The sequence below is a fragment of the Triplophysa dalaica genome, chromosome 7, assembly GCF_015846415.1.
Source record: "Triplophysa dalaica isolate WHDGS20190420 chromosome 7, ASM1584641v1, whole genome shotgun sequence".
NCBI lineage: Eukaryota > Metazoa > Chordata > Actinopteri > Cypriniformes > Nemacheilidae > Triplophysa > Triplophysa dalaica.
In genome coordinates this window covers 11,908,159-12,044,277 of record NC_079548.1, presented here as the reverse complement: position 1 = coordinate 12,044,277, position 136,119 = coordinate 11,908,159, and the positions used below count along the sequence as shown (strand labels likewise).

The following is a 136,119-nucleotide window of genomic DNA, read 5'->3' as shown; positions in this document are numbered from 1 at the left end:
TGTAATTCTAAAGTAAATGAATCTGGAATTATATTGCATTTACATTAGCCTGTTTCACAGGCTTGCTAAATTGGTCAATAAATAGTTCCTAGTAATTTATTATTAGTAAAAATAATAAAGATCTTGTGCAACTTTTTTAGTGAATTAGTAGTGAAAAGTTATAAAATAAGGTATCTTATAACTTCTTAACTTACATTACATTACCAGAAAATTACTAGTATGTTGCTATATGTGATATATACTGCTATAGACTGTCATGGAATCTCCAGGAAACACTGAAAAAAGTATGCACTTTGAGGGAAACAAGACCTGGAGAATTTAACTATACAAAGAGTTTGACATGAATGATTTATGACTAGACAATGAACAAAAAAACAGATTGATTATCTATAGTCCATGGGAGATGATGCTGATGATGGGCAGGTGTGGGGATTACAGACATGAAAGAGGTTAGGGAGAATGGAGGATCGTGGGAGATAGAGTCCAATGGGAATTTTTTTTTCTGTGAGCCAGTCATTACTGCACATAGCTGAAGAAATGCTAAAGGGAGAGTTCACCCAAAAAATGAAAATTCTGTCATCATTTACTCACCCTCAGATTGTTACAAACCTGTATATGGGTTGCAGCCCTTATCAGATTCAAGTCACTGATGCTTGCCTACAGGACTATCAGTGGATCTGCATCGGCATACTTTCACACCCTCCTACACTCCTACACCCCATCAAGAACCCTGCGTTCAGCAAAAGAGCGGGGTCTTGTATTGCCTTCTCAAAAGGACAGTAAATCGCTTTCCTGCTCATTCTCCTTCACGACCCCTTCCTGATGGAACATTATTCCTAACTCAGTCCATTCAACCACATCTTTCACAACATTCAAAAAACTACTTAAAACCCATCTCTTCTGTGAATACTTAACAGACAAATGAGAAAAAAAAATAACCCTCTCTCTTTCCCTCAACAGGTATTGGTCTAGCTTTTGCTGAAACTAGTAACTTTGTATTAACACCCAATGTATTATTGCTCCTGTATGTCACATGTCTCTGTAAGTCGCTTTTGATAAAAGCATATTCTTAATGTAAATGTATACATTTCTTTGTTCTGCTAAACACGAAGGAAGATATTTGGAAGAATGTCAGTAACCAAACAGATCTCATTCCCCATTTACTACCATAGTAGGGAAAATAAATACTATGCGAGTCGATGGGGGGTGAGATCTGTTTGGTTACTGATATTCTTCCAAATAACTTCCTTGTATGCAAATATATGCAAGTTTGGAACAATTGAGGGTGAGTAAATGATGGCAGAATTTTCATTTTTGGGGGAACTAATATTTTAAATCCACAATGGTTGAGGGAGAATCTCTCAACATCAAAACTTTGTGTGTATCTCTTCATCAAAGTTATTCAAAACACAAGAGCTTGAATGTAAATGTTTCCTTAAAAAATTAAATGAAACATTACAAAAAATACAGCCTGCATGTGTTTGCATTCAAAGAATACAAAGCAGTGCAGCTGTTTGGAGGTAATTGTGGGACATCACAAAGTTATTTTGGTATCTTACCAATAAAAAAGCAACGCCATTGCTTGTGTAGACAGCACATTTATGCATTTACCGTAAAACCTGTTCTGGTCATTTTACGGCAATTTACTCGGATTACTGTAAAGAGACAGTTTCTATAAAAATACAGATAATCATGTTTTTTTTCATAATCTTGACAAAACCCCAGAGAGTTTTTCCCTACTACTGCTCTCCTTTCTCCCAGTGTGTTTGAACATGGTAAAATTTCTACTGATGCTACTATTTACTCTCTTGGCTCTTGGGGGGGACAGTTCAGGCTGTCGGAATGTAGCCCACTCGCTTACGCACTTCCGCTCAAATTGTTCCTTCTCCTCTCTCATTCTGCTCGAGGTAGAGGACTGATCTGGGACAGAAGGACTCCCTTGCGCTCTGGCCTACTTCAGCTCTGTCCTTTCTCTATATTGCCTCCCCTTCTCACTCTCCATTCCCCTCTCCATCTGTCTTTCCCACTTTTGCCCTGAGAGTGTTGCTCTGTCTGTCTTTGGCCTAAGAGGTGATGAGATGATGCTGGCACATGCTCAAAATATAACTATTTGGCTGAACTTTCAGTTGTAGACAGTGGTAAACACTTATTGTAAATGGTTTTCTTAACATTAAATTTAACAATAAGTTAAATATGAAACTTGGCTTGTGAAAGGGAGACCTACATGAATGCAACACAATTTGACATGTCAAGTAAACTAACTAGATCTGTAACACAGGGTAGTGTATTAAATGTAATTTTACAGTTTGGGACATTTTTCTAGCATGAGTAATGTTTAAGCGGAAACACAAGAAACAGGTGATAGTTATTCTCTTGCCATTTGAACAGTAATCGCCTACAGAAACTCTTCAAAATCCCAACATAACAGAACATTAAACTCCTGTGAGATTTATTCCCATCCTGTTCTAAACACATAAATAACACGTAGCCTGTTAGCTGTCACCCGGGCCGTATACGGGACTCCTAAGTTTGCGTCAATATTGTACATGTAATTTCTAATTGAATCATGATAAACTATATATATCACTTGAAAGGTCTAAGACTCTAGTATACAGATTTCGTTGGTTTTCTTTAAAATAATTTATGTAGGGAGAGTAAAGTTTTTTATAAAGAGTGTGCTTCGATCTTTTGTTATCCTTTTGCGACCCATATTTTTTTAATGTATTTTTAAATCAAAGAAAAACATAAATGTTTTTTTTACAATAAACCTAACAACATACCTAAAATTTAAGACAGACATGTTATTGTTAATGAATTTTATAAATGAATAGATATACTGTATCAAGGATGCTTTAAGAATTATAGAAGTGAAGTAAGACAATATTTTTTACTCTTTACAAACCTTTACAAAGTTGAACAAGCAGTAAAGATCCATATTTTTTTTACAAGTGCATGTGTTGTAAGTAACAGAGTGCTGGGGGTGTTGAGACAGGTGTCATGCTCACTGCTGGTGCCTGTGTGGTTTTGGCAGACTCTGAGTGCTTGAGTAAATCTACAAAACCATGTCGCACTGACAGAGCTGTTCCCTCCAGAGTACTGTGACTCCATTCTAGACCCAAACGCAGGCCCTGCTGTTGAGATTGGTCTAGCACTTTAGACACAGTGTGTGATGGTGTCTGCATCAGTGCGTGTATAGGGCATAAGGGTTTTTTCTCACAGCATCTGTTGCGTGTTTGCATAAGTAGAACACAATCTTAATGTTGACGACAGTACTCCCAATTGCTCTCTGTCTTTCTCTCTGCCCATTGCTTCATTGCAACCAAGTGAAATATTGTTGCAGTAATACAGCTGCAGTTTGCCGTTCCCCTACTTTGCCAGTCGCTCCTCACGTGCTGCCCGTTTGCCGCATGAGGATAAGCTCACTCATGCAAATTGAACTGAGCGATTGGCCGGGATCTCCTGCACTTTTGTGGACCAGATCCCATGCTAATTGCACCACTGAGAGGAAATGAGGGATGCAGCAAAAGAGGGGGAGTGGGCAGGAATTTTCCCAGCAGTCACCGGTGCATCATCAAAGTAGAGCTATTTTTAGACACGGAAGCAGTGTTGGTGAGCTGGTCGGCCCATAACAGCAGTTTTGCTGCTGTGGCAGTGCATTATGGGCATATTGAGTTTCCTATCGGCTGTTTTGCTGCTAATGCATGCTTATCAAGCACAAAGTTAAGGTTCTGGATGGTACACTCACTATTATAAGTGTATATAGTTTTTCTTTAAACCAAGGATTTTTTGTGGGTCATGAGACATTTTTTAGCTTCCAAGTCTTGTATTTTTTTCTGTTGTCTTGGCTCAGTTTTTGGTCCTAATGAAAACATGAAATAGACAGCCAATTAAATAAATGGAGACACCACTACAAAGCTATATTCAGTTTTTCTAAATTGACTATAAAGAAATTCTCATTGTTTTAACAGCACTGAACAGTTCGTAAATGAATATGATGTTTTTTTGTCACTTCTTGCATCCATCACATTGGCTGACTTTATTTCATTCCTGAGGTTTGTTTCTTATGAAATTCTAAATGCACTGGACTGGAATGGATACAATACATGCAGACATGCTGAAAGACAAAAACTTGAGTGGTTTCTTATATTTTCCATGGTTTTAAATTAAATAGAATATGAATAAGATATGGGGTCATGACCCCTATCTTAAAAGAATCTGCCCAATAGTGTTTATAGACATGTTTATTTCCCAATTCAGCAGTTGATGTCATCATCTTAAGATTTTAGATGTACAGCTACATCACAACATACCCTAGCCTGTTTGTATTTTATCTTCTCATCTAATCTGTGAATCAGATTATACACTCAATTTCATGCTCTTTGTTTGGGTTGCTGATTCTGGACCGTAAACTGTATACCGGATGCAAATCTCTGTGTCTGTGTGTGTGTGTGACTGAACCGCTCATTTTCATACAGCATGATTGTTTTTGAAATCTGCTTAATGAAGACAGGAGACAGTCCACTACGCTCAAATACTTCTGCATATAATCCCATTGTTTGCAGAATCAAACAGTTGCCCCTAAAACCTGTATTAATCCACCAGTGCTAAATCCTGCATTCATCATTTTTAGCAGTACACCATAGCTAGTGCTTCTGATGAGAATATCAGTTAGCAAAATGACTTCAGCTCACACCCCTGCAGATCTTAAAGATTTCGATACCATTAGAGCAAAGGAGCCCATCCAGTTTGTTTATTAGGAGCGTGTTTTAGGGTTGTGTTGAACAGATTAACTCTGCAGGCAATCCACAGTGTTAGCTGATGAATAACACTTAGGAGACAAATGACGCATACCTGTTATCTTTCTGTCTCTGCTCATATGCAGTAGTGCTAACCCATTCTTTGGCTTCACAGCTCTCGATACTTAACACAAAAGGTTAGCTCCCATTCCATACACTGATAGCTTTGGTTAAATGCATCAGTGCCACATGCACAGAGACAATCAATCAGCCTAATTCAACTGAGCTCTGGTGGCAATTCCAGCTCAAGTGAACAACTAGATCAGTAGTCCTTTAGAACTACACATCAGTCATAAATCTCCTTATCTACATTAATGGGCATTGACATTGAGTTACCAAAATTCGTTTTTTTTTTGTTCATGCTTATTTCGTATATTTTTTGTGCGTTTTTTTAGACACTAGTGTATTTTTAATGTACAGTGTCATAAGCATTGTCATAAGCATTATTTCAGATTTTTTTCTAGTTACACTTATTTAGCATTTGGCATACCCTTCTATGCAAAGTGATAAATTTATTTGATCATGATTTTAGCATTTCTACCACCATGCTACGAGGCGGCCATATTTTGTTAAAGGGATATCATCACTTATCATCATTAATTTACACAGAAGAAATATCTCAGAAATGTCTGTATAGAGCTTCAGAGGTTGACATCATGCAAACTGAACGTTGCGTTCAGGAGATTGCTAGAGTGGCTGTATGCATTGCTATTGACAGTGGTCATACAATAATTTAAAGGCACAGTTTGTGATTTACAGTGGCCACTAGCGTTGTATTATAGATTGGCAAAACACGTGGTGTCCACCATAGTATGAAAAGTTATAGTTCTCATGTTGACGCAGGAAAGAGATCATGCGAGCAAAAAAAGAAGGATAAAAGTCAGGCAGGAGCTAGGACCTGCGCTAATATTATAAAGACTTTCCAGCAGAGACGTGTTAGGACCCACGATACTAGGCTTTTAGCAGGGATACTCATAGATATCTATGGAGATACTTTCCGGAAGAGAGTCGTTGGAGAGAAAGATCATCTTAAAATTCAGATATGTAAGTGAGTTATATTGGTTTTTCATCGCTATCAAATCCTAAACAAGACACAGGAGAGCAGCACTCGCCTAGTCCAGCTGTGCAATCGCTGTGGGCTCCTAACACAACCCCTTCGTGTCTGACCACCACCCATGGCTTCAATGGAGGGTGATTTAGTTTTTTGGGAATGTTTAACCTGCAAGATCAGTGATATAGCTAAGCTGGCAGCTAGGGTTGATTACGTTAGCTTACAACACAGTTGTGTTACCCTTCCAATTATGAGAACAAAGCAAGTTAAAGCTAGCAGACTCCAAAGTTGAATATCCATTACAAAATTAATGTCAATTTTTACCACTCAGGCTTTTAAAGAGTCTCCGGAGTAGGACGATGAAAAGTTGATAGGGTAGTTGTAGATATTAGGATCCTGCAGATCAGGAAATGTATCCATCTCTTTATTTATACACGTTAATTACACATTATAGAGATCTGTTATGTTTAATCTATTAAGTTTTGCTATGCACAGGTCTATGTCTTTTGAACTAAAGTGCACAGTGAACTCGATTGCCTTTGTCAAAATCCGCTCACGGCTGTCCTTGCCGGCCAGTATTGGTGTAAACAGAATAGGTCAAGTGACTGAAGGAGCACTATTGTGTCAATATAATGGAAGGCAATGGGGGCCAATGTTGTTTGGTTACAAACATTCTTTCAAATATCTTCTTTTGTGTTCTGCAGAAGAAAGACTGTCATACAGGTTCGGAAAGACATTAGGGAGAATAATGATAAAATAATTTTTGGGTGAACTATTCCTTTGGGCTTTGGAGACCACTGACATTATGGAATCAGTCATATGTTTTAAGCAAAAATACAAGATTGATGTGCTGGTCTGCCAAACTCGAATTTGGAGTTTTTTTGACAGGAGAATAACAACAAGATTCCGAGTGTTTGTTCATTCACTGCAACAGGTGCGTACTCAAGCCTGTAGCTATTTGCCTAAAGAGATATGAAATATGTGGCAAGCATGAATTATGACAAAACAAGAAAAAACCCATCTGTGCACTTGCAAGTTTTAAACACCGTTGATTTAATCAAGGTCATTTTTACACATTATTTTTTAAAGCAAGTGGCAGTGACCTACCTGGTGATTATCGATTAGAGACAAGATAAATGTCTGATAAATAGTGCACACAATAAAAGCATACACTGTAAAAAAAACATAATTTCATTAAAAAAATTACAGATTTTCCCTGTATGTCAAAAAACTGTTATTTGACAGATTTTTCATGTTATTTAAAATATAGTCAATAAACGTAACATCAAAACACCTCAAATTTACAAGAAAAATGGTGAAAACATAATTTTACATGATTTACATAATTTGCCCCCAGCTGCTGGAAAATCTTTTTTACAGTGTGATTGACAAGGTCATTGATGGATGTTGCTTTAATACTCTGTCATAGTAAGTATTCTGATGGTGTGTCCTGAGGTATGTCAGTGCATTCATATTACTCATCATGTGCCTGGTCATCCGTTCACTCCATTTATATGAGAGAGCAGAACATGTTTAAAGTGCAATGAGTGGGTCCCCTAAACAGGCATGTAAAGGTAGTTGTGTTTAACCTATGATGCTGAATTCCAGATGGTGGTGTGAATGGCTGGAGCGGCTATGTGCATTAATAATGGAGGAACTGCTGGTTATATTTATAGTAACAGTGGAGGAAGGCGGCGCTGTGAATGGAGAATGATATATGACAGTGCCTCCCTAAGCACTCAGCCGCCCGCCTGCTTGCTTGCAAGACCGGTGTGTGAGCGGACGCCGATTGCCTTGACTAACAAATGGAGAAATAGCAGGCGGAGGGTCTTAGAGTTATGCATTAGAGAAGCACATAAAAATACACACACAAATATAGTCTTATGCAGTTCAAATTCTCCATTTATCTGCAAATATACTTTAGGTATCTTGAAACAGTAAAGCACAGAAAGAAAAGAAATACACAGAGGTACTGGATCATTATATTCTTTTCTCATTATCTAAGACTTTGGCTTTCAGTCAACATAAGGTCAGTGCTGTTGTCTCTTAGTCACTGAAGTTGGATTCTCTTATGTCATATAGGCTACAGATTCTCTCTACAGTAATTATGGACTGCATAATGATAGCCATAATGATCAAATTAACATTTGAAAGCAAAAAGACTTCTCACCAGACAGGATTGGTTTCATAATTCATCCCTTAAATGTATTATTGCAAGATTAATGCTTTACTTTCCAATCAGCTATGGGCTATTGACTACAGAGGACTGATTGATAACAGTCTTGTCTTATCTTCCCGGTTTGTGAGAACAGACATTACATAGTAAAGTGATTTTGCTAAAACGCAAATTAACAATGTTTTTTTTAAGTTAGACTCTAAATAACACAAAAGGAGATCAGGTTTCTCTTTAATTGCACTTCCTATATGTTTGTGTACATGATGCTGCTGCCCTTTTATCAATGTGAGAATCAAATCTCAATCCTGCTTGCAGCGTAATTACTCTTTAAATAAAAAATTAGGATTCCTGCCATTCTTGCAAAATTGACTATGCACAGATTGCAGCTGTTTCTTTCTCTCTATACTAGATGAAATCTAATTAACTTGCTATCAGTGAAATACATTTTTATTTTAATTCAACACATCATTGTAAAAATTGATAACCTGACACTCACTGATGTAAATTGGCAATTCAAAGATATGAAAAGTCTTTTACATTTTAAGAAGTTGCCTTAAATGTTATTTTCCAAAACAGAATCATTTTTTTTATAACAGCAGACAGAGAGCTGAGGACTGCGAGTAATGCAATCGCATAGTTGTTTTATTATCAATTAAAATCGTTCAAAATGCAGTTTAATCCCGAGAAAGCTAAGAGTCTTCTTCATTCTTTTATTGCGTTGAATAATTTAGACTTCAAACACAATTAGGAGGTGTTTGGTTGAAGCCTCGAGGAGGATGGGGGAGGTGATGTTTAAAGTGCTCAAGTATTGATCGACCCATATAATGTACATTAAACTGATACAATGAAAATCCCTTATTAGTTGGGTTATCCCCTATCATCCAAAGTTTGACCATATGAAATCGGGTAAAATTTCGGCTCCTTGACGTTCTGCTTGCTTCCCTGCGACGCAATCTAACATTTAATAAGAAAATCTAGGCCTGTGTCATCAACTATCGAAGGCAGAATCTTTTAGTTGCATTAGTTAGACTCTGTTAATGAAGAAAGATGAGAGTTAATATGAATAAAAATGATAGTTGAGAAAAAAGAAAAGAAGACAAGAGATTTAAGACATGAGCGGCACTCAATCCTCTTCTTATCCCTCTTCCTTTGTTGAACTCGTACACATATGTCTTAAGATAATCTCTCTGACTTTATACAGCAGGACAAAGAGTAACATTTTTCATTACTAGCATGAACAAGTCCATTTATACTGGTTTCCCTTGTCCTGTTTTTGATTACATGTGAAATAATTGACAATTGAGACACAATGCAGGGCAGGCGTTACATCAATTAGTTGTGCATATATACACATTTTTATATACCGTATAGTCGTGCATATATATATATATATATTGCATTTTAGCAACATAAATGAAGCAATCTAGAATAGAAATGGCAACCTGACAGAAGTCTGTTGAAAAGGTGTGTCATATAGTGTTCTTGGAAAGGTAATAAAAACAATTGTCTCTATACAATTAAATGCACTCTGAAAGAATATAATACAGCATGTATGCAAGGTTACATTTCCATTGTCAAATTACACTTTCAGCGTTTCATTGATATTTTAAGGACATAATGCCACACAGGAATATTTATTATTGATTATGATGAAGGCAGCTGAAGGTGCCCACAGAACACTCCACTAAATTGCAGATATCTCTATTTTCTCAAGAATAGGCCGCTCTAATATCAGTGACACAAATGTCATAAGTACACTATTGACAGAGCTTAAATGGATACTTCAACCAATTCTGTCTTCATTTACTCACCTTTGAGTTGTTCCAAATGTGTATACATTTCTTTTTTCTGATGAACACAGAGAAAGATATTTGGAAGAATGTTTATCACTAAACAGATCTCAACACCCATTGACTATCATAGATCTGTTTAGTGAAAAACATAATTCCAAATATCTTTATCTGTGTTCATCAGAAAAAAGAAATGCATACACATATGGAACAACTCAAAGGTGAGTAAATGATGATAGAATTTTCATTTTGGGGGGGAGTATCCCTTTAAGACAGCCTTTCCAAAGTTTAATTACAATGATTTACCCAAGCTGCAGCTTCTTCAAACTATGATATGCCCAGATGGTGCTACAAAATAAAGGAGAAGACACTACAAAAACTGCACAATATTATGAAACACACAAAGTAATAATGGTGAATTATGTTGTGAAGTAGCTGAATTAAATATAGTAAAAGAATAAATAAAAAAGAGTGCAACAATAACATATTGAACAGGACACAATAGAAGCTTTGAACTAACTGTAGCACTATCAAATCCTGTATATTGGCCTTTTATAATACCCAATTGGGAGTTTATAAATTGTTCATGCATGTCTGTGTACAGCAGTTCAATATGTCAAATCCCACTGGGGAAGATAGTTGCTACACTGCAAAACCTAGTAAGATGCCTTCGGGGGACATCGTTTTGAGGCATAGGCGCTTTACTGACATGAAGACTGCTTGGAAAGTTGGCGTATTAATTATGCTGCCTCTTTAAGGTCCAATGTATCATTATTGGGATCTATTGACAGAAATACAATATAATATACATAACTATGTCTTTAGAGGTGTATTGAGACCTTACATAATGAAACGTTATGTTTTGATTACCTTAGATTGAGATATTTCTATCTACACACGATTCAGGACCACTTCAATAGAATTCGGCATGTTGTTTCTACAGTAGCCCTGTGTCAGCCACCGTAGTCCTTCGAAAGGGATTTTATAAAAGACAAATACAGCTGTAAGATTATGTCTGAACACATACGACACGTGCTGGGGGAACCAAAGCAGGTGTGCAGCCATTGCTAACAAAACACAGACATATGACTCAGTTTCACTTACCGTGTCGGGTTCATGTCTGGCATCTTTTAGCGCTGGGACGGCTCCATCTATCAGTTTCAAACGATCTCCAAATCCAGCTTTATATCCGACATTTATATAACTTTCTTCACCCAAATGCAGTGATCAAACAAACACAGCTGAACTACACAAACATACTGCTCTCTCTCTTCTGCACACAAGTGAAAGTGAGACATGGTCCTTCTCCCGCTCTCCTTGGTTGACACGTGAGTGTGCGGCACACTTTTCCGGGAGAATTGTTCAATAAAGGACTAAGAAAAGTTGTAAGAAACGGATTTACATTTTCGGAAAAAAAATCAGAAACCTATATGAATGCTCGGGTAGTGTATCCAGTACAGAAATATATGAAATCCGTTCAAGTTGTTTTTTGACAAGTTGATCATGTCAAGCATGAGAAGACAGCACGTTTAACATTGCAAATAAGTCCGAATGCATGCAACACCATTCCACACCCCCTTTAATTCAAATGACTGCTAGTGAAGGAAGTAGTTACCAAAGCAGCTCACTATCTAGAGCACTCTAGAGCAGAGAAGTGACAGCAGTTGGTATAGATTGGTTTAATGGATGGCTCAGCAGGTCAGATCCTTCAAGCGTGTGTGTGAGAGTGTGGTCATTCTCATCTTTTTCTTCACATTAGCTTTGAGCGGACGGCCTATGTTTCTAGAATTGAGTTTTGACATCTAGAGTGCATGCGTGAAATACGTGCTTGTGGGGAAATGAGAGCGTGTTCTTGTCAGAGAGCAAAGGATATTCTGCCCCCCCCAATTCACAGCCATCTCTCTGAAACAGACACACAGAGATGTTTTAATCCTGTGTTTGCCCATTCAAATCCTTCTGAAGGCCGTATCATCAAAAAATACGTCTGTCACAAAGCGCTAAGTCAGCTTCGCATGCACCAGAGGGAGCTGTGAGAAAACAGCAGCCTGAACTGTTTCAACTTTGCCTCTCAGGATCACTGGGAGAATGCCCTCAGGCCATAGTCATGACACATCACCTCTTAGCACAGTAAGGGCTCGCTTTATTTGAAACGTTTATCCAGATCTTTAACTGATTTGCCGTGCCTGTCATTGTATGTTTGTCTAGTTTGTAGTCAGGAGTAAACTCTGGACTTTATTTAAATGTGTCAGCCCTGTTCAAATCCATATTGCAGCCGAAGAGGAATTTTCAATTTCTTTTCATAATACTCTTAAACACATTTATTTGTGAAGCAAACACTCCACGTCAAGATCAGATAAGAATGGATTAAGTTCTTCAGTGTGAAGAGCACAGAAACCAATAAAATATAATGACAAAAAAATGTTGGAAGTTCTGAAAATACACGACTGCATCTTCAGATAGCTTTTGAGGGAGCTATATGAAAAAGCTTGAAGTGTTGGTCAGTGGGGGATTTTATGTTAGATTTCATATTTTTTTGTCTTTTCTGAGAAGTTCAACATGATTTTCCTTAGCGCACTGTATGATTCACCTCGGATTATCAGGAATATGTTTAATTTGTCATTTTTAGTGGTAGGGTGAACTTGTTTTTCTACAAAGATTTTGCAGTAGCTAAACCCAAGCAATACTGCGACAAGAAGATCACTTTGCAATGTTGGTTTATTGTAAACATATGACATTTCTAAGTATTTCATTAGGCCTAATTTTAGGTAATTTAAGATTAAGTACAGTTATTTTTTCCCTGTCATATTCCCTGTCCGTTAGCACTGCTTTAACATAGCATTTAGACAAAGCTCGGTGCATTAGCTTAGAAAACCTGCATCTCGCCACAATGATTCAGTGAAGCCTTTGTAGAACCCAGATATCAAAAACGTCCTGTTCTGTCAAAGATCGCTTAAAGGTGTTTTATTAAACATAAATACATTATTTTTGCCTCTTCGCTCAAGCCAAATAAAAACAATCACCTCATTTATTAATACATGACACCTCCTACACTATCACCTAACTCATTACATCAGTGGTTCTTTTTTTTGGCGACAACCCATTTTTTAGCTTCCAAAACTCAGTGACCTCACACACCCACCCCTCCCACCACCTAGAACGAAGCTCTCATAGACGTAACTACTGGCAAATAAATCAAAGTTGCAAGTTCATAAGAATAACACATTCACTATATTTATTGTTATTGACAATGAAATTCGTAGGGCTTTTGTTGCTTATTTAATTATATCTTTTGTGTTCTCAAAGAATGTGTGTTGTTAAGGTTATAAGATTGAATTGACATGGGTCCTCTTGTATCTTGTACTTCAAAATATTTCAACAATAGAGATGCATTTTTATATATAGGTGAAGTCCATTACTATAAATGTTATGTTTGGCATCAAAAACATCTAAGTATGTCAAAAAATAAGAGACAGTTTATAAAATCTCATGTGACCCCATCTGTATGTTTGGCCGCCAAAGTTTTGCATTACATATTCATAAGATTCTCAATTTCTTGGTTGGATTAGGTAGTCCTTGATGTCATCAATTACCCGAGTTAGTAAGGGGCTATTAATACTACTTATTTTTTATATTAAAAAATATATGTTATTATTATAAACAAAATGACGAATAGAAAGCAGCATGGCGTTATTCTGTCTTGTTAATAGTGGAGAAGCCGTCCTGCATGCTTGCCATCCTGCATTGTGTCTCCAATCATTTTTAACCATAAAAATTTCAGAGCCCACACACTCTCTACCCCTGCAGCGTTCCGCTCTGATGTGTGTAACCACTTTATGTGCTTATATTCACATTTTTTCTCCATTGAGATGTCTGTTGTCTTATCTGGCCAGCTGGAAAACGCAGGCTAGCAGAACGTTGTTCGGTCCCTCAGAGTTATATCCTTATAACATTGTCAGGGAGCCACATTTATATCCAGTGTCACATTCCCAGTGGTTGGCTGATCGCAGGTCACAGGTGAGCAAATGAGAGGTGGAAACCGCTTGCCATTATTTCAAAGCTTTGTGACCTTTCCGCTGTTGGTCTACACGAGACTTCCTTCTCCTTTCACCAAGTATAATCTTGTTTATTCGTTCTGAAGTCTCTTTGAAACACAGAACACTCATAAATACTTGGTCACGGCTCTCTATGTGGGCTGCTGCTCTGTGTAACAATCTCACGCCCTCCTTATAGATCCACGGGTCACTGGTGATTGATGCTGAACTTAGAAGCATCAGCGCGTGTATGGAATATGAAATCGCTCAGCTGGAAAGTAGGCTAGATGATCAGGTGTTTCAAGATTGTCCTTTAAAATCTCGTCGTCGTCTTGTTATTTAGCTAATCTCAAACGGGTTTATTTAAATTTAATAAAAATGGTGAGCCAGATTCCAACACTCTTTTTACCGGATAATTGAAAATAAATTGAGAATTTGTGTAAGAAATGCCTTAAGGAAAGTGGAACTCCGTGGTAGACTGAGTTAGGTTCTCTGATCTATCAAACTTGTTTTTGGAATTTGCTATATTTTCTGAAGGTCTTGCGTTTGTGTACTCGTTCTGCTAAAGTGTGTTTGAAAGAGAAGGATCTGAGATCTTAATTAGCCCCATGGTGAAGAGTTGTCTTATCAAAGAGAGAGTTTGATTTGTAGCTTCCCTAGAGGTGCATCAATGTAGACTTTCAGCTGTTTCCCGCTCTGCTGTAGTCTGTGTTACATAACAACACCAGAAACCCACAGTGCACAGTAGCCATTTCGCTGTAGGAATGTTTTTAATTATTTCCATACAGATGTCACCTTGTGAGGTGGTTAATTGTCTTTTGACATGGACATATCATAATGAAGATGGTTCTTTATGCACATGGTCAATTCCATAATCGGAAATTCCCAACACTTAAAAAAAGTGTTCGGGAAAAAAGGGAAGTGTAAAAGTTGGAAGTGGGTCACTGTTATTAGACACGTCTTGAAATAGGGTTACGGTTTTATGAACTCTGGTGTAAGGATTGATGAGGGAATGGGAATTAACATGACTTGCTTTCATTGTGCAGAGGAGATTGCAAAAGAACTCCCTGAAGACTTGAAGCCTCTTTGGGGCCGAGCTTGTGTCTCAGCTGTTTGACTGACATTTGTTCTTCTGACACATGAGATTGCACTGCGGGTCATGAGAGATAGAACTGAATAGTGGTGAACACGTCATTTCGAACTTATACACATAAGCTTATGTCTAGATGAGTATGTACGATTGTGCATATGCGTAAGTGTGCGTGTGTATGTATCAGAGTGAAATTGGTCGCTCCAGTTTCGTAGCGTAAAAGTGGGGCGGTCTGTTCCTTGGAAGTTTCCCAGTATAATGTCCTAGGGGCCGAGATACTGAAAATATCTATCTATATAGATGCTTTGTCCTACATTAAAGTGAGGGTGAAAGAGAGAGAGAGAGCGAGAGGGCAGAACACCTGAGAGTGTGCAAACGACACAAGGAGAGAGAGATGAGAGAAAAAAACATGGGAAAGCTTTAGAAGTATTTGGATTTGCCAGCTGCGAAAATTCAATAGAAGGTCTTGATGGCGATAAAGACCAGTTGGTTGTGTTCAACATTTCAGGAATTGTGACTTTGTCTCAGCTTTCTATATACTGTTGAGGTAATGACTTGAGTAGTTTTACTCTATTATTTTAAATGGGGAGCAATGTCCCTCCAAAAGCAATATCAGATATTGATTTTCATGAGATCATTTTCAAGGGTTATTTAACTTAATAGCACATTCTTCAAATCATTCTTTGTCTCTAACCTTGCCTCATCATTTTATGTCAAACCTTTATTTATCTCATTATTAACATTTTCTCTGTCTAAATAATAAGCCTGTCACCTATGAAGTTAAATTGACTGATCATAAACTCTGTAAACTTCTATAAAGAAACATATCAGTTCATCACATTCACTTTCAAGGTCATTTTTGTCTGTCTTGTGTCTGCTCTTGTGTTTTCCTGATCGAAAAGAGGAGGTTGTAGAAACTCAGAATAACAGAACTAGACTAAATCCTCCAAGATTATGACCTGAGGGATCATGTAATACAATGACATTGATTTACTCTACAAGCTACAAAACAGTTAAAGCTCATTAAAACTGTGTAGAAATATGGACATGTTGAAGATCTCTTGGATAATGATAGAGGACGTGTTGGGAGAAGGTCCAAAGAGAAAGAGATGGGTAGAGATATCGTTATCATGCTCTTCTCATCTCTCTGTTTCTCTCTTTCACTACAGAGGACATCAATCACTTCCTTTGTCTGAATTCATGTCTTAACTTTGCTGATGATTAATTGAGATATGCTCGGTTCATTGTGTGCTTTCACATTCTTAATGTCCTAGCTTCATTCTCAAGGTCTCTTTAACTCTGTCTTGAGTTATAAGCATAATATGGTACATCATTGTCCTGTGATTTTATTTCATATCACAGACACAAATCCTGTCTTGTTTGGTTATATATGTTATATAACATAATATTAACATGAATTCTTATGAGAATTGTGATTTTGGCCAGTCCTAAAGGTTCTAACCTTTTTGACTATGCAACATATAAAGTCATGAAAAAATATTGTAATTTTGACAGATATATAAAATGAAATATGACTCCTTTACTGGTCCTGCCAGGGTTTATATATACATGTCAGGAACGGAGGACAGAACCCAAGTGCAGACAGGTGAAGGGTTAAACAAAACACTTTATTGCAAAAGACAAAAACAAACACCCTCGATCGGGGAAGGCACTATAAATAATATAAATTAATATAAGTTATACGTTTCCTTTAGTTTTTTCACAATTTAGACCTTATTTTGTACCGCACACATGGAAAGGGTCTTTTTCCTAATTTTATCTAGTTTAGCTCGTCCTCACATGCTTCTATTTCATCATGCATCTGAGTTCAGCTCCTCGTGGTGTGCTTTTTAATCCAGCCTTTCATTTCATACTTCTCTCCTCCTGCTGTGCCTGACTTGCCCTGTCCTGGATCTAGAACTTGCCGAAACTAATCCCTCTCTATCCTCACATCCCGGCCCTCCTCTCTGCCTCTCTTGTTTCGTCCGTTCAGTCTCTCACTCCGGCTCCCTCCAACCTTACCCTTTTGCCCTCCATCTCAGCTCCCACCCACCTCATTTTCAATCCCTACAATCTGTGATTACTCAGCAGGAAAAACTATACTATGTTCTTTTGCCCATTTTTCACTCTTTCATTTTGTCCTTTTCCAGATGCTTTTTCAGATTGTGCCAATTGCTTTACCCCAGTCGATCTTTGTTTTCCTCTCTCTCTCTCTCTCTCTCTCTCTCTCTCTCTCTCTCTCGAAGCGGTGCAACCTTCTCTGTCATTTGGCTGCGTTCACAGAGCACCGTGTTGTCAGTTCTTTTTGGAGTGCTATACAGTTTGGTTCTGTGCATAGGGAACTGTGGGGCAAGCTGTGCCACTTTTTCTTTAAAGTGATATTTCACCCAAAAATAAAAATTCTGTCATCATTTACTGACCCTCTTGTCATTTCAATCCTGTATGACTTGCTTTTTTCTGCACAACACAAAAGAAGATATTTTGAAGAATATTGTTACTGGCCCCCATTCACTTGCATCGTTTTGTGTCCATACAATAGAAGGGAATGGAGGCCAGTGCTGTTTGATTTCAACTAGACCTTTTTGTTTTCTGCAGAAGAAAAAATACTTTAGGGTGTGGAAATGATGACAGAATTTTCATTTTTTGGTGATTTACTGTGTCACGGTTCCATCTGTCCCCATGCCTGTTTTCTCCTGTGTTCCCCCATGGATTCCGTTTCCCATCACGCCCCCATGCTCTCGCACCTGTCCCCGGTTTGTGACTATCGCACCTGCCCGTCATCAGCCTCATCACTCTCATCAGCCTCATCACTATCGCACCTCATTGACATTATATATATTCTGCCCGTGTTTTGTTTCTGTTTCTGTTTCTCGTCTTAAATATGATGACAAATGTGTATATATTTGTAAACGGTATATTTTCCCGGCCTTGTTTACCGGGAAGTGTTTTTGTTTAGTACTTACCGTCGTCAATGTTTCCTGCGTTTCCTGCGTCAAGCGTTTCTCAAACAAATAAATGATTCTCAGATTTCAATGTCCAATGTGTAATATTTGGAGGATCTATTGGCATAAATGCAATATAATACACATAACCATGCTTCAGATGTGTATACAGACCTTACGTAATGAAGCATTATGTTTTTATAACCATGGAATGAGCAATTTTGATCTACACCGTGGGTCTCCTTACATGGAATTTGTCGTGTTGTTTCTATAGTTGCCCTAAACGGACAAACTACTCTACTAAAATAAAATAAATAAAAATGTTAAATGTAATTTACTCTGACTGGACCTTTAAGCCAGTTTATTCTCACAGTGTTGCGTTTCATGTTTCAAGCAACTGCATGCCTGCCAAGTCTTTGACATATGTATGACATGGGTTGCATTTATTCTTTGTTGTAAATATCTGATCTTAAGGCTTATGGGCTCATCTTATGAAACATGCCAGAATGTAGCAGTACTTGTGTGGTCGGAGAGCCAAAACTGCTGTTTCGTGTTTGGGCGGTGGAGAAAAAATAAACCTGCTACTGAACAGAAGCAGAGAGTTTTTGGCTGTGTACTGTAACTGAAAGTATAAGAGCAGCAGGAACTGCCAGAAATATACATTGGAAGAATTAAATCCTAAAATAAAATATACTCATAGAGTTTCAATAGATCTCAATATTTATTCACTACAGTTACAGACAGTTGCAGATTATTTGATTCACTCACCAGGACACATTGAGAGTCACATGTTTGTAAAGATGCTTGTTAATCTCAGACACTGACTGTGTGAATGCAGTAACTCTCTTGCCATCACTCCCTTAAACATGTTTTGCTTTAAGTCTCTTCACAGTTCTTTTTTTTGTTGCTTTTTCATGCTCAGACCAGCATTTATTTTTATCTTGCTTCAGGTATATGCTAATTTGCTTTTGGTCCATCTGGTACCTTAAGAAAATTACCATGGTTTCATTATAAGAACGTAACCAAGTAACCGTGTTTTAGGCAGAGTAACTTACCATTTGTATTACTTTGACTACAAATCGATTCAACTATGACTATTAGCCTTTATGGTCATCCTTAGGCAGTCGAGCAGGTCAACACATATCATCAATCTAAAAGAGCACTTTGCAGATAGTGTTGTTAGTTCATAATACATTTGTACTACACCGTACATTTACAAATAAGACCAAAAATCTGTATACTAAACCATAGCTAATTTGTCTGAATGCTGGCCATGTGTCTTTAACAAAAAACATACTTAAGCTTGCTGACTAAAATATTTTAAATGTCTGTTTGGGAAACCAGCACACCAGATTTTAAACAAAACATTTACTAGTGTTTTCATCAAGGATCTTTCTTTTCTTGTCCTGGGTGTTCGGTGGTTAAATATTGCCAGTGTGCCTCAGGTTACAACACGCAGTAGCCCAAACAGTCCAACATTTGTGGCTCTGAGTCTAGAATGTCTTTAATGTTAAAGCGGGATTTCACAAAGAACAGAACTTGCCAAAGGGACATTGTTTCGATCTCTGGTTGTAAATAAAAGGGTTCTGTGCTTCATTTGTTGTATTTCTTTAATATTACCCTCTCGCCCCACTCCAATTCTCCCTCCTATTGTCATTTATTTTCTCTGACAAGTCATATTATTTCTTGCACAAGCCCTTAATGTTCCCATCACATATTTTATGTCAATTGTTCACCCTTTCCCCCTTCAGGCAATATCTTTTTCTTCTCCTTCTCTCTCTCTCCATCTCAGGTGATTCGATGCAGTCTTCGGATATTGTGTTTCAAACATGGTCCCTTGTCTTCCTCTCACGTTTTTCTGTTTTATGCATCATGCAGTCACAATTTACACTTGAATGAACATAACTGGTTCTTTCACTTAGAAAGGAAATTACACGTAATCACATATGAACCACTGGGAAAAAAAGTAATCAGTATTGTAATTGCTTTGCTCACATCCTTGTTCATATACACGTTTAATGATGGTCAGAAGCCTGAGGTCATGATATTGGATTGGATTGAAGCTACAAATGAAGCTCTTAGGCCGGCATTAAGATAGTCTGTCAAAAAGTCTGACTGTTTCACGGAGTCTCAGTGGGGCACTTCACAACAAATCCACAGGTTCGCAGCTATTATGATCCGTGTGCTTTGTTGAAGATGCAAATTGGGTGTAATTGCACTTGGCACGTTGTCAACTTCGATAGCGTTGCTCACTGTATATTTCACACAGCGTTTATGAATTGGATGACTGAAACTTCAACGGTATTATTTTGCCTTGTTTTGAATAGTTGGTTGTCTTGGTGAAGATAAAGCGTGTTGCAGGACCAGTGTTTGAATTAGGTGTCTGCAGGGACATTAACACCAGCTGCCCTCTAGTACAGTGTCAATAACCCTGATGGCGACCGTGCAATGATATATTGTTCAGTGGTTCAATTGCTTTCTGTCTCACTGAAGCTAAACACGCTTCTCATAATGAAAACTCATTTAAGGTGCTAGAAACATGAATGTTTGGAATCCGAGTAATTTTTGCTTGTTCCAGCTGAATTATGCTTTAAGTGAGTCATTAAAATACCATTAAAGAAGTAGAGACTTGTGAGAATTGTAGGCTAGTGGGGTTTTGGCACATTGTTGGCCACATGAGTTCAAGTTCGACTGATGCCTTTTTTCAATCATTAATTGTCATTTTTATTACTTTATAAAATGTGGCAAAATATTACATTTATTTTTATATATTTAAAAACACAATAATTCCCTGCCCAAACATAATAAAAAATGTAATGGATTTAATTGTTATAAGGGGAATTGTATAAGTATGGAAGGTATTATGATGTGATGGATTCTATTGGTGAGCTGTTATCTGGCAGATAGGAACCAGTAGAACATGATTAAATCTTTTTGGAATAATACCAAAAACACACTTCAAAAAGTTTTTTATAATGGGTTTAATGGAAAAGCTAATGGTTCATAATGGTATTTTAATGGAAACCATTAGAATTTCTGTGATGCTTTCTATTGTTTTTTTATTAGGATTGCCAGACCCCCAGGGGGCCACTGACCTCCTGCTTGACATAATATAAAAAAAGACAACAGGATGGTTGCAGTATAATGTGCCTTTCAGAATCGGTTGTAGAGGCAATTGTGTGTTTGGATATGTGTGCTAATGTGGATACTATTAACTTTTTTCAGACATTTCAGCTGATTGGCTCAATAAACGTTTTTGTAAGATCCTCCACATCTAAAGTGGAGCAACAGCATCTGCCATAGAGCAGCTGGGAGTGAGTGGCACTACAGAGACTTATGTTGTTTCCTCTCCTAAACACAGTAATCCTGTTTTGAAGAGGTATATTTGAAGGAGAGATTCTCAAGGGTCTGAATGTGCATGGGATTTTTTTAGTGGTTTTGTTATCGATCTAGGACATTTGAGGTGTTACAACACTGCGCTGAGTAGTGCTGCGGGGGGCCAGGTCTTATGAAAACAAGCCCGCAATAATCAACCTGGGCCCATTTCGTGATTCAGGAGAATTGCTAAATTTGTATTGATTTTATTATCCTGCTTAGTGTAGCATTATAAAGAAACAAGCCACAAGGAATTAGATTTTAAAACAGGTTGGGTGATATGCTCAAAACAAAGTGGGCAACTTCGCCAACACACAGAGTCAATAATTGCTCTTATGCAATGACAGAAGAGTGATAAAAGACACCAATGTGCCAAAAAACCCACCAATATAATTAATAATTACAATGAAAGATTATTGTTACGTTAGGTGTTTAAGTTGCTTAGCTTAGATTAGTGTGAAACTGGTGTTGTGTATGAGAGAATGGAAGAATATTTACCAATATTTACCAATACTTACCAACTATTAGATCCTTAGATGAAAATAATAAAAATATCAAGTAGTTAATGTGGAAAGGGCAAAACACAAGATGAAAGAGGAAACAAACTATGATGATTGATGAAGTAATATATTTGGGGCAACTCTCCAACAGCAGGTGGGGATATTTGACAGCTTCCATTAGGGGTCAGACACTCTTTATCGTGCTACGGAGGCCAAAAGCGAGGAGTAAAATGTCCCACAAATCTGTGACTGCTCAAATTTATGAAACAACTCATGAACAAACAAGCCCCAAGTCGATTACGATACTCAGGCATGGCTCTGTGTGCAGAAGAAGCTCTTCATTGTAATAACTGTGTGTGTTTTGCATAAGGACAAGTGGGACACGAGGGCTACTGTAGGTGGAAGCCTGTGAATGAGAATCAGCTTCTTGCTGTGCGGTACCGAAGGGAGAGCGTCTGTTCCTATAGCGACCAGCGGCGCTTTCCAGATGGGAGCTGCCGACTAACTGATTGAGTGATGTAGGATTGTGTTTTTTTAATTCTCTCAAACTCCTACTTATGTTCTCTACATCTCATCTCTCACTCCTCCTCTCTTCACAGTGTGTCTCTAGAGATGATGCCGTTGCCGTTGGTGCCACTCTCCCTGTCGCCATGACGATGCCGCTCAGCCCCCTCTCCAGCGACGACGAGCACCAAAGGATGCTGGGAAACAGTCAACACCTATATCCAGGGGCAGAAGAAGAAGAGGAAGAGGAGGAGGAGGAAGAGGAAATGGATGATGGCATAGATGAGGAAGGAGAGGAGGAGAACGGAGAAGTGGAGTTGGATGACGAAGAGGAAGCGGATGATGATGATGACATCAGGCGTTTGAGGGGTGGCAGGGAAGAGGGGCACAGGCAAAAAGGCACAATGGCTGGACGAACCTCAGGAGACAGACAGATGCGGCCCGGGAACCCGGGCCACGCCGCCAACCCTTATTCCTCCAACCCTGGACCCACTCACCAACAGACAGGTACTCAGCAGCAGCAGCAGCAGCAACAACAACAGCAGCGTAAGCTGAGGGAACGGAGTTCTAGCAACCCACCTGAAGATGCACATATAGCTATGATGGTGTTTCGCATTGGCATTCCTGATATCAAACAAACGGTTAGTCACAAGCACTCACACATTCCCACACCTGTTCACCAGTTATACACTCTTTTGCTAACTATGCCTGGTTGCATAGCCTACTGCATGCATATTAACCGGCTGTCAATGCACCATTAAACAAATACCTTCCCAGGGGTCTCAAACGTTTTTCGGGCCTTTGTGGGGAGAAAACTGAAGCAGGGACTTTATGATATTGTTAAAAAATTAAGTGTTAGTTCACACAAAAGCAAATGTAAATTCATCATTTACACCCCTAGACATTTTAAAAGCTGTATTACTTTCTTTTTTTCTGCTAAACACAAATTAAGCTATTTTGAAAAATGTTGGTAACCAAAAATTGTTGGTCCCCATTGACACACAAGCAATTCAAGTCAATGGGGACCAACAGTTTTAGTTTACCAAAATTCTTCAAAATACCTTGTTTTGTGTTCTACTGGTTTGATAAGGCAAGTAAATGATGACGTAATTTTCATTTTTGGGTGAACTTTCATTTGAAGTGTTGGTTTTAGTAATACCAATGGGTGTAATATAATATAAATGTTTTACATACTTGTTTAGATTCCAAAGTCATTAAAATAATTATTTATGATGTACAGAGTTGAACACTGAATTTTATTGTGAAAATTAAGCATTTGTATCATGCAAATCTTTTGTCCAATTTCCCCAGTTATTTGGCTTGTGGGTGAGGAATTATATATCTCAGTATTTCAATCTGAAAAAGAGAAAGAGATGAATGACACAGACAACAGACTTTGGAAAAGCTGTTCTCGATTGTTTAGTGCCAGCATGAACATCTGAAGCAGTCTGGAGCATGTGTTTTGTTGTGGCAGATCAGAGTCATCTTTCACTGAAACAGGGCCAGATGTTCTCAAATCAATACACATCACCTCCTCACGCTTACTTTTAGTGGAAAAGATACCTACACCATACTTACTGCCCTTTTAGTAAGCGATATACTGTATGTGACATGCCAGTAGTTTCTCTTGCTGCCAGGTGACAAGCAAAATAAGGGTTATGTGTTCACTGCAAACAAACTGAAAAAATATATACCTTGAACCTGTATTTAACTTTAGATGAAAGTGTCTGCCTGCTACATAAACGTAATTATGCATTTGAAGGTCCAGTGTGTAATTCTTTGGAGGCTCTATCGAAAGAAACACAATATATTATAAATAACTGTCTTCAGAGGTGTATAAAGACCTAACATAATGAAGCGTTATGTTTTTATTGCCTTAGAATGAGCTATTTCTATCTACATATACTACTGGTCCCCTTGCATGGAGTTCACCATGTTATTTCTACGATAGCCCTAAACGGACAAACTGCTCTGCAGACTGCTTTTTTTAAATACGTTATCTTCGTCAGCAAAGAAGCGAAAGTGTCATGACATCTTAGTCCTGTGTCAGCCACCGTAATGCTTTGAAAGGGAGGGAAGGAGTGAGCCATTGGTTGCAATTCGCAACCTCAACGCTAGATGCCACTAAACTCCATACACTGGACCTTTAAAATCACCACTGCATCTTATTCACAGATTAAACCAACAAGTATAGTGGTTAGTGTAGTGTAGTAGTGATGCGCACTATATAAATCAATGCAATTTCTCCATTGAAAACAAACCTATTTTCCGTTTAAATTATTCTCATTTGAAAAAATTGCACCTTCCTCACAAAATTCTGCAATATACAGCTTTAAATATAGTATATACAGACAAAGAGATGTTGAGTAATTCATTATATGATGGAGAAGAGCTTAATAAATGGTCATACATCCATAGGTGCACACATAAGCACACTTTCAGCATTATAAAGTGCTGAATCAGGTGTCTACATAGCAGCACTCCTGTACAAGTGTAAAATCGCAATAGTGTGCTGCATCTAAACCTAAACCTGAGAGCCATATGATCAGAAATTGAGCTGTGTAAATGGTGTCGAGACCAGATTTGGTGGGTTTGTTGTACCGTTACATGATTTGCATAATTTGTTTAGAGAATCTGGAGCTACAACAACGCAGGCAACACATGCAAATCAGCCAGGCTATAAGTGGACAAAATTACATCTGTATAATCAGATCTAAATCTATTAATTTATCACTGATCATTTTAATTAGCCAAGACTCATTAATGCCGGGCAAAGATTCCAATAAATCACTGACCCGTGTAATTACCCTGAACTCCTTAACTTTCAAATATTTCATTCATGTCTTTATGGTATATGGTTTTATGTTTACTCAGGAATCTTTATTTAAATATGGGCTGATGCTGGCTAGATCTGCTGAAATTGCCCTCCAGTGTATGCTTACACAGTCTGCGTGTGCTTGCACGGGTGTGTGTGAACGTAAGTAGATTTTATCCCAACATCTCTATGCAGATTTGCAAACCTCTGCAAAATCTTACTTTCAGTCATTCTATCCCAGAGAGAGAGAGAGAGAGAGAGAGAGAAGAAAGTACATTTTGCTAATAAACTGTGCCAACACCTCAGAATAAAAAAATTGTAGACATCCTTTTGACTATCAAACACACATAGAGAGAAAATATAATAAAAAGACTGACAATATTTCAAGGTGACCTCAACAGTAGAACAGAGAGATGAAGAAAGAGACAGAAAAAAGATCTGAGTATGAAGTTGCCCAATATAAAGCTTGTGATGGCATTCAAGTGAAGCTCCTTCTCACAAGGCAGATTAAGAGGTTCAGTGGCTTGAAATCACCACAGCTGTAATCCGTGTACACTACAAATGAAAGCGACCACTTTTAATTAAAGCCTCTGTGGACCCACTCAAATGATGGTGCCACCCCACGACCAGAAACACAGTCTCTGTTAACAAGCTGCTGTTTTCAATAAACAGAAATCAATTATTGACCAAGACTGTTGTTCAAAGCAGTAACAGTAAGTGATTTATTATTGGTGTGATCAGGTCATTTTTCACAGGAAATTGAGTTTGTGCCATCACATCAATAAACTGAATATCAGTTAATATATCACACGTGTGGATGTTGCGGGTAGCAGAACGCTGTTGGTTCTTACAGCTGTCACTTAGAATTTAAATGATCATCTAGTTGATGCGTTTAATCTTGATACTTTCACAAAACAATCATCTGAGGAATGTCGTATCTTAACTTATTAAGTCCTTACTGTGATAATATTTGGTGAATAACCTGTTGATAAAACCAAGAAACCTCGAGCTGTGGTAAACCTGCATTCAAAAAGGGAAAGTGATAAAATAAAGTTAAGATTGACAGGCCTTTTGAGTTTTCAACATCTGAAAGATTAAATACGGATGCAGGCTTTTTTCGCTGAACAAGTCAGATGCCTAACATGATTTTTTTAAGCACATTTATGTTATTTTGCTTAAAAAAAAGGCAGAAGATGTAACGTGTTTAAATGATTAAATTTAATTTTATCATTATTCACAATGACAATATCTAGGCCCCTTTACCCATCATGCCCTGTGGCTTGTCCCTTAGATTGTTTCACAAATAATCAGAATATCTTGACAATCGAATTAGAAATGTTTGGAAGATGAAGACCCAGATTGTTCTGAAGGGGTGTCTTTAGACGATCCTCTGTGAAATGCGTTAAGTAAATAGAACCAGTTTTTATTTGTCTCTCTTTTTCTTTATTCTCACACTTTGTATATGAGTGTTCCCAGAAAATGAACTGTATCTGCTCATTGCTAGTTTTGTTCTTCTCTTCTATTGTGGGAGTCTTTAATTAATGTACTGTAGGTATGAAAGGAAGAGAAAAACAATGTTTCTGTTATATTCAAAGCTTCCTTTTCAGTCCAACAAGCCGCTAGCAAATTGTAATTAGCGTAAGATGTGTAGGATATCTAAAAGATGATGGCAGTAAACACCTGGAAGAGATCAAACACTCTGCCAAAACACATTCCTCATGATTTTACTGCATGAGTTTATTTGCAGTATGTCTATACAAAGGCAATATATGACTCATTTATATATATTGTGGAGGCCTTTATTTTGTAGGATCGAACCCATGACCTTGGCATTGCTTACAACATGAGCTTCAAGTTGAGCCGCTTGAAATGACTCAAATGCTGCAGTACAAAAGTGTATTCATGGAAATATTATACTAAAATAAATCCAGCTTGTTTTTTGTCTGTGAATAATTTTTCTGCTTTTCTGTATGCATCAAAAAATCCAGTCGGGTGTGACCAGCTGTCGATGTTACTTCATTTAAAAAAGACACAATGACATTCTTCACTGCCATTCGGATTCTATTTCATTTCTTTCATGATTTTTGTCTTACCACTAACTATTTTCTTTCACCACTCTCTTCGTGTCTCTCATGTGCAGTAGGTGTCCATAAATCCCAGTGCATTAGGCCTGCTCTACATATCAGTTAATTCTCCCTCAATAAACTGTAATTGCTTGTTAATTGTGGTTTAATGAGTTCTAAGAGACAGGGTTCACTAATACAAACCTTAGTGAATAAAGGGAGAGGTAACAGTAATGGGCGCACACCCTGATATTTTTGTCTGTATGATGCAGTGATACTGTAGATGGGGGACGGGGTGGGAGGTTTTGAAAAAGAGTATGAAATAGCTTATGAAGAGTCTCTATAAAACCTCTGCTATAGACATTAAAGCCTTTACACGGCGACCCTGCATGTCAGAATCATTAGCCATAGAGCTCCCAGCAAGAGTACATAAAAAGATGACAGGGAAAGAATAGACATAAGAAAAAAGTGCACATCAGCGGCAAAAGGAAACGTGAGGTAGGCTATGTGGAGTCAGTGGATGGGCGTGGTCATGAAGACATCCATAAGTGAGAAAGAGGGGAGGGGGACTGCAAAGGTTATTTCCCTGTAGATCTCATTAAAGGCTTTTAATCCACCTGATACTGCCCTGCAGTAATGGGCCTGAGGGAGCACACAGACACAAAGAGATGCATGGAGGGTAAATAATAGTGAGAATGAAACAAATCATTCTTTCAAATGGTTGAGAATATTTTCAGATTACAGCAATAAATCATTCTTTTATCTTTATTTATGGGGAACAGTTGCAATTTGTGAGATGTGTAAACTATTTCAATCTTTCTTATAACTTTACTTTTATTTCTGGGGACTTATCCATGAGCGCTGTTGAAGCGAAATACTGTACTGTTACTCAATTACATTTCCTAAAAATAAATACAATAAATACAAATAAAAGACTATTTACTCCTTAAAATGTAATTTATTTCAGTTTAAAACGTTCCTCTTTTTAAAACATACTGTAGAGTCATGTAAAAAATGAAGAAACCATTCAAAATGTTAATTTAATCTGCTTTTCTAGATGTATTGTGACCATTCCAGTCCGGTGTTTGTTGAATTTCAACAAAGTCAAACCTCAGGAGTGACATAGTCACAGTAATGTGAATGACTGACAGAGTGACAAGGCACATGAGGTTATCACATTTGTTTTGTTTGAACTTTTCATACATGTACAAATATTTATGTTGTATTGCTTAAAAGCGAATGTGAATTTATTTTCTGTGCAGTATTTGAGGTCTAAGAAAATACAGGGCAAATTTACTGTTATTTTAACCTGTTTCCCCAGTTTTCATTTTATGCAAAATGCATAATAAAACAATATTTTTATTTTAAATTTGGGAAAATTATTGCCAGTTCACAGAATGAAACAAAAATAATTATTTTACTTAAAGGCATACCTATAAATAGTAAATTAAGAAAAACTGTTATAATTAATCATTTAATTTTATTAAGATGTATCTAAAAACAATTTGAAATTATATTTTCGTTGTTTTGTATATGCATTGCAGATGTATATACATTTTTAAATCTTGTCTCATATTTAAATCACGTCTATAAGTTTGAAATGTTATTGACCACATTGGTTTAAATAATGCATAAATGTGTTTAATTAGAACCATCATAGATAATGAACGAACATGACTTCAGCAACCACACTGTTAACAATGACGGCTGAATTTAATGTTTAATCTTTCAGGTAACAGATTTCAGTAAACAGAACATTAACCACATTTATCTTCAGCCTTAGGAAATCAGGACACTGAGAAAATTGCTATTAAAAAATCTTACCTTTCTTGATTTCATCAGACTGATGCTAAGAAATATGTTTACTTTATATTTTTAAATACAATTAAATTTGGAAGAAATTACTCAAGTATCTTTTAGGAGTTATAGTAAAGCATAGGAGTAATATACAGTATGTCACAATTCCCCATATTCTAAGTATTGGATAATTTCTCATACTTTTGTACCGGCCCTGAGTTTTTGCTTGACTTAGTTGAACATATACGCATGATGAAATGGCTGAAAAAATGTAAGAGAGATTGGGAATGTATTTGTTTAAAACCAGCTTCATGTTATGTTTATGTTCAAGAATATTTTACACAATATAATAGTTTGAGGAAATTGTGCGACTAATGGTTAAAAAACATGGACTGCCTTTCTGCTCCATATTCTTGAATATCCGAGCCATCTAGCAAAGAACATAGCAGGACATCTAAAGAGTTTTTTAAGATCTTCCATTTCCATCAATTACATTTTTATGGAGAATATGAAAGTGACTGTACTTTGCAGAGGTCTGTTGCTTGAACCTGAAAATAATAGCTTTCAGATTACCAGCTAAATTACTTTAATTAGCTATCATTACAATAAATTACTTTCCAGGTTTATTATCATTCAACCTAAATTATCGTAATTTCACAATTGCAAATGAACTTGCATCTATATATGAGTTATTTACCTTTAAAAAGAATCCGTAGTATGTTTAGTGTTCTTTGTGCATTAAATTCACTGCTTTAGTGTTGATTTAGTATATGGGTGTGTATTTGAGATATTTTACTTACATTTAATCATTTACGTTAAGTCATTTAGCAGACACTTTTATCCAAAGCGACTTACAAACGAGGTAAACAAAGGAAGCAAAAAGAGGTAAACAATGAAAGCCATTACCACTTCTTGGTAGTACATTGTGAGTGACAGGTGATATAAGATATCTTAGCAAGCTACTGTAAATTGTCTTTGAACTCATCTACTGCACATGTAAACTCTCTCAAGAAGAACTCCCTCCAGTACACACGCTCATAAGATCACACTGAAACACATACTGTACAGCATACCATAGCGCACCAAGGGACTGCTGAGATGTTTCTATGGCAACCTGCAGCTTGCTCAACTAATGAACCGGTTGCCATAGTGACAGGGATTGGCTGTGCGCAAAGTGAGAGACTGAATATGAGAGGGAGGAAGACATTTCACACTTTTCTATCCCATTGCATGGACACACACGTTCAAGCGGACAGATGAAAGAAAGGTAACGGTTCTGACATACATCATCGAGTACAACAGTGGACCAATCGTAGAGGCTCCTCAAGGTCAGAGGAGGGGGTCTCATTCCATCACTACCGAAGGGATGCCCATATTCACTGTTCCTGGATACAGCGCTGCTGTCCCAAAATTAAGGCTGAGCAGCCGCAAGCTAACAAGTTTCTTAGCCTGCGGCCAGAGCTCAGACTTGTGCTCTATGAGGAGAATAGGCGCAGTAGGCTGTAATGTGTCGGATCAGAAAGCCAAATAATTCACCATCTATAACTGTACAGGAGTAAGTTACTGATCATCACTATACCTGCAGGCTAACTCATTTATTAGCAACGCCATTTAGCAAATTAGATGTTAATAGAGCTAATGGACTAGCCGTTGCTGGTCAAGGGTCCACTGACCCGAAGGTGCAAGTTTATATACAACTTCAATAATCATAGCATATCACAATGTCTCCCCCTAGTGTTCATGTATAGACGTTGAGCTTGTTCTTCAGGTTTCAGTCGGAATGTTGCATATGCTTTCATTGACATTTTTGTTCCCCATCTGATCCCACCAATCAACCGATATAAATGGTGACTTTTTGTCAGAACTTGAACAGCAGCCTCTCTGTTTCTCTGTAGAAATGTCTGCGGTTTAACCCGGATGCAATAGTGTGGAAGGCAAAGCAGCAGGTGCTGTGTAGTCTGACCGAATCTCTACGAGACGTTTTGAACTACGGCCTTTTCCAACCTGCAACTGATGGTCATGATGCCAAGTTTTTGGAGGAGGAGAGGCCGCTGAGAGAATACCCCCAATCCTTTGAGAAAGGAGTACCCTACCTGGAGGTATATGTCTGGGAGTCTTCTTGATTTGTTTGTTTTGCTTCTGTTTTTTACCCTTGTTCTATGATATAATGCGCTTGTTGGTGCTTGGAAACTTGAAATTGTTCGTTTCCTAGGTGATATGTAATTCTCTTAAGCAACTTCTTTGCTAACCATGAATTTTAATATCCTGATATGCTTTACTGGAAATTTGTCTTACAGTAAAGTGATTAAATTGGTTTATTTCAGGGGGATGTAAGTAGAACAAGGCAAGTCATTTGTTATTAAGGCAGACAATAAGTTTAAGTCTAACAACAAGAGCTTTTCCCCTGATGTTTGCATCGCTGTGCAAGGCAGACATTTATGGTCTTTGTGGACAGCTAGAAAATATGAAAGATTACTTATATTCACAAGTCTACATAAACATTTCAGTCAAAAATGTGAGAGGAAGCAACTCAAATGGGTAAAAGAAACTTTCAATTTAAGCTTTGTCGAAGTCAGCATCTGTGACATGATGTTTTATTACCGCAAAGAAAAATGTAAAATAGAATCAATCAGAGTCACAATTACACACTTTAAGATGTCAAGACTCAGCATGTATGAAATTAGTGTTTCAGAATAATTTTCCATATTATCCATGGAGGTCAAGCACCATACTGTTGAAGTGAATTGTGGGATTAATCGTGTTCTTTGGCTTTAACTTTCCACTGATTTTGACTGGGTTTCCTTTTACACAGTTCCGCTACAAAACCAGGGTGTACAAACAGACAAATCTAGACGAGAAACAGCTGGCCAAACTCCACACGAAGGTAGGCACCACTGCAAAAGTTGACCATTCTGCATGATGTGTAAACAGGATTGTCAAGCAAATTGAAAAGTGTGTTGTATCCACCTCACCCTACAGGCTAGTCTAAAGAAGTTCATGGACTACATCCAGACTGGCGCTGTGGAAAAGGTATCCAAACTTATAGACAAAGGGCTTGACCCCAACTACCACGACCCTGATACAGGAGGTGAGGTGTCAGACACTGCGTTGTTTACTTCCCGTGGGGTAATGAACTGTTAGCAATTAGCGATCTGAATAATTAATAAACACCAACGGAGCATGAACTGTCCCACGCACATGGTATATGCATATGGAGATCAGGCTGCATGAATATTCAATTCATGTTAACATGGACATTTGCATTTCTATTGATGCATTAAGTTTCTGACAAAAGTCACCTGGAGTTTAAATTTGTTCTGTCAGAGCCTATGGTTGTGTCCCAAAAAACAAACAAACAAAACAATGACATCTCTTTGGTTTACTGTTTAGTGCCTGTCAAAAGTGAAACCCCCTGCATATTATATATCATAGCATGATAATTCCCATTTTTAACAACTTCACACGATATTCTTTGAGCATTTGGTGAACTGTAGACTGGCCAGACGTGCTGTGAAAATCTTTTTGTCGACTAGATGACAATACAGAGAAATATTAGAGTACGGCTACCTTGAGTGTTATTCACAGTTTGTGTCGTCTGCGTTGTCACAGATCTGATGTTGTGCTTGTCAGATTGACAGTCACTTCTCAAAGCAGACCCTGTTTACGGGGGAGTGAGAAATACTGCTTCACTTGTAACCACTAGGTGGAGCATGAACAACCAAACTTATTTAATCCTGATTTTATTTAAACAGAAAATCCTTCAAGCAGAATCCATACATCTGTCTGTCTAATTCATATATCTGAAGCTAAAATATGGCACTGTGTAAAGTTGTTCTGTGGAACACAAAATAGGATAAGAGAAATGTTTTGAATGAGAAGTGGTTTATGTCCATACAATGGAAGTCAATGGGAGCCAATGTTTGATTACCAACATTCTTCAAAATATCTTCTTTTGTGTTCTGCAGTTCTTAAAAGGCATACCACCATATATGAAATGTTTAGTTAATTGAAAACCATGTATAGCTCATTTTACAAATTATTTTGATTCTGGACATTCATGATTTAAGTACTTCCACATGGCTTGTAAGAATGCATGCACCTATTAACACATTAATAATTGATCATTGCTTTGTGTGTATGGCAGAGACCCCACTCACTTTGGCAGTACAGACAGAGCCGGGTGGAAATGAAGGCATCAGAGTTCTGGTGATGGGGGGAGCTCACATTGACTTCAGGGCAAAGGATGGCCTGACACCTCTCCACAAGGCCGTCAGAACACACCGACACACTGCCCTACTGGTAATCTTTACTTCTGGAACAGATACCCGTAACTGTTATGAAATTGTTATCATATTTAAAATAATGTAATTGTTTTCAGACACTGTTGTCTTTGGGCGCTTCTCCTGATTATAAAGACCGTCGTGGGCTGACTCCACTGTACCACACTGTGCTGATTGGAGGCGACACCTCCTGTTGTGAGACCCTCCTGTACCACAGAGCCAAGCTGGGGCTCCGTGATGAGAATGGCTGGGATGAGACCCATCAGGTACAGACACCAAAAAAGAAAAGTTTCAAATTAAAGCCAAACAGAACAGATGCCAAAAATATACGTCTGTGTGTGTTCATTTAAACACAGTGAAAGTCTACATTTAATGGAATTCTGCAAAATATTTAGTCAATTATTAAGATTTGGTACTTTTTTAAGGTCACTAATAAAATAAATAAACAAATGTATAATTACCATGTCATAAAGCAATAAGGCGTTAGGGCTGTCAAAAGATTAATCGCGATAAATTGCATCCAAAATAAAAGTTTATGTTTACATCATATATGTCTATTTACTGTGCATATTAATTTTGTATTTATAAATACAAACACATACACATGTGTACATATCAAGGAAATATTTACATGTATTTATTTATATTTACCTATAATTAAAATTATATATAAAGGTTTATTCATTTTTAGGTTTTTCCTAAATATGTGCATGGATGTGTGTTAATAAATAAAAAAATATTATGTACATAGATAAATATTATGTAAACACAAACTTTTATTCTGGATGCGATTAATCGCGATTAATCTTTGAAATCCCTAATAAAAATATTTTATAAAAAATTAAAAAACCTTTTTATAAAACTAAATGCAAAATACTGTTAATTCTAGCTTGAAATCACTAGTGTATTTTGGACCACGCTTTTTTTGTCTCTGTAAATCATCATTTCATGTCATACAGTTGCTGCTTCTCTCTCCCTTTCACCCTCTCTCTCTCTCTCTCTCTCTCATTTATGATACGTCATTCTCTCAATCCCTACGTGTCTCAGGGCTGATGGGAAACCCCATTCATCTCTGCATCTTCATCACACTGGGTCTGTGTGTTCTTTTTTTTACTACTGTACGTATCAATGCCTCTCTTCTAAATATTTTTACATCACCGTGTCTTTCACTCGCCTTCTGTCTTTATCCTTCTCTCCCTCTGTACGTGTGCACTTCTATTTTGATACTTTCATTCCTTTCCTCTCACTCACACATTCACTCTGGTGTTAATTAGCGAAGGTGTCTCTTCTGACAATGTATAAAATCTCTTCTTCTCTTTCTCTTTTCCCTTCCTCATGTCAAACAACTATTTCTGCCTCTGCCTATATACATCTCATACTTCTCTATTCCTCTCTGATCGGACATGCATTTCCTTCTCTACTCTTCATCCATCATATTTCATTTCCTTCTTGTCTATCCCTCCATTTCCAGGCTTGTCAAAATGGAAACTCACAACACTTAGAGCACCTGCTTTTTTATGGTGCGGACTCTTCTTCCCAGAATGCCTCAGGAAACACTGCCCTGCACATATGTGCTTTATATAATAAGGTAAGGTTGACAGTCTAGACAAACGAAATCAATCACATTTCTCAATGGATCCTACTGAAAAGAACAAACTTATGCCGGTGTTGAGCCTAACTATTGTGAATCCAAAAGTGTATCTGCAGAGAATGTCCCTTGTTGCGTTTAATGGTGAGTATCAGATGTCTTTATTTGAAGCAATTATTGTCTAACATCACTATTTAGGATAGCTGTGCTCGCATTCTGCTGTATCGAGGAGCCAGTAAGGACACAAAGAACAACAGTGGGCAGACCCCCTTTCAGGTAATTATGAGACTCAAGGTCGTAGGTTGTTATTTGTGTTTGTTTATACAACACTCTGCATCCGAGTAATTAAAGAAACCCAAACTCCCCTCTTGTAGCAATTCTTCTGTGAACCTAAGCGTGGTGTATTGATTTAGGCTGTTTTTGTGAATAAGCTTTTTGGTATGCGTTGTGAGTGAAGCTGCAGCGAGCCAAAATAGTTCAACTTAACCTTACTCATTTCTACACAGCCAGCTGTGACTGTGGCCGTGTGTGCTTGTGTTTAAAATGAATGTAAGGTTGTGGTGTGTGTGCATGCTTTATATTGTGTTATTCCAAATCCTTGCGTCACTGTGCGTCATTCACAGATACAAATATTAAACGCGTATGCACTTCTTTTCTAGGTGGCTGTGGTGTCTGGCCATTTTGAGCTGGGAGAAATCATTAAGAACCATCGTGAATCAGACGTAGGTAAGGGGCAGAGACTTATTTTGGTTGTGGCGATATTTTTATTTTGTGTTTGATGTTTTCTTTTCCCTTCAAATTGTGTGACATTTGGAGCTGGATGCTTGTGCCTCCCTTTAACCTCAAAAACCTGCGAGTTCCAAAAACAACTAGAAGGATTTACTTACATTTTCTGGTGTAAAATTATAACACAGTAAAAAAACTGTAAAAAAAATGTGTGAAAAAATTACGCAAATTAAACAAAAAATTCAGTAAATACGACACGTTGTTTTTTCAGTGCAGATTCCCTACACAGCAAGTATAGACAGACAACACTTGTTCAAATAAGTAGTTTTGTGTACTTTCTATACTAAAGCACATTTAAAAGCCACCACAACTGTAGGATTCCTAGCTTGGCTTTAATATGGAAAATTTACTTCACAGAACATAATCTGCATTATTTCCCTCCATCCAAGATTGCAAATACAATCTGTCCTAAATAGTATTCAAAATTAAAATTAGTATGTCGCAGATCAGAGTTTGTTGAAATGAATATTCTCAAACGAGCCATATGGTTACGGTTTCCGGTGGAGGGTAGATCTATCTCAAACAGCTGATATTAGGCTACCCGCAATGCTTTAATAAAATTGTGATATTACTGAATGAGTGAATGTAAGTACTGTAAAAATGAAACACAATAAATAAATACTCAAGTGCAAAGAAGAGACGTCATTTTAAGTGTTGAACTGTTAATGATCACAATGACAGACACTTCTGTTTCACGTTAGTTTTTTCCAAATGCATGCATACTATTTTGCTATGCAGTAAAATGTATATACTTCTCCTTAACAAAAGTGCATACTTTCAGGGCATAGTTTAAGTAGGTGAACTGGAATGCAGCACTTGCATCTCTCTCAATTTCTTATTCTGTCTCCATTTGATGTCAGTTCCCTTTCTGGAGTCTCCAAAGTACGCCCCCCAGAGGAGGGAGAGTGGCCGAACTCTTGGGTTGCCCCATCCTCACCCATTCCTGCGGGCCAACAGTGATAACAGCATGAATGTACCAGACTGGATTGCTTTTCCCAACGCACCCGGATCAAACATTGTGTCTGTGCAGGTAATCGATTGGTGCATGTGGGTTCATGATAGTAAAGCTATTCATTATTAGCAGTGCCATTATACTCAATGGCAATATCAGAAACAAAACCCGACATTGATGAAACACTTTCTGTATTTTAAGACTTTTAAAGTACTTTTAAATTTACGTCGATAGAAAATGTTGTGCAGACAGATGATGTAGTTACTACATTACATCTATCAACGGGGGCCATCCGGGTCATGCTGACAAGCCAAACCTGAACCCCTTTGCTCCACAGCACCTTTTAACCCTGTTGTTTTAACCCAGGTTGTCCAATAAAATCTCTTTATCTGTGTTACCCGTTATCTTTATATTTGTGTGTTTATCTGTCAGGGTCAGAAGCACGGCGGCACTTTGCGCAGTTCCAGCAGTCCCCGCGGTGCCCGAACCCGTTCCCCGTCCCGAGGCCGAACAGGAGACAGAGATGAACGAAGCAGACAAACACGTGGCAGGCAAGGGTGAGGGAAGCGATGAGTTTGTATCCGTCACTCAGCATGAACATGAAATTCAGATCCTCTCTAACCTGTAGTAGATGTGCATAAATTGATGTTTTGTCATTTTCGTGTCTTTGTACAGGGCGGGCTCCATCAGTAGTCAGGGCACAGCGACCGGGCAGCGGCGACGTCTCTATAGCGCCGTACCTGGGCGCGTGTTTGTGGCCACCCGCTCGCATTCTGCCCAGGGGGACCGTGAGATCAGCCTTAACAAGGGAGACAAAGTCAAAGGTGAATGTGTGTGAATATCTGGCTCTTGTCCACACTAGCGAAGCGGCATTAAATGTGTGTTTGTTTTTTGTATGTTCTTCACAGGTGTGGATAAACGTTGTCTGTGTATGTATTCTGGTGATATGTGTTGGTATGTCAGTATATGTCTGTTTGCAAGCAGTTTTGGTGTGCAAGTGTATGTGTTTGCAATTGAAAGGATACAAGTCTAGATCTGTTATGTTAGCCTGCACATGTGCACGTGCCATCAAACTTAAGTTAACTATAAAGCAATAATGACATTGCACGCTTAATGTCAAAATACTCCCTAAAGTGCATGAGTGTCGGTGTATCTGTGCTCTAGAGGGAATAAAACAAGACTTAAAGGGATAGTCCACCAATAAAAAAAAAATCTTTGATAATTTACTCGCCTTCATGTCATTCTTAACTTTATGACTTTCTTTCTTCTAAAGGAGATATTTTGAAGAATGTTGGTAGCCAAACCACATTGGCCCTCATTGACTTACACAGTATGGGCACAAAAACATTTTTCTAAATAGCTTCGCTTTTGGTTTACAGAAGAAAAAAGTTAAACAGGTTTCGACACATAAGGGTGAATAATTTAATACCTTTTTCTTCTTGGGAGAACTATCCCTTGTAGAAAAGACAGTTAGCAATTCAAGGAGTCCATTATATATAAGTGTAAGAAGACTCACTAAAGTACATGTATTGCTCCAACAAACATTTTTAACTACAACTTAATCATCAATGATAACTTTTTATCAACATCAATTTCTTCAGATAGTCCGCCAGGGCACGACTGGGCATGGCGTCTCTGATGTCTCTGATGTACAGTGTGTGTTTGTGTCTGTATATTGTTCACATGTTTACTGTTCCAAAAAACACACACACACACACCTATCTGTTGTATCTCTCTTGGTTTTCTCAGTGCTGAGTGTAGGTGAAGGAGGCTACTGGGAGGGGACGGTTCGAGGACGCACCGGCTGGTTCCCTTCTGACTGTGTAGAGGAGGTTGCACTTCGCAGCCTGGACAATCGCTCGGGTGAGACGCCTTTCACAGTTTCAACTATCAGTCGATTATTACCCTCTAGATGGTCTCCTCTATAGTTGTTGGACTGTCAGACTGATACAGCACCTCCACTGCTGTGATGTCAACATCAGCGAGAGAGAACAGCCTTGAACACTAGTGATAGTTTACGACACTACCAAAGTGCGACTGACTGCCGTTTCACGCAGACTCAAAGTGGAATACTGAACTCTTCCAGAGGAGGAAATTTTGAAGTCAAATGTATGTTTTTCTAATGCTAGAGCTACAACAACATAATGATGTGGATGCATCTGTGTGTGCATGTTTCAGAAAGCCGCAGTGAGCGAGCCAAGCGACTCTTTCGGCATTATACCGTTGGATCTTACGACAGCTTTGATGCGCCCAGGTAAGATCACTTTCACAATTAATGTTCGGTATCAGTTAACATGAGCTTAAAGGAGCAATGTGGAGATTTTTGACATACCTAGAGGTGAGGTTGTGAATTGCAACCAATGACTCACTCCTCCCTTTTTAAGTACTACGGTGGCTGACACAGGACTAAGATGTCGTCTTGTTTTTGCTTCTTTGCCAAAGGAGATAACATATTTAGGAAATGTGCTCTGCAGAGCAGTTTGTCTGTTTAGGGCTACTGTAGAAACAACATGGTGAATTCCATGCAAGGGGACCAATGCTGTATGTAGATGGAAATTGCTCATTGTAAGGTGATAAAAACTTAATGGTTCATTATGTAAGGTCTTTATACACCTCTGAAGACATAGTTATGTATATTTTATTGTGTTTCTGTCAATACATCATCCAAAAAATTACACACTAGACCTTTACGTTGTACTGTTCTGCTGAGGAGACCGGCATAGAACAGTAGGAATTTTCAAGCTGATCAGGGCTTAGGAGAATTTGGCTAAAGAAAGTTGGTGAACCAGTATTTCTTCTGTATAAAAAAAGACAATTCAGGTTTTTATTATGTTGCCATTTTTGCAGTTTAGATTTTAGTCTGTTTTGTATATGACTTGTTTATTCTTATTTTTGACAAATTTGTATTTTTGGGTGGACTATACCATTAAGGTTGTTGCCACAACCCAACATATGCTTGTGATCAAGCTTGCTGGTCTTTTCAGCAGGGATCCCTGGACCATTTCTCTTTGTCTTTATACTCTGGTGAGTGATGATTGAGGCTTTTAGCAAAGCTGGACACAGGATGCTCTAATCCATATACAGATTCATCACTCGCTTCTGTCAGGAGCCGTGAGGAGATTTACGCTCTTTATTGTACAGCAAGTTCTTTCATCTGTTTGCTAACGTTTCTTGTGGGTTTCACTTAGTGTTTCATTCACACCCATGGATAACATTCTGTTGCTTCTGAAGTGCTGTTGTTTGCTGTGGCTCACCTGAGGAGGCCTCGCTGCTGCTGTGAGTGAGTGAGGCAGTGATAGACTGACAGACACAGAGATGCCAGCTTGTGATTCATGTGTCGGAATGTTTGTTGCCTGTTATTTTGGAGCAGTCTGTTATGTTAAAGGAGTAATTTCGCCCAAAATTAAAATTCACATGCCATCCCAGATAGTCATGATATCTTATTATGGTTCTTAAACGTACAACATCCAAACATGTACATTCACCTATTATTAAAGTTATTCAAATGGCTCCAGTGGGTTAATAAATGTAATCTGAAGAGAAATGCTGTTTTTGAAAACTATCAATATTTTGAGCCTTTTAGCTCAATTCAAATTTAAAGGCACAGATTCAAGCACGACATTTAAACACATGTTCAATCTTATAGGTTCTTGCGGATTTTGTGACATATTACTTATATATTGTTTTCTCTTTTATATTCTGGTAAGTTTAAATAACTTTACATTTTAAGCATCAAGCACCTGTGAGTTAACACATTTAAACATCAAATTGTGTGTTTACACAAGGTCTGATGAGGAGTTGTGTAGCTCACAATGTCAAAGTGTAATTTTTGCTTTTTCTGTGGAGAGTTTTTGTTAACTTATTATTTTTCCCTGTTAATCTTGATGTTGACATGTGTCCATGTTAGGGTTGGAGTAAAGCCCAAGTATGCCTCACTGGCGAGGGCCAGCATACAGTCTGCATGACGCAAATTTCGTTATAGAATAGTACGCACACTGCCGTATTTTGGTAACCGCACATTCTTTCATTTAAAATTTTACTTAAAAAATGTAAAATGCTGTCATTTGTTTACAAGGTGGCAACCGTGTTTGGTTCATTCATCACACCGTAAAACCTGCTTACAGTATCTGTTCCTTACAGAACCCTGTAGGCCAGGAGATGTACTGCAGTTTGTCACAATGCAATGTGTCGAACGCCTGTCAAGTACATGAAGTATACATTCCAAGGCAGGGCATAAGTAATTGTTATTTGGTCCTGGAGAACTCTTTGTGACTTTTGTCCTCAGTTCTGCACTCAATTGGATTTTAAAGACTATGAACAGACTTAATAATATCTGGTTATAGTGTCCATGTCACGATCTCTGAGAGGCATTTCTCTCTCTCTCTGTCTAGCTGTCTGTGAGTCATGTGCTGGTAAATGAACACTGCTGCGCTCTTTTCATTAACACCTCGCAGTAAACATAGAGCTTCACGTGATGTCATTCTGTCATCAGTCATGGATGGAGCTCACGCTCACCTAATCTCAGCAGTCTTTAAAACAACACAATACAATCCCATCAATTTATTTACATTCAAATATACACATTATCAAAAACATTTATTATTAACACGCTGAATCTCGCTGACCACACACAAACACACACACTGATCTAAAATTGACACTCTTTGCGTTTGAGCTTCAATTTTTTTAAAACTTGTCTATTTTTGGTTTTGTCTACCCCCTCATCCTGTTCTCCCTTGCGGTCAATCTCTCTTTTAATTCCTCCCATTTTACTCACCCCCTGTACTCTTTCATTTTCTCTCCATCACCCTCCCACCCCTGTGGTGACTCCATCTGGAGGTCAGACGATGAAGGGCATTAAAGAGGAAGAGCGAGGGACAGAAAGATGTGTGGATAGATGGTGATCACACAAGTAAAGATTTCAATTTAAGATAAATACATTACGAAACCAGAAGGGTTGTGAAAGGTGGCTGATATTTGTTCCCTTGTTCTCCTTTTACTCTTAAGATGACCTTGTGGTGCGCTTATCAGACCTATAATGTCTTAAGAACAGACCATTTAACTCTAAAAAGCCCCTCTCACACGTTTAATGCTTTCATTGAATTTGTTTTGTCTTTTGCCACTTTAATTTAGAACAGTGATTTCCGTAGTGCTCCGCATACCTTAGGGGGCATTTAAGCAGGTTCCGTTGAGTACTTAGGAAGTTTCTGTCTTTGCTTTGTTAAACCTTTAAAACAGAAATTACGACTTCATTGGATTACATTTATAAATAAATTCGCACTTAGGTCTTTCTCGAAAAAGTTTCTCTGTGTTTGCGACAAAGAATTGTCAAAACTTGTGAAAGACGAACAAGCTAAAGTGTCATTTTAAAAAGACGCAGGCTACCTAGTGAGTTTTTTTGCCAAATGATTTTTTATTTTAATCATAGTAGTATTTGCAATAATATAAATTGTAATGGTCAGTGATATCCAATATTATTGGAGTTAAGAGAAACAACACTATTCTGGTGTGGTGTTCATTAAACCTTTTTGATGATGCTGTTGAGTACATAATACAAAATAGATTTGAGAAAGAAGTTAGTTTTGAGCACTACAGTGAAACGTGTCACTGTATGCAGTAACCACACTTTTTATTTATTAAGAACATCCAATTGGTGACAAAGGCAACATAAGACGGTAGTGAGGGATAACATTTGACATAGTTTCTTGAAGAAAGCCTACAAACTGCATGTCTCTCTTATTCCTCTTATGTCTTGGCCCACTTTTCTAGGACCCCACACATCACTACATCCAAATATTTAACCAATAAAACGTATAAAAGATTTGTCTACTTTGATAACACAGTGATTATTTAAAGATAATTCAGCTTTTTTCAATTACCTGAAAATAATAGAAGTTTGATATAGTTTGATATAATACAGACAGTGTGTTATTTTATGCTCTCTGTGTTCCTCTGTCATTGCATGTTCGTTTGTGTCATAATCTTTCCCACGAGTGTCCATCCTGCAGCACCTTGCAGCACTCTCTGCCTTTCTAGCACACGTGATCTCTTTGTAGGGCAGTGGTCTGTGAAATGGGGTCAAGGTTGTACACTGTCATTCCAGGTAAAAGCTGACTAAAGACCTCTGCACGTAGGCCGTTTCGGTGCATGAACACAGCAGGCTGTGCGGTCTTGCACGGAAAACATACCAGGCGAGCAAGTTTTCTGGCATTGATGTAAAAATGGGAACACGCACAAAAACATACTGGACAGGCTAACACATATGCCTTCTGCCACTATCCACACTTCCTTACCCCTCTCTCCTGCTGCTTCTCTCTCTCTCTTTCACTCACCCTCTCTCCCGCCTCTCTCTCTATCACAAACATGCTCTGAATGAACAGCGGTGTGGTGTAGTCTACCATGCTGGAGGATAGAAAGAATGTCAGAGTTAAAGGAAGAGGGAGTTAGATTGTGGATACAGCAATGCCGTAGAGACAGAAGAAGGAGGTGAGGGGGGTGAGACTCAGGCAGAGGAACAACATCGACACCCAACGAAAGAGGCTTTGACAGAGATGATGTGAGTTCTGGATTTCTCTTTCCTTTACCTTTCTCTTTTCTCTCCCTGTTCTTCCCGGCTTTCTCTGCCTCATCCCACATCATTTCTCTCCCTCCCTCAGAGATGTGCCGTGGCATCTTCCTCTTTGTCGATTCTCTCGCTTCCTCTCCTCCTTCATTCATAGGTTCCGCTTTGTTTACAGATATTGTTAAAGGTAGGGGGAGGGGTCTGGAGGAGGGGGAGGGGTCTCCCACTACCTTCCCGTGCATGCAGTGTCCGGTCGGCACAGATAGTGTATGTTTAAAGGGATAGTTCACCCGAAAAGGAAAATTCTGTCATCCTTTACCCATCCTCATGTTCATCTGAATGCCAATGGATTTCTTTTTCATGGAGCTTCATAGGGGGAACAAAGCATTGTAAAAGCATGATTAAAAATTTTATGACACTATATTTTGAAGCTGTTTGGTAAATATTTACAGAGCATGTTGTTTGACAGCCTTGGTCATAGAAAGAGTAACTTGGATCCTCTGACAAAAATAACAGTTCAGTTTAATTTTCATGTTTGGGGGATATTTCACCCACAATTGAAAATCAGCCATTATTTACTCACCTTCCAGTTCTTCGCAATCTGTATACATTTCTTTGTTCTGATGAACACGGAGAAAGATATTTGGAAGAATGCATATAACTAAACAGATCTTGACTCCCATAGTAGGAAAAAATAATTTAGGGTTTTTTTTGTTCTGTTGAACACAAAACAAGACATTTTGAAGAATGTAGGACAGCAAACAGTTCTGGGGCACTTTTGACTACCATTGTTTCAACATCCTACTATGATAGTCAATGGGGGGCAAAATATGTCTGGTTATAAGCACTCTTCCAAATATCTTTCTCTATGTTCATTAGAACAAAACCAATTATACGGATTTAGAACAACTCGAAGGTGAGTAACTGATAACAGAATTTATATTTTTGGGTGAAGTATCCCACAAGTAAGTGAAAAAGAACACGTGTGAAAGGTTTTTAGGGTCCTCATAAGATCTTGGCAGAAATAAGGGATGGGGGAAAAAGGACAGAAAGTGATAGGTGTGGGAGGACAAGCGAGGAAGAGGAAGCGACAAAGGTCAAGTGGACAGTAGGCAGAAAAGAAAACAGATGGGTGTGGAAGTGTATGCATCTCCAACAGTACACAGACAGGAAGAGAGCAACAGGTTAAAGGAAGAAATAACTTGTCACACTTTAAAAGTTGGTAAATAGTATTATTCTGTAGTTCATGTTCTGACAGATCACTTGGATATCACAACCCCTGACTCTGCTGTAAACTGCAAACAGAATTGTGACCAGGGTCAGTCTCTTGGGCATGAGTTTTGCTATCATGACAACTGACATCATGGTACCTGTACAATGTCAGTGTAAGGCTGAGTTCACTGTTCAGGTTTATTTGATCTTTCCTACATGTGAGGTGACACGCTCCATTCCCTCACTAGTCCCCTGGGTCTCTATGTGCGTATATGTCTTTGGTCAGGGAGGGGTTTTAGAAAGACTGACTGGCACATATTTTAGAGTAGCTAAACCGCCATGCCACATTCATATGCACTCCATAAAGGTTTTAAATTGATGATAATTTTATATTTATGGTCATATTTACTTTTTTGTCCAATCAAATGTTTTGTGGAGTCCGAATGTCCATTTGATGTCAAGTGATGTTTACTAGTTACTATAAAAAGATCCCATACCAAATTTCAATACTGATTCATCAACACAGGACAGACTTTGTTCATTAGGCTGTTTAAACTTTCTGAAAACTTTCCCAATGCATATTATCTTAAAACCTTTATTTGGCTCTGTGATGGAAAGATACATTTTTATTTATCATCCAGCATGGTTATATTTACATTTGCAGCAGTATTATACGATCAGTTTTCTTTTGAGATTGCAGAACAAAGCAAAGCTTACAGGTGACACTTTTACTTTTTTCACTTTTATTATTTACTTGTTTGATGAAAACAGCTCAAACCGATCTCTGTAATATGATAAATTTAAAGTCCCAGTGAAATATAAAGTCTGGGTCTTTTACATTCCCCTTTAACTGTCAGTCTACTACCAGTTCCAGAGTAACAGAGTTACGACACTCACATTGACGTCCGTTGGAAGAACAGAATGCCAAAGTATCTCTTGTCATGGAGAGACCAACAGTTCCAAACACTGCACTGAAACCCATTTCAATCCCTCCCAAACGCATTTACAATTGGTGAAATTGTGGCATGTTTATACATTTTAACTAGTTGGCGGATATACAGTATCTTGTATTCATATAACTTTTTTTCATATTACTCCCCAGACAAAATGCTACTATAAATGTAGTCAACGTAGAATTCAGTGTGCAAAATGTCCTAATATATTTAGATGCAAATACAGTTGCTGTTATCTGTCTCGCTAAAATCCATTTGAGTCGGTTGACAGCATAGATTTGTTTGGAACTATTGTGGGCTCAATGAACCATGTGACCACACAGCCGTGAGATCGAGTGTCATAACTCTCATATTCAACGGCTCTGAACAAGGTCTGTAACTTTAATCTGTTATCAGGTTTATCCCTAGAAATATCTACTTTAATATAACCTTTAATAATAGAATATATCAAAGGTTTAGAGAAGCAAAATTGGTAAAATATTAAGATATATTAAACTATTTTCAGAGAATATTTCTAACATAATCCTAACTAAACTTTTTTATTTTTATTCTTTTAAATAAGAAAAAGTAGTCAATACAGTAATAAGCTGTAATTCAATTAAATTCATGATATCTTCTCTGAAAACAAGCCTTAACTTCCACAGGTCTGCTTTCCTCATTTTAAGAATGTTGAAAAACACACAGAATGCTGCTTACGACCGTTATATTTTTTTCCCTGAAACGAATAAACCAGGATTCAAGGCAAAACAGATAATTCAGCTGCATTGTGTGTTAGTCCGGGGTATAGTGAATCTGAAGATTGTGAATCAGGTATGACCAGAGGCAATGGCATTGAAAAATCCACAAATGCAGAAATGAAAAAAGGTTCATTCAGAAGCTGGTGACGACGGGTGATGATGTAATAGGTGGATGGTAGTTCAGAGCTCTGCTACAAGAGCACTAGAAACAGCTCTCTCTCTTTTTCTTCTTCTCTTTACCTCTCAAACGCAGCTGCCAGTTTTATGAATGGAAAAACGGTGACTGGTGGAGGCAGTGATAGAAACCTTCGCTCTGTTAAACTCACACGAGGTGTACATGAGAGAGATGAGGGAGGGGAGCAGAGAGACAGTTAGATAGATGAGCGTGTGACAGCACGCTTGCCCTAGTGAAACCAGTGCTTGACATTTCAATAGCACCTTCTTAACGCTCTCATATACCGCAGCAGGCGCACCTGAGTTCTTTACATTCAACACATGCATTAGCTAATCAGCAAACAAACTCGATCACCCGGACCCCCTCCCTTCATCAAATTACATCATTTCTATCCTCTTCCATGCCAAACCATGTCTTCCAACCACACGTTCTCTTTCTCTCTGTCCCTGTATCTCGCCCTCCCTCCCTCACTTTCTCCTCGCCTCGCTCGCTCTCCCTCCTCTGTCGCAGCCACAGTGAACCATCTCTCTCACTCTCCCTCTCTCTCTCTCTCTCCGTCTTAAGTATGAAAGGGTTGGGAGAGCTAGGCCCTCGTACTCTATCTCTCCGTCTCTCTCTCCTCCTCTCCTCCCCTCGCGCGGCTCTCGCTCGCTGTTCTCTGGCTGGAAGAGGAGCAGCAGTAAGAGGAGGAGGAGGTGGAGGAGGAGGAGGAGGGGGGGGAAATGGCGATGGGAGGATGCGGAGAGGAGGATCTCTCTCTCTCTCTCTCCCTCTCGTCGTCCTGGCCGTCGCTAGGCCCTATGAATCGCAGCGTCTGGTTCATTTACAGGTACTGGCTGTTCTTCTGTTTTTCTCAGGGATGAGGAGGGAGGTGGGCAGAGGGAGTGCCGCATGTGCGTACAGACATTGCCCGAGTGATGGAGTGGATCGGCAGGCAGGGATGTGTTGCAATGCGCGTTTGGACGTGTGCGTGTCTGCGTGGAGGAGAGTGCACTTGCTCGCGCAGCCCTGGTGCATTAGCCAGTGTAGCGCGTCTTCGCAGCTGCATGTGTGTGTGTGTGTGTGTGCGCGCGTGTGTGAAGCACGGCTTCTGTTTCTCTGTTAACGGGCACGGAATACAATGTCTGCCTCCAGCCAGAGCTCTGTACTGATACACCGCTGCTCTGATGGACAGAATGCTAAACCGGTGTGTGTGTGTGCATGAGTGTGTGGGATGGGAAGAGAATGTGCTGGGCTCTATTAGCTGTTGATTTACAGGAAGATAGAGGAGTAAAGGGGATTGGACTGCTCTACTGTGTTGTTGCATGTGTTGCGTGCGCGTGTGCTCTTATGCACCATATGCACTTCCACAGTGTTTGATCTGCATGTGCATGTGTACATTAAAGGGAATGACCGTTCACAACAGGATGCTTACAGTGCTTGTACCTTGGCTGCATTTTTGCACATTTTGTTGCGGAGTCTATTCAGATTGATGTTAGGCTCACTGTCGATCAATTTGCTTTGCTGCACAACGCTTTGCTTGTTTGCGTTGTTGGATCTTTCCCGTTGCTCAGTGGGAAGAGTATGGCGCTAACAACACCAAGGTCCCAGGGATTGCACATACTCAGAAACAAATGTATAGAATAATGCAATGTACGTCGCTTTGGCTAAAAGTGCCTGCCAAATGCGTAAATGTAAATGTATTATTATGTTGAGACGTTTATTACTACCCCTTGTTGTGTTTTTTGAAAAACGTTTGATAAATGGATAGTTTACACAACGATGAGTGAACTGACCCTCATGTCACTTCAGACGTTCTTTCTGACATATAAAACGGTCTTCTACCACAGTCTTCTTTATTCTGTGCAACAAAACTGAACAGTGACAATGGCAACTGTTGTGGCCATTAATTTTTTTAGCATATTTTGCTAAATATTGACAGTGTTTATCAGCTTGACATGAGGTTGAGTAAACAATGACGGTAAGATATGAAGTATCCCTTCAGCTTACTGACTTTTTTGATGTGTACAGTAATGCATGTCTGTTACTGTTTTGCTTGGTTTTTATTGGTCATTTTGTGTAACATCTCTGTGACATTGTCTTTAGTACTTGCGTTTAAGCTTGCTGCGTATGCTCTCTGTTTAGTACGAGATGCAGTTGTTTGATCAACTGTGTGATGAATGGAAGGGAAGGTTAGCAGGGTGTGAAATGTCTGTAACTTTAAGGAGGGAGTGCCAACTTGAAGCGAGACCATCACTTTCTACCGCACATCAATTCATTCCTGGCTTGTTTTCTATCTGGGCAGAGATGAGTGGGTGATATGGAGTATGGCCACCATTGGCATCCCTCTGTGCAGGCGCAGCGGAAGATAACTGAGGAGGAGTGTGGACGGACTGTTGGAGAGAAGAGAGCACTGAGATAGAAAGCGGGATAGGAGGTGACACTCAGAGGAGTCTGAGAAAGAGAGAAGAGGGAGATATCAGTGACCCTGGCTGCGGGTTCATGATCTCTGAGAAAGCTTTTAGATTTGGCTTTTTGTTAGAGGTTTAGATGGTTGGTCGAGTTCTATAGCATTCAGGGAGAAGAGAGTGTGCGTTTGTATGAAAGAGAGAGAGAGATGAACAGATGGAGTGGGTTGAGGGGCGAGCATGTGGACAGTGTGACTATCAGCATGTGGGTACAGTATGGTACAGTTGAAACAATATTTCACTGGACACATACATGTTTCTTGTCTTATTTGATACTGGGCTTTTCATACGGAGGTAATTGTATCCTCACAGAAGCCTCTTTGCATTCTTATGTTTCATTAAGGCATTATTTAGTATGTTTATTAAGCCGTTTTCTTGGTGGGGGACTATCGACTGATCCCCTCAATGTTGGTAATTTCAGCTTTAACTGTCCTTGTGGGGACGTTAGGTCTTCGTAATGCAGGCAAAATCAGACCCACAATCACATTCAGATAGTCACAGAGGCTCACTAACAGTAGAAGGCAAACACACACCACTCAATGTCATCCCTCCACAGTTTAAAAACACAGATAATCAGGCTGTATCAAATAAGGGACTTTGCATGGCTTTAAATGTGTGGATTATGTTTTTGTAGTTCAGACTTTCCTTCCGCTACCAATGTTTCACTTTCATAATAACACGTTTATAAATATTGTGTCAGAATATATATATATATATATATATATACAGTACTGAGCGGTGTACTTTAAGTCTTAGGCATGTTAGTATTTACACCCTGGTCAAGCTGGTTATTTATAAGTTTTGCTGTGTGTCAGCAGGATGTATACATTTATATTTCCAAATTTTGCTTCTGCCATTATTTGAAATAATCCTGTGGGATTTTTGAATGGGTAGTTGCGACATGGGAAAAAAAATTAACAGTGAAGATTATTTGCGCTATTTAAGATTATAAATATTAATATTAATAATATAAAATATATTTGTAAACGTTTGTTTTCTTCATTTTTGCTGTCACACCATACGACACATTTATAACTACCCATATGCTTATAGTTACATTTATATACAGCCGCGGAAAAAATTCAGAGAGCATTCCAAAATTTTCATTTCAAATCAGCATTTCTAGATGTATTGTGGTTATTCCGGTCCAGTGTTTGCTGAATTTCAGCAAAATCTAACTTCCAGAGTGACATGAAGTCATTCAAAACCGATGTGAAAGACTGACGGCATGACAAGACATATGAAATGTGATAAAATCCAGGTTATCACATAAAAAATAATTTAGGAACTTTCCCTAATTTCATTCGGTCATGAAAACTCTCGGAGGGTTTAGAATGGAAGTGTGGATGACAAATAAATGGATTTGGTCTTGGCAGAATAGATCTGCTATGCTGCTACTGTAGGAAGACTTGCTACTCCCAATACATCCACAAGATGCTGCTGTCTGCATATAAGGAATGCTGCTGCTGCACATATAACATATATGCATAATCCCCACATAAATTACATGATCAACTTGTAGCAGATCTTCATGTGGAGCTGGGGAAGGAGGAGGGTTTCTGAAAACGCACTCCTACAACAATCACTTGCCAAGATTTAAATGTAGAGCAGCAAGCTTATTGGCTACTGATACTGAAGAAACCGATCGTCTGAGCCGTGTATTAACGTTATAATGTCAGATTAGTTTAAACTATAGTACTCCGCCATCTAGAGTTTCATGACAGAACTTTATCTGTCCTGTAGAAATATTACTGTTTTATTGCTTAGAAGTGAATATGAACCTGTATTCTTTGCATTATTTGAAGGCTGAAAAATACAGAGCATATTTTCTGTTATTTTGACCTATCTCCAGTTTTTATCTGCAAATAAATGCAAATAGAAAAATATTGTTAGTAGTTCACAGAATGAGACAAAAATGTGTTGCTATCATTTTACCAAAACACATATAAATCGTACATTTTCTTTTCTCTTTCTTTTTTTCTGTGGTGTATTTATTATTATTGATTATTTATTATTATTAAATAATAGAGTTTTTTGTAAATGTTAATAAAAGCATAGAAACATATCAAACCTGAAGCATTACATTGCTCTATGTATTCCTGTCATTTAGGATTTATTGCCCTTTAGCCAGCCATTATATTTAACTAGATAACAATCTATAAAATATACTTATAAATTTAACATCACACTGAAGAAAATACTTATATCCTAGATACATATCCTCAATATAAAGGTGTTCAGGTACAGTATATAAAATGGAATTTGCATGTGAAATTTATGTTTACAGCTTGTTTTGTAGTTACTGTTCCTTTTATTATTGAGCAACCATGCTTGTTTTAATCTATGAAGGCATGCAGGTTTCAGCACATTCACACAAAATTCCGACCATGCAACACATTAAGTAAACAGCAACTGTATGCATACACAATTGAAGTAATGACTTATTCCATGACTTGCCCCCAACAGGGCAAATGACCGTCTCATCAGTGACCCGAATCTTTCACATCGGTCCTGGCCATCAAGCTGACATTATATTCAAGCTTGGTTTTATAGAACAAACACAATAATACATCAACCTTATCCCTCATAATAACCATATCGTTGATCACAAACAAATGCATGTACACATACCTGCAGCGCCTTAGGGTTTGTGGCTGTATAGCATGAAAATAATGTTTTAGGTGCGGTTTATCAGATCAGCATCACATGATTCATGAATTCACCGGCCATATGAGTCATGGACTGGCAGAGTCACTGTTGGACAAACAACCACACTGACTCACTAACGCAGTAACTGACTCATCTAACTCACTCAAACCTATGTCATCTACATAACTGTAATAGCAGGATCACTGACTATACACAGATGTATCGGTCCAGTGATTGATTGATAATGGAATATGGTGACCCACTCATATAGGAAGCATTACATCCTTTCAGTTTGGAATTCTCTGGACCTTCATTATGCTTTTAAGGAACACCATGACCAAATGGATTTGCTTTGCCTATAACATCCTGCCTCCAGAGACAGCTTTTTAAGGCAGCATAGGTGTACTTCAGACGCGAAGGTGGTTCCAAGAGGTAGGCAACTTAATTATACAGCCTCCTAAGATACCATGCTTTGGGCAGATTGTAGGGCAGCACTCCATGCATCCTCAGAATTTAGGCCATTTGAAAACATCCAATATGAAGAATGAGAAATGATTATTATAAATAGCAATTTCTTTCAAAGCTGTTTGTGTGGTTCACTGAAAGTGCTGCTTATGTAGGGCATTCCAAATCAGTTATTATCATTCATTTTAGGAAATATGTGACCCTGGTCCACAAAACCAGTCTTAAATTGAACGGGTATTTGTAGCAATGGCCAACAATACAATGCATAGGTCCAAATTATAGATTCTTCTTTGGTAAGCCAATAGAGAGCGTTAAAACAAACTTGTGTTTACTTAGCTACCGCCTGCTACAGCGCTTCTCAATATTTTGATTTTTTGCACCCTCAGATTGCAGATCTTCAAAAAGTTGCATCTCGGCCAAATATTGTCCTATCCTGACAAATTTCACAAAAAACATTTAATTCAGCTTTCAGATTATGTATAATTCTCAATTTAAAAAAATTAACCCTTATGCACTGTTTTGTGGTCCAGGGTCACATATACATTAATATATGATTTCAAGTTTTTATTACTCATAGCAAACTGTCCTTTGTCTAAATATAGGCTTTCAGGCATAACAACCGGGCTTTGCTATTTCTTTACATTTTTGCTATGAACAGTTATGTAATTGGCCAGCATATTGTACTCTGTAAACATTATGCTTGGGCGGGTTGCTGAGATTCTTTCAAAGTGAACACTAGCGTGGGCAAAGACGAGTTTTGTTCAATATGGTTGCCAAATCTGTGTATCACTTGAGCATGTCTACATATTAGTCTGGTTAGTTTCTATATTCAGTTCTACCCGTTGCTTAGGCAACCACCAACATCTCACTATTGCACATATGAGCATATCTTATAATATCTGTAACATTGTACAGTTGTGCCAGTTTTGTTTTCAGCATGCTATGTGATGTTTGAACTCAATTCAAGGCATCTTATTAAAGATTATACTTGTTGATCACTGGATGTTCATAGTAGTAAAATCATTTAGGTCCCTACATACTTTTCAGAAAACAAAACTATTCAACGACAGAACTACTGTCATGTCTTGTCTAAGCCAGGCAGGTTTATGACACGTGTTTACACTAGTCCTTCCTTTTATGTTTCAGAGATGGATAAACTTCACACATCTTTCAAATTAAGCCCCAGTGACTGGTTTCCGCCAAATGATTTCCTTGTAACAGCGTTTGAAGGAGGAGAATTGCCATGTGTGGTCTGACCTGCTGTTGTGTTTAGTATCGGCTCTGCCTGTCCCCTGGTTTCTCTTCTATAGATCTTTGAACAGTTGGTTAGGTCTCCCGAACATAAAGCTGAAGTATGAGGATATTGTGTTCTGAACGGCAGTGCACTTGTTGATGCAAGAGCACAGATGCCAAAGCATAGGAAACAAACCTGTGAAGATAATCTGAGAAGCTCGCTGTAAATGAAAACCACCAGTGAGTAGAAAGTGTCAATGTTACAAAGAAGTGCACAGTAATTTAATAAAATATTAAATGCAAAAAATTATGTTGTTAATTTGGTTTCCAAAACACTCCTCACTCTTGGAAAATGCAGGTAGTCATACTCCTATTTCATGCCATTGTAGTCACTGTTCTTACACTATGTCTTGCCTTATAAAAGCAGCAATGTGACTCAAACTACAGTGCAAAAATAGTTGGTTGGAACAGGCAAGTGAGGAGTAAATGACAAAAGAGTTTTCTCTAGTGATAGTTCACCTCAAAATGTTTATAATGTAAATATTTACTCACTCTCTTGTCATTTCAAACCTGTATGACTTTCTTTCTTCTGCACAACACATAAGAAGTAATTCTGAGAAATGTTGGTGACCTAAAACCAGCGCTACCCATTAACTTGCACTGGTTTTGTGTCAACACAATAGATGTCAATATCTTCTTTTGTGTTCTGCGGAAAGAAGAAAGTCATACATGTTTTGAATGACCTGAATAAATGATGACAGAATTATCACTTTAACATGGAAAAGAATTGCACCCTTCACCATTAGAGTCAGACCAGAGCCGTTGAATATGAGAGTTACGACACTTGATCTCACCACCGCGTGGTCACACGTTTCATTGAGCCCTCAGTAGTTTCAAACAAATCCTTGCTGTCAATCTATTGAAATGGATTTTGGCGGGACAGATAACAGCAACTATATTTGCATATTTTTTTCTACATACATTAGCACATTGTGTATACTGAATAGAGTTCTAGCAGTCACGTGACCTTTTCCTTCCTGGCAGGCAAGGACAGCCGGGAGCGGATATGAAATGAATGGTGCCAGCATGAGTTTCAAGGCAATAGAGTTCACTGCGCACTTTAATTCAAAAGACATAGACCTGTGCATAGCAAAACTTAATAGATCAAACATAATAGATCTCTATAATGCCCACGGGTGCTTTTAACTTGTATCAATAAAGAAACGGATACACTTCCTGACCTGCAGGTTCCTAATATCTACAACTACCCTATCAACTTTTCATCGTCCTACTCCGGAGACTCTTTAAAAGCCGAGTGGTAAAAATTTCAGACACGGGGTTGTGTTAGGAGCCCACTGCGATTGCACAGCTGGACAAGTCGAGTGTTGCTCTCCTGTGTCTTGTTTAGGATTTGGCAGCATAACGACAGAGAGGAAGAGATGAAATGTGACATGTGTTGGTTAGCACGTTTTCAAGCAGTTAACCATTGAATTGTCTATCAGGGATTCAGTATCCTTAAGAATATGGTAAAATGATTTGCCCTTTGCTTTCCCCCGCCTTTTCTGGTCCATCATGTTAAAATAGTATGATTGTTAAGTCTACACAATCCTGGGTTAAAATTATTGTTTGACCACTGTCAACACCAATGCAAAAGCCGCCCTCGCGCTCTCCTGAATGCCTGCCAAAATGGCGGAGTTAAGATTAAGTTACGTCAACCTCCGGAGCTCTGTACTACGTTGACTACATTTATAGCAGCATTTGGTCTGGGGAGTAATATGAATATAATATCTATGAATATAAGTTCTATTAATATGAGATATGTCCGCCAACTAGTTAAAATGTATAAACATGCCATTATTTCACCAACTGTACAAAAATTGTGTTTGGGAGACAGTGAAATGAATGGGCTTCAGTGCAGTGTTTGGAACTGTTGGTCGCTCCATGACACGAGATATTTTCGCATTCTGTTCTTCCAACGGACGTCTATGTGAGTGTCGTAACTCTGTTTTTCAATGGCTCTGAGTCAGACTGGTGTTACAGGCCATTCTGTAATGTACTTATTCATTCACTGTCCTCTTTTTTTTCTCTGTCCTGTGACCCCCTCCCTTGCTCAATTGCTCGTTCAGGATTTACATCTTGTCCTGGTGCAGTGAAGATATTTACTTCCACTTCTATCTTTTAAATCTGCCTCTTACCCCCACATACTTCTGCTGCCCATTCTTGGTGTGCTGTATTCCAATATGACTTATATTTTGATCCTCTCTCTCTCTCTCTCTCTCTCTCTCTCTCGCTCTCTCTCGCTCTCTCTCTCTCTTTCTCTCTCGCTCTCTCTCCCTCTCTCTCTCTATCTCTATCTCTCTCTCTCTCTCTCTCTCTCTCTCAGTGACTATATAATCAAGGAGAAAACGGTCCTCCTGCAGAAAAAAGACAATGAGGGGTTTGGCTTTGTGCTGAGAGGAGCCAAGGGTAAGATGGTTCACTCACTCTCACACACACCCTCTTCTAATGCATTTCAGATGAGACCATTTCAATCTATTGCTCAAATTTACTGCCATCAATATTACTTATTTTTATTTCTTCTGTAATGTAACTTACTTTCTCTCAATAGAACATTCTGGACATGCACACCACACTGTGAACTGATTGCATAAATGTCCCCTCTTTGTAGCTCAGACCCCTATTGAAGAGTTTACTCCCACCCCAGCCTTTCCGGCACTGCAGTACCTTGAGTCTGTTGACGAGGGAGGCGTGGCTTGGAGAGCTGGTCTACGAATGGGAGACTTCCTTATTGAGGTGCCTGCAAAACTGCATTGTGGAACTTGAACCCTGTTTCACTATTTAAGAAAACTTGAAATTTCTATGTATTTATCACATCCGTCTTTTTGTTTGTCACTGTCTTTCTCTGTTTTTCTGTCATCTCCTTTAAAGGTGAATGGCCAGAATGTGGTTAAGGTGGGACACAGGCAGGTGGTCAACATGATCAGACAAGGCGGCAACAGTCTCATGGTCAAGGTTGTCATGGTTACCCGGAATCCTGATTTGGAGGAAGGGGTCAGAAAGAAAAGTAAGAATTAAAGATATACAATGGCAGGATTGCACATACGTCTCTGAGATTAACTTTTTTAATAGTTTTGTATGGTGCTCTCGGACTATGGGGTGTTTTTATACAATTAAACGCCTACCTACCCTTTGTTAGCAAATCAGCTCGGGCTGGCCGAATGTCACCTAATTAATATAAACCCCATCAGCCTGGTCATGAATAATTTATCAGATTGTTCCTACCCCCCGCTGCAAATAATCATAATGTTCACAATATAATCATAATTACGGTGATGATGATCGCAGCTGTGGTGACTTCATTCCCTTTCTCTCCATAGTTCCACAGCAGAGCAAGAGACTGAGCACACCCGCTATCGCCTTGCGCTCCAAATCCATGACATCAGAATTGGAAGAGATGGGTAAGAAACGAGGATGAGACTGATAGAATAAAAAGCACTGCTGGACGGTACCAGACATTTGATAGATAGAGAGAGAACAGTGACTAGATGAGACCTGAAACTTGAGAGAGGATAAAACGGGAGGGGAGGGATGGACACAGAGTTAACGCACTAAAACAATGACACAACAATAGTAATTTTGAAAAGAAGTGTTTAAACTGGATGCAGGAAGGGAGACATAGAGAGAGACAGATACAGAATAAAAGTGAGAGAGAACTAGATAGCATCAATGTGAATGAGTCTCAATGCATTTCACTGTTCTTTCAGAAGTTCCACAACTAAGTTGTCACTACCAGCATCCCCACTACAGGTAACCCCCAAAAACTGTCCAACCTCCCCAACCCGTTTACCCCCCCACCGGCCTACCACCTTACCCCTCAGACCTCCACCTGCAACCCCTCTTAGCTTTTACCCTCAACCTGAATATTAACCAGCTAATGGTCACACACATCTGGCTGTTCGAAAAACTGGTTCCTGAGTGCTGTGTGTGTTGCTGTAGTAACGCTGCTGGAGGTGGGCATTGCTGGAGAGGCACAGGATGTCCTGGCTCATGGTGCCACCATCACCTACAATCATTTCTTTTACCATTTATCGACAGTGAGGGACCTAGACTACACCACCAGAAACACACTGCCTGTTGTGGTACACACTGCTTATCGTGGTCTGTTTCCTAATAGATTCACCTTACCCTATCAAAAAAATCCTTTCCCTTCTTTTTAGCTCTGAGTTCACAGTCCCCTGTGCCACTGAAGTTACTGTAGGTTGAAATGTTGTTGTTTTTTAAATATGAAATAAAAATGTTTTTATCAGTTGTTAGCATTAGAAGTAGAAACATAATTGTGTTGTCAAGGTACCAGACTGTTACAGAACAATACGCATGTATATGCATGAACTATAAAGTTGACAAGGTTTGTGGTGTTAAATCTTTAAAATTATTCTGAGTTTTGCTTGAGGCACTTAAAGACAGTTCTCCAAAAATAACATTTTGTCATCATTTACACTCATGGGGTTCAGAAATTGTAAATGACTCTTTCTTCTGTGGAACACAAAATAAGTGGTTTTGTCTATACAATGGAAGTAAATGGGTGCCAGTGTTCTTTGGTTACCAACACTCTTCAAAATATATTATTTTGTGTTCTGTAGAAGAAAGAAAATCATCACAGGTTTGGATCACGAGGGTGCAAGCATTGTCATTTTTGGGTGAACCATCCTAAATTAATAGTAATTAAACAGAAAATCCTTCAGCCCAACTTAATATTTTTCTTTTATAGTTTTTAAATATTACATAATCAATATATATTCCTTTAGACAGGCTTCATTTTGACTGTGTGTCCAGTGTAACTATTCACAGACTATGTCATTCTTTTAAAGGGGTGCCACATTTGTTGCACCCCAGTCTGTGATTGTGGATTTATTGTTTTAAAATGTACCTGCCTCTAAAATTCACAAACAAAAGTCTAAATGCGATTGTTTTACCTGCTGATCAGTAGGTCCCTGAAAATGCAACAATGTAGACCACACTGATAAGTACAGTATCTAGGAAATTCTGTCATCATTTACTCACCCTCAGGCTCATTTTTGGGTGAACTATCCTTTTAAGAGTGTTTCATATAAACTGTTATGCAATATGCCAAAGTCAATGTGCAGACAGTTGTGCGGAGTGTATATATATCAGAGTGCTGAATATGTCTCAGGTGTTAAATATGTGCAAGTGTTGTCATCTACCATATGCAGATTCAAATGCTTCAGTTAAATGGAAGTGAAGAACTGTCACCTTTTTCCAGATACATTCACCTCTCCACCTGGTGCAGTGTCCCACCTCACAGGCTGTCATGATCTAAAGATAGTCAAGATCACTCTAACATGAATATCTCTATACCAGGACTTTAATAAAGAGATATTCCACCCAAAAATGAAAATTCTGACTTCAATTCCCCCTCAGGTTGTTTATAATGTGTATACATTTTTTGCTCAGTTGAACACAATGAAAGATGTGTTAACAATTGACATTTCTGGGGCATCATTGACTATAGTACACTAGGAACAAATATTCTGTTGAACACAAAATTAGATATTTTTAATGTCAGTTGCTGACATTTTTCCAAATATCTTTCTTTGTGTTCAACAGAACAAAGAAATGTATACAGGTTTGGAACAACTTGAGGGTGGAGTCATTCATGACAGAATTTTTATTTTGGTTGTCGAATCTCTTTAATCACAGACCAACACTGAAAAGACAGTTATTCTTATAGGAAGAACAGCTCTTATACAGTTTTAACAGGCAAGCAGATTGACCCCTACTCAATTTGTGTACCCAGAATTCCCCAGTTCTTTATGCAAATGGAATATTATATAAACATGCTCCCAACACACTTCACTTGTGGCTCTTATGAACCCTTCCTGCACACTTGTGTCTCACTGGGAGTTTTATAATATCTGCAATTCTAACTAACCTATCTTATAACCTCCCTAATCTTTCTGTCTTTCCCGGCATTCCATACACAGTGGACAGAGGTAAGAGGCCACCACTTCTTTTTTCACATTAATACGTATATTAATAAGGTTGTGTGTGTAAAGCATTGGGAGAAATGTATCGCAGTATTATGGCAGACTTAACTTTGCGTCATTTTTTGTTTTTTTTTATCACAGCCTCTGGTCCATGGAAAAAGAAATCAGGTAAAACTTTTTTTAAGTCTTGTATGAAACACTTGACCTCACAGTTCTGCAGATATTTCTTATATGATGATTCCGGTCTGTTTGTAACAGAGTTCGAGTCTTCACAAGCTACTGAGAAGAAAAGGACTGTTTATCAGATGGCTTTGAGTAAGAGGGGCAATGGTGTTTAAGAGGCACTGTAATATTACAATATTATACTATTACATTAAAATAAATTAAATGTCTTCTCTTTATCACCCACACTGTAAAAAAATAACTTAAAAACTTTATTTAATCATGTTTGTTAAGTAAAAAAAATAAATTGACTGTATAAGTCACTTGAATTTAAATTATATTGAACTGACTAAAAAAACAAAGTTGCAATTGATTAAACTATATTTTGTCGGTTTAATATAGTTTTTAAGTTCTTAAAGGGGTTATATGGTGCGAATATGTGTTTTTCTGTGTCTTTGGTGTGTTACAAGTTTCCCATGCATGTATTAGACATGTAAAATTGGAAAAATTTAAGTCTCGGAACAAAAGATGCATTCTATCTAAAAGCGAATGCTCAGTCAGACCTGCTTGAAACGCCTCTAGTTACCACACCTCCACAAATCTACGTCAGTTCCTGGTATGATTTGACTAAAACCGCCCAAATGTATGTAAACGCAAGTAAGGTGGGCGTACCTGTCAGTACAATTGCTTTGGAATCTTATGTTCCAAATATGGTAAGAGGAGTTACGTTTCTATCACACGCTTGCACTGACCAATCACTACACACTGGTTAACTGGCTAAACATAGCACACCTCGCTTTTCTAGAGCGATGAGCTTTGAAAAAAATCTGTGTGTTTTAGAGAGGCGCCGCAAAAAGGAGATACAAACATGCACGGTATGTGGAAAATACAGCGATTTTTAACCTTAAATCGGGTATACACATTGCATTACATCTAAAACAAACAATAATATTCGTTTTAGTAGTGTCATATGACCCCTTTAAGATTTTTTTAAGATGAATATTTTTAACAGCTGAAAAAAAGTTATTAAGTGACAAAATAAGATAATTTTCTTTATCTCATACCTGAATGTTCATGTCTGTTTTTTCACGCATGAACAGGTTAAAGGGGCATTTCAGAATTTTTATGAAAAATAATTCTCTCTCTCTCATGTCAGATAAACTGGATGAGATTTTAGCTGCAGCACAGCAAACCATCAGTACCAATGAGGCTCCAGGTCCCCGTGTTCAGGGGATAAAAAGAGAACGGGGCAGAGGCTTTTATAATGAGGTGCGTTTTTGAGTGAGACCATTACATTTTGACTGTATTGTTGATAAACTAGTGAATGGAAAACTGGTACATAATCCTAAAAGAAACAGTTTTATCCTTCAGATATTTCTCTTTCTTTCTGGTAGCCAAGTTTTGACCAGTCCGGAATGGGAATGACTTCATCTGGGGCAGGGCTAGGCTACGACCGTGGTCAGTTTGTGTCTGGCCACGGCCCCCCGCACGGTATGCTGCGACAGAAGTCCATCGGTGAGGCTGTCTGTTAGAATTTTTGTCTGTCTGTACACCTGTCTGTATACCATACTGCTGTATGTCTATGGTATTTGCGTTTAGAGCGCTCTGAAGAGTGTAGCTGTGGGTGTGCTGTAATGCTTATCATTCATGTATTAATGCTTTCATGCTGTAGAACAGTGAGCGCGCTTTTTAGTTTGTTGCATCAGTCCATAAAATCATTTCAGCTGTTTGATTGGTATTAGGGAGACTAATTGACATATACCACTTGGATTTATGAACCCATTTTCAGTTAATATTCATCAGTGTTCATTTTGATTATGTAAATCAAGTAATGGCAACATGTAATTAAATGTTTGGTATTTAAATAACCACAGTCTTTGGATATCTTAATTTTAAGTTAGAAGCAACTTTATTTTTGCATGCCATTTTTGCCAATTCCATTCCATTCCATTTTCTACCATTTTTGCCAATAATAAATATAATTTTTTTATGACTTCTATTTCATCGGTTAGAGGTCATTTGTGTAATCCATTTGTCTTCTATAATACAGTGTGACTAAAACTGCTGTGCACTGACACAAAAGAGCTTTGCAAACATGGAGCGATGAATAACTTGTACCTGTTTCTGGTGGAAGAATATCAGTCATGGTAATAAACAGACAAGCTGACAGACAGACAAACAGACATACTACAAGATGGACTCAGCTCATTTATGTGTCCTATTTTGTTTTCCCTCTGCTCATTTTAGCAAATGTCCTTGAACTTCTTTCGTGTTTTACTCATTTCAACTGTACATTATCTCTCTCAAGTATATATTCCATTGTTAGTTTTTTTTCAACAATTAGCACATTTTTATTCTATATTTGTTATCCCTGCATTTGTCTTCTTAAGTGTTTGAAAAGACAAGCTTTTATATTTATTCTCTGCAGGGGTTCCAGAGGAGGAGAAGCAGCATCTTCATCCTCCAGCCATGAAGTTTGCACGGAGTCTTTCAGTGCCCGGCCCAGATGATATCCCTCCTCCACCTACTACAGCTCCCCCTGAGCCCCCATTCTCCTCAGCACCCCCTCTTGGCTTTCGGGGCAAGACACCCCAACAGCCTTCTGTTTCTGTGTCCCAATCCACTTCCTCTTCTGCACATTATCAGCTCTACTCGCAGTCAATACATGTCACCCATGGAGCCAGAGATAGGTCCCCTGGGCCACCAACTGGATCTGGAACAGGGGACCAACCTCTTCCTTACTCTCATGCTCAAGCTCACTCGTCTGTACCTAGCAGAACTGCCTCCAGGAAGGTGATTGGGTACACAGGGGACCTTGCAGGAGCTGGAGGAGCAGCAGGGGCCAAGGCAGCAGCATTGAGAAGGGGCTACAGCAATGCAGTGCCACCCAGCAGTGTCGCTACAGTAATTCCCCAGCAGCAGCAGACCCAGCAGACTACACAAAGCCAACCCTCCAGGTTGGACCGCAATGCCGTTGGGGCAGGGGGTGTACCAAAAGGTGGTGGACGGAAAGGGAAGGGACCCTTGGTAAAGCAATCAAAAGTGGAGGATCTGCGTGGAGGCCAGGGCACGCTGGAAGGAAAGGGATCAGTGGAGAAGAGCTCCATTCCTATTCCCACCATCATTGTTAAAGCTCCATCTACCAGCAGTAGTGGTCGCAGTAGCCAAGGCAGCAGTGTGGAGGCTGAACCACCTCCCCCAGAAGAAAGTGACAGTTCAAAACCCCAACCAGTTGTTCCCCCACCTGCACCTTCTGTTCCACCGCCAGCGCCTCCCTCTATGCCTGCTCCTCCACCTCCATCAGCCTCATCACTTCGTACTCAAGAGAGTTTGGACTATACCAGCCAGTTTGGTGCTGCCATAGTAGGGGCAGCACGCAGGGATCGTGAACGATTTCATGAAGCACGAAGGAAGAGTGCCTCATTTTTTCTCTCTGCTGAGGAAGAGTTAGGTGGAGTAGGAGGAGTCGGAGGACGAACCCAGACGTCTCAACAGCAGCTAAGCACTCAGCCTTCACCTCGCCTGCGACCATCCAAATCAATAGATGAGGGCATGTTCTCAGGTGATACCTTTATCCACCACACACGCAGTATGCCTCCTGCTTTTGGTTTGCCTGAGTACTCCTCACCTGCTCCTCCTGGGGACTACCAGCCTCAGTCTGTGCCTGCTGACTTCTATGGAGCAGGAGGCCGACAACAACAGCAGCAGCAGCAGCAACCTTCCACCACAACCTTTATTCACCCGCTAACAGGGAAAGTTCTAGACCCTTCATCCCCACTAGGCTTAGCGTTAGCGGCACGGGAACGTGCCTTGAAAGATGACGGACGCATGCGCCGGGAAAGGACCTCAGAACACCACTTTACCCGTCAGTTGTCCAGCATTGGAGCCTTTCCCTCATCCACTGCGCAACCCACTTCACATCTCTCCTACTCCATGGCCTCGTCTTCCTCTGCCATCTCCTCTGCTGCCCAGTCCGCCAGCTCCTCATCTTACCTTGTTACCTCATCCTCACTAGCTGCTACCACCACATCTACTCGGCCTCCATCACCCAGAATCCTGCGTGGAGCAGGGAGCAGTTGGGGTGAGGAAACAAGGGTGGGAGATCGTACGGAAAGGGAGGCCGCTGGTGCCTCTGCTCCCAGAGAAGGTCTAAGGGTTCGATTCTCTGAAGATAAAACCGTTCACACACACCACTACCAATCTCAGCACTACCAGCCCACCTACAAGGAACGTGAAAGAGAGCGTCAGAGAGAGAGATCAAGAGAAAGGGAGATGGAGAAAGCGCAGACCCAGTTACAACAGCAGTCAGTTCAGCCATCGACTCAGCAGCCTCGGCGCCCGTCATTTTTGAGGATGGAAAGTGAGGCTGGGTCATACATCCTTTCCCTAACACCTCCATCTCCACCTCCAACAGTGGCCCCTACACGTCCTTCAGCTGGAGGAGGAGGTGGAAGTGGTTCAGGTTTGATGGTTCTCCCTCCCCCAGCTCCCTCAGTGGATGCCGATGATGAGTTTGTGTTTGCTGAGCCTCTTCCTCCACCGTTAGAGTTTGCCAACAGTTTTGATCGTGGTTTGGGTTACCATAGTATGGTGTATAACAATCTGTCAGCCCGTCAACAGCGTCACCCAGCTCCTCCCCCACCACCTCCCCCGCCACCTCCTCCACCTCCAAAAGACTCCTTTATGGCAGGGTTCCCCCCTCACACACCTCTGCCTTCACCCCAGGCAGGGGATTCCACAACTTCAAGTCTAACTTCCTATGACAGTGAGGTTGCCAACCTGACCCAGTCTGCCCCGTCTCCTTCACCATCATCCCCAAATCCTCTCCCGCCTCCATCTCCCTCCACGTTGCAACCTGCTGCACTTCCTCCACCTCCCTCTGTATCACCTCCACCCCCACCCACATCCTTCCACAGACCATTTGGTCTATCCCATTCACAACATCTTTATAACAATACACACCCGCCAGAGCGTTCCTCTCTCCAACGCCACCTCCCCATTCTATCCCAGCTCCACTTGCCTACCGGGGGCCCCCAGTATCCACCCCTGCAACCTCTGTCTCTCTAAGAGGCTCCTCAACTGTGACCGCAAGCTGTTCCTCAACTGCTTCTACAACTGTTTCCGCTATGACTAGTACGGCTGCCATTGTCACCCCGCACACACGCATGGCAACCGTCTCCACAGTAGCTACAGGAAGTAGCAGGCGGCCCAGTGCAGAGCATCATCCACCGCCCAGTGTAGCTGCAGCCAAGACCAGTGAGTCCCAGGAGACAGTAGTGGATTCTGGCATTGAAGAGTTGGACAGTCGAAGCAGCAGTGACCATCACTTAGATAGTATTCTAGCACTAAGTGGGAGTGGGGTCAGAGAGAGGTTGGAGAGAGCAGGGTTGGGGAGCTTAGGTGGAAGTGGGGGCACAACCGAGTCTGACAGAACGAGTGGAGCAGACTTTTTAGAATCTTACATGAGCTACCTTGATGGACAGACTTTTGAAATGCACAATGCCAAAGCCGCCAGCACTGCATCCACCTACCCGAAAACACAGAGGTACAGAGAAGGCAGCCGGGCCGGAGATCTACGACGGCAAACCAGCACAGCACCCCCTGCATACCACAGACGTAGGGAGGAGGAAGAGGAGGAGGATGAGGCACAAGAGGCAGAGGAGGAGTACATTAATGCCCGAGATAGCTATGGGATGGGGGAAGGGCCAGGGATCGCTCGTTCCTCTGTAATGTACTTTGATCGACCCCGCACTCCAGAGATGAAACCTCTTTGGGGTGAAGGGTCGACCGGGGCTGTGCAGTCTGTGGGAGAGGGAACGGGCCAGGCTGGAGGGACTTACATGGAAGCACGTAAGCTGCATCCTCCCATGTCCAGTATGAAGGCCAGCATCATCAATGAGCTAAACTCCAAATTACATCAGAGGAGCAAAGGAACAGAGAGCTGGGGAGCTCAGAAGTCATTGAGCAGACATAGGTATGTGTTTGTTGTAAGTTTAAATGCATGGTTAAGTGTCAATGTCGGCATGCTGGCCTTAAAAGAAGACATGTGGCATGAGGATCTCTCAGCTGCATGAGCATTTTGTGATGTCATGAATTAAACTATAGTTATATAAAAGCCAATTTGTTTTAAATGACACTCATTCAAGCAGTTGTTCAAAGTCTAAAAAAGTCCATTCCCTACTTAACTGCACTAGAATTAGGATTAGTTTTATTTTTGCACAATCTCAAACACCAGTGAACTGTGTGTGCCTACTGTTTAACCGTGTGTGTATGTGTTTAACTGTTTCTCTCTTTTTGTTATTTTTGCCTTTTTCACACTATCCATGTACATCTGTCTGTCCCACATCAGACACAGGTAACTGTTACAACACAAACTTGTCTCTCTCTCTTAAACAATCAGTCAGCTTCAGTTTTAAGGTGCTCTATTTTCCATGACAAATGTATTGCCAGACCATTTACAACTGAGCTGAGTACAACAAAAACAGTGCAAACCAAGAACTGCAAAAGAAATGATTCAAAAATTCTCTCTTCCTACCCTACGTCTTTCTTTTTCTCTCTTCTTTTCTTTCTCTCTCTATTTTTCACAATCTTAATTTGTTTTTCCACTTTCTTTCTATTCAGGTTCTCGGAGGACTCCACAGGTGCATTGAGTCCTCCTTCTGTCCGATCTTCCTCCCCATCTCCTGTTCAGCTCTCTCAGCCTGCCTTGTCTCCCTCCCCGACCCCTTCCTGCCAGCCAATCTACCCGAACTGGGCTCGATCTCCTTCTCCTCAGCCCCCTGGTAGCTCATCCCAGCCTCCTCCCCGATCCCACTCACCCGTTTCTCCCTCTTCGTATTCCCCATATCCCACCTCACCCAAACATCGTCCCGTGTACCGCACCAAAGCCCTAGAGTTCCAGTTTATCCCCAGCCGCGAGTCCCGTAAAGCCGAGTCCCATCACGCTCAACGCAGACGAGCACCCAGTCCCCTTATTTCTCCTTCTGACCGTCCCAAGCTTGGCCCTCCCCGTCCCTCATCGCTTCCCATTCTCCCCACCACTCCCCTCTATAGCAGCCTTTACGATCTTCGTGGTTCCATCACTCCACCCTCGCCTGCAAATCCCCTCGGGGACCCCTACTTCTCCCCGTCTCCTCCTCTCTTTGCCACCTCAGGTGCTCCGCCGCCACCAAATGCCTCTCTGGTTGTCTCTCGCTCCCTTTCCCCCACCCACTTCCTGTCAGGGACTTCCTCCCCGCCTCTCCATCACATTCCTCCACCCACTTGCCTGAGTTACCCCCACCTCCCTCCCCCTTCACCCACCAAGCCCTTTGCCTCTAAACCACTTCCATACTGGACCAAGTACGACGTGGCTGATTGGCTGGGTTATCTGAACCTGGGTGAGCACAGGGAGCGTTTTCTGGACAACGAGATAGATGGCACACACCTGCCCTCTCTTACCAAGGAGGACTACCTGGACCTGGGTGTGACCAGGGTTGGCCATCGCATGAACATAGAGAGAGCACTGAGGAGAGTGATGGACAGGTGAGAGGAGAAACAACAAGGGTGGACAGCGATGGAGAGGGATTAGGGCATGAAAGGGTAGTGCATGAACAAAAAACAAACAACTATTACAGAAAATATAAATAACTTTGGGATTGATAACTGCAGGAAACATCTGGATTGGGCTGCTGCATGAGCTCACATGGGGAAAGAGTTGAACAGAAGAGAACAGAAAGAAAGGGATGCTGGAAAATAAGAAAAAATACTTTTTTGTAAACATTTTTACACCTTCCCCCACCCCTTCAGGCTGTCTTCTAGCCCTTTCCCCGTTCCCGCCCTCTCCCCTCGAGATGAACGGACAGACAGAAGGAGAGATGAGGCCAACCGGAGCCGAGAGGACAGGTGAGGTGACAACAACCGCTGCCATCCGAGATTATTCCCTGAATGGAAGACAACACAAGAAGAGGGAACTTCGATATCAACCTGCTGACTCAGAGACGATGAAGCAGGAGAGAGATGGGGAAAAAGCGAGAGAGTTGAAGGCCTGAACTGTGAACATGCCTGCGTTTACATGTGCAATTTAGTCAACTTAAACATAAACACCCACATACATATCCATACATACAAACAGAAAATCATTAGAGCTCACAGGCATTCACAATAGAAATTAGTGAATGAATGACTCCACGAAGTGATTTGATGTAGTACATAACTGAGCCAAATAATTTTGAGGGAAACAATCAAAACACTCTTTAGCTTTTCTGTGGTTCTTTAGAGATAGGGAGAAAGAGAGATATTTAGCCCAGATTTGCTGTCTTTCTCTTTTTCTCAGAGTTTGAACCGAGTCTGTATTACTGACTATAACTTTTACTATTGGTCTTTTAGTACAGGTTCACTGAAGACTGACGCAGAGAGGGCAAGTAGTGAAAAACCTCTTGTCCTGGCATGACTAGTCCTTAATATAGAGCTCAATTTAACAACAGGCACTTATTTGGTAAGAGTGTGTTTATGTGTGGGTTCCTGTTGCGTGTGTGTGTGTGCGCGTGTTCACATGATAATGTGAAAGGTTGTCATTAGAGGCATGACCATGATTTGTTACGTGTTTTTACCTCACCAATGGAGGGATTCTATTTTGTCGAGCCAGATTGGGGCTGGCGTTGATCTTGTATTTCACTACAACTTTATCTTCTCATGTCTTATAATGGAATAATATAAATATATATAAATATATCTATACAGACTGGTCACTGTATTACAAACCCGTAGCAAAAATAAGTGCCCAGGCCAACAGAACACAAGCTCTTTACCACACACACAGACACACACGTGCACAGAACATCCTCACTACTACTGATTCTGACAAATACATTGAATTACACATACATTTTATTTCTATGAAAACAATGGGACACAGTAAAAGATCTATCTATGGATTCAAGATGATGTTAAAACGCAAAAAATATTTTGAAAAAGAAAGATGAAACAACATTGTAAAAAGTATATATATATGCATATATATATATATACTGAAAGTTTATCAACGTTTTTATCACAGACTCTCAATAAAGAGGCGACTGCAACTTCAACAAATTTATCGGCTATATTGAGGCTCCATTTTAGAAGAGGAGACATGGAGGAGAGGGAGAGGGAAAACCAAACTGCCTGTATTTCTCTTTTCAAGTCACTCTCGCTCTCTCCTTCCAAACAACACTCTTTTTCTATGGAGGCAAGGCAAGATGAACATGCACTCTGATGTGGTCGAGGGGTATGTGCTAATACCTGTTTTAATACGACGATTGTTCCTATAACAATTTTTAAAACTGGAAATGGGTCTGAAATTCTGTTGCTGATTTAACAAGAGACAATGTTATTTATTGCAGTCACTGTTCTCATCGTCCTTGCTGTCATCGCTGTTGACTGAGCTGCAGTCAGAAACTGCTGGGTGTTTATGCTTGACAACTTTTGTGACCACATGCAATGTGCTCAGATCTTCTGTACATGTAGGATTTAACTTAGAAAAAAGGATTTCATATCTAATGACGTTCCCATGCCCTTTCCTACATTATCATACGGAATATTGTAACTTCATTTTGTATGCAAGGACTATCTCTGATTTGATCATAGAGCTTGTTTGTGACAGGACACTCCCTTTACATTCATATTCATTTACACAAACTTACAATTGAATCCGGTGACCTCCAGCCCACATTGCAAATAGATGCTCAATCAATTAAAAGGGCTCCCCATTACATTGCACTTTCTCTTATGAATAATTCCTTTAATTGTTTCATATTTGCAGGCATTTTCAGTCCATGCAACCACCTTCATATTTTGAGGCTTATCAGTTAAGATTTCACCCCTCCATCATGCCCTGCTCATTTTGCATTTGTTCATCCTTGCATCATCATCATCAGATTACTCGCTTTACTTTAGTCACTTATATTGGACATAAAGATCGAAGAAATAATTGTATTTTTGATGTTTAAGCTGGTAAGTATAGTAATGTTGATAACAGTAAGGACAATGGATAAGTTACAATTCTAACGGTCTGAGATGGAAAAAATATTCAGTTTTAACGAATCTCTGTCTTCCAAACATTGTTTATTGTGTAATCAAATCATGCTTTCTACACATCCTGATTTTCACCTTTCTTCAAATTCATCGAGCAAATTGCTGGTCTATGGTCTCCAGAAAAACAGACCCCCAGTTTTGTAATGACCGCTAGATGGAGGTAGCGTCACATTTTTTTGTCATCCCATCTCAGACAATGGAAGAATGTCTTTAATGGTTTGAAAAAGGAATATTGTCTTTAAGCCTCAAGCTCCACAGAGCTGAACTTTTCAAGGTTTAATGCTTATGAGCTTCAAATCGCAGTAATCTTCAAACACGCCTTCACACACTGCAGGGTTAAACACAATCATGCTAGTTACATACATATCGAAGATCACAGAGCCATTAATGGGTCTGGACAAAATGACCCAGAAGAAGGTCACCTAACAATTGATGCAGTGACCGTCCAGGGTGTGCAGAAAGAATCTCTTTTAAATTCAAGAAAATTATGAACAGATAAGAGGTTATTTACAGAATATATGTAAATGAAATATTCATATACACAAATAAAATACAAATGTTTTAAGAAATGAATAAAGGTTATTAGAATTATAATAAATGATGCAGGAATTACTTTGTGTGAGCTGTGGTTTGTTCTGTGATATCAAGCACATACTCGTGTAAAATATGCAAGTGCCAATTTCAATGTTTCTCCCAGATTTGTATTTTCATATTGAGTCAGACCCAAACCAAGCAATAGAGAAAATCTGATATAATAAAAGATTACAGCGCAACTCTTGGTGAAAAGAACGAATAAGGCAATTGACAATCACATAACTTAATATAAGTTTAATAAAGGTTTTAAAAAAAATAATAGTAAAACACCTCACAAACAAAATTCACAAAATAAAAACGTTAACAGATTTTACACCTACAAAATTACATAAAGTACAAGTATTTATACAAACACGGCACAATGAAACCGCACGAGTGTAATGTGCACCATGTGCTGAAAGCTGGACCTCGAACACGTCCCGGATTGCCTCTAAATTCTTTAATCTGCAAGTGAAGAGAACAAATTTTAGTACGGATTCACATTTCGCATCTTCTTGATTTAAGGTGCAATAACACTTTTCAGATTCTGCCATGTCAAGAGCAGAAATGCACGTTTTCTACATGTGTTCAGAGCCCAGTGCTAAAATCACAAAAGTGTAATTTAGGTCGAGGATCACAATTTTGATTTATAGTTATGCGGTCATTTCTCACCTCGAGGCAGCAGCGAGGAGTCCTGTGAGACTGCAATCTGCAGAAGAAAATGAACATGACACGTTGGTTAAATTGTAAAGTTTAAAACCTCTTTTTTTTAATTCTTTGCTCTGCAATAACACTTTTCAGATTCTGCCATGTCAAGAGCAGAAATGCACGTTGTCTACATATGTTCAGAGCCCAGTGCTAAATCATCACAAAAGTTTAACTTATGCCGAAAACCCCCACAATTTCAATTCATAGATATGCAGTCATTTCTCACCTCGACACAGCAGTGACGAGTCCTTGGACACGGCAATCTGCTAACGAAAATGAACATAACAAGTTGGTTAAACCGTAAAAAGGTCTTAAACCACATAGACGATTAAACACATAAATCAGTTCTCACCACTTAAGTTTCAATTAACAAGTATACCAAAAATTCTCTACAACCCACCCCTCATTCCACGTGGTCAGGAGTAAAGACTACATTGACTAACCAATATTACGATTCACTTTAAAACGTTTGTCGTAAAATATCTTGAATTATTTACAGGTTAAAACAAGACCTACTAAACTTTTTTTAAGAAAATAAGAGCTTACGTGCTTACACATATATAGTCACACGCCTCCAACCAACACAAACAGGTCTATAAGTTCGGAAGTGGGGCGGTATATATCATAAGCAGGACCTTTAGGAGTCCGTTGATATCGCCTATTCGAAATTCAACGAGACATATTACATGTGCAGCTTGAAATAAATATTATTTCGTTTTTGTTTATACTGTATATGGTTATGCACAAATACTTTTTTCAATTGCTTTTACATAGGGAGGTCTTTTTGGATAAAACAATAACGTTTACATTTCTCAACCGATTTGTGCCTGACAAGCTTTTTCACAATTCTTTAGGTCAATAATTAGACAGCGAATCCATTGAAAACTTGAAAAACTATATATACTGAAATCAGTTAAGAATGTAAATGGTATTGTATCTTTATTCAGATAAACCGCAGCTCTTCCATTCACTTGAATATGGAGTTTTGGCCCTTCCCAACATGGCGGCTGATTGCACGTCTATGGAGCCATAAATGCAGATATATATATGGGGGGTCTAGGCTATGGCAGTGTAGGTCAAATCTGCCATACTCACAGCTGTAAAGCCTTTTCAGCACAATCTGATTTCTGAGTCTTTTACCATACAGTACAGTTGTTGTCTAGAAAAGTTTCAGATTTAAATCTTTGTCCAAATCGTGGTAGGATGCTCTAGTGTAATTTTGATATTCAGGTTATATTGGTGGTTATGTCAATGTTTTCAATGCAACATGTTATAATCATTGTGTTCCAAATGAAACCCAAATGAACCCAAACCACTTCGTATTCTTTTCTATGATTGTGTGCTCAGTTGAGAGAGAGAGAGCGAGAGGGAGGAGTGTTGTCATGTAGTATGATCCACAGAGCAAAAAGTCTGGCTGTCTGCAGCTGCTTTGGAAAGAGGAGTTCTGGAGAGAGGGAGATAAAGTGACAGGAAGCCGGTGACTGTGGTTTAAATACATAGAATAAATGTAATATAATCCATATGGTGATTAGTAAAGTGGAAAAGCTAGCGGAAAAGGGATAATCTGTAACTTCTTTAAAAAGTTAAAGACAACACGTTTAAGGTAAGTCTGTTATCTTCCTTTCCTTTCTCCTCCCTTTATTCTTTGTGTTTTATAAAATATGACCACATTAGAAATTTCCATTGAAGAAGTCTGAAGGATACATATACTATATATGTCTTATGTATTCATAAGTTGCTATATATTTCTTAAGTATTTGTGGGTGTGTATTGAGTTATGAGTGACACTCAAAACGGGGACATGGGGAGGAGAGAGAGAGCCAGGGTGGGTGAGGGGTGCTGGGGTTTGAGGGGCTTTGTAAAGGGGAAGACAAGAGAAAGCACTGTATCTGAAGTGAAGAGAAATGCAGATTCACACAAACATCATTATTGTATTTTCAGAGAAATGGGTCACTCCGTCCTCACCAAAGTAACCTTTTAAATCTTTTAGAAAATGTTGGATTTCCACTTTATTATGACTTTTGCTTAGTTTGACCCATTCAAAAGTACTTTGTTCTCTTTAAAATAAGATTCTCTCCGTCTTTATATCATGCTATTTTTGAAAGGTTTTCCTTTTATGCTTGACGACTTCAATAGTTCAAATGAGTATAGTAATCATTGTCACACCATTTTATAAAACAGGGCAACCAGTGTTCTCACTCCAGCAGATGTGTTCATCAGGCTCATTCCTTTATTTTAATTCACATTCAATTGTATCAAAATTAAATGTATACAGCAGATATTCTTTACGAGGGACATACACCCTACTAAAATCTGTTTAAGAAATGCTGGCCCCGCAGAAAACTGAGATAAAGATTGTTACTTTGGTAGTTCTCTGAGACCGCAAAGCTGTCTGGATGGAGAAGAACAGGAAGTGAGGTCAAAGGTTAAATACAGGATGATTTATGCTACCCATGACCCCTGCAGTGGGAAAGGGGAATAAGACCCTAGAGAGGGAAAGACAGGAAACAACAATGACCACTCATTTCCTTTCTCTCCTTCTTTTAACATGTTGTGATAAAATGTGGTTTATTGCATGTACAGATGCATGTTTTGGTTGTGAATGGCGAGTATGTTTACAGCATGTGTGTGACAGCTTGAGTGGGCATGTTTGCCATCCACATTTGTTGGTGTTTGCAAGCACATGTGTCAATGAGCTCATGAGCATGTGGTCTTTCAAGAGGTCCGTGTGTGTTCGAGTATGTGTTGCTATTGGTGAACTTCAGCCCTGTTTATTTTGGGATGGCTCAAGTTTCAAAGCCAGGGTTTGTGGATCAAGCAGACACCAGCAGAAAATGACTGTCCTTCTGGCTAATAAAACCCATCACTTTAGCTCTCACGTACAATAACACAAAGATTAAAATGTTTTGAGCAATTTCAGATTTTTATTATAGAAATCTAGAAAGCTCTTTGATCTTCTGTAAACAGCTAAGTAACTGTCTGTATTTTCATTGTGAATTAGACTTGAAGGCCATTAAACTTGTTCGTAAACTGTCGTTTCAATAGAAGAAAGCTTGTAAAACATCAGACTCTCTCAGCTTGCTTTTAGACTGCACAGTATGAGCTTCAGCTGTCACACACACTATTGCATTCACATTTACCCCACATTAGTAATCAATTCTTTCCTGTAGCTCAGTGGTAAGAGCTTTGCGTTAACAACGCAAGGTTGTGGGTTCGATCCCAGGGGATTGCAAATACCTATGTAAAATGTATAGGATTAAGCAATGTAAGTCGCTTTGGGTAAAAGCGTCTGCCAAATGCCTGAATGGAAATGTAATTCCATCCGTGTCTCCTGTCTGAATATAGGGACAAATGAAGAGGACTTTTTTGTTATTCAATATCTCTTGTTCTCTGTTTTAGGCTCCATCATGTCAACGGTATCGGCAGAGACGGGCCCAGAGGATGCCAATAATCAGAGTTTCTGGATGGTAAGTGTGAGTCAGACAGGGTTATGAACCTTCTGTTTTGATTTTTTTTTTTAATTTTGTATAATGTTACAGATTTTGTAATGTAAGTGATGTAACTTGACTTTATTTTAACAAAAGATACGGCGCTTTAAACGATTTATATTTAAGCAATAACACAAGAGAATATTTTGTTTAGATGTTAAACTTAATTTTTCCTCTATATTAAATTGTTATGTAAGACTTTACATTGACTTAATGATGATTAATATTCAAATGAAGTCTTTGAGACTGCCGCTAAGTGTTATGCAGTGAAACCTTTAATCTCAGTCTATAAATCTTGCCTTTGTACCTCCACCCATTTTAATTAGCTCAGCATTTGTCTCTCAGCTCCTTTATAGGTTCGCTTTTCTGTTCTTCAATAATTTGTGGCCATCTTGCGGTAATTTGCCATTCTACATAGTAAAAACCTGTTTGAAAATTTTTCTGTAATTCTAGAATTTTTATGATATCTTTAAAAGGGATTAAAAAGAGATAGTTAACCCAAAAATGAAAATTCTGTCATAATTTACTCACGCTCTCTTGTGATTTCAAGCCTGTATGACTTTCTTTCACAGAACTTAAAAGAAGAATGTTGGTAACTGAAAAACGGCGGTACCCATTCACTTCAAAACCAATGCAACTGAACGGGTAACACGGTTTTTCGGTTACCAACATGCACATGTTTATCTGTTATTTCAGGGGTTTTCAAACTTTTGTCAGTTGAACTCCTGTATTAGTATTTTACTTAACTATTATAATTTCTCATTGTTGTTTCTTTGCAATTAATTTTCTTTAAAGGAGACCTAGAAAACTTTTTGCATTTTTAGATTTTATTAAAATGTTATTTTATAATTTGTTTAAGACGTTCCCATTGTGGAAACTGCTGGATTTATAATGCTTGTCTCACACACTATAAATAAATTTAAAGGGGTCATATGGCACGAAATCTTGTTTTTCTGTGTCTTTGTTGTGTTATAATTTGCCCATGCATTTATTAGACATGTAAAATTGCAAAAATTAAAGTGTCGGAACAAAAGATGCATTCTATCTAAATGCGAATGCTCATCCAGACCTGCCTGAAACGCCTTGTGTAACCACAACCACACAAATCTACGTCAGTTGTGCTATGACTAAGACCGCCCAAATGTGAACGCAAGTAAGGTGGGCTTACCTGACAGTACAATTGCTTTGAAATCTGATGTTCCAAATATGGTAAGAAACGTTACTTTCCATCAAATGCTTGCAGAATTCGACCAATCACAACGCATTGGTTAATCATAGCACACCTCACTTTTCATAGCGATGAGTTTTGTAGAACATCTGCGCTTTTCAGAGAGGTGGCGCAAAGCGGAGATACAAACATGCACGGTATGTGGAAAATACAGTGTTTCTGAACCTTAAATCGTGTATACACATTACATTACATCTAAAACAAACCATAATTTTTAGCCGTGTCATTTGACCCCTTTAAAATGTTTTTAATTTACATAAACACCATGTTTCATGCATGTACTGTAATTCTGTCTTGCTTCCTGTTTTGCTGAGTTGCCGCCTCTTCTGGAGCCAGGCCAATGGTACAGTTTTGGTAAAAGCCTTGTACTCCCCAGGCAATGATGTTCAGTAGCAACTGAGTTCAGTTTACAGCAACCTGATTGATTTTGTTTAGGACGTCCTGCAGAGGTTTTGTCGTAGGCCCTACCCTGAAATTCTCTGGCCGCTGACCAGAACCTAGTGTTTTGTGTTCCTGTGTGACACTGTGATTGCTTAACCCAGTTTCTGCAGAATATTGTTGCATGCAGTAATGAAATCTAAAATGTTTAATCCAGAACTGTCACAAACTGAATTGGGATGATTTTAAATGGGCTTGTCTGTTCTATAAAACTGTTCTTCAGATTTGAGGCTTGCTGAATGTGCCACGGTGTCATATTCTCTTTGACAAGGGTTTTGTATTTGTTAGGTTTTTGTAATGCTCTGATTGGTTGGCAGGTGTTGCTCTGCATTGCTCTTGGCCTGAGATGAGATTCCTCAGCTGTTTTTACTTTTTCTCAGACCGGGGAAAGAACGTGGCACAAACCGCAGCCGAATGAGAGAGCAAATCTGAAAGAAAGAAATCGAGAAGTAACAGCATTGATGGAAGATGTAAAATAAGTGGATGAATTGATAAAACTGTAGGAGAGCTGCTTACGGTTGCCGGCATATGGAAACAAACACCACATCAGCAAACTAGACACCCACTCTGGAAATGTCATTATGTTAACCCTCCTCCCTCATTCTCTCTCATTTATCCTTTTATTTCAGTTAATCAACCCGCAGCTCTGCCCACGTGATGCTCCTCTTACCGTGGCCTGAATTCTCTTGACTCGCTGCTGCTCATCTAGTCACAGATGTTTTGGGGGAATAATGTTTGAATTGAGCTCTGTTTTTCCACACCACATGCTGTCTTCAAGCGTTTATATTAGAAACAAACCTCACACTACTCTAATGGTTCATCTAATCCATAGCAAACATACCCAGTAACCTACTGAAAGAAAAATGAGGTCAATCCCCCAAAACTAGAAGTAGAAATTTTCCCAGTGTCTTACAGTAAATTCCTAATTTTCAACTTAATAAACAGCTTATATAGCTACCGTCAGGATTGATATAATTTATTTACTCTCATGTTTGTCTTTTCTCTTTATATTGCAATACTTACATGTTTTCTCTGTCTGTCTCTCAGCCAGGGAACTACCATCGGACAGTGAAGCGGACCGAAGACGCCTTCCAGGCATGTAATGACATAGTGGCATGTTTTCAAGAAAGGGCCAGGGTTGAGCGGCAGTACGCTCAGCAACTGAGTGAATGGAGTACCAAGTGGAAACCCCTAGTGGACACCAGTGAGTACTGCTGTTTTATATATGAAGAGTGTATTTGCAAAAAAAGGGTTTTAAAATGTTTTATTGTGTTAGTTAGATGCATTGTTTTTGTTATTATTTAATCGAAACAACCAAACTGCAGATTGAGTGCTATTACTTGGAAAAACATAAAAAAACAAGTTTCACTTCTGTTTTGCAAATAAACTAGAAAAAATATGTGCAACAGAACACTATGTGTTAAAAAGAAACATGCTACCATGTCACAAAAATAATATGATTAAATGCTGTTGAAATGGCTTTGCTATGTTGCGTCTGCTCCCAGGCCCTCTTTATGGCTCTCTTTTACAAGCATGGCAGTGTTTTCTGTCTTCTGCTGATCGTCTCTCCTCACTGCACGCCTCCATCTGTCGGTCTCTGGTGTCGGAGGACGGAGATCGCATCCGGACATGGCAGAAGGAGACTTTCCATAAGAAGATATTTGGAGGTTTCAAAGAGTCCCAGGATTTTGAAACGGGTTTCTCACGTGCCCAGAAGCCTTGGGCCAAGCGACTGAAGAAGGTTGGTAGTAATGCATAAACACACATTTTCATCCATATTATGGGCCTCTGTTTAAAATTAAATTCATTAATTTCCATTTTTATATATTTAAAGGTCCTTTTCAATATTTACTTATTTTGTAATTATAATCTGTCACATAGCACCATATTTTAATTCCACCATATTGTTGTTGTTATTGTGTTATTTGCATGTCTCTTGTTTTATGTATAATGCTTTGGCAATATTTCAAGTACAAACAAACCATTAAAGTAAAATGCGAAAGTAAATTGACAAATTGATGAATTAAAATGCTTTTGGTTATAATTCCTTTGAGAAAGTTTAAAGGTTCTTGCAATACCAAAGAAACCTTACCTCCATAAACGTACATGTCTTGTGACAGCTAGAGAAGGCCAGGGCAGCGTTTCACAAAGCATGTCGCAAGGAACACATGGCACGTGAGCGTGAGGCCCACGCCCAAGGCAACCCTGACATTGCCATCGAGAAACAAAGGAGGATCCAGGAAGAGACGGAACTGGCCCACCAGGAAACCGAAAAAGTGAGTGAATTATTGACTGAGCCTGGAAAGGCTAAAGCTGAAAATGCTGCATAATGGTGCAGTGAAATGTAGGGCAAGCCACAATATATGCCCCACTTAACAAGTGGGCATTAATCATCCCACAGAGTTATAGAGGAAAAGCAGTTTAATGCAGGGCCAAAAACAACAACAACAAGATGACTGCGTCGATTGATTGCAAGTTCCTGTGTGCAGGTGCGAGCCCGCTATGAGAAGGTTTTGGAGGAAGTTACACGTTACGCTCCACGCTACATGGAGGAAATGGAGTCTATCTTTGACCAATCGCAGGAGGAGGAGCGGAAGAGGATAAGCTTTCTCAAACAGGCTTTTTTGTCAATCCATAGACACTTGGATGTCACTAATAATGAGAGGTATGTGAGATGTGACTGCAAGTGCATTTCATCTACACTCTTTATATTTATTTTCTATAAAAATACATCTTCTTAAAGGAGCCATTCTTTTGCTGTGATTATGTTTTTTGGGTGTTTAACAATCACTACGACGTTCTTAAGAATATATCGCTACCACTCTTAAGGTATAGCTCAAGAATGACGTAGCGTTAAGAAGGTTTCGTGATTGGTTCCCTGCTTAGAGTGTGTGTCTGAAGAGGTCCCACCCATACCATATCAGCTAGCTTACACTTCTCAGGCTGTTGTGATTGGTCGGTCCCCCTGTCAGTGCACGTGTATTCATAAGCATTGGCTTTTAGCAATAAACAGTAACAATGGCGTCCACTTCACTTCATCAGTTAAAACATGCGGATCGATCAAAGTGTAATGGAGGTCTAATAGTGCATGTGCAAACGTCAATCTTTGTTAGAGATCTCAATTTCTTTCCTACTATGGTGAGGGAAATGATACCGGACCGATTGGGTCAGATAGATTATATTAATTAATACTAATAACAGAAGCTTTTGTTTAGCCGTTTTATTTTGGACATAAGTTGGATAATAAAACAAGCAGATTGACCAGGAGACATTTGCATGGAAGACTTCAAAGGGCATTTCATATATGTGTTTTAGAGGTATGCTCGAGCACACATGCACACAATATCAGTGTATTTCATAGAACAGCTTTCACAGCCAATGTTAAATTCATGGAAGCTGTTATTTAAACGTTTGTTATCTTAGAATGTGTGTAACTGAATTCTTATTACCAGCTGTAGGACTGTGATGAAAGTGAAAGTAATTATTTGTGCAGCTCAGTCAAATATTTACAATCTCCGATAACTGAACAGCCGCTTCTCTAAGAAAGGCCTCGCACCATTTTTTTCGTATTCCTTTCAGCGGAGGTTTTTAAAAAAAAAACTCGGAATAGTGACATTATTTACACGGGATGTAGAGGGCTTTAGTCCAATTACAACCGTTCTCTGTAGTCCTTGAAAAGTGAATTCTATCAAAGACAATATCTCGCTTGGCATTGAACTCTGAGCTTTATCATTTTGCTGATATTGTTTCTGCTCTAACAGCAACATTACAAACTTACTTAACTTTAAACATCAAAGGGAATTGCCGCTTTAATACTGTATCTCATTTTTGCTTTTCCATAAGAAAGTAAAAAAATCACAGATAAGGTATTTTTAATATCTCAATTATTTATCTTAGACATCAATGAGTTTAATGGAAAACGTTGTATATATTTTTTGTTCTGTTGAGCACAAATTAAGATATTTTGAAGAATATAGGACATCAAACATTACTGGGGCACTTTTGACTACCATTGTTTTTTCCCACTATGGAAGTTAATTGGATCCAAGAACTGTTTGGTTACAAGCATTCATCCAAATATATTTCTCTGTGTTCAACCAAACAAAGACATTTATACAAGTTTGGAACAACTAGAGAGTGAGTAATTCATGACAGAATTTTCATGGCTGAAATACACTACAAAGACTTTTAAAATCTGAACAGTTTTATTTTGAACTAGACATCATACACTTGCAGACTTTTTGAAAGTTTCAGATAGAAACACACTAACTGATAAAATCTGCAGACTGGCAGAGACTTTCTGGAACAAGTCCAGACTGAAAATCTGGGCAAAACCTGACCAAAAGTCTTGTAGTGTATTTAAGCCTTAAGTCTCCTGCATCTCAGATATTTCTCCTGAGAAAAAGACCCAGAAATTTCACCAATGTCTCCCAATAAACTCACAACATGAGCTCAGATTTGTCAAGTCTGGAATCGAGCTTAAATTATAGAAGATTTTAACTCCATTACTCATCACATTTAGCAAAATCTTGATTATTTTACCTATTTATAATCTACATTCATTTTATACTTCCTTACTCCATAAATTTATTTTCTCATTTGTTTCTATTTTTATTTCTCCTAAGCAATTTTAGGAAAACATTTGAGACTAAGTTGATAATTAAATGAAACATTTAATGAACAGAGAACTCCTTAGCTATGAAAGAGCCAGCATGTTTTAGATATGAAAGGATGCCAGGATGTTTTGGATATTACTATAAAACATGTATGAAATAACAAGAGGATAAATTGTACAATGTAAATCCTGTTGACTTTCAATACTAAATAGTACATATGGTAAATAGCAAGTTTTTTTCCTGTCTTAAAGTGTGAAAGCGGTGTATAATGAGCTCCATGACACTCTGATGTCCATCAGTGAGCAGGAAGATTTGCGCTTGTGGAAGAACACGCATGGGCCTGGCATGCCCACTGACTGGCCTCAGTTTCAGGTATTTATGTATTTCATTTGTTTGGGGTTGCCAGGTTATTTTTTAAATGGCATTTTCAGGTTGGCTGCTACCATGTTCTCAGGACACCCGCGTTTCCTTAAACCATAAAAAGATTTTCAGACTCGTTCCACACTAATATGTGCCGTCGCCTAGGCAAACCATTTGTCACCCACTTTCATTTAGACCCTGCGACCAAACTTAGGTGCAAGAACTGGACCCATGAAATGGGTTTTTGACTTAAAGCGGCGCTGCCCAAACCGATCCGTGTATGTCAGAAACTACTGTGAGAACATGCTGTCTCATACGCTTTCAAATGGCTTGTTGGTTTAGTCTGCACAGTCGAACACACCTCTTGGCAGTTGGTATATAGGTAGAATCGTTTAAAGTTAATAACTTTTATCTTATAGTATTAACACTTCAATTTCAGGGTGTAAATACTCTAAAAAACATATATTTTCCTTGTAATTAACAATCAATCATTTATATAATCAAGAGTGGTTTATTGGTTAAAATAATAGATTACATAATACATAAAGAATTTACACTTTTCATTATGTAATATATTGCATTATATATATTTTATTTCATAATTGAAGGAATTTTTTGAAGGAATTGAAGGATTTTTTTTTTCTACAATAAATTTGTATTAAAGGCAGTTGAACAAAGGCTAACTATTTTGCTAATTTTTGCTTTAACTTTTGTGCTCTATGTTCATTCGTTTGCAAACAATGACTCTTTTACTACTAACACAAACTTGCATACAAGATATCTGTTCTCAAAATACACTATTGACTCATGCATTTACCTTAAAATGTAAAATTATTTTAATGGGAAGAAGATTCATATATTGATCAGATGTTGTTGTAAATTTAATTCTCGCAATGATTTGTGCGATGTTTTGAATACGCTTAAGAGAAGTTCTCAATAATACTGCTTTAAATGTATGTATTAGTACGTACAGGACATGTTTCTGTGTGTTGTGCACACTGTGCCCCCTTAAAAAATGGGTCTCAGATGTTACTTGTTCGCCTACTGGATCAGTTATGAGAGCCCACCTTCGAATCTTTACATTGTGGTTTCTTATAGCTTGAGATATAGCAGTTTTTTGACCATTTTGACCCTGCACTAAATGACTAAACAATGTTCCCAGCCGCCTTGGCAGGCACCACTAATAACCTTTGTTCAGTTTTAGAGTGGCAGTTCTTGCATATTTTTGAATGTGTGGGTATTGTTTTGAGGTTCATTTATTCGTATCAGGATGCTGTGTGAATGAGGGTGTTAAGGTGGTGTCATCTAGTATATTTATGGACCTCATAAAGCGCATCCACAAATAGACTTTGTTCTGTAGTGCCAAAACACTTTTACTCCTTCACTGACTTTGTCTGTTGTTATCTCTATTTTAGGAGTGGACTGCAGACAAGAAGCATAAAAGGGGAAAGAAGGAGGTGGAGCAGAAGGTAGCGGTAATGGAGAGAAGGTCAGTCGATTGCTCTTCATTTGGGTTTGCCGCTTGAAAGATATTTGCTGTGGGGCTCTTAAAAGGACAGGCCTGTTATTGTATGCGAGCAGAGCCGTTACATCCTACTGGGAATTGTTTTGTACCATAATCTGATTCCTGAATCAATACAATGTTGATTTCTCAATAAATACCTGAATTTTTATTTGTTAATATTATTTTATAATTTATGTATTTCATTTCTTTAAAATCTTCAGGTTAGCTGTATTATTGATGTTAATGTATGTTTTCCCTCCTTGGGTCAGTGTTATGATTGGAGGAGTGAGAGTCAGAGCTCTTTATGACTATGTTGGACAGGAAACAGATGAATTGTCCTTTAAAGCAGGTAAGATGTCTTGTACATATGTGTGTGTATGTGTGTGTCATTGAAAGTGCCTGTCCTCACATTGCTTTTGACACTGTTTGCCCGTTTTTTTTTATGTGTACAGGTGAGGAGTTTCTGAAGATTGAGGATGAGGATGATCAGGGTTGGTGCAGGGGCATGATGGACGGTGGAAAAGAGGGCTTGTACCCGGCCAACTATGTGGACGTGGTGTAGAAGCACAGGACAGCACAGAGCTCCGTCTACTCGCAGTCCTCATGCTAATGCTTGTTAAGAGACCCCTGGCTGTAAATGAATCCAGCTGTGGGGTTCTTAAATGCACAGGTGCCCAGGTTTATGCCTGTTTTACAGCCACTTTTATTGAAGTTTGCTTTGTTTTATCTGAACCGGGTATGGATGGTATGCTGATAGTGGATTAAAGTTGATGTGTGAAGCTTAGGATGTTCAAATGTTTCCAAAAGTGCTTTCAAAAAATCTTGAGAAAATTGTTAAAATGTGTTATTGTGTGCCATCCCTCCTGAAAAGACCATCATAGCTGGTCGCCAGCATATGTTGTGTTTGGTCAAGCTAATTTTTGCTATCCTCAGTCTCGCATATAGACGGCTTGGGTCTGTGATGGACTTTTCATTAGGGATGTTGTGACTTTAATGGAGACGATCAAAATAGAGAATTTTATAGATTATATAAATAAGTACTGACTCCTATAATATAAATAGGTAATATTGATACGTCTTGATACATGAGCCTACACATTGTCAGTATTTTTGATGACACCAAAGACTTTATCAATAACAAATTTCTTATGACGACTCACACTATGAACATAAGATGATATTTGATCCCTGTGTAAAAGGGGCCATGTTGTTGTGCTGTGTTAATTGATTTGACATTGTGTCATGTGTATCTTTTGTTGTTTTGTTATGTTTGTTACTTGTTTCACATTAGTAACACTAAGGCAGTATTAATCATCACCCCTTTAAAGTGAGACTTATGAAGGCCTCTTCTTGTTCATTTCTTTTATGTGTAATGTCATGATATCCAAAGATTATGTATGCAACCGAGGGTGATGTTTGTTTGTACGAGTAAATGTTAGTATGCACCATCCCTAATTTAATGCAAATACAATCAGTATTAAAAGGGATACAGATTCCTCTGAGGCTTTGTCATTTTTTATCATCTTGGAATATCTTTTATTACATGTAGATTATACATATGCACGGTTTATATTGCATTTCATATTTCACTCTGTGTATTTCCAGAGGCCGTGTACCACAACTGCATCTGCAAATATACGGGGCTGTAAATAAATGTGTGTGTGCATTCTCATGTGAGTCATACTGCATTTTAGATAATGTTCACCCTGTAGCACGTGTCTTAATAATGTTTGTGTTGCACACATTCTTCCTCACAGACACAGATATGTCCCGCGTCACAGAGTAGGTGAGTCAGAAATGTGCCCACTCTGAGCTTTTCACAGGGTCAGTTTTCTTCCCCGCAGTTTTGATCAACATTAACCTTTCACTTTTGCAAGCAAAAATGCGAGTAGGTCACTGACACAACCGATTTTGTTGTTCGAGAAATGTGGTTTCGTAAACTCAACATTCGCAGTGTTTATCTGGCAAAAATGATTCAGAACACCGAGGAGACGGTTTGCTTAGTCACTCTTGTTGTCTGCATGTTTATTCATGTCATTATACAATTTCACAAAAAAGCATCAGTGTCACAGTATCTACTTATAACATGTATATCTTGGTGAATATCTAAGATGCTACATAATATTCCACACTAAATAAATTAGTAGGCATTAGGAAGGTTGGGGGTTTATGATGGTATAGAAGCTGGAGGCCAAACCCCGCCCTCCAAAGACAAACTCGTCCACAGGGGCACCTTCCCTGGGGACGGGTTTACCAGAAGAGGAGCAGCTTCTCAATGGCACACTTAAGAAACACCAAACCCAAAGAGTAAACACCTCTTTTCACTCACCTTGCACAGGTATAATGACATGACGTTTGCAAAATCAACAGTAACAAATGTTCACAACGTACCGCTCGATGATTGACAGGAAGCGTCCTGATTCGCTAAACAGAGATTACGACCCCTGTCTTGTGTTGTTGTTTACAGAGTCTATAGGGTTTTTATTAATGTTTATTCAGATCTCCCTCACGAAATGGAATGTCAACACACAACGACTGGTTCCGTTGTAACGTTACACTATTAGCTTTACACAACAATGACAAATCGGATGATTATGTTTGCTGTTTGAAGGCTGTTTACCGGACATTACTGTGTACTATTGCTGTCAGCAGTTGGAAAAACTTCCTGAATTATGACAGCTAGAGTAGCCGAAAATATTTCAAATTTTTTTCATTACAACATTAGCCTGAAAATGTGTGTTAAAAAACATTAATTGCATTCAAAACTATTTTCTTATATTGCTTTTATTCACAGAACTCCTTCTAATAGTTGAATGCATTAATGCATTTTATCCCACCTTCCTTCTATATCATCTATGCTGGATTTTATGGGTCTGTTTTAGTTTCAGTGGGCAGCGAGTGCCTCTCACATTTCACAATTCGCCTGCCAGTATGCTTTCATAAGCTGATTACCTTACAATCCTGATGTGGCGTATTTATTATTTAAAGTGGGCATCAGGCCGTTGTTACATAACCTCTACAGAAATAGATGGCAAGGCCTAAATCTTGTATTAGCATTGGTGGATCATTTCTGCCAGCAGAGAGCGCTGTGGTTTCACTGTACCCCTCACGCTTACATTTAACATTTACTGTACATTCACCTCTACAAGCAAGTTAGAGGCCATAAAATGCAGATGAAATATTTAAACTGAAAGAACTCTATATTTAATTTGACGGGATGGTTCTGCTTGATGCTTTTGCAGTCTGATAACTCTGGACGTCTGTATTTATGTTTATTTGAACAGAATCGGATCATGAGGTCTACTGATGCTTAAGCAAACAAACATGTGTGCGTGGATGTATGTTAATGATCTTAATTCCCACTATTTCACGGCTCGGTGACAAATGCACATAAATGTCTATAGATGTGTGTGGGGGAATGACTCACACAGCATATGAACAGTTGAGCAATCTGTCATTAACAGGCTCCCCCTCACTGTCCCGTGTGTGTGTGTACGTATTTATGAAGGAAACATAAACTGAAAGATCAAGTGGGAAAAGGTTGGTGTACAAATAGCGCTATTGAAAAATGGGAAAAGATTAACCAGGTTTTATACTAACTAAGTATAACTTTATGTTCTGCCAAATAGATAGATCTTCATTTGACTGGAGGTTTTTTTGGCTTTATACCAGTGTTTTTCAACTAATGAGCCTGAAGATGACTTACAATGATTGAAATGAAAACCAAACACTCATTTATTTAAGTTAACTACAAACCAAGAGATATTCTTCACATTTGTTTATATTTGTTGTTTGTCTGTTTTATAATATAAGTCTTCCTATTAATGCCAAGCTCTAGAATATTTCGCTGGATAGAAATTCTTAACAGGGTGTGGTGGTCCGGTCCAAAAAGGTTGATGCACTGCTTTACACAGGAGTATATCCCTAGTATGTGTTCAGTTATTTTACAAATGTGCCTGTCTTCACAGCATAGGAAGCAGACGTGTATAATAAAACGCAACTAGGCGTATGTGTACAACAAAAACGATGTAATGAAAAGGTAATGAAATACTTTCAATCTAGAGCAAGACATCAGTCTTCACTGGTGAACAGGCAAGCTTCCTGACCCCCTACCTGCTACCATTATTTCAGAAATGGAAAACTCACATTAGGCTGAAATTGTCATCCAAAAGGAAATTTTCACCGAGATGACAAATTCATCAGTCACGCTGACCCCTGAAGCTGTGAGAGAGAAGCGAGTTAGAAGACAGCTGGATTTGTCATACAGTCAGGGCTGTGTGTTACACTGTCAACCTAATTCCATGTAACCCAGTTTGTGTGTAAAGAAACTCATTTTTACTCCAACTAGCCTATAGCAAACCAATGGCAGGTGGAGTAGATCTGGAAGCTGGAATCAAAAAGGGTTAGTTCACTTTAAAACGCTGCCATTATTTACTACATTATTTATGTTGTTAAACCAGAAACATATGTCATACATGACATGGCTTGTGTTTTTGTCCTTTTTTTAATCATTACTCACTTTTATTGTATAAAACAAAGAGATGTCATTGTATGTGTTTTTGGAACAAAACATATAGGTTTAAAAAAACATTCATTAACAACACATATTTTGGTAAACTAACCTATATCTGTTATTCTAGATATAAACTCTTGGACGTCACCTAGAAATGATTAGATTCATTAGTTACCAATTAGATGGTAGTCTCTTTTTTGACAGGAAGGTTTGATTTAGGAAATGTGTCCTGTTTCTTTACTTTCCCCCATAATTGAGTCCATTCCCTCCATGTGTAAAGGAGCTTATTGTGTCACATCATATAAAAACCTTTGACAGAAAGTAGTGGAGCTTGGAGTTATCCTTCACAATAACAGCATGAGTGGGAGAGACAGAAAGTGTGTGTGTGTTTGTATGTGTGGTTTTACTGGGTCAGTTAAGGGGGAAATGAAGAGACTGCTGACTTCAATTCATCTGCTCAATCCTTTAACTCCCTGAAATCTGTAATCAGGAAAATGGTTATTCTAGCCTCTCAATTAGCCTAATTAAGATGTTGGCTGGCCACAGAGGAGAGACACTTTTCTTTGTTTTGTGTGTGTGTGTGTGTGTGTGTGTGTGTGTGCGTGTGTTTACAAAACCATTTTATGTGTAAGCTGTTCAGTCACAGTTGTATTTTTATTTCCGATGCTAAAACAATTGTTGTTATCCATAAATTTTAGAATTTACAGTTTTACAAGATGTTTTAAATCTTCATTATTTTTTGTATTCAGATGAACAGTTACAGTTATTTACTTACACTTCTCAATAGAAACATACGTTTTAATTGTTGAACATTGCGTGAGATTAATTTCTGATTGAGAAGTTGAATGGCTGGCTCAAATTGAGTAAAAAAATATGAATAAGGTGATTTGCCTAATAAATAAAAGTCTTAAATTGTAAACAAATCTTTGAAAGATTACTAAAATATTTGTCTTTACATTTACATTTTATTATGACAGAGGGCCTTGTAAATTGTGACCCGCGCCAAGTCTTTTTTTGTGTGATTTGCTGTTTTCTATACAAAATCATCCTACATAATGCAAACAACATAATGTGAAAGTATAACCTTGATATCTAAGGAAGGCCATGAAAAAAATTGAGATCATGGTGAGATTAATGCTGAAAATCAAACTTCAATGCTCATAATTAGATTGCCAGATTTTAACCTGGACTTCACTGACAGGGTCAGAATTTGTAAAGCACTGTATATAAGTGTGTTTGTATCCGTGAATGTATATAGTTGCACACCCTCGGATATCAGTGAACGTCTTTTAGATTTGCTAGTGGTAGGTACAGCAGTAGGAGGAGGAAGAAAAAGTAAGGAAGAGAAAGAGAGAGATATGGCTTCCATTAGCAGAGAGCTGAAGCGTTGTAGAGGTTAATCACTACTTTAGCATCACTTCTTCAACTGAGAGCCAGATGGCTGAATGGAACCCTCATGGAGATAGAGCAAGAGCTCAGAGTAGCACCCCCTGCTGGACTACACATACACAAACACGCACACACCCACACACACACAGTTCTCCAGATTTCTGCTCCTCCACAGCGAGTCTGTTCCGCCTGAAGACTGGAGCTCCCCAGTGTCGAGCAGAACGGCTGAGTGAGCACAAAGCTTATTTGCCACAGTGATGGCTGTGTTTCCACAACTCTAACATGTTTAGGGAGATATCATGTGCATTGACTGACCAACATCACTCAAACTGTTGGTATACAGAGGGCTCTGAAGTCCTGATGTCTTCTTGTTTAGAGGTAAACACATTGACATTGATCTTTGTCAGATTTCCAGAATTTCTGTCATGGGTAATTACGAATGCTTATTTTTTCTTTCTTGTTTTCCCCTAAAGCCCAAACAGTCCCCCGTCACTCTTCCATCCCTCATCAGTATTTCTGTCTTTCCCCATCCTCTCAGTCACAGTCTAATAGTCCTGCTTAATTGGCAGCTGTCTAATTGCTTCTCATTAGCTTGTGAAACCAACACAAACCTGACACAACAAATAAACAAAACCTTTTCTCATTTGCTCAAGTTTTTCATTCCTTAGGGTCCAACGCCACCCCCTTATCTCTCTCTCTCAAACTGTTTGTCTTTCCCTCACAACCACCCATGTGTAAAAAGACACCATTAAATACAAATAATTTGACATTTAGTCCATGTTTGTTAACTTTGAGGACATCTGTAAGGTTGTACCCTTAACGGATAAAGTTAACTAGCAGACACATTATATATGTGTAATCTCTCTTGAGGAAATGAAACAAAAATATTGATGACTCATCTTGCATTACAAATATTTGTCCAGTCAAACACAGTCTAGAATATGAATGCCGTTCTTCATAATACTCCCAGTATTATAGACTCCAGCAGCTTTCACTGGCCAAGGCATCACATGTAAAGCAACCAAACACAGTTTGTTTTGTTCAGCGTTTTGAGAAGGTTGTGAACAAGTTGATGTTCTTTCGGCTCCTGGAAATACTAAATGATGCTTAAACTGAGACTGGACTTCTACTCACAGATAAGTTACAAATCATGCCATTACTAAAGGCTTCTGGCTCTTTAAAAAATAACTATTCTGTCTCTATCAAGCTCTCTTGCTTTTGTCAGTCTAAATCTTTTTTTTTGCATTTGGCAGTGTTTGAGTTTGGGTAACCCATGTCACCTTTAAATCTATGCCCTATGTACTTCCGTACCTCACAGAAGCTCCTGATTCTAATTCCCTTCTCTGTGCAGAGTGCTTTAACAGCCTGCTGGCCAACTCCACACACCCAGCAATGCATCAAGCTTTAAAATGGACATCTGAACAGCAGAGCAGTTTTGCCAAAGCCGCGTGATATATAGCGCTCTGGTGAAAAACATCAGCCCGTGAGATCAGCGATGCCTTCCCATATACCACCACTCTGCTTTTGCCACAGTGGGTCCCCAGGGGTGTAAGAAATGTGTGAACAGCGGTATTTGCTTTGAAGAGAGAAGTTAAGGAGATGACTGCTCTGGGTGAAGTGCACTCTTTCTTTTTTTCAGGCACTCCATCATTCCCATGCAAACAGCTCAACACTAAGTATGCCAGAGGATTGAATATTCATCATTTTTCTCTTCGCCTTAAAAGGAAGGGGACATAACCGTGGCCAGTAATTCTGAAGGGTGGATTTTTGTCCTGATAACACAGTAAGATTTTATTATGTGTGTCTGGGCTCTCGGTGCCATTTTTGTTGGCTGTTGAAACAAAAATCCAGTCTTAAACCTACTTAAACCAGCCTAAGCAGGTCTGCTGTTTTTAGGTCTTAAAGGGATACTCCAAAATTCTGTCATGAATTACTCCCCCCAGTTGTTCCAAACCTGTATAGATTTCTTTGTTCTGATGAACACAAAGAATGATATGTGGAAAAACAGACATTTCTGGGACATTGACTACTGTAAAAAAATGGTATAAAGGTGCCGTAGACCTTTCTGCTTTCCTTTATTCTTCTTTCTTTCTTCAACAAAACAAACAAAAAAATAAAATAAAAAATCCTATGGCAGTCCCTCAAATGTCAGTAACTAACATTCTTCCAAATATCTTTCTTTGTGTTAACCAGAACAACGAAATGTATACACTGTTTGAATTTTCGGGAGTCGATTATCCCTTAAGCCCTGGCATGAATTGTGTTCAGTTGGTTTTGTAAACAGTTTATTTTTGCAGGGGGCACAAGTATCATAGTTTGATGTTAATATAGTCGATGCTTTTGATCTTTACTCTGGAACAAACCAATATCCCAAACTTTGTGGTCATTGATCTTTGTCATCCTCCCAATAAGACCGTAATAAAGTCGGTTTAAACAAGCAGTTTTAGACGGGGACATATGTCTGAAAGTCACAATGCCAGAAGCACCTCAAATCTCATCTGAAACACTACATGTTGGAGATGTCTGGAATGAAGTATAAATATTTTATAGGAAACTGTGGTGAAGACGGATGAACATAAATTTGAAGCATGTATTACAGTGGTGAGGAAGTAAAAGCGTAGATAAAAATGAAAAGTGTAGCTGTGATAGAGCAAAGAAAAGTAGCAGAATGAGTCGAGAAGACAGGAAGATGAAAGTCATTGCAAGGAAACTAAAAAATGAAAGAGGAAAGGGAACGAGAGATGTGGGCGACTCTCTGAGAGACGGTCGTCATGGTAACAAAATAAAATGGAGAACTCAAAAAAGGAGCAATCTATTGAAAGAGGGCAGCCAAACTGTTGCAGATAAGAGAGGTGAACTTGGGCATTGAGGTCTGAGACGTTATCAGTATTTTCACAAGCCCCCTTTCTGCACCTCTCAAACCTTGTGCTAGATTTACCGACAGGGAGTCAAAATGGATGAAAATAAGGTCAAACGCCACTTTAGATGACTGTTCACGCTTAACGTGATTTGCACACGTGCATAGAACATGTTCCTGGGTTATCTTATGCCGTAATTGGAAATACATTCCCATCAACCAATCATTGCATTGATTTTAGAGGTTAGGACCATGGTTCTCACAGAGTAGACCGTACAAATATGTGTATTATTTTGAAAATGGAAATATACTCAAATGCTACATTATAATTATTTGATCATAAACTAAGCAGGCTTAACATAATACAAAATTATTAAAATGACTAGGACGATTGACAGTTTCTTCTAAGTTTTATTTTACCATATTGTCAAAAATAATTACCTTGCTGCATGCACACCTGAATTTAATATATTACAGATCATATTTTCCATTCCATTTTCTACCGCTTATCCGAACTACCTCGGGTCACGGGGAGCCTGTGCCTATCTCAGGAGTCATCGGGCATCAAGGCAGGATACACCCTGGATGGAGTGAGATCATATTTTATTTTTCACAATTTGTTTTTCTTAAAGTCAGCAAAATAGAATTTAATTAAACACCCACAGTCAGATCAAACCTGTGACCCATTTTAGTGTGACCCATTTTAGTGTCACAAGCCCACCAGTTCAAAACCACTGGGTTAGTATTGAAAGGGTTTGGACTATGGTTGGTTAAAAGGAATGTTGTTTCCATTACCAACAAAGGACGTTGATCAAAGAACACATTCTACTTTTGTAAATCACATTCTGCGGCTCTTTTTTGGTTTAAAAGGTCATTATTTATGCAACTCCTCAATTACCGAGAAGCCCTCCGCTCCAAGTTAAAGCATAGCGTTTGCGTTGCCAAAAAAAAGCCTCCAAGAATCTGCACTTTTCTGTGTGCATGAAAGTCTTTAAATGTGATTTGTTAGTAGGAAACAGGAGCACTGCCAGTGCATGTTGCCTCGCTGACATGAGCTCACTAAGGACAGTGGCTGCCGCCCGAGGCCAAGCTTTCCGATTTCTCTCTCTGAACCCTTTTTGTCTCAGATCTCCTCTTCTCTCTCTAACCTGTCTCTTGCCCTCTCTCTTCCTCTCTCTCGATAGCTTTTCCTCGGTTGTCTCTCTCTGCCCTGTCCTGTTCTGTTTTCTTCCTCAGCCTCTCCCTCTGCACCGCTCTGACAGTTAGCAGAGGCAGCTGTTTACACTCATTTATACCCCAATCGTCATGCTCAATGCTTCAGGCTGATACACTACGCGCCCTTTATTTTACTGACTGCTCATCAATACCATTACCACGGAGCGAGGATTATTGGGATAGCCCGTATGTAAAGTATTCGTGTTTCTGTCACTCTGCTGCACCTGATCAGTTACCTCTAATAATGATTTTAGCTGTACAGCAAGATACTATGATAGCATATTAAGTAGACTTGTTACTGTTTTCTAAAAATAAAGTGTCTGCTCTTTTTGTAGTTTTAAGTAGTGTCTGGTTATCGCACTGTATAAATATTCAGTGTAACAGTTCATGTGTGAAAACCCAACGTCTCATTGATGACGGAGAATGACTAGCAAATTTAAGAGCACCTGATTGGCTCATTTACATGAAACATATTTTAATTACTGACGCCTATTCATGCAGCGATAAGTAAGGGATAATCTTACTTCGCAGAGGCAACCCCCCTCCGCTCCGCCTCCACATAGTGCATTAAAAATCCTTCAATCCACAGCTAGCCGTGGATTATCACGTTTATACTAGAGCTGTGCATTGGCAAGTGACTATCGATACGATACATATCACGATAGATGGGTCACAATACAATATATTGCTATGTACTTCGATACGACACACATTTGCGATATATTGCAATACTTTAAATAGAAAATGTAAAAAGTAGAGCTAGAAATACAACAGGCTGTGCACCACCTGAGGTTTTCTGTAAGGATAAGTCTAAAAACATCCCTTACCTATAAAGAGTGGCCATTATGTGCTATGTATGGACCTTAAAAACAGAGGTTTGGGTTCCCAAACTGAAGATTGCGCCCATCAAGTGGGTAGCACAGGGGAATAAGGTGGGTCTCGTAAGTCAGTTGTGGTGCATTACAGTTAAAACAATGAACATCTGTAGTTTAAATCCCTGGTTCATCTGTGCTGTAAATGCGCCGGTGTCATATCTGTTAAAGCAACACAAATGTCATTGTGACATTTTCGAATAAACTTTTCGTCTAATGCACTGCAGTAGCCAAGTGACTTACAGCCTTATGCTTACAAACAACATTTATTTTATATAACTCATTACTCCATGACTTATTTTTGAGACCAAAGCACACTCACACATTAGCTCTGGAAGCTCGAAGCGTTCTTATATTTTTCGGCATGCTCACTTCCACTTACTTTTGGCCATATGTATATGACACGATTTAAAAAAAATTATCGATAGTAGAGGTTTCACTATCGATACACTATCGAAAAAAATTATATTGCGATATCGATATATTTGCACAGCCCTAGTTTATACCATGGTCATTTGCCAAATTAAAGCTGTTATTGATGTTTACAGTGTATTTTTGACCAGACAGGTGATAATGACAGTTATTTTGTCAGTTAATATCAATCATTGATCAAACTAACTGGATCTACCTGTTCATTAAATGGTTTTAATGCACACCTTCTGGCTTCTAGCCAATCAGAATCGTGTATTCAATAGACCATGGTATATAAAGTGGTTTAAAACATTGCAAAATAAATATTTATAGTACGATTACAGCATCCAAATAGTAATTACTGATTGTTTATAATGTCTACTGCCTCGGAGGACTAAACGGTGCAATGAACAATACGTTTACAGCATTTATTCATCTTAATTCATGGTAATTTCAGCGTTTACCAATACATGTTTAAAATCCAAAGAGGTATCTGTTATTATTAGTTAATGCACCATGAACGAACATGAATAGTTGCTGAAAACTAAACTCTATATGCTGAAAACTAAACTCTTCATTGTGAGTTCATGTAAAGCATTTACTAATCTCAACAAATACCTATTATAAAAAACTTCTGGTAAAGTGTTACCGTTATATCTTAATTTTGTCTAAATTAGACTATAAACAACCGGATCGTGGATGTATTAATACATCCATTGTTATTATCCCATCTACGTAAAGTAGGTCTTCTGTAGGTGTAACCCCGACACTTCTACCCCATTACATAGCTATACCAATAGTCAACATATATAGAAGATTAAGCTGTCGACCTTACATAATACGCATCGCCATGATCAAGACGATATCGTCTGCATTTCTCTAAGCATCGTTTCATCGTTCTTCCCGTGACTGGTCGACCGTACACCAGTCCATGATCCATTACACCCCCACCCCACCCCTGGCCCGTCCACTCACTCTCTCTCTCACTCTCTCTCTGTCTGTGCCTCTCTCTCTCTCTCTCTCTCTCTCTTCCATACATCAGTATGTGTTTAGAGATGCACGCGCACTGGAGCCCGTGAGCAGAGTCGCGGCTCGTTTAGTATTCCGTGCACAAGGCAACGGAAGGGAGGGCAGAGAGTGAAATATAAAGGAAAAAACGAGGCTGTGAGACAGGCGAAAACACAGAAAGAGAGGAGGAAGAGGGGAGCGGAGAGACACCTCCTCTGTCCCTCTCGGTCTGCTCTTTGGCATCCGTCTGTCCCAGGTGCGGTATTTCAGTCTTTATCTTTCTTCGGCTTTGCGGGGCGGATGTTACACTGTTGCCTTTATATCGCGTCGCATGATCAAAAATAATATTTGGTTGAACGTGAGCTCGAAGGAGAGCGTGCATGTGATGGAGACTGTCGTTGTCTTATAGGTCTGCATTGCTTGTAAAAATAAGGACTCTACGGGTGGTTGTGTTTCGGTTATCCCTAGTATGTCTGTATGTGCCGCTTGTGTGTTGTAATGGTTTGCATGTCTGTCCGGTATCGTCGTGCAAAACCCTCCAGTGTGGGAATTTGCCTCAGCAATCTTAATTGGTCTATAGAAAAATCATGCATGAATTTTTTAACTACAGTGCTTTGAATCGTGACCTCGCATTTTCAGATGTGCACATTATGTGTATAGGCTCCTATATATGCAACAACGTTAAGAAGCTTAGTGACTCACAGTGCAAGATTATTTTATGTAATTCTCTTCGTAACTTTCCTCTTTCTGCTCAACATGCACAATCTGCACATGCATGTGTAATTGTAGAGAAAAGATGGGAAATATATGAAGCTGCTTCTCTTCAACCCCGTATCGGTGTTACTTCCCCTTCCCAACCCCACCCCTACCCATAGTCTTCAAAGGCTGGCTTACATGGGTTTCTATCAGGCACAGGACTGTAATTATGCAAATATTAATACGTCCATATGGAACCGTCATAGGAATGGTCTCCGTTGCTTGCAGACGGGCATATACTGTATGGGCATTCGTAAAAGCCGCATGTGGGGGCGATTAATTCCCCCCACTATGTGACGGAGCAGGTGATGACGTTGCCTGGCTGTCGGGATGCTGAGAGCTTCCCTCCACGCTCTATCTGTGTGGGAGCAGAATCTAAAAGCTGGCGTAGAGCGTCACCAGCATCCCAGGGTTCCTCGCACGGAGTCTGTGCTTTTTTCTGCGATGTTATAGATAATTTAAAGATACTCCGAGGGACAGCAGAGCCGAAAAGCAGCGCCAGTGAGAGCCGGGGAGACTAAGCATGGGCAGGGATAACTTGCAGACATTTTTTGCTGGAATATCCAAGTGCACGTTTGACTATTTTGTACACTTTCAAAGTATGGACACCTGAAAAGGTTTGGCTGTTTTTTGAGCTTTATAAATGTTGCATGACAAAGGCGTATCAGCAGTACTTCACTCTTCCAGAAAAGTGTTACCGCACTTTGGGAGCTTCTTCGGCTTGTAAAGGTTGTAATGTCCCAAGTATCATGTTCTTATTTTTTAAGCCATATGTAATATCACCCCTCATTTTGACCAGCAGTAGAGGTCCGATCGTGTTAATGACAGCAGCCCTTGGCAGTGCCGTTGAGGCCAGTCGATGCAGAGACAGGAAGAGTCAGATATACAGTGTCCAGGAAGTCACAGCATTTTAGCAGATATAAGCAATACGTTGAGGAGATGTTGCAGTTATGTGTGTGTTTGGTAAGCAACCTGGAGGTTTTTACTTTTTTCCAGTGCATGATGTAAGAGAAAGGTATGATAACGGTTAACAGAAGGGCTTGAGATGGTAGAGAGTGCGGTATTAGAGAAGAGAATGGAGTTCTACATTAATGTACTAAAACAGTGTTGCTATCATTTATTCATTCATTCCCACTTTGCAGAATGTCTGAAAACACTTGGCTTTGAAGCCAAAGGGGTAAAGAAAATTACAGTTATCTTCTTACAGGTTAAAAAAAGACACAGCCTTACAGAAACAAAAGCAGATTAAACTCCTGATGACATTGCAGATAAGACCACAGGCATGGAGGTAATACAGTGAGTGAGAGAAAAAGAGGCGTTAAAATGGAGAGAAAGAAAACCACAACAGCTTCATTAAGACATTACTTGAATATCCTATTGGATATACTTAATGGATTACCATCCCTTGTCAATAGAAGTTTTCAAATTCATAGCCTCAGCAGGAAAGAAAGGGATTAGGCATCTTTTTTCTTTTACAATTAGTCTCAGTCACATCTATCAATTTTAGCCGAATAGGGGAAGTTTTGAGACCGGTTTACAAAGTATAAAGAGGAAAGACATTGTAATGGGAAAACCATTATATTTGTATATTAGAGTACTCCAATAGGATGTAGTGCACAAGTAAACTGCTGAACAAAAAAATAAAGACATTTTATAAGCAATAAAGTTTTATCCGTGTGCATCCTCATTAAAAAAATCACAATGTGTAGGGTTTGTTTGTGTACGCATACATGAATATAAACCTGTGTTTCTCACCAATAGATTAAATAATTTATGAAAGATTTAAAGATCCTGCTTACAGCCATTCCAACATCTTTGAAACCAAACTGGTCAACCTATATAAATAGGAAAGCGTACAGTGCCTTTAGGACAAAACTAATTGCATCATTCTTCATTGGCTTGAATAATTTCACCTCAGGACTCAGAACAGAACCTCAAACCCATCTGCTACGCGCTGTAAAAAACATTCAGTGACCCAAGTGACTGCGGTTAATACGTGGTGTTGATGGATCGGACAGTTTACATAAATATTTCCACTTTAGAGATCTGACAGTTAGGCTATGCAGTGAACACCAGGTGTCCTGTGTAGGAACAAACAGTCGGTTGTGTATCCATTTTTGCTTCACACGTTGGTGGCTGCAGTGAGTTTATGTCATTAATACCTGTTGTATTATTGGAAAGTGTCATTTGTAATCTCTTGATGTTGACACTGATGTTTTGTCCATGAGGGGATTGTTCATTGACAAGATTGTCTAAATATTATTATTCATGTTATGATCAGACGGCACCTACAAGGAATATTTGTAAATGATTTCATTTGAATGAAAAGTATTGATTTTTATGTCAGTGCTTTTTTTTAGATAAAATCATCTTTCCACGTTGGGAAGCTTACTGCTGTCTGTCATTCAGTGACACAGTGACCTGTTCTTTTTTTCTGTTTGCAATTGGCAGTCGAAGTATTGTCTCAATTGCCTTGACACCAAAGTGAATTATAACCTTGTAATGTTTCTAAATGTAATGGTAGCCGATTGAAACTACAAATTTGATGTCTCAATTGTTCATTCTCAGTGGTGTAAAGTATTGGAGTAAATATAATAAGTCACTGTACTTAAGTATCTTTTTGGCTTTGTAGTTGTACTGAGTATTAAAGATATAAGCTACTTTTACTCTCTACTTGACAACATTTTTGAACAAGTATATATACTCTTTACTCCACTACATTTGGAATGACATTTTGCATGGCACCTATCTTTTTATGCAGCAGTTAATTTTTGCTATAGAAAAATTAATATTGCCATTTACAAAATCAGCATGTCCAGTGCAAAAAGGCTTTGAATTTTAATTATTACTTAACATAATTTTATTTATGAGTTATATTGAAGAGACCTTTTTGGAGGAGTTTTGTTTACTAATGAGAACTTGAGCTTAAAAAAACTTATGTTGGTTATGATGTCGACCATGATTTGTTGCAATTTTGAGGTGTTCAGTCTTATAATTTAAGAAAATAATTGCAATAGCTCTCTTCACGAATCAACTGTGTCTTGTCTTTCACTGACATATCTCTTAAGTGTTGAGGACTAGTGCTCCTTTGAGCCTACATTCAGTATGAGTAAAATACTCAAATACTGTTAAAATCAGATATTTAAGACTTTTACTGAAGTCGTATTTGGAACTTCTAATGGAGTAATTTTCGATGCAAGTTATCTGTACTTTTACTTAAGTATGATTTTCAGGTACTCTTTACACATCTGTATCATTCTAGACAACATGATTGAATGTAAAGCATTTTGCAACATTTCTCCTGTTTTTCTGGTTTCATTTTTTTCTGAGAAACACTCACTTGTGTCTTTTTTGGATCTCTACATTCTCACAAACAGGGCTCAGATTTGGCCAGATACAGTAAAATAGCAAATATTCTTACGAATACCAAATTATCCCATCTACCCAGATAGAACAACTTTGTCTGAATGTTGAAAAAAGAGCATAAAAGAGCATACTATCAATGTTACTGTATATGATTTTAATGAAACATCCACAACATTCAGAAATAGGCATGGGCCGGTAACCAGTTTCAGTTACGAGGTTTGAAAGAGCCAAGGTTTCGAAACCACAAAAAAATTATGTGATAGCGTTTCTAAGCTTTGAGCTATGTTTACAATGTTTGATGATGACGTTTAATAGGCCTATATATTTAAAAAAAATATATTAAGGAATATTGTAATTTAAAGGCTTTATTTTTACCTGACATATATGTTGCATAATAATAAAATGTATTGTGTCCAGTTGAAAAGTTGTTGTTTGTATATGCAGACATTCGAAAATAACAGATGTTAATGTTGTAATCGCAGAACCGCGATACCAACGTAGTTTCGCTTAAGGTTATCATACCGTCAAAATATCATGCCTATTCAGAAATAGAGTTTATATAACGTAATGGGAATGTTAAAGAAAGTTCTTAGATTTTTTTGGCAAGCTGAGTTACTGTCAACAATGTTGAAGTTTTATTCTAAGCTAAACTGAGAGAGACATTAGAGACAAAGTCTAAAGAAATATATTTTGATTTTAGACCTCTGGGAATGCAATTATGAGTATTTTGATTGACCTTTCCTTTTATTTTGGCCCAATTACATATCTACATAATCCTTGCTTTTTCTATCATTGTTTTTCTCATCTCTAGTGTGTGATTGGAAGGGGCTCGCCGGCTTTGCGGCCTTTATGTGGCAATTCCGTCTGGCTTGTGTGTGTGATTGGACAATGACCATGCAGGTTGCCGGGGTCCCTGTTGTGAAGTATTGCTTTTCCTGGAGATATTGATTTAGATCTGGACAGCAGTCAATGGAATGTCTGAGATGGGTTTCATGTTCTGTTGTTCTGGTTTTCCGTTTCATTTCTGTAGCAAACATTGCTTCACTTGTGCTTTTATTACAGTATGTGAATTGTTAATGTCCATCCGCCAGACACGCATCAGGAAGATTTTCTTTTTGTCTGTATTCCAAGGCCACATGCTGTTTGGTGCTACAAGGCACTTGCTTGCCTATTGCAGTTCGCTTTTTATGTCTTTTAGTTCATACTGTATACCTCTCTCTCCCCTCTCACTTTCTCTTTTCAGCTCCTTCCCTTTATATATTTTTCATTACCTTCTCTCACCCTCCCCTCCTTCCCAGCTCTAACTTCGTTCTGAATCGACCTGGCTTTTCTGGACAGTGGCACTGTAGTTCGGTGCCAGACGGCCATCTTTCAGATTGAGATATGCAGAGTTTTTAAGTCAAACTGTGATAGATTTACAGACCGAGCACTGGTGTAGAGAACAGACAGGGTTTTTTTTTGGTGAGGGAGCATTTTTTACGGGCCAATCTGAGGCTCATTCTTACATTGGAGCGCAGATGTGAAACAGATAGATAAATGGGCCTCGATCTGTTTGGGTTTCTTATGTTTCAGATCACACGCCAGACTAATGGAGAGCATTAATGCGCTGATTCGGCAGGAAGAGGAGAAGCTAACGAACGAGTGTCGGTGAACATCTTGACCCGAGTCTTGTCCTGAATGACTTATGGCTGTACTTGAGGCTTTGACTGATTGATGGAATGGCTGCGAAAGTGGCACCTCGTTCGAGAGAAACTATCCACCTCACAATGAAAGACCAATGACATTTTACAGACCTAAAAAGCATGAAAGAACAGTCTATCAGAATGATAGATGGATGGTCCGCTCAATAAGAAGGCATCCCATCGGAGAAAGAAACATAGGTCTGATTTCTTGAGGGACTTCACTGGCTTAGAGAGAGAAAAACACGCTGATGAAAGAAGGCAATCGGCAAATCGATTGAAAGATCTATAGATTTGGCAACTCTTACCGGCATTTTGCTGTTTTCGGTAACGCAGAGAGGGGATGAAGGAGGAGTGGATAGAAAAACTTGGAGGAGAGAAAAGAGAAACAGAGAGCAATAGAGAGGAGAAATAAAGGTGGAGCTTTGACCTGTTTTTTTGAGACAGAATGAGCACACCACTATGAACGCTGAAGAGATCTCATAGAGACAGAACCTCAGGCTGACAAATTATACACACTGGTTCACTGGAACATCTTTATATTTCAATGCTGTGTACATATATAAACAAAGATTTGTATTATGATGTGTATCTTTTTGCCTCTTATAGATTTTTGCTCATTGTAGATGTAATCTAAATGGATTGCAGAATGATTATTTTTAGACACACACTGCATAGGCACAATTCACCTAAAAATTATAATTCTGCCTTTATTTAATACTCACCCTCAAGTTTGTTTGTTTTGGTGGACACAGAGGAAGAGATTTGGAAGACTGTAGGACAGCAAACAGTTCTGGGGCACGTTTGACGTTTTGAAAACCATTGTCATTTTTCCTATGGTAGTCAATGGTGGCCAGGACCTGTTTGTTACAAGCATTCTTCTGAATATATATCTCAATGTTCATCAGAACAAAGACATTTATACCGATTTGAGGGTGAGTATAATAGTATATGATAACAGAATTGTTTTGGGTAAACTGTCCCTTTAAATAAAGTGCATTTAAAGAATAGTTCATTTAAAAACGAAGGGGTCTGTCATCATTTTCTCACCCTCATGTCATTCTAAACTATTACTTTTTTTACTTCACAACCTCAATTATTTCTACTTTTGTGTTCGGCTGAAAAAATGTGAGGGTGAGTAAATAATGAGAAATCTTGGGCAAGTTGTTTCTTTAATAAAAGAAAAATGGGTATTGGTAGCTATATTCTTTATTATAGATCTGACCTTTTCTTCTAATCCGGTAATGAAAAGGAATTATAAATTCGGGGAATGAATAACATTAAGTGCTATAGTGTTGATCAGCTGCTTTAACAAGAACTCTAAATACTTCTATGCTTCACGTGAAAGTTTATTAGTAAACTATTAGGGTTATCAAAAATGAAAGAACAAAAACTCTTAAGATAAACATTTTGTGGTTGACCACGTTCTTGTTTCAGAGATGTACTGTACTAGGAGAGGTGTTTGTCTTTGAGATGAAACATTTATCCAGCATCAACCGTTTTCCTCTGCATGCTATTGAGCTCTGCAAGCCCAGCGGGTTGCCTTTATAATTTAACCATAATTTTACAGCAGATTTTAATGATGTGTGCATCATTCTCCCCCCCCCCCCTCTCTCTCTTTCAGCCACTGTAGAACATTCCAGAAATACAGCCGTGGACCACAATCAACATTACAGTTTGAATGAAAAAATAGGAAAGACGCTGGAACGGGCTGAAATTCAACTCTGACCCGATGCTGCTTTAAGTACTTACCCTGCGAATACTCTCCTCTACTCTCCCGACTGAATGTTTAACTGAGAGTAATAGCCCAGCAAATCTAGGCTATGCTTTCTGAACAACAGCCCTTAATATAGTACCACTGTTTATTCATTGAGGAAAATACTATTTAATCAGGTCTTGACCTGCTTTACAATGACAAGGTCTCAGGGGTGTCAGTGTCATAATTCATAAAAAAAGTATGTGGAAGGAAAAGACTACTCTCACACAAACACAAAATCCAATCGTTCCGTTTTAATTTATTTCATACATTTATCCATTATCTTTCCTTCCCTCTTTGTTTATCCCCAGGAGTCCATTTTATTATTGAGAGGAGTGATTGTGACTCACTTACCAATGGGTTTCGAGGCCATTAAAGGTTTCAATTAACAGACATAAGGAGACCTTGACAGCTCCTTGTTGAAACGTTGTCCTTCAGAATCCAAAATAAGAACGTCCTGTTTTATTGGATCCATACGGTATAAAGTGGCCGTACACACCCTTTCCACTCAAGCGCCGTCCAATTGGTGTGGACGGTGAGGGCTGCGCCGCGATTGGCCGAGAGCAGGGTGGGTGTGCAATGCGGATTGGAGGATGTCGGGGGACTGGGAAGACGACCTTTGTAAGAAGGCGTTGGTGCTGGTGGAGGAGCTTTGCTTCCGGTCTGGAGGCTTCAGCCAGAGTGAGAGCTGCCAAGAATTCAACTACATGATGAGAGGACCCAACAGACAGATGAACACAGGTGAGGTCATGGCACAGAAATTTAAAGAAACAGTTCACCCAAAAAACAAAATTATGTAATTTGCCCACCCAAACATAATTTTTGATCACATGTGACTTTATGGTAAAAGAACATATTATTAAATCTTTTTTAGCAATTGTCCAGCGCCAAATAGCAAACTGCACCTTAAATTATAAATGTTACATTTTAAAGGTATGGTTCACCCAAAAAGAAATGTTAAATATTTATATTGTCATCATATGCATTTCAAATCTGAAGAATAAATAATGTCATTATTCTACTAAAAGATATTTGGAAGAATGTTTGTAATCACTCAGTTCTGGAGCGCTATTGACTACTATAGTAGAAAGAAACCTTCTATTGGAGTCAATGGTGCCCCAGAACGGTTTCCCACATTCTTTAAAATGTCTTCTTTGTGTTCAACACAGCCAAAAACAACAACTTAAGGGTTATTAAATGATAACGGAATTGTACTTTTTTAGACAATTCAAATACTTTGAAATACACACACTAACTTTGTGTGAGGAACAGGCATAAATCTATAAGTATATGAAAGAAAAGGTCATGCAGGTTTGGGACAAAATTAGGGTGACGAAATATAGATTGAATTTTCATTTTGAAGTTAACTATTCCATTAAAGCTTATTCAGACCAATTTTTGTACATAATTTTTCCAAAATATTGACACGGAACAGACAAACAGCCTAAAAGGGTGATTTCCCAAAGCACTGAACTGTGAGACCAGGAATGGGCATCAAGGATGAGCACTGGTAAGAGGTGCTCGTTCGTGTAATTGCGGCTGGTCATTCATTTGAATTCACATCATGTGCACCCCAGGTGTTACGGCCGGTTGCTGTGTTTAGAGTGAGACTGTTCTGTTTACCGATTTACTCATTATTGTTGAAATTCCCAAGTGTCCAGTGATTGAAATAGAATTGAACTTGCATTCCATTAAACATGAAAAGGCACAACTTTGGGTAATTTAAATGAGTCTAGTTTCTGAGTTTCTAACAAAAAGATGAGGCTGTAGAAGCTTTTTAACAGGTCTAGAAACAAACTAAATTCATTCAAAGACACAATGGAGACAGGTATAGGTGTATTTAGAGCAAAATTATAACAAAAGTTACTAGTTTTCATTTAAGCTACAAATTCAGAGTCTCTGAGACTGAACCCTGCAGGAGTTAACAAAACTATTTATTACTTATTACTTTCATTAAGGACTGTTACCCTATTGTGCAGTCGTTTGGAGTTTCTTTTCTTTTCTTTAGAGCTAAATTAATACTTGGTAATTTGCTGTGAAGGTTCTGTGCAGTTCTTTTCTCTTTAAATGTGTTTTTTTACTGCAACCAAGGGTCTGTGTTAAACAGTATCTGTGGAACTGTGCCAAAACCAAAACTTAATGGAGTTAAATTGTGCATGAAAGTAGTTTTGCATATGTATAGTTTAGTAAATACAATATTGAATGAGTACTGCATTCACTTACATTAAAGATTTTGATATTGTGACTAAATGTCTGTCATTAGTTTTTAAAGAGTGCTGGATTGAATCCTGGTATCATGGAAGTTTTGCTGGAGGCTTTAGCGTTTCAAAGTCCCAACATTTCTCCCAATCTAATTAAAACCATTTTTTATTCTGAACAGAATCTTTTTAAGACACAGAAGCATTATGCACATGCAACCTCAGATTTTAGAAGTTGCGCAGTTATTTAGGTAAATGGTGTTAGTCTGAAATGCTCTGGTACATGGAAATTCACATTTCTAGTCTAATCAAGTGACACCATTTGTTTCTCCTCACGTTTCTTTGAAAAGCTTTAAGAGTAAAACAATTGAAAATGAATGAGCATGTCATGGTAATCCTTGGCTGTTAAATATGCTTGGTTTATAAAAACCCAAGATGCTCTTTTCCCATTGTTAAATAGAGACATGCATATATGAGCAGGAATGACAGCTACATATAATATTAATTAGTGGAAATCTGAGGGGTGCTGCTTGAGGGTCTTTAAATTCTTCTTTACTCATCGGATGGCCCATATGTGCAGTACTGCTGAAGGGGGCTGTACTCATGCTGTCAAGCATACGATAACAAGGTGAAATGAAAAAAAAGACTATTTTTAACCCTGAGAGTTAGAGTTTCATGTTCTGTGAAACATTAGGCGAATAACAGAAATGTTAGCCGTTTTTTGCAAGAAAACCATTTGAATTGTCTGCTTATTTCAAAGTCTATGTTGATCTGTCTCTGATTCAGTGTGAAATCTGTTTGTTGACAGAAATGTATCAATCCAGTATATTTTCTAATTTAACATTACATCCTTTTACAAATTTGAAGACAGATTATTGGATCTGTGACACACACTTCTTTACAGCTTACCACTATTAAAGTACAGTTATTTGCAAACTAGACTAGTAGTTATGCAGCCCTTATATGTCCAAATGTTAAGTAGGACCATAAAAATGGCTTGTGCATCACCACCCAGATCTTTAGGAGGTGGTGACGGTGTGGAAAAGTAAATGAAGCTTAGTAAGAGGCAGAGTCTGTAGACACGCTCAGTTGTTTTGCTTCTAAATAATCTTTTTTCCTTTGCAAGCAGATCAATACATGAACCGTTCTAATCCCAAACCTCTTCTCTGTTGGGTCTCTTTCTCCATCAGCCTCTGATCATTTGGCTCCACATCTTTCATTCTTGCAGTTCCGCCTCTCCTACACCAGTGATCGCTCTCTCTCTCTCTCTCTCTCTCTCTCTCGCTCTCTCTCTCTCTCTCTCTCTCTCTTTCCTTCCATCACTGTCCACTTTTCCGACCTGTTTTTCTCACCCGGGAGCACTTGCCGACTTTATTAACCCCTCTCTTGTGCTTTCTCTCTCTCTTCCTCACCTTCGACGTGTGGAGTAAATACGTTATCTCGACCAGTCAGCCGATGTGTCTGCTTCAACATGTGCAGTAATCTGTTAGCTCCTTCCAGGCCCCTCCCTTTTCCCATCGCTTTTCTTTCCATTCTTCTTCCCATTCTGCCTTCCCCTTCTCCTCTGTCCCTCTCTCTTCCATTTTCACATTGCATTCATCCCTCTTCTTTCTCCCTCTACAGTATCTGCATCTTGTTCTTTGGACTGACAGATCAGTCGCATCGCCCCTCCCTCTGTCCTGCTCTCTGATCATATCTTTTGAACAAGTAGTGATTAATGACATACAGAGACTGATGAATTATTCACCAAAGAGAGACAGAAAGAACAGAGAAAGCAAACATTGAGGATGAGAAGGAGAGAAGTTTGATGGAGAGAAAGGAAGGTAGAGTGGATAGAAAAGGTAAAGGTCTGAGCACGCACTGCTGAATTTTCGAATTGCGAATTACTGTACTTGATATCACATTGACTTAATTTATTAATCAATATGGGAAATACAACCTGTAGATTTTTGACATCATATTTAACGATTTCATTATATTGAAATGCACCATGAACATTTCCTAGAACGCTCCAGCTTGTCTGTACTAGTCTCCAGTGTGGACTAAAATGAAGCCGGGGTACAATACTCTGTTGTGTTAGACTAATGAAACGACTGTTTAATTTCTTTGATTTGCAATTTGGTTTTTTTCCTGTCATTCCAATTGAACATTATGCTGGCTGTCGCCAATTCAATTCAAATACCAACTTGTGAATTCAAATAGAGCCCAATTTTAATTTCAGATTTTTTCAACCCTGACTCAGTCTTAGAAACGTCTGAGCAATGGTAGAAGAGAGAAGGAACAAAAGGAAAAGACTGAACTGAAAAACAGCATGAAGGGTAAATAAAGAGAGGGCTGATGGAGTTTGAGGTAGATATATGATATGGCTTCCTTGGATAATAGAAATTACATCGTAGCTCTAGGTGGAACCGTCCTGGGGTTTTAGAGCTGCTGGTGGGTGTAATGTCTGAGATAGTGATGTGAGAGTGGGTTAAGCCAAGGAACCATGTTGGTGTGAGATCAGACCGACAGACATGCTGACAGACCAGGCCGCTGTTCTTTTTGATTGGCAGGCGCTTGTTTGTTTCGGCTTGTTGAAGGGGAGCTGTTCTCCCCACTGTGGTTCTGAAAGCGAGTTGCCAAAGTCCCATTTTTTTCTCAGATGACTCAGTCATGCACGCTCTTATAGAAATTGTTATTAAAGGCTTCGTGATTGAAAGCTCATACTCAGAGAGAGACAGAGTCGTAAGGCTTAATCACAGTTTAGAGGACATCTTTGTGGAAATTGTCATTGGCGTTGCCACTTTCTCTGCTAAGAAATAAATCCATCGTTTTCTTGGCTTTGTATGCAGATAAGGGCTTGTGAAGGCTGGGGGAGTCTGTGATAATTTACAGGCACAATGCACCCTCTCTTTTTCTGCCTCTGATCCTCTTTCTCTCTTTCTACTTCCTTCAGTTTCTCCCAAGTCATTCCCCAAGCACAGCATCTGTCTGCCAACTCCACCTCATTTGCACATTTTTCTTTTCAAATATCTCGCTGCTTATCCATGATAACTTCCAGGTTACGTAATGAAGCTTGTTATCTAGAGTTGGGAGCTGAGTACAAGTTTTTATTCTAAACCAGTTCCATTAAAACACAAAACTGGAACTGAATGATTTTCACGATTTGTTCAGTTAATGAATTTTGGATGCTGGGTTTGATGCAGATGGAGCACCGTACCCAATTCTCTGACAGTGTTTCCTGCAACGCTACTGAATCTACAGCACTGCTGCAAAATTGATGTTTAACTGAATTGTGGTCTGAATTGAATGTGATATTTCATAAAGAATAATCAGACAAGAAATGTACGTCCTTTTTTTGCTTTGGAACCTGCAACCATCATGCTCAAAACATGTATTTTTGAACTAGTATTGTTTTAGTTTATATGTCCTAAGTGTTTTGTCAAGACCAATTATTCTACAGACACTAAAACAATCATTAACAGAATCATTAAGGAACTGGAACTAGTCAATGAAATCTATAACAGGCCCTGAATCATTAAATTCCTCACGATTCCCATCCCCGTTGTTACTTCCCAAGGTTATGGGAAATCAAACTCTCACCCTCCCTCCCTCTGTTTTGTTTCTCTCTCAGAGATCTCCGTGAGTCTGCTCTCTGTCATCGTAACGTTCTGTGGCATCGTGCTGCTCTCTGTTTCTCTCTTCGTCTCCTGGAAGCTTTGCTGGTTGCCGTGGAGAGATAAGGAAGGAGGAGGTCTGAGCTTGACGTCAGGACTCCTGCCTGGCGGTGTCGGTTTGGGTGGGGTGGGGGGCGGAGGGGGCTCCTCTCTCCTCCCTCCCCCGTTGCAGAGGAAAGATACACACTCCTCTTCCTCGCTGTATCCCACACTTCCCCATGGTCAGCATCACCCCCATTTCTCTGACATGATGGGTGTGGAGGGTGGAGGAGGGCTGGTGGTGGGGGGTGTGGTTGGGGGTCCGCAGGAGATGCAGGAGCATTCCTACCTAGACATGGACTCTTATCCCAACAATGCTGGTGAGAATTATCAAAACACTTTGTATTTTTTCACTTACAGTGATTTTCAAATACAACACCGGTAGCTAAATAACTAGGTACATATTGTATCTTATATTTTCTCAGTTTGAATGTTATTAAGTGAAGCATTTTATATTCAAATTATATAGGAGAATTTAGATTTTCATATGGCAGCAATGTGCTACAGTTTAAAGAGCAATGCTTCACTCTTGTTAAGAGGCTGTTTACTCCGAAAAGCATTTGTGTGAATAAAAAAAAATAGATGATGAGCAACGTAATGCCACACATGACTGGTGTCTCAAGACACTTTTTTTAAAAGTCACTATTTTTATGTACAAAGCCTCTCAAAATGTACACTTGTGGTGTGAGAAGTAAAAAAATGACGTGTGAGACATGTCACATCAGTCAAAGGTGTCTGTCAAAGGTGTAGTGCTTGTACAGACGTACAATGGAACACATTTTGTGTAAATAGTGCCTAAGACTATAGTGAGATATAGTTGCACTCCCTCCATTTAACTATACTTAATACACTTTTGATATTCTCTATGGCATATGCTTCCTCTCTTAAATATAATAAATATTGCACTCCAGCCATTTAACTATACTTACCTATACTCTTTTGATGTTCTCTATGGCTTATGCTTCCTCTCTATTTCTAATTAGCAAACCTTAAGTTGAGCCAGACATCTCCCGAGTTGCCCCCAGCAACAGAAGCAGCCTCAGCTGCGAAAGACCTGCCCAATGCCCACTCGCAGCAGCAGGTCACCACCAGGTCAGTGACCTGCACTTCTTGTTCCAGACTGTGCTTGTGCGTGTGTGTGTTGTAGAATGATGGAGTGAGTGTGTGGTTTGTGTGTTGAAGGATATGTGCTGCTTTTTGTGCACAGTGTGTGCCAAAGTATTTCATAATAGAAATAGAATAGACCTTTTTTTTTAACAACACTACCAGATATGATAGTTTTTTTTCAATGACACAGTGGGGACTGAATTTTTGTTGCATTGCAAATTTTTAAATTATTATTTTTATATTTACAAGTCCCCTCCTACCAGTCGTCACTACCATAACGTAACTGGAAATTGTATTTTTTTTATTCCCATTTTCTTCTTTAATTTCTCATTAGTCTATAACAATGTTTATTAGTTCTCGTTAGTCTAATACAAATTAAATTAGCATAAACTAAAGGCAATACAACAAATACAACTGTACATTTTTAATGATAAATAAAAGTAACAAATATTCTTATTGTTACCATTAAAAATTACACAGTTTGTTTTGCATTCATAATAGGCTTCTTGAATCATCCACTTTGCTTTCTTGTTTTCAAGGTGAAAAATGGCCTAGCTTGTTCTTGACACCTTTACCTTACTAGCCTCAAGCATTAAACACCACATCAGACCGCAGAACCCGCTATATTGGGTGTTTGTGCGTTATATGCATGTGTGAGTGACTGTTCACCCTCTGTTCTCTCTCCAGGCCTAAGACCATTACTCACCAGCTCTCCAGTCCTGATTTCCACGGTGAGGAGAAGAGTGAGCAGCTGACCAGCATCGGGCAGATCAAACCAGAACTCTACAGGCTGCGCCAAGGAGACCAGGGGGACGGCAAACAGGGCGACACCTGCGGCAAAATCAGCTTCCTCCTGCGCTACGCCTTCAAGTGAGATCCATCTTTCCAGCTCCCCATCCCTGCGGGAAATCCTCTCATATGGAGTGGTTATACAATGTGAATCCATGTCTCTCAATACTTTAGATGGTTAAAAATAGATCTGATCGTCAAGGCCTGGAATTGAAAAGGCGAGGCAGGGGAGTTGCAGTCAGCACAATGAGTTATATTCAGGCCCTCAGCGGGCAGCCCTCGCGCGTCAGTCCTGGTCCTTTATTTCGCCGTCACGAGGAGGGACGTTAGAATGGTGGAAAGTGCTGATGTTTGAGAAATGAAGGAAGGAGAAGCTGTTTGGTTCATGAATTATATATGACCAGCCACTTTAAACAGCACAGCCTGTCAACACATAATAACACGGCGCTGTGTTTCACCAAGAATTTACAGAGGAGGCAAAGAGAACAAAAAGATGGGCGAGTGGAGATTGATACCTCATTCTTCACATATAGTGAGAAGTTTCAATAAATGATTCAACAGATCTGTTCCTGTTCATTACATTATCAGTCATTTTAAGCTCTGCTAATTCTGAGGTGAGCGACACACGAACAGGGGTTTTAAATGAAAGAAATGCAACAGGATATGGAATGATGCCCCGCGTCAGAGCAATAGCTGGCGGCCGAGATTATATCTCATCCCTGGTGTGTTTAATTGACATCATCACACCTCCTGCTATGCTGTGGCATGTGAAATACATCAATGTGAATGTGTCACTGCTACAAGCATTTTGGGAATAGCGGGCAGGTTGACACCGTCAGTCAGAGTCGCACCCATAGGGACGCAGCTTTGTATCACGACATGGGTCGACCAACAACACCTGCGGCGCCGCGGGAATAGCAACCACTACTAACCTATTGTGTTTGAGGGTTTCAGCTGAATTCTTTTGTTTTAATATTTTAATTTATCCATCTACCTGTCAGATTCATGCTGAGTGGTGATCATTGTGTTTTCTGGACAATAGCTTTCAAGCAGCATGTTAAAAAGCATGTGTTTAGTTTGAGCTCTTGTATTGTTTAGAAATTGTTTTTTATAGGGGGTGGAGGGAGCCTGTCATTGAATAATGAAACGCGACTGTGCTCTGCAACATGCGGCATGCAGTGTGGGGTAGGGGTGGCTTGAAATGGACAGTCTAATGTCTGTCATTTTCAATTATAGATCTGAGTGCTAATAGAACTGTATGTTTCCAAAGACCAGCCTGATTTAAAGTCTGCCATCGTTTTGCTTGTACCATTGACATGAGATTTCATATCCCAAACAGATATTATTTGGGCAATTCCATGCAAATGTCTACCATAAAAACATTTAATGTTTAAATTACCAGCATGATTTTCTATAACAAGGTAAGTGCCGCTTTCAGAATGAGAACGGTCACATCCATAACGGTGCATATTCCTCATAAACGGGCACATAAAAATTAAAATAACTATTTTTTGTTCTATGCAGAGCCATCTCTTCATTTGTTGGGTATTATTATTTATGCCTTTTAATTAGTGGTGGGCATAGATTATTTTTTTGAATCTAGATTAATCTAGATTAATTCCAAAATTAATCTAGATTAATCTAGATTAAAATGGCTCATTTGAATTCTGCCGAAGGCATTCAGAATATGTGTACTACCCAAATAATGACTAAAAGTAAGTCTTTGAGAACGGGTTTCTCAAGCCAGGTGGCGCATTAGACCAGGGGCTCATCTCCTGTTTCCAAAATGCACCACAAACTGCTTGAGAAAGCTGTTCTACTATGATAATTGGTGATGAAAATTAAATTATGTTCAATAAGATGAACTCGTGTTTACTTCCGCATTAGCTAAGGGATGATTTCCGTTTAGGCGGTACTTGAGACTGGAAGAGCTCCTACAGTACATTTACATTTAGTCATTTAGCAGACGCTTTTATCCAAAGCGACTTACAAAGAGTGAGGGAGCAACAAGCGATATGTCATACAGGAGCCATAATACATTAGATCTCAATACAAAGTTACTGGTTTCAACTAAAGCTAGACCACTACCTGTTGAGAGAGTTTTTTTTTTTAAACCAATTCCGCATTGCATAAGGTGCAAACAACCTTAGTCTTGTCGATGTTTCTATTGGGAAGCTTCTTAATAATTAATATTCCCTGAAGCAAACCCGGCGGCTTCATAGCTGCATCCATGTTAGCACGTCACGTTTGATGCGGTAATTTCACAGTAACGTTATATTGTGTTCAGACCAAACGCGAATGGCGTGTCAAGCGCGAGTGATTTATATGTTAATGCAAAGAGCCAATAGACCTACTTGCTGCGCGAATCGCGCGAATGAAGCCCTGGTTATGAGATGATGAGCCGGCTTCCGCGAATGACGCGAATCACGCGAGTTGAAAAATCTCGTTCTCGCCCCGTACAGTGCAGTTAAGATGGTATACATCCGCGCTAAAATATCAAGGTGAAAGTCATCATAGCTTGCGTAGTATAGACCCAGCTGCCAACCCAACTTTGAGAATAGATTAACGGCGACATTTTTTTTATCGCGCGATAATAGTCTCACTGCGTTAACGCCGTTAACGGCCCACCACTACTTTTAATTCACAGAAAGTATATAGCCTCTTATATATTTTTTGTGTCATATCCATGTTTATTCCCTGTTTTTAAAATAGAAGACTGATGTTTATCAACAGGGGTTTTCTACAAACAGATGCTTTGATAAATTATTAACAACGACATTCTCTGAAAGTTTATATGTGACATCCATAACACAATATGTCACATCAATAATACTTGAATTGCCCATACATATTAGCCTTGAAAACTCAGAAATCACATTGGCTGGCTATAATAAGACGCTTTGGCATAATTAGATTTGCCATTTTATTATAACCTCCAGATTGCATTAGAAAAATGAATAATTTAACACGTTGTTTCCCTCTGAACTTGCACTATTTGCACTATGTCATGGGCAACTTAATGACACATTCTTTGTGACCGACATGTTTGTCTGCGTGTTTATTGAATTTCGGGTTGTGCTCTCCCTCCCCCACTGTTGTTGATTTATTTAAGTGTCCTAATGAAGGGGTGATGCATTTGTTAACGCTGAGAGACACATTCTAACAAGGCCTGATTAGTAACCACTGAAGTTCCCCCGCCCTTCGTATTTACATCTGTACACACACTGGGTGAACCTCACGCTTTCAGAAGTTCACCATCACCCTGTGTTTGGCATCAGACCGCAACAACCCACTGCAGGAATGACCTACGGTTCGGTGTATAATAAGCTGTGGGTTATTTATAAAGACCGGTGTCGAAGGCTCACGCCGACCGCCACGGATGTTGCCGTGCACATCAAATATTTATGTTTTGAAACTCACATTAGAGATGTATTATCTCATTCATTCCAGTTCATACAAGATCCTTTTACCATGCACTAGTATCACTCCATTCGTCAATTAATTCCAAGCTGTTGAGCAGAGTTTCACCACTGGCACCTTTCTGGCTTTTTTATATCTGAACGTTGGTGACAGCCATATAGGCTCTGTGAATTCAACGGCCCGGTTGTCAGCCTGTTTCAGCATAAACCTCCTCTCCTGTCAACGCCGGTTAGATGATGCCGAAACAGACTCGCACCCGGGCTAGCGAGCACAGAAAGTTCCAGATAGTTCAAAGTGAATAACTCTGACATTGATGTGTCTTTCTCACAGCACGGAGCAGCTGGTGGTTAAGATACTGAAAGCCCTCGACCTCCCGGCAAAAGACGCCAATGGGTTCTCCGATCCTTATGTCAAGATCTACTTACTGCCTGATAGGAAGAAGAAATTTCAGACTAAGGTATCTTTTTTTATTCTACTGAGGCTGCGAACAGCTTTGCTGCATGTACAATAATCCACTATTGAGATGGCAGGCCCTATTAGGACTCATTAAGATCTAGATGCATTTGTGTGAGATTTTTTTCCCCACTGCCCTAGTTCATCTAAAAATACATCTGTATCAGCTTGTGCATTTGAATTATTTTGTCGTTTGACGTTCTCAGCTTTTACACTTATCTAATTTATTCGAATTTTCCTCGTATCTGCTCTTGATTCCGTCGCTCTGGTTCACAGGTGCACAGAAAAACTCTCAACCCTATATTTAACGAGACGTTCCAGTTCAGCGTGCCGCTGGCTGAGCTCCACTCGCGCAAGCTCCACTTCTCCGTCTACGACTTTGACCGTTTCTCCAGGCACGACCTCATAGGGCAAGTGGTGGTGGATAACCTGCTGGACTTCAGCGAGGGGACTGGGGAGAAGCCTATTTGGAGAGACATAGTGGAAGGAACCGTGGTGAGATAATGCCTGAAATGTACATTTATATTAGTGCATTTAGCAGCAGCTTTTATCCAAGGGGACTTGCAGTGGATTGAAGATATGCGTTTTATCACCTTGTGCGTTCCCTTGGGATTAAGATGTTATGCAGCTTTCTCTTCTAAATATCCTTAAATCTCTATTAAATCAAAATGGAGGTTTTTTGGCTTTTAGTGTGAATCTGTTCAGCCCATTCGCACCAATTGCGTATAAATAACACGCGCTGTGCATTACAGTATAGTACGGACGCCAAATTGCGATTTTGCGTGCATAAATACGCCTTTTTTTGTGTGCATATGATACGCCAATTAGCGTGTTTGCATACTAAACAACAATTTGTCTCATTACCCTGTCCCCTAACCCAAACCCTAAACCTAATGTTAGCGTCCGTGCATATTATAACCTCTACCCTAACCCAAACCCTAAACCTAACCTTATTATTTTAATTATTTCAGTGTTTCCTCTTCATGTACGTTTTAAAATGGCTGCTCTCCACCCAGGTACAAGCAAACATTGGCGTATCATATGCGTATTATACGGTAATGCAACAGCGTGTTGTTTATACGCAATTGGGTGCGATCAGGTTGATCTGTTATAGTTAAAGATACCTATAAGCCAGTATTCTCTAAAACATTGACAAAGATAATATTTGAAAGATCTTAAAGTATTTAAAATGTACAGGGGTTCCCTACCACCAATACTGAACAACGATTTTGATGACATCATTCTGCACTTTAGTTTCTAATCAGATTCCAAGCTGTGAGGTATATCAGCCCGATCTCATGGGAATTTGTACGTATTTTACAAGTTGGCTAATTTGCACGAATTCGTACGATGTGAATCATAGCAAAACGTTATTTAAAAAAAAGCAATACTGAAGCCGGTTCCCTATCCCCACCCCTAATGAATTCATACAAATTAGCTACCCAAAAAAATGTGTATGAATTCCTTTGAGATTGTGTTGAGTAAACTAAATGCTGCTGGCTTTATTTTTAAAAGGAGGAGCCACACAATATGTTGTAAGCCCCCCTTTGTGTAGAGTGCATTGCTTTGCGGCCCCCAAAATAAAGACTTGTAATCCTAAACTTATAATTTTAACTAAACCAATACATATTTAATTATACAATGCTGGAACATCAATTCTTTTGGTTGGTGGTCTTATTATTCTAATGTTTGATTGCATAAAATGTATGATAAATACCTATATTTCATAAAATGCCACAAAATGAACAGTTCCCAGTTTCAGAACCACTGTGTAAGGGCATCGAACAGAGCTTGAAACGCGCATTTTCAAGGCACTTGAGTGGATCTTTGAATTAATAAATGAATGAATGAGTTATTAAACCCTTCAGACAGGTTAAATAAATAATCAATCTAAACAGTATGAATTGGTACAGCATTGTGTTAGCACTAGCAGCACAAAGATTTGGGGTTTGATTCCCATACTGACATCTCTTTGGATTCAGTCTTTTGCTAAATACATCAATGTAACAAATGTAATAATGTTTGCATCATACCGTATATAGCACTTCAATTAAGTGTTCTAGTAAAGCTCATTTCATATTTATGATACAGATGACTTGCATGTGAACATCATGCATGATTACATGCTTAGGTGCTGCCGCGTCCTTGGGGATGTTTGAAGCAGAGGTGTGAAGAGCTTCAGCGATGCATTTGCTTGTCCTTCTAGAAAAAATGACCTGAAATTAGTGAAGGTCACATGAGCCGTGCTTTCTTGAGTGTACTTCTAAAAATGTCACAGCATTTTTAAAGAGCGGTTTTTAGAAACATTTTTATCAACATCATTATTTTTTAATGAATAATGTGCCGCTACCTTAAGATCAGAGAGGAGATTTGAAGACAGAGCGCATAAATAAAATACGCCACAAGCTTCAGTATGTTTAAACAGGTTTAAGGAGCACAGATCGGTCAAATAAAGGAAATAAGATCAATTTGACACCATCTACTGTACTTTCAAGTCCGACAAGACAAATTTTAAAATTGTGATGCTGGCTGGAGCTAATTGTGTCTCACAATATGAGCACATATGATTGGTGCAACTGGAATGTTTTCATACACCCTCCAGATGATCAGCTGCTCAGGTGGCGTTTGCTTTTTTTTGCTCCCTCAGCTGGTTAGAAAATAACTTGAGGTAATTTTTCATTTGCAGCCTTGTGGTGTGTAACAGTATAAAGCTCAGGGTGCATACAAATCACGTGTATGGAGTCAAACCTAAGGCTGCCTGCTTCTGTAGTTCTTTAAGACGTATCCCAGATGCTTGACATTTTTGATGAAATACTGTAGCTCTTTTTGTTTACCTCGGCTGCTCCTGTGCTTTTTTCATTATAGCAGATGATAAATTCTGACAGAACAGGAGCTTTAGACAAAGATGAAAAGTCTAGACAAAGAGTTTAGGAGGAAAAAACGGAAGCGGCATCTCAACACGTGCCCTTCAGATCAGGGGATTCATCTGTTTTTCATTAATCACATACAGTACAAGCGATAACAGATGACAAATTGAACGTTTTTTTGTCTGAACTACAATAAGTTTTCTTCTGTGTAGAAGTTTTGGTACCGGTTCCAAATCTGTATTAATGTATTTGTTCTGTTGAAAACAAATAAAAGAATGTTAGCAACTATCAAGTTTTGGGGCAATATTGATGTTTATTCCAGTGCAATAACCTGCCCCATATATTTCTATTGTAATAGAAAACCTCATTGACTTCCACTTGTTTATACAAAATGAAGGACGAGAATTTTATTTCCATGGTGATGGTTCTATCTGTGAGCTTTGTTTGAATTGAACCTGAAAGATTTCTTTAAAAAAAAAAAAATTAGTGTTGACAACTACATTAACATACCTTCAGTAATGTACATTGATAAAAGATGCTTTGAATTTGTTACAAAAAGTAGCAAAAAGTTTTGAATCACCATACGGAAAATATTTAATCATTAATTTTATTTCATTTATTTAGCATAACTATCAATAATAATGCAGCACACCCTTTTGTGTGATCTCTTCCCCTTCTTATGTGTTTGTTATGCAGGAGAAAGCTGACCTGGGAGAGCTGAACTTCTCACTGTGTTACCTGCCAACAGCCGGCCGATTGACCGCCACCGTCATTAAAGCCACCAATCTGAAAGCCATGGACCTCACAGGTTTCTCAGGTAACTGCCCCTTTCTCACTCCCGCTCTAAACTTCTCTTTTTGGTAATTGCGATACCTCTTCAGTACCTCATTGTTAACATTCAGCCGTGATGAAACCAACACTCATTAATAACGTTAATGTCACACGTCCAGCATGTGACTAAGGTAATAACATTAAAGGTCATAAAATGATCAGTTTTCTAAGCTGTGAATATTATATAGCACCTCTGAAAAGTTGAATGTCAAAACAGAAACGCCTCATAAAGGCATCAACATCGCAGTCGTAAGGATGAGAGACATCCTTAATTAGTCTTGGCTAATTTAATTACTGTAGAAAGGCTCAACGTTATGTAATGAAGATTCCCGACGTAGGACGTGATTATGTTGCATCATGGTGTGTTAGGAACGTTCGGCGCAAGCATCATTACACCGCTTTTAATGTATCGCTAATGCTAACACAATCATTATTGATGCAGTTATTAGCATTAATATTAATGTAGTGGATGCATTATGCACCTCTGTTGCTAGTTCCCTGACATTCTCGCGCTTTATCTTTGTATCCTTCTTTATAATTATATCTTTATTATCTTTCAGATCCGTACGTCAAAGCATCTCTGGTTTGTGATGGTCGACGGCTGAAAAAGAGGAAGACGTCCATAAAAAAGAATACTCTTAATCCTACGTATAATGAAGCTCTGGTGTTTGATATTCCTAATGAGAACATCGAGAACGTGTCGGTGATCATCGCTGTCATGGATTATGACTGGTAAGATCACGACCGCTCTTCTCCTGTTGAGATGCCGCAATGTGTTAAGCTCCGGGTTATGATATGGCTTGACAGGAAGCACACTTTTGTGTCTCACAGGGTTAGTTTAAAATGAAGAATATAAAATCTATGTTGAACGAAAAAATCGTATTTTGCTAAATTTCCACGCTGCTCGCTTTTAAAGTGAAAGTGGATGGGGACCAAGGAAGGTTGTAGTCACCATTGACTTTAATTGTATGAAAACAGTTTTATTTTTGTTTACTTACAAATCAAATCAGATATAGGCTTCATTGAAAAAAGTCTGTCCATGTTGGCGATATAGTTCTGTTCTGGCCAAACTTCCAATGTCACGAATGGACAGAGCGGAGAAAACACAGAATGAAGACCCCAGGGGTAACAGATCCAGCAGATCCAGCAGAAAAAATGACAATACTATACACAGTTTCATTTGCATAATATACACTTGATAAAACCAGATAGTTAATGAGCTGGTATATTGAGAACAAGGTACTGAAGACGTGCAATAGATCTCTGGTGTGAAATTCCTGAGAGCATAGATTAGCGAGACAGATGTTAAAAGCACTAAGGCAGAGGGCCGTCAGACAGGAGGTGGATCTGCAAATGGAGGGGGATGTTAGGAGCAACTTGCATCCATGCAATAGACAGGCAGTAGATAGATTAAATGAAGGAAGGACATAAACAGATCTGAAATCTTTCAGAATTGTAGATGTTATGATCAGGAGGCCTAATTTATGTGACCTACCTGAATTAATGTGAAGCATGATTTTCTGGTAAGCTGTCCCTTTAAGACATAAACACAGAATGCCTCGTTGATTTTTTCAAGATCATCAGGATCACATTTACCTGTATACACCTAATATACATTTTACAGTTAAAAAATGTGCAATGGAAAAAATCTGCATTGCTGATAGCGATGGATTATTTGTTGTTTAATTATTAAATTAGACTTCCTCTCGCACATATTTGTTCTGCTAAACATAGGACCATATGCCCCTGTGTGTCAGACCCGTTCCTGGTGGACGTCTGCTCTATTTTGCATAAAGACAAGACACCTCATGAATATACATGGTGGCCTAATACTAATGGAAGCAGTGTCTCTTGTCTGGTGGGCACACCTTAGGTCACCTCCGATTTGTTTGTGTGTGTGTGGCTTTCCTGCAGCGTCCTTCAGCACTATAGACCCTCAGAGTCACATTTATGGTTGCTTGAGTACTAATTGCTTTACTTTTTAAGAAGGCAGTATTCCTGCTGCTATGTGTATGGCCAGGTTTTGGTGTTCTTTTGAAGAACAAAATATGCCTTGCAGAAATCATGCGCTTACTAATCATGCATCAGATGCTATTTTAGGCACTGCTGAGAAAATTCACATCTGAGTTCTCTAATGCGTATTTGTCAGTGGTCTCCGAGATTCTATCTCTCCCCTATGGCATGCGGCACACCACCAACCCTTTAACGAAGCAGTTCGCCTGCATGCCACAGATAACGCCTGAGTTATTGCTCTGAGCATTACTGCATGCCATCTGTGCTAAAAGACTATCTACTGGATAAGAGTCATTTCTGACATGTATCTGGCATGCTAAACAACCCATTTAGCAATATGCTTCCTTGTCTGGATTGATACTGCCATTTAGTTGGGCGATACAGGTGCAGGCGAAATAAAAGAGGTTTTCTTGTTTGAGATGAAGAAGTATTTTTTTTTCAAGCAGACTGCGTTTGAATTCAGCAGTTCTAGGACTTACATGGAATGTGATGAGCTCAGATGAGGACCAGTAGGAGAAACATTTGTAAATTAAGATACATTTACTTGACATGATTTCTTAAAAAAGCTGAATGTATTTAAAATAAGCAAAAATTATCCAAATTCAATCAACTTAAAAAAAATTCATACAGCTGGTTTTGGTTGTTTTAAGTATAGACTCGCTTAATATTGATAATTGTTTCAGAATAAGAGAAGACATAGTCTATCACATTCTATCACAGAAGTACAAATATCAAACATTCTTACATCAAGATAGGTTTTGACAAGGAAAATGAAAATATTTAGTAGGCCCTATTGTTTTATGAATGAAAATATAAGAATTAAGTAAGTTTATGTTTAAAACAAGCAAAACAAATCTGCCAGTGGGGTAAAATCATTAGGTACATTACTAAAACTAAATTCTTACCCCATTGGCAAATTTTGTTCTGCTTTTAAACATAGAACACAAGACGAGATGTGAATGGTGACCAGCGGCTGTCAAACACCAAAAAGGAATACTTTAGCTTTGTGTGAGGAATAAGCTTTAGGAGATTTACATATTCACTGTACATCTTGCTATACTGCTATCCCTGATCATTATTCATTGCCATTTCATGGAAGGAAGCACCTTCACCATTCTACTAATAAAGGGATAGAAATGATGGGGTGAACTATGCCTTCAAATCCTGTTGTATTCACCAGGGGAGAGAATATCATACAGGTTTGCAAGTGTGACTAGCATGCTATAGAAGAACCATTTGTGGCTCCCACAGAACCATTTAGTCAAAGGTTCTCGTAAGAAATATTAATTTTCTAAAGTCTAAATAACATTTTACCACAACAAATAATCTTTTGTGAAACAAATGTTTTTCAGCATTGTGAAGCACTATTTTAAGAGTGTACAACCCCCCCAAATTCAGGGAAATTTTAAGAAAAGCTACTGAATGTTGTTAAGTGCCTGAGCCTGGAACTAACCCTTTCCCTACAAATCCCATTGGTTAATGGTAATATTGTTCCAGGGCCAACAAGGATGTTGATCCAGAAACATGTCCTACTGAGTTAATCATATTTTGGCATGACATCCAGCTTTTAATGGCCGCTGTTCTCCTGATCGTTCCAGCAATCAGAGAAACGTACCAAAGTGATTGCTTTGCTTGTTATTTTATCTTCACTCTAGAAGCTTTTCATACTCACTTTTCAGGTAATTAAGTGATTATGACACCTCTCTCTCTCTCTCTCTCTCTCTCAGCCTCTTTTTCTTTATCCGTGTAGTCAGTAGACCTCACACAAGCCACATCCCATCAGTCCTTTATGAAGATTCTTCACTTAAGCGGTTCCCTGTGCTCCTGCTTCATTTTGTTTATCCCAGTAATTCAATAATTTTGATCTACCTCTGTCTTTCTCTGTTTCTGTTCTGTGTTTGACTGTATAATTTTGTGATCCCTCTGCCTGTGTCTGCGTAATTAAAGGACCATGTATAAAAACCTCTCTCAGTGTGTGTGTGTGTGTGGGGGGGGGTCTTAATGGGCAGGTTGGTTATATGACAAAGCTTGTCCTGTCTGTGTCTTTCTAATTATATGATGGCGATTAGGTCTGCTTTTATATCTTGTAAGCTTGTGCTCCTGAAGGTCTTTCGTGTCTCTTTTCCTTTCCCTCTCTCATCCATTTGTTGTAATGGATGCACTGTGCTATAGGTCTGGGCTTCATTTCTTAGCCTAACTGCATTAATTCAATCTCTCCCTCTCTGTCTCTCTCTCTCTCTCTCTCTCTCTCTCTGCTCTCAGTATCGGTCATAATGAGGTGATCGGGATGTGCCGTGTGGGCAGTGATGCTGAAGGGCCGGGAAGAGAGCACTGGACAGCCATGCTGGCAAATCCCCGCAAACCTATTGAACACTGGCACCAGCTGGTGGAGGTAGGCAGCGTGACCACATGGAGTGTGTGTGTAAGCATGTGAGAATCAATTAATGTGCACTGTGTGTTACTGTGTGTGGGGAATGCCCCCTATGCACACCATGTCCTTATTAAAACGGCTTTAACATTGATTTTAACCTTGATTTTTGCACCTGATGCCAGTTTGTCCTTATTAGTGTGACTGGTGTAGAAGGTGAATGAGAAAAGAAAGAAAGAACATTTTGTACATTATGATTACACTGGAGTACTTACCAATTATAAATAAATGGGTATTAAATATTATTGAGTTTAAATAAATGTATGTCAGAAAAAATATGCAGAGTGAATTTAACCCAGGAAAAATGTACAGAAAAAACAAGAAACGTTTTGCATGTAAACAATAATGAAGTATATATATAAGTATATATCCAAAAATATTTGACAGAGACTGCATTTAATACATTAATGCCATGTTTTAACAAACATTGCCCAACTGCATTTGTTATTTAACATATATTATTTTCTATAATATGTCACTCTGCATTATACGGTTAAAAGATGAAGTCAGTATACAAAAATGTATTTTTATTTGTGGTTACAATTATTAATGAAAATTCCAAGCCATTACAATATATATTTTTAATTTTAAGGACACATTTAACAACAAAAATGTAACAACAAAATGTTATCATATCAAGAATGCTAATGCATGTTGTTTTTTACGTCCACCTCCCCAGGAGAAATCCATAACTACATTCGTGTCAAAGAGTGCCGCAGGCTCCCCTAAGCCAAACATAGTGGTGGACAGCCCTCACTCTGAGTAGAGATGTGAGTATACACACACTGTTACTTCTCCACATAAGAGATCTGTGTGGGAGAATACATCAAAGTGATAGACTGGAGTAGCTTTCATTCATGTATTGAAGTACTGGCACAGGCTGAAAGCATGGAGCTGTTGTATGCTTATGTAACATGTTTAACCCTCTTGCTGTGTGTATACTTGTTATAAAGAGCAGATCACCTAAACATGACATTTCTGTCATCATTTGCTCACCCGTGTGTCACACCCATATCACGTTCTTTCTTCTGTGGAATACAGACGGTTGAAGAATTTAAACCTTACGTGATTAAAAAGTGTCCATTATTTCGGCTGGAGCAAGAGCTTGCCTAATGTTTCGTAATAACTTAAAAATATATATTTTTTATATTGTATAGAAGAAGTCTTGTTTAGATGCAGGGCATTTTTCAATCTGTCTAATTGACGATTTCAGTAGGACTAGTCCTAAATCATTGCGATTGCCTTGAATTCTGTATTCAGAATTTCTTTTTTTATGTTCCACAGAAGAAAACCATGAGGGTGAGTTAATAACTCTTAACATTTCTGTTACTCTTTGGATAGACTTATCCTGTAACAGTGCTTTCTCTCTCTCTCTCTCTCTCTCTCTCTCTCTCTCTGTCTGTTTCTTTCTCTCATGCTTTTTCTCTGTCTGTTTCTTTCTCTCATCCTCAGGTCAGCATTATCTTTTTAGCAACAGAAATCCATTCTTTCTTTTCACCTGTGAATAACTGTTCATCAAGACAGAACCAGAGAAGAGAGACTGTGCTTGTGTTAGTGCTTTTCCTCCCTGCAAACCCAACACAATATTAAGAGATCCACCTAGACCTGGAACACACACACATATAGACAACACAACCATACAAAAACTTGGAATCATAATAAAACTCTGGCATGGATGGTATTGCTTCAGGAATGATGTTAACGTCAAAATATGTAACGATTTATTCAGGGGAACAATGATGAACATTCCCACTTTAAAAATAGATGATCTTTATTTAGTTATTTAAAACTGAGCCTAAAACATTTTAATTACTTAGACAAAAGAATCAGGCGAGAAACCTGATCAATTCTGGACCACGAATGTGTGTGTGTGAGTGCATGTGTGTGTGTGAGAGTTTGTACGAGTGTCTGTGTGTAGCTATAAAAACAAAAAATCTATACAAAGTGTTTTCAGTCGGACAAGTATTTGGAGTGGTCTTCTCTGCCAATGCAGAACACTAGCAACTGTTTCCTAAATCTCTGGAGAGGACTACTTTATTACTGTACCCATCTGGAGAAGGAGGAATAAGGACGGACGCATTGGCCAATCACGTTGTGCAGTGTTCAAATGTGTCCCTCTGCCTTTCGCATTTTTATCACCTTCTGCTTGGAGCTCATTGAGATCAGCAATTCATTTTATTTTGTTTATTTACCATTGTTGTTCTACCAGATAAGAAAGGAACAGTTGGTGCGTTTGCAAATATGTTTCCCCAGCCCGGACGCACTGGCAAGTTGAATTCCATCGAGGACTCTTCCACGGAGCTAACATTGATTTCAAATATTGCCCGAGGACCCTATCTAGGATGGACCTTGGATTGACGTGCACGTCCTGGGAAAAGATTTGACCATAGTATTTTATTTTTATACCACACCAGGATTTTTTTGAGTTCTCTCATTTCAAAAGAGGAAGCGGGTGCTCTACATGACCCCTCTGCCAGGAGGACCGCTTCGGAAAGACTCCTTCCCGTGTACCTACATGTTTGTGGGAGTATTCTTTTGTGTCGATATGCGTTTGCTCGTCGGTTCGTGTGTGCGTGCGTATGCCCGTGTGTCGTATATGTCACTGTGACCCCGTGTTTACCACCAACGTCTCGCACCCCCTTGCCCCGTCCTTTCTCCTGCACAGAGTTTTTGTTTTGAACAATCAAATCGTGTCGCCTGTCCTGTGTCTTAGATGAACTATTTCCTGTTGCACTAGGTAGGGACAGGGTGCGTTTCTCAGATGCGGTCGTAGAATGTGCTGTTGACCTGTCTCTGTTGTTTCCCTAACACTGAAAGTGTCCCTAGCCTGATCTGTGTTCTCGTGTTGGGTGTTCTTATTTCCTTTTTTTGGTAAATGTGCTATGTGTGTAAGAGGGGACAAACCTATGGTGGCCAGGAAATAAATGTAGGACGTTTTTAATTGTCTTTAAAAGAAAAAGACTCTTCATCTCTTTCGGCTGAGCGTTCCTTGTGAACAGAGATAAAGAGGGAGACTTGTAGACTCATTTTAGCGCCACGAGGGTCCCGACACGGATTTTGTTTGACATCTCTGTACAGTCTTTGTATATCAGAATAGGCGCTTCTAATATATCGACCAAGAACAGCTACATTTATCAGTTCACGTACCCTTGATATCCAGGTTCACTGCAGCTATTAATATCGCAGTACAGCCACTGCCAATGCTATTGCACATACCCCTCAACGGAGGAATACTAAATTACCAATCACAAACACTCATGAAATGTATATCAGTATAATTATTTTCCACGCCAGCCCCTGAGCTCATATTTTTACCATTTCTATTATTAATCACACGTCGGGCCAAGCTATCGAGCTTGGACTCGCACGCGCGCACACACACAAGCGCTGGTGTGTGCTCAGTCTTGAGTCCGTTATCATATATCACCTCTTGTTGTTTTCTAAGAGCCCATTGATTCCGTCATACACGTAGATGTGGTATCGACCCACAGCCCCATCCAGCTCCTGTCTGCAGCCCTGTGTCTGAGGACAACACACTTCTGCTGCCTTTGATCTTACACTGTGGAGGCACGTTCTCTGTAGAGTGATCTTTGAACCCCTCTGTCAGCTTCCGCACTCACCTCTCGTTTTTACGATACGTCCGTCTTTCATTCCGTTTCTCTCTCTCTTTTTTTCAGCCTCGGCCTGTATTTCTCTACGTTTGTCTCCCCTCTTTCCTCTGTCTCTCTGTGTCAGTGCAATTCTGAATGATCCCGAGGAAATGTGTTTGCATGCTTATATTAACATGGATGATGTCAACTTGATGCAATGATAATTTAATAAGTGATGATCAACACAAAATTTGACAATGAACTTGATACTAACAGTACTAATGACAAACATGTTGACCTGTTCAATATCATTGAAACACTGACGATCAGTGATGTTGTTAATATTGTATATCCTCTTTGAAATGGTATTACAGTTTCTGGATATATTTTCGTTTGTATGTTGGTTCGTTTGCTTTTTTAGTTTTCTTCGAAAGGTTTACTTTTTTATATGTTCAGATTAAGCTGAGAGCAAGATGTAAATGAAACGCAGTCAGGGCGAGAACATTTCAGCTGAAAAAAAAACAAAAAATGAAAACAATATTGAAAAAAGCAAAAAAATAAAAAAATCCCCCAAAAAACTGTTAGGAGGATGATTATGTGAATGATTAAGAAGATGAATCTAAGGCTGGAGCAATGATGGCTGAAATAAAACATATGTATGAAAATCATTACCACCTGATACAACTACACATTTGTCTGTTCGTGTGAAGCAGTGTTGATAAGGTGTGGATCATCTTTCCTTTTACCTCTTGATTTTTATGTGCATTATGTTAATTATTTAGTTACTCTCATAAATCGTTTATTCACAGGGAATCCACTTCATATAAATGCAGCATTGCATTCCTCATTTTCACTGTTCTGTTTTTCCCTGGGCAAGCAAACGCATATCTAAGGGATAGTTCACCCAATAATGAAAATTCTGTCTTCCTTTACTCAGATTGTTCCAAGCCCATATACATTTCATTGTTTTGCTAAACACGAGGGAAGATATTTGCAAGAATGTCAGTAACCAAACAGATCTCATCCCCCCATTGACTCCCATAGTATTTATTTTCCCTACTATGGTTGTAACTGATGGGGGATGAGACATGTTTGGGAACATTCTTCCAAATATTTTCCCTAATATCTTCCAGACATTTATAGTGAGTAAATGATAAAACAATGTAATTTTTAGGTGAACCATCCCTTAAGATCCTATCTATAAATTTAAGCTGACCCTCTTCTCACACCTTCGGCCTCATTCTCCACATCAGTTGTATCTCTTGGAAGCTGAACATCCGCTCAAAAGTCAATGCTTGTTTCATCTGCCTCCATCTTGCCTGCTCTCCGAGTCCTCATCTGTGTTCATGTGAGTCTAACGCACCGTTCATGGGAGCCACAGAATATCTGTAGTCAGCACTCTCTTCCAAGCCTCCACACTGACACACACAGATACAGGAAGAGAGACAGAGGTGAAGGGAATTACTGTGTGTCGACTACAAATCCGAGCAAAGCAGGGGGAACGTTCTTGAAAGAGACCAGCATGATGAGAAATCTGAAAGAAGCATAAACAGGATTAAGAGAAAAATACATCTAACGGAAAAGCAGAACAATGGAAAAGAAACAAGTTGAGTGAAATGGAATTAGTTGTGCGGGTGGATTGTACGGGTGTGTAAGGACAAGATAGGATAGAAGGAGAGAGAAACAGAAAGGGGACGAGGATTTGTTCGTTCACAGGCAAACTAAGAAGTAGTCTACACCTGCGGTGGCCCGCACAACCAGAGACGCTTCTGAGGTGAAGACACGCCAGTTAGCACGACTACCCGTTCCTCAATACACACACTTACACAGAAGGGCGGGGGTCGGGGGAGCCGCAGTCTCCATGGCAACGTCCCCACAGTGCAAAAAAATCATTTAGTCAGAAAGATATTTCACCCGGCTCAGTGAGCTGAGAGAGATGGGAATAGAGAAGGAGAGAGGGGGTGATCAGAAGGGAGACACTTGAGAAGGCGTGGTATGGAGAAGTCGGGAAAATGATGGAGTAAAATTATTAGTGTGGTGCAATTATCATTACCACTAATAGCCATGAATGGCGAATGCTGGGTTCATTTTCACAGCCGGAGAAAACATCCATTGTGGGAAGCTGTTCATTTCGGCACTGACAGCCGTGGATATTTTGAGAAAATATTTATTCGTTTTACAGGATTCATTATCCCACACAGCAGAGCGATGCAAATGTTTATGTAATATGTCTCGTGTTCGGTTGTGCATGAACTGTCTCTCCTGGTTATCACCTGTTTCTGCAGCACTCATTTCATTATTATAAAAGGTATCTCTGAGTCTATTGTGCTGTAGTCCCAGTAACCCAGAGGTAGTGGTAGTATGCATATGGGCGTGTACGCTCTGGTTGCCTGTTGTGAGTTCCAGATGGCTTCTGTCTCCCAGCAGAGAGGACCAGTAAGGCTGCCTGTTTAAGTCAGAGCCACCTGGAGGACACATCTCTTGAGAATAATGTCGGACGTCCAAAAACAAGTCATAACATCCTGTTTCAATGTGAAATAAGCGGACCGCTTAAATGCCCAGGGTGATGCTCAAGAGCTGACAGTAATAAAGCTCAGACAGGCAATATTGATAATTAAAAGACACTTAGAGAGGTAATTTTTCAAACGACTTTAACGTCACTTTTTTTGCTAATAGGATTCCTCATTTATGGCCAGTTCTCACAAAATTTCTGTGTATTATCCAGGAAGAATTTACATTTCAAACTATGTTATAGGAGGCATGGACAACTTCATTCACTATATTTTAAATTCTTTTGGACCAGCGCAACATAAAATAATAAAAAATACACTATAAAATGTTTTTGTGAACATTTAACTTTACTGTTAAAATATTTTTCACACCATGAAAGAATATTAGCGGAATAAATAGAGATCACTCCAGTTGTGCCTGTATTCAGTATTTCTGCAGTATTGTGTTTATATCAGACCAGTGTCTGTTGAATATCAGATACAGACTTCAGGAGGTGAAAGACTGACAGAATATGTTTTCTTTGCAGAATTCAAGATCTACAAACATTGCATCTTATCAGTGCGTCCCATTTTAATTTCCTGCAAAACTATATGTTTATGTGGAATTTGGGAGAAAGTGTAGTTCACATAAGGAAACAAAAATTACAATTTTATTTAAACACAAGTAAATAGTAAATGCAGAATAAAAAAGAAAATAATTTAGGAGTGATATCAACAGTACGTTGTCTATGTTGTGCAAATATATTATAAAATCAGGACATGGTGACTTTAAATCGTAATCACAAATTAATGTTTTATTTTTTATATCAATTTTTGGGGGGTTATGATTATGAAACATCCAATACAAAAGAATGAGAAATCACTGGAATATGTAATATTGCATTGTAATAGTTTGTAAAATTAAGTGGCTTCCCATGAGTGGCAATATATGATGTAGAATCCAGAGAGGACATCAATCTTACTCGAAAAACTCACTGACATTTGCCTTGAGATGAGTTGAGAAACTTTGATATGTGTAGCCTATGTGTGATAATAATAATACGGGTTATTTTCCTATTTGTCTCTTTGGATTAAATCATTTTTGGATTAAAGTGTCAACTAAATTTTGAATCTAATGTGTTGAAATTCTTTTTAAAACCTTACGTATTACTTGTATCTGTCACACATTAGGCTATGAATTTGCTTCTTAATATATTGTAAGAATATCATAATATGGCTTCATTCCTAAATCCACATAAACCTTCTCTCCTAAAAACGTCTCTCATTATCAGGCCACACAAACCTGAACAGAATCAGCTCCCAAAAATTGTGTCACCACACAAAGGAAAACTCCCTGGAGGTCAATGTGGGGAAAAGAGCACAGAGCATGCATTTAGCAAAAACAGGACACAGCAAACAAATGTTTTTTAATTCTGGATAATCTCAAAAGAGGTTTCCTAAACGATCGAGCAAAACGTACAGGGATTATGAGAGCAGCTCTTAAATGAGCATTGGAGATCTTACATTTGATAAACTTGATGCTGTGAAGCTCAGTGGAGCGCACTGACAGGGTCTTGGTCGCCACTGGAGAATATCGTTTCTATTGTTGGAGAAAGGCAGAAGATCAGAGCTCGCGGCTCGACAGCGGGTTGGATCGCTCGGGGCCTTCTGAGTAATTATGCACATTCTTGCGGTAAAGAGCAATGAGGACAGGAAACAGGTTGTACACCGACCTAGAAACACGATTCTTCTTCTTCAATGACATACCTGTCTCCCTCTTTATGCTTTTCGGTGCAGTACGGACCATTTTCTTTTGTAGCAAAAGTACTGTTTTTCCACAATTTGTTTTATATCATAGACTAATTTTACCACAAATATCATGATAATCCTATGGTTTTTGTGTTAAGACCATAGTAAATTTGGTTAGGCTACTATCTTGAAAAGCCTAAACATTTACATTTAGTTATTTAGCAAACCCCCCAAACTATGGTTAAGTCATAGATTTTGACCATCTATTTGTCTATTATTTAACAACCACAGTATGTATAAATTAGACAGTAATGTATCATGTCAACGCACAATTTGATTAATTATTTTGCCCAATGACAAACATCAATATAGCCAAGTAAAGTATTATGCGGATGCTTGAGTTTGGTGACATCTGCTGTTTACTTAGCTAATTGTTTTTTTAAGAAATCATTTTTATGACCAAAGTGACAATAGTAGGACGACTAGTAATAGTAACAATACCTAATAATAGTACTAACCTACTGCTATCACTAATACGAGAAAAGACAACTCCACGCGTCAGACTGCATACTGTATTATTCATTACACACATTTAAAACATATTTTATCTTAATAAGCATATATTTAATTTCCGTATCCAACGCCAAACAATAAAGAACATGCTCAGTAATAAGAGAAATATACAAGGTTGGTATGAAATTGACATTTTGAGTATAAAATCGATCATTCGTTACTCGATTTGCCAGCCCAGACCATTTTCACAATGTGAAAGCAGACCGTAGTGTCGATGGCCGAGTGATGTTTGTTGTCATTGCGGTTCACGTGAACGTTTAGGTGAAGCCTTCAAAGTGCTTTAAAGGCGACTGGTTTAATATCACCGAGTTTAAGGACTGCATCAGTCCGTCTTATTTTCGTCAAAAGGTGGTCTGATAAAACGCGCAGGTAAGAGACACGAGCTAAATTAGCTCTGATGATAACAGCTAACGTTAACTAACATGCTAAGATTGGTGTTCACACACGCAAACAGCTTAATGCAGCACATGTGAATTTACAGTTTAAACATATAAAATATACAGGAAGATTATTTTAGTGCAAAGTGTTTGCTTTCAGGTTATAGAGAATTAACGTTAATCATTGGATTGGATGTCGTTTTTTATAATCACGTTAGGTCACATTAACATAATTGTTTTCATCAGTTTGCTGGTAATATTGATCTGATGTCTGCCTTTGTTCTAGACCCATGGTGACCCATATGGACCCCACGTCTAAGTCTGGATTAAATCAGGTGTCAGATGTGGTTTTTGTCATAGAGGGAACTGCAAATCTTGGTCCATATTTTGAATCGCTTCGAAATAATTACATACTACCAACAATAGAGTAAGACCGGAAAAAATTCAAACAGTTTATATACTAATAATTATATATGGCATTGTATTCAAACCTGCTTTGTGTGATGACAGGTATTTTAATGGAGGACCACCCGCTGAAACAGATTTTGGAGGAGATGTAAGTTCCAGTTGTTGTATTTATACCTCTTCCACATTACTGCTGTCACCTCAGATGTCACTTCCAATGATATTGCATATGATCATTCTTTTTCCTTTATTAGTATGGTGGTACACAGTATGGACTGGTGGTCTTCAGCACAGTGGATTGTGCCCCAGAGTCTTACGTTCAGTGCCACGCTCCAACCAGCTCTGCTTTTGAGTTTGTCTCCTGGATTGACAGCATACAGTATGGGCTTCATATGTTTCAACACATTTGCTATATGAATGTCACCTGCAGTTTAGATAACTAGCCCCTCTATCAGACATCACAAACAGGTCAGATGACTGACAGATAACCTTATATGCTCCGTTTACACATGTGTGTTTTGCACAGGTTCATGGGAGGCGGAGCAGAAAGCTGCAGTCTCATAGCCGAGGGCCTTTCCGTGGCCCTTCAGCTTTTTGATGACTTTAAAAAGATGAGGGAGCAAATGTAAGTACACGGTTTCTCATAATTAAGTACTTGAATGAAGTTCTAAAGCAGCTATTAACAATGATGTAAATTCTCTCTCTCGCTCTTTATCCAGCGGTCAGACTCGCAAGGTTTGTGTATTGCTGTGTAATTCTCCTCCCTACTTACTACCGGCTGTGGAGAGCGTCAGCTACACAGGCTGCACTGCAGACAGCCTGGTCCAGATCATACGTGATGTGAGTCGGCACTGATCTACTTCCATTTAATAAATACTTTATTCTGGCCATGTTTCTGAACTTATTTTTGTAATGTGCTGTATGATGATAGTTCAGGTGTACTGATATTGATTTTTGATTTTGATGATTTATTTGTTTATTGACTCAAACAATACAAACATATTTGTGCAAGTGCAAAGGTAGTCATTAAGCACAAAATAACACAAATTGCTAGTTTTCATCTTTCTTAGACAGTAGTTTTAATATTTTAGTTAGTCGTTAGAACTTCGTTCTGGACTGTAAAAGGAAATTATATTGAGACTTTGATTATGCTTTCTGTTTTCTGTTTTTGCTGTAGCGGGGGATCCATTTCTCTGTAATTGCCCCACGGAAACTTCCAGCGCTACGATCTCTTTTTGAACGAGCCTCCTCGATAACAGGGCCACCAGAATCAGCACATCCGGACTACAGCCAAGATCCCTTTCACATGGTTTTAGTAAGGGGCATTGCACTTCCTGGTGAGAAAAACTTTGGTTTTGTGGGTTAGTTTTTCCTGATAATGTCTCTAAACAGTTTTTACCCACAGACCTTTGTGTTGCACATGGGGCTTATGTAGAAATAAAGTAGTATTTTATTACATTTGCAGATTTACTCCATTAATGGTATTTACTCTATGTTGTACATCCAGTTGGTCCTGGAGGAGGTTCTGGAACAGTTTCCCTTAAACCTGTCCTGCCACCCCCATCTCTGACTGTGTCTCAGTCTCTGGTACCTCCGACCCAAGTTACACCACCAATAAGCACATCCCTTCCATACCAGGTATGTATGTGCTAAGATAAACAGAACGCTTGGCTTTGAATAAATGTAAAGATGCAATGTAGAGAAATGTATAGATAAAAAAATAGAGTTTAAATTTTTTAAGGCAGGTCTGTTCATTAAAAGTGTTATAAATTGTAATTTAAAGAGAATAGTCTTTGATTTGCGGCTTAAATCAGAGGAATACAATGATATGTTAAATAAAAGTTATGATTTCATTTAACCTCTCCTTTACCTCTGTGGTTTACCATCAAATTTTTATCTAAAAGTTTTAGTCACCTGTCAGTTTTGAAAACTGTAGCCTACTCGCGCAATGGAAGCATCTGTCGTACGAACAGAACGAGCTCCGGCTGTAACATTAATTAATATTGTATCGTTATACCACAGGGCTCGACATTAACGCTTGTCCGGGACAAGTGAATGTTTCGTATGGGCAACTGAGAGAGAATACTGTATGAGGATATGAACACGTGCACTTCATCTCCAGAGCTGCTCTGAGAGTTAATTTTACAATCGTTTTACTGTTTGAGTGAAGCTATATGCAAACAAGCGTCTTTCAGAAGACTCAAAATAAAAGTCCCGTTAAATTGAACACTCAGACAAAAAATAATGTAGTGTAGGCCTACTATAGTTTTTTCTATTGAAAATTGAAGTTCCCTTGTATTAAATTGATAAACAATGTGTACTATAGTAAAGTTAAAGAACAATATAGTACGAATTTTACGGCAGTTTACTTTAGTAAATACTATAGTAGACTGCAGTAGTTTATGTGGACAAATATACCACTATTGTATAGTAAAAAAGCAAAAACACAGAAATTAGATAAATTAACATACAAATTTAGGTCATCTAAAAATGATATGGCCCTAATTTATCCATCGTTATGTAACATTAATGTCTTTTGTCAGTTATCTGCCTATTAATAATGAACTACACTTGCATATCTCGCCTGTGCTACCAAACTTTAAACCTCTCTAGCACCAGTGTTATGTGCAAAAAAGTTAACTTGCAGCCTTAACACTTAATTAAAAATTACTGCTTGCCTTTGTCAGCAGTCACTGAGAGTAGGCCTATAACCAAAGTCAGGCGGCCAAAGCGGACACTAGTTAAAATGCTTAGAAACAAACTTGACTATCTAAATCCGAAACAATTATATTGATTATATTTGATTTATATTATAATTATATATTATTATTCAAATGAAATATTTACTTTATTTATTGTTAAGTACTCGGACAAGTGAATGACAAATTTACTTGTCCGAAGGACAACCACATGACAATGCTTATTGTCAAGCCCTGTACCGTTTAATTTTATTATATTCTAAATTGTCTTTACATGTTAACACATGCGTGATTGAACGATGGCATAAAGTTGGTTTGACATTAAACTTTCGATATTCGTGAATTTAGCATTTAAAGGGAATTGCGAAAGTGTGGACACAGATTATGAAATTGTGCGTACGGATTTAAAAAACGCAGGGAACGGTTTACAAAACCGAGTGCACAGATTGTAAACTCATGGGTACAGTTTATCAATCCAAGAGCATGGTTTTGTAAATTGTGGGAAGAGTTTTAGAATCTGTGAGTACGGTTCTTTAAACTGAGGGAACGAATTGCAAAACTGCCAGGGATTTGAGGGGTTTCTTTCTTCGACTGGTGACCAGACAGGCTCCGTACATTGGCACAAAACATTGGTTAATTATAGTGGCTTTGCAACAGTTTGAGTTTTGTAAAGAAGGTGTATATGATTATGCATAATTATTATCTCTGATGAAATAATCCAAACTAAGTTTTATTATTTTAATGTGACCTTTGGTATGTGAGTTTTTACCTTTTCTACCTCATTTATCGATATGAGTAATTAGGATAATCTTAGTCTGCTCATTGTAAAATATTTTAAACTACTTGTATCTACATGTATGTTAACTAATAATTTGAGGCTCATACTTAGTTATTTTCAGCATATGGGGCCTTTTTTAAAGTTATAGGTCACCCAAAAATGAAAATTCTGTCATTATGTACTCAACCTCTTGACATTTCAAACCTGTATGACTTTCTTTCACAGAACACAAAAGAAGATATTTTTAGGAATGTTGGTCCGGCGCGTTCGGTACCAACTCTCTTTAAAATATATTTTTTTGTGCTTTGGAGAGGAATGTTATACAGGTTTGAAATGACAAGATGGTGAGTAAATGATGACAGAATTGTCATTTTTTGGGGGGTAAACTATCAGTAAGTTTTTTTTTAAGATTACGATTTTTCAGGTAGTTCTAGATGGTAGATGAGGCAATTCATTTGTGTTCCATGTAATGATCTGGCTTTGTTTTTAAATGAGCCTCTACAAAAATGATGAGATCTCATGACTGTTGTCCTTTTGTCGCACACACGCAAACATTTTTATTCTCTCTCCCCAAAGAGTAACCCCTCTCTAAGTGCGGCCCATACTGCAGCACAGATGGCTCTTGTTGCCAGTCAGCAGCAGAAGATTCGATGTGGGTCAAGTTGTCTTATTGGATCATCTTTTTCAGTTATTTTCCTATCTAAAATGCCACTTGTTAACATGTTTCTGTTTTGGGTTTTTGGATTTTGCAGTCCCACAAATAGCAAATCCTCCCTTCAGTCAGTCCGCAGTGCTTCAGTCTGCAGAAGGTAAACCCAGTCTTTCTACAGTAACAACAGTGTCACCACCAGTGTTAACACAGCAACAAGTTCCATCTCAGCAACAACCACAAGTTCAACCCCCGGGCCTGCCCGCACCCAATCAACAGCCACCTCAGGCCCCTCAGCCGCAGCCCACCAATCAGCAGACGCCGCCTCCATCTCAGCCTGGAATGGTCAGATTTGATAATACAAATTTGTTTTAGACACTTCTTTCATCACTCTTTGAAAAATGTTGTAATTTTTTTGTTCAGCCTACTGTACCTACACCTCAGGCTGGAGCACAGCAGGGTGTCGCCAACAAAATCGTGGCATGGAGTGGAGTTCTAGAATGGCAAGAGGTGAGAAACTTATACTGATGTTTATACAACAAGGATAGCAGAGTCTTTTCAGTGCTTAAAGGGACAGTTCGGCTAAATTAAAATTAGATTTAAATGAAAATTGGAAAATATTTAGACAGTTCTTGTCCACAATTGATTAAAATATAGGGAAACTTACAATGATGGTCAAAAGTGCCCTCAAACTGTTTGCTTTCCTTCATTCTTCAAAATATCTTCTGCTGTGTTTAACAGATTTTTCCTACTATAGTACTCAGCGGTGGCCAAGAACTGTTTGAGCCTGGAACTGTTTATTTAAATATTGAGTTGTGATTTATTTATCAAACATTTAGGTTAGGGGGTTTACAATCGGAAAATGACCCACTAATAGAGATCTCAATTGATCTCTCCAATGCCTTATAAAAACCTCTAAACCCACTTAACCCAACCCAGCTTTCTAGAGGTGTGAGAACAAACTGATTAACTTGAGAAATCATTGATGTATTTTTTAGGGGATTAGTTTGACCCAAGGTTGTTTGTGTCTGGGGTGTCATTTGCACAGTGTTTAATGGAATCGATGATATTTCTTGATTTATA

At 38.9% G+C, this 136,119-nt stretch overlaps 4 protein-coding genes, 1 long non-coding RNA gene and 2 other non-coding genes across 13 annotated transcripts in view; 4 read left to right on the top strand and 3 right to left on the bottom strand.

The window, feature by feature from the left end:
- Positions 1-20,451: 20,451 nt before the first annotated feature.
- On the top strand, positions 20,452-69,801 carry shank1 (SH3 and multiple ankyrin repeat domains 1). The gene is given in 27 exon segments (XM_056753116.1): positions 20,452-22,269; positions 22,351-22,896; positions 30,826-31,029; positions 31,743-31,814; positions 31,910-32,018; positions 33,075-33,229; positions 33,309-33,476; positions 34,682-34,798; positions 34,997-35,074; positions 35,458-35,524; positions 36,445-36,614; positions 36,969-37,093; positions 37,212-37,360; positions 38,286-38,399; positions 38,715-38,790; positions 55,353-55,435; positions 55,638-55,762; positions 55,898-56,033; positions 56,347-56,427; positions 59,116-59,142; positions 59,233-59,289; positions 60,293-60,405; positions 60,531-60,651; positions 61,565-64,113; positions 64,116-65,110; positions 65,758-66,660; positions 66,925-69,801. Coding segments are annotated over 26 exon segments (7,389 nt in total). The 5' UTR covers positions 20,452-22,269; positions 22,351-22,401; the 3' UTR covers positions 67,025-69,801.
- A 201-nt stretch (positions 69,802-70,002) lies between these two features.
- LOC130426384 (uncharacterized) lies at positions 70,003-71,075 on the bottom strand. Of its 2 annotated transcripts, none has more exons than XR_008907176.1 (4): positions 71,025-71,075; positions 70,697-70,736; positions 70,435-70,471; positions 70,003-70,227 (listed from the first exon to the last, which is right to left on the bottom strand). It is a non-coding gene; the product is annotated as an uncharacterized LOC130426384 (long non-coding RNA). The 2 variants fall into 2 exon arrangements; XR_008907177.1 differs by having other exon boundaries at positions 70,697-70,733; positions 71,025-71,059.
- LOC130427031 (small nucleolar RNA SNORD88) lies at positions 70,296-70,381 on the bottom strand. The gene has a single exon (XR_008907278.1). It is a non-coding gene; the product is annotated as a small nucleolar RNA SNORD88 (small nucleolar RNA).
- Positions 70,553-70,640, bottom strand: LOC130427030 (small nucleolar RNA SNORD88). Its single transcript, XR_008907277.1, has one exon. It is a non-coding gene; the product is annotated as a small nucleolar RNA SNORD88 (small nucleolar RNA).
- Positions 71,076-71,846: 771 nt separating the features above from the next.
- si:ch211-51c14.1 (protein kinase C and casein kinase substrate in neurons protein 3) lies at positions 71,847-83,600 on the top strand. The gene is made up of 10 exons (XM_056753968.1): positions 71,847-72,073; positions 73,870-73,937; positions 76,672-76,828; positions 77,130-77,365; positions 77,745-77,900; positions 78,114-78,289; positions 80,492-80,612; positions 82,016-82,089; positions 82,374-82,453; positions 82,557-83,600. The coding sequence occupies exons 2-10, from the start codon at positions 73,878-73,880 to the stop codon at positions 82,664-82,666; spliced, it is 1,170 nt and encodes a 389-aa protein (XP_056609946.1). The 5' UTR covers positions 71,847-72,073; positions 73,870-73,877; the 3' UTR covers positions 82,667-83,600.
- Positions 83,601-94,423: 10,823 nt separating this feature from the next.
- syt3 (synaptotagmin III) lies at positions 94,424-128,238 on the top strand. Of its 4 annotated transcripts, XM_056753401.1 has the most exons (14): positions 94,424-94,625; positions 100,064-100,587; positions 101,795-102,125; positions 102,238-102,667; positions 107,738-108,139; positions 108,803-108,911; positions 109,614-109,796; positions 113,466-113,592; positions 113,865-114,083; positions 117,152-117,272; positions 117,847-118,018; positions 121,562-121,691; positions 122,407-122,497; positions 123,180-128,238. In XM_056753401.1, the coding sequence occupies exons 4-13, from the start codon at positions 102,520-102,522 to the stop codon at positions 122,491-122,493; spliced, it is 1,698 nt and encodes a 565-aa protein (XP_056609379.1). In that variant the 5' UTR covers positions 94,424-94,625; positions 100,064-100,587; positions 101,795-102,125; positions 102,238-102,519; the 3' UTR covers positions 122,494-122,497; positions 123,180-128,238. The 4 variants fall into 4 exon arrangements, with proteins under 4 accessions (XP_056609379.1, XP_056609378.1, XP_056609381.1 ...); XM_056753400.1 differs by lacking the exon at positions 100,064-100,587; XM_056753403.1 differs by lacking the exons at positions 94,424-94,625; positions 100,064-100,587 and adding an exon at positions 95,671-95,742.
- A 2,079-nt stretch (positions 128,239-130,317) lies between these two features.
- med25 (mediator complex subunit 25) overlaps positions 130,318-136,119 on the top strand; it is a 13,822-nt gene continuing 8,020 nt past the window's right edge. For 2 of the 3 annotated variants that reach the window (XM_056753672.1, XM_056753670.1), the window contains exons 1-11: positions 130,319-130,497; positions 130,792-130,932; positions 131,016-131,061; positions 131,165-131,289; positions 131,437-131,535; positions 131,630-131,750; positions 132,088-132,247; positions 132,418-132,548; positions 134,964-135,039; positions 135,140-135,381; positions 135,460-135,546. In XM_056753672.1, coding sequence (XP_056609650.1) covers positions 130,796-130,932; positions 131,016-131,061; positions 131,165-131,289; positions 131,437-131,535; positions 131,630-131,750; positions 132,088-132,247; positions 132,418-132,548; positions 134,964-135,039; positions 135,140-135,381; positions 135,460-135,546 — 1,224 coding nt within the window. In that variant the 5' untranslated portion in view covers positions 130,319-130,497; positions 130,792-130,795. Of the gene's footprint in view, positions 130,498-130,791; positions 130,933-131,015; positions 131,062-131,164; positions 131,290-131,436; positions 131,536-131,629; positions 131,751-132,087; positions 132,248-132,417; positions 132,549-134,963; positions 135,040-135,139; positions 135,382-135,459; positions 135,547-136,119 lie in introns of all 3 variants that reach the window. The other variant, XM_056753671.1, reaches the window with a different exon arrangement.

Bases quoted from the DNA above. Each gene is read 5' to 3' on its own strand.
- si:ch211-51c14.1 (XM_056753968.1), top strand. From the start codon at position 73,878: ATGTCAACGGTATCGGCAGAGACGGGCCCAGAGGATGCCAATAATCAG. The intron at 78,290-80,491 runs GTATGTGAGATG...CCTGTCTTAAAG, and splicing joins GATGTCACTAATAATGAGAG to TGTGAAAGCGGTGTATAATG. The intron at 80,613-82,015 runs GTATTTATGTAT...TCTCTATTTTAG, and splicing joins CTGACTGGCCTCAGTTTCAG to GAGTGGACTGCAGACAAGAA.
- syt3 (XM_056753400.1), top strand. From the start codon at position 102,520: ATGTCGGGGGACTGGGAAGACGACCTTTGTAAGAAGGCGTTGGTGCTG. The intron at 108,140-108,802 runs GTGAGAATTATC...ATTTCTAATTAG, and splicing joins CTCTTATCCCAACAATGCTG to CAAACCTTAAGTTGAGCCAG. The intron at 121,692-122,406 runs GTAGGCAGCGTG...CCACCTCCCCAG, and splicing joins ACTGGCACCAGCTGGTGGAG to GAGAAATCCATAACTACATT.